General features: G+C 39.5%; 1 protein-coding gene across 1 annotated transcript; it reads left to right on the top strand.

The window, feature by feature from the left end:
* The first annotated feature begins 35,943 nt into the window (after window positions 1–35,943).
* Window positions 35,944–116,771, top strand: GADL1 (glutamate decarboxylase like 1). The gene is made up of 15 exons (XM_056485619.1): window positions 35,944–36,010; window positions 47,042–47,211; window positions 48,010–48,136; window positions 49,799–49,889; window positions 50,437–50,543; window positions 52,043–52,158; window positions 58,020–58,099; window positions 58,215–58,269; window positions 61,557–61,673; window positions 67,245–67,309; window positions 67,554–67,635; window positions 74,490–74,689; window positions 78,977–79,028; window positions 82,017–82,106; window positions 114,068–116,771. Exons 1-15 carry the CDS (start codon window positions 36,004–36,006, stop codon window positions 114,239–114,241), a joined length of 1,533 nt encoding a protein of 510 aa, XP_056341594.1. The 5' UTR covers window positions 35,944–36,003; the 3' UTR covers window positions 114,242–116,771.
* The last annotated feature ends 10,609 nt before the right edge of the window (window positions 116,772–127,380 follow it).

The raw sequence follows: 127,380 nt of genomic DNA on the forward strand, positions 1-127,380 counted from the left end.
TGTAACTATAAACTCTGAATTTTGGTGTGTCATGGGCTTAGAGTGTTGTCATGTCCTGAAGCAGCAAAGGAACTCTGCAAGCTGAGTGACTAGTAAACCCCTAGTTATACATTCTGCAGGGGTGCTTGTCACTTTACATGATGAATCAGACAGAATGAAGCTGGCCATTAGAGTGCAGTTGATGTTAATTGAAGCCATGACTCATTCATTTGCATTTTTCCTTCCCACCAAGAATATTTAAGTGAGACCCTTTTCTCCTTATAAGGTCTTTAAATCTGTGTCTAGCTACAAATCTGAGAAGCTACTGATCCCTGTGGTTGAGCAGAAGATCTGGAATCATGGCCATGTACAGCACTTTCAAATCCAAAGCTGACCAGAATTTTTGGGCAGCCTGTCTTTCTGTAGCACACTTGTGGGCCACTGGTTCCTTTGCATCTCTTTGCCCAAGACCCACTCCTAAGTCAATTTACTCATGAACACACATTGCTGAAGTAAAAGGCAGCCAAAAACAGTTTTTCACATTTCTTTTTTTTATCCCTGCTGAAAATTAACTAAACAACAAATTGCAATGAGCATACCACTTGCCTTGTTATAGTAAATCATGCAGTAAGTGACAGTCCTGGGCTCATTTTCAATTCGAATTGTATTTGAATTGACCATGAAAGATAGAAAGAAAAACATTGCAGACAGCAGCAGAATTAGTTGTTGCGGGGGACTCCTGGATTCTTTGTATCAGGGTGGACGCGAGGAACAAGACTCAGACGCTCTGTAAATGCTAAAAGCTACAGTTGCAGTTTATTATAAGGGAGTCTGCAAGGAGCTGCTCGGCACAGCCACGTGCAGATTAAAGAGATAAAAAGGGGGAGAGAAAGAGAGAAGAAGGAGGGTAAAGAGAGGAAGAGAAGAGGAAAAGAAAAGAGAGCGACTTCCCGTTTGTAACACAATAAATCCACTTCCATCATGAATATTCTAATTCCTAAAAACCAATCTAATACAAAATACTAATTCTATAGCATTTACATACAGCCTATAGGAAATCTTACATTAGCATAGCATGTGACATTCTAAACTCTAAGATCTAATCTTTGGGTGCAGGTCAGTCTTTTGTGTCTTTTGGCCTTGCCCTCTGGCCAAAAGCATTGTTTAGTTAAGAGTGGATTGGCTTCGGTGAGCCATCCCATTGTATACCTGGTTATTCAGTAACTAGGGCTTGGTATCTCAAACGTGGCTTTCATTTCAATTTCATCCATGGTTTCTATATTCCCAGAATCTGAGCATTCATATTTGCAAGATTCCTCAGTTTCATCTTCTCCAACAAGTTGTGTTACCCAGCAGGCAGCATCCAAATAAAGATCCTGTCTTCACAAGGTAGGAATTGGCTAGAGTTCCCTAAATATGAAAGCCTTGCAAAAACAGAATGTCATTATAAAATGTGTCCCTTTTTTATAATCTAAGAATAAAAATCCTGTGGTGTTGTGTAGTAAGGATATAATTTTCATCCGAGTTCTGCAGCTTGCTTGAAGGTTCTTCACAAGATTTTTTCCACTTTTCTATTACATCCTAATGGACTATAAAAACTGGGGATTAATTAGGCCCATTAAATGCTAAAAGATTAACACTTTTGTAATTTTTCTAACAATTTAGAAGTGAATTATATAGTTGCACTGCAATCATTCCAGTTAATTTTACTTTTCATGTCATTTTTCTCCCAGCATTAATTTTGTCCCTGTTGCAGCATCCAGCTTAGGACATATCTCACTGCAGTCCATTATCTGACCAGTGGAGCCTGCAGAAACAGGGAATCTTACTTAATTGGAAAAATGCACTGATGCAGAAAAGGTACGTGTAACTTCTTGCACCAGCTATACCTTTTAAAAATGCATCATTACAAAAATGACAGACTGCCATCCATTCTTTGATTGGAAAGATTTTTGGGAGCTGCTGGAGTCAGAAAGTAGAAAGACTGAAGCCAAAAATTCCTTTCATGCTATATTATGGAATAGATGTATAAAGAATGATAGTGCTGGGAAGCACCAGGTGAGAATTTTCAGAAGCTCTTCAAAGTAATCAGTGAAATCTGATATAAGAGTCCCACTTCATTCTCCACTTACTAGTGTTCTCCAGGTAGATTGTATTCCAATGTGCTTCGCAGACTTAAATAATATTGCTACCTGGATAAATAAAAGTAGAAGGAGTAGTCAGTCACAGCAAATTATAGACTTGGGAACAGCTGTTTTTCAGCTGAGATTTAAAATGAAATGGCAAAATTACAGTGCACTATTCTACTCCACAGCAGCCAGAGGATTTCAGCAAACCACACCTGAAAGCTATCAAATAATAAGCAAAATTAATCAGACAAGAAGAGTGTCTGGAAGAGTTCAATGACCTGAGCACTCCTGACACAACCTCTACTGAAAATGAACCTCGCTGACACCAGATCAAATGTAACGTGACATTAATTTTCTTTTTTCTGACCTGCTTGGCTGAACGTGCTGGAGCAGTTAATTCTTTATACTCACATCAGAAGGACCCAGTGGAACAGTCCAGTGGTAGCCAAGCCTTTCAGTGGCCTGTCCAGCAGTGCAGTGTTTGAGCTTGGGCAGCTTATTCCTGGAGTAGGGTCCAAGTTTGAGTCCTTGGTGATTGGCAATTGTGATCTCTGTTCCTTGATCCTGATAACAGAGCAGATTTCCAAGTCACCTACTGCAAAATCAGCATTCTTGTGGAGGTGAAAGGAGCAAACCTCAACCTGAAGAATACAGTAGAAATATCTCAGTTTACACCCATTGAGAAGTATGATAAAGCAGCTGTAGCTGATCAGCTTCTGTATTCTTAGCTCAGACACAAATCATAATCAGAGACAGTTTTAACATTTTGAATAGTATGGGGAGAAAAAGATGGAGATACATGCCATAATATATCATCTGAAAAGGTCTTGTAGGCATAGTCATCAACTGTTTAAAGATTTCACCATTCATATATCTTTTTTAACAATCTGTTTCTTTCAGAACCTGTACACTTTAGATTTGACACGCTTCAGGCAGAGAGGTGATACCCCTACAATGCCATATCCCAAGACTCAAGAAACACAAATAATGCTATAAAAGTTGCACGCATTCTACCACTGGCTCATTTTTTTACTGCAGAAATGTTGATTTAGTTAGAACCTTAACTGTCTTTTCCCTGTAGTACCCTCAGCATCCCAGTAACAAAAAGCCATCTGCTTTTTCCAGCCTCCATTTAACACCCGAGCAGGAGGAGTCATGCTGTGCCCAGCATTATTTGCACTCGTGAGGAAGAAATGGGGATATGTTCAATGCATTTTTTAGGGTCTGCCTTAACAGCTTTGGAAATCAGTGGCAAGGTTCACCCTGATGTTAGGAGCTTGTATATATATATATTGCTAGTCTAAAACACCATATTTTAGGTGCTCCCCATAGATTGTTTCTTCTACCACAATAAAACCCACAAGATGCATTCCACAGAAATCTGGAGGGGTAAACATCTCACTCCAGGTATGCTCTGTGCTCATTTTAGAGCCTGATAAATGTTGAACGATGCAAATTAATCTGCAGTTATTTTGTGGGAATACTTATTGTGGTAATACTAAAGACTCTTATGGGTGAAGGATAGAAATGTTACATTTGATGAGAATTTTACAAGAACACCTATCTTTGTTAAATGTAGTGAGTTGGTGTTGTTAATGACATTCTGGGAATCAGAATTTGTGGGGAAAAAAGAAGATCTTCTGTATCTGTACTCTCTGCATCTATAAATGTTCACTTGTAAGAAACACATTCAACATTTGAGATGCTGTGCTTTGTCATTCCTGCAGTAGAGCTTTACTTACTTAGGCCTAATTAATTTTTGGTTTAATCTTTCTGTGCTTGAAGATACATGGACTAATTTTGCTCATCATCCCACCCACTTATGTCACTTATGTCAGGTTTAAATATGAAAAAGAAATCAGTGTTGTACAAAAGGGATACAGCATAATGACAAAACATTCTGTACAGCAGAGTATTTATTTTTTTAATATATATTAGGGCTAAAAGAATGACTGTTTTGCAGAAACGTGATTAAAATTATTACAAGATAAATGCTCTGCTCAGGAAAATGATAGAATGCAACTGGAATCAAAAGGATAATTTCAAGGGGATAAAAATCATAGCAATGCTAAATGGAAATGCTTGATGAATTTACAAGGAGATTAATTAGCCATGACACTGCTGACATTGCTGCTCATTGCCCAGTATCTCAGTCTAATATCAGAAAGGTATGAGGAAATGGAAAATGTTTGTAATCCATACATTGTGAGGATCCAGTGGGTCTACCACAGGAGAAAGGAAGAAATGGTGTATTGTAGGTAAGTGTTCCACAGAACTGGTAGCTGAAAACAAGTTTTTAATCACCATCTGCCAGCAAGCACAATGTTGAAATACACATGGTGGTAAACATTTTGGAATCCATAAGTCTTTCTGGGCTGCCTTCCTAAAAGATAAAGAAAACAATTTTGGTGTGTGTTTAGCTGGGGAACATTTGGTCACCCACAAAGTCATCTGCTTGAAAATGTCTTTGCCATTTTTAAATGCCTATGAGAAGCGAATGTAGCATGGCAATGTTTAGAGGAAGAGAGGTAAAGGTGGAGGGCCAAACTTTGACAACATTTGTAAGTAAGACATGTATAAAGCCTAAATTCTCTCTGACATTGCCCTGCACTTCCAAATTCTTTGAGATGGGTGATGAAATGTAGGTGAGATTGGCTTTTTCCAACTGTGAAGCTTGCAAGAGAGTGACTGTGAGGAGAACAAGACCCCTTTTTTTGTCAATGTTGGTGGTAACAGTGGGAGGATGTATCTTCAGAGAGCTGTGATACTGTAGGTAATGGAGCTGAACACAGTGCTCATTGAAGCTTATCCAAAAGGCCTGTTTGTCAAAAACAGCCTGTATGTAAATATTAAATGCATATTGAATGCATGGTTGTGAAAAATATGTATTTTTAGCAATAGAAAGCAAAACAGAAAATTGTGTTGCCAAGACATAAAATGTGTACTATATACTTCTGGAATTGATTATTGTTTTCTGAAACTACTGCAGGAATTGTTTGTTCCCATGACTGAAAAGAGAGCACTTTTTAGAATGTTTACAGTGGGAGATAAAAGTACTAGTCTCAGCTTTTGCATGAAATTAAAACAATTTTAGTTCCAGTAGTTCTTAGCCTCCCCATCAACACTGAATTGGCTTTAGACAGCTTTTCCCTCTTTTAAAATTGATAGCTTAAAAAGATAAAAGTGTTCTGCAGGAGTTCAGGAAACAGACACCTACGTTTATTTTTACTTCTGTGAAAACTGAGTCAGATGAGTATGATGTCTGATTTTCTAAGGACTCAACTCAGTAAGATGGATGTCAGCATATGAAGGAAACAAAACCAAAAATATTCTATGACACCAATAAGCTGAGTTTCTGGGTTTGCAGTAGAATATCTGAGTTGCTTTAACCTACTATTTTATTCTCCTCTGTATATTCCCCTCAGCAAGAAGATGGCATCCTGTGGTATATACAGAAAGAAGTAAACCAAAGATCTACTGTGAATCGTTAAAAAGTTCCCAGCTCTGATTCCACAATTACCAGGTATGGGTAAATCTGTGGCCCTTTGAAGGCTGAGTATGGAATGTGCAGCCTGGATATATGGCTGCTGAGGTAATGCAGACATTAATTGGTGAATGTGTTGCCAATGCAAGCTTGAGTTTTCATAAAAAAAAAAATCCAGGCTCGGGGAGTGGGGGGGAACACTCAGGAAATCAAAATGACAGTGTGTAAAAAACCCCACATCAACAAGAAAAGCTGCTGTAGCAGAGCTAGCAGCCAACATGATTCCAGCTCCTGCTGCCACTCGCTGGTGTCAAACAGCTGAATACCAATGGGCTCCAGTGGGAGGGATGGCCTTCTCCTTGCAAATATTTCTTCAGCTCTTAAGTTGCCCCGCAGCAATAATGCTTGTCTTTTTATAGAACACTGCCTGATTCATTGGCAACCTTTAGCTATTTTATTGATTTAGCATTTCTTCAGAGATGCAGTGAAATATATGACCTGTGGACAATGTGATTTTTTTGAAAGCCGATGCTGATGTCAGGGGTATGTTGGCTGGTTCAAGCTCTACTGCCTCTGGAGTTCATTAGAAGTTGTTTTAAATATGCTTTCTACTCTGTTTATGAACTATATTTCTTTTTCCACACTTGGTAAGGGTGCTGTTTTACACTGCCTTTGGAGAGCATTTCAAATTTTCTTGGCTGAATTGAGTTATTTCACGGTGAAGTAAGCGGAATGTAAGAGAAATATGCCATGGTTGGGACACTGTGGCTTGGTATATCAAAAACAATAAAAAATGAGGGAGAGGCTGGGAGGACTTCTGGAATCCATTTTATTTATTTGTTAGAAGTAATGAAGCAAAATGTTTATTGTTTGTGTCCTCTGAATGTTAATCTGCTCAGCAGTTGAAATCACAGTGAGAGGCAATAGCAGGCTCTGATGGAATTGTGTGTAGCTCTTCTGAACACAAGGCTAGTTGGCAGGTTACTGAACCAGAAGCTAATGAGCAGGCAGGGCTCAGGATCTGCAGTGTGGTGGAGGTGGGCTCACCATACAAGGATTTTAGGAAATGAGGCACAGGCCTGAGCAGCTAAGTTTATGTTGACACACGGGTGGGTTAACTCTGAAAACTGCTGAGCCTGCGACAGCCACCACTCACCATTTGATGCCAATGTCTAAATGTAGCTCTAACTTCGGGTTTCTATTTCTGAAAACTGACCTAAGTCTTTGGGAGTTTATAATTATGCTGCTAAGGACAAAATATAGCACAACAGACATAATGGTATTCACTGTCCTTTGGCAGATACTTTGCAATACCAACATGTCAGGCTGAGCATCCTCCAGCTCCTGTACATCTGTGTGTATCAAAAGATGAATTCGACTGAAGGAGCTCCTACTTTCTCCCTCCCCTTCCTTACTCTTGCTTTATCTCTCCTGGGATCCCCACATATTATGATTGCAGCTGCTCAGCTGCTATAGCTGCACAGTTCCCATTCTTCTTTTCCACTGTAGAGATGGAGCAAAAAGACCCTTGATAAGCTTAAAGTTGCTTCTAGTCCACTGAAAGCTTGAGCCAAGGAGCTCAGAAACACCACTCCACAGCACCAAGCATAGCTCAGTGACAGCACTGAATAAGCAGGAGAGAAGCCTGGCGTTGATGCACCTGGATTTGGTGGCAGAGGCAGTAGCTGTTGTTGCTACACATGATTAGCAAGATGTGAAAATAGCCTCATCTAGAGACAGAGGGATTTCCAAACCTGGTGGGTCAGGTTCATGCTAGAGCCAACAACAGTGTAATACAGAGTGAGAGCAGCTGGCCTTTCCAAATTCTGTCATGAGCTGTGAATCACGACATGCCTCTTCTCATGTAAACAGACCTACTGTAACAGCCCATCTCTGTGAAACTTTAAATAGCCAGGGCTGAAATAACTCCTGTGTCACTCCAGGTTTGTGCTGATGCATAAAATTACACTGGGATGGAAATACCATGGGGAACCAGACTGGAGCACAAATGGTTGTGACTTTTTCATGTTTGCCTAAAGCCAGGCTGGAGTACAAGTGGCGTGTTCTTCACCCAGCCTCCTGCAGTGGCCAGCATTTATGGCTGGTGAGAACTGCTGCATTGAATAGTTGGTGTTGAAGGGTGGATTAGAGTTCCCAAAAGAAGTTCTGATGAAACCAAAACTACGATCCCTTCCCATTCCTCCCACCAGAACAGGACACAAAACTCAGGATTTTGTGATTGTGGGTGGCAGCAGGTGTTACAGACTCTCAGGAGTGGCTCAGAATTTGTCTGAGGACCTCTGGTGACACAGGCATCCTCTTTCTCTTCCTAAAAAATAGTGTCTTAGAATTGATTCTGATGTTTTAATCTTTAAAGCAGGAAGCAGTGAGAGCAATAAAATATAATCAACAGAGCACTTGTTTTATCAAGTAAATGGATAATTGTGACATTTGACATTCTTATGAGGCTCTGTCTCTTGAACATTTGTCTAATTATCTCCCTCCTTTAAAGATTCTGCTCAGACTCCTGTTTAGCAGTTCACTGCATAATCAGATGCAGCTTTTCTGAAATATATTATTGTTGTTTTTGTTATTGTTATATAGTGCATTCTCTTGGAAATGTCAAGTATGTTGTCAAATATTGTACCAATTTCAGTTTTCTTTGTGTCAGAGCCCTGGACTTTATTAAGAAAACACATACTGTGAGTAGGTCATTCCAGTAACTAGCTCCATCCTAAAGAGCAATGGCATCACTCAGTTGAGAGAATCTCTGTATAATTAAAGGGACCCTCTCCAGATCCCTTTCAACTCTGTTTTGTGTGTTCCTTGGATCCCCCATTTAGAGCAAAGGTGTGTCTTTTCATTCCAGGAGCATGCTTTTGGCAGTGCATGTGTCACCTAGCTATAGCTGTCAGAAGTGAGGCTTTCATTATGCTCCCTTCTAAGTTAATGGAGGAAAAAACATCTCCATGAGGGAACTCATCCCCAGCATCTGCAATAACTAATCTTAGGATGAGTGGAATTTCCCTCTGCTTCTCCCAGCTGATAGAGGAACTGTAGAAAATGGCCTAGACCAGACATTCAAAACCTATACAGCAAAAGTTAGGTGAAAATTACCTGACAAGTCTGTGCAGGTTTCAAAAGTGACAGAACAAATGCATGGACTGAAAAATAAAAATACAGCAATAGTTTAGGGAGCTGTGTAGTGCTAAGGGTTTCCATGCACTGTTGGATGGTTTGTCTGTATGCTAATTGTTGATTTTGTCTTCCTTAAACATCTGGTTCTGACCTCAGAGAGAGGATTCCAGCAGGAAGGACCTCTGGACACACCTGCCATCTGCTGCTTCTACATTCCTGAGCTCTGCCTACATGGAACATTTCTTAGTGATCCCTGAGGTGTAGTTACAAGGGATAGATGTTGTGTGTTTAGAGAAACAGTACAAGGACTCTGTATGATCTGAGCTCCCTTCCTGCTTCCAGTAGTCCACAGACCATGTGCCAGCCCTCTGCATGGAGCTGGCATTGAGTCCACAAAGTGAGCTGGTTTCCTGAATAGATGAGAAGGCAGGTGGCAAGCCAAAAAAAGCTAGTTTAAAAGCTTATGAATGGAGAATGAAAGGCACAGGTGTGTAAAGGAATACTCATATGATAGCTCTAGACAGACATTAATGAGTGTGTACCCTAACTATCATACCAAGGTTATGAGCCCCTGCTTATGTGCAGGACAGATCTAGTTTGTCTGGCTCAAACACTGGCAGTTCAAACTCTCCCTTAATTACACGATTTATGCCTTTGCCTTTATCCAAAGGAATGAAAGAGTAATTAATTCTCTCAAGTTCCATTGGTTTTGTTCTCATTACCATAAAGGTAAAGGTGCCAGTTAGAGTTGGTCAGACATTTTTATAATTAAAGCTTTAAAATTTAATAACGAAGGGAATGTTTTACACTTTGGCACTTCTGGTTGCTCCATCAAATATTTTGTGTGATCTTCATAAGAGTATGAATACAGTGGGGTGCTGAAATACTTCAAATAATTTGTCCTCGGGGTCTCCTCCTCTTGATCTCTGCTTTTTATTTTAAAAAATTGTTGTCCTGTGGTGGAATGGTTTATGAAGTTTCAGCAGTGTCACAGTAGTGCAGAGATTAGTCCCAAGTCCTCCTCAGGATAAGGAGTCACAGGTGTATGTTATGTGTGGCTGGCACTCCTCTGAATCTGCCAGCACGTCTGTCATTTGTCCCAGGGCCAGTGGAGAGTAGGGATGGCTCATTTAGCATATTGATGGCAAGGCACCTGGAGCTTTTCACTCATTCAGAACATGATTTTCCTTCTTGTACAGCTCACCAGTCTATCACAGAGACTTCATGTTGAGGTTTCACTCACAGCTTCCAATTTATTCAGATTTATCTCTAAAAACACCAGGAAACATTTTGGCCCCGTCTGGTTTTGGTGGGAAGAATCACAAAGGTATTTCAAGTGAAGTTATGAACATCTCTCTGCTTCATAATCACTCTGATTCTTCCAGATAGACATGACTGTTTATATGAAGAGAATAAATAAATATGTGTTTGTTTTGAGAAACGTGTTTGTTTTGACAATACAACTTTGTAGAATAGATTTAATTTCATTGCAACATTATCAACATTGATAGCAAATATCTTTAAGGAAGAACAGAAGGGTAATGTATTTCTTCATTTCTTCTTATCATCTTTGTATTGTTTTTCCTTCATTTGATCCTGCTGCTGCAGTCTGAGAAACTTTATGCAAAGCACAGAGACAACTTAGGCTCTCATCAGATTACTCATTGCCTTGCAAAACTGGATTTTAATGGGTATTTGATGTCATGTTGGAAAAATATTCTTTTGGGCTGCTCCATGACAAAATTATTTTGATATTCAAATCCATGAAAAAAAGTGCTTGCTTGATTGGATCAAAAACTGGATCTTCTTTTAGAGGATCTATGAATCTTTTAAGAATGCCCCACTGAAAGCATTGATTATGTTTAAATGTCCAGCAAGATTAGCATAACTTTTTTAACCAAATGAGGAATCTCTCTTTGACTGCCCTTTTTTTGAAACAGCACCAGTAACACATGATACTTTTGGTGAGTGTGTTTCTGTCCTGTTGCACCTAAGCAGTGAAATGTAACAGAAAGGAAAATCCTCAGGAGCAAATACTGAAAAATCCACATGTCTTTTATGGCTGTGCCTTCCAAGGAGTGAAGTGGCACAGCATGAACACACTTACCAGGAAGTATCATATGCACTAAGGGCCCTTCTGCAAGAGTGTAGGAATTCACAACACCTCTCTGTTTCACTAAAAGCCTTCATGAAAACAATTTTTTTTTGCTTACCTGTGGCATTTCTGCAGTTTTTCAGAGGAATATTCATATTTATCCTAAACCCTTGGGAGGAAATTCAGCTCCATTCATGAGCCAGGAAAATGTATATACGACCATTATCTCTCACTTATAGCCTTGTTTTGAAGGCTTAAGTGCAATTTTCTACACAGAGATGAATTTCATTCTCCAGTAGTTCTAAGGATGCTGTTAAAATTTGCCATATGTCACACTAAAAGGACAGCTCATCTCACAGTCCCTGTCCTTAACCTTTTTTTACACATACACAACCTATAAAATATCTTTACCCAAAGCAGAATTGCATCCTGCCTGCTTTCTATCTTCCTTCAATAATAAATAGATCTTATTTGGTTGGTCAGAACAATATTTGAATTTGAGATTAATGCAGCAAATTCTGCTGGCTGCAACAACAACAACAACAAAGCCTAAAAAGAAGAGATGGAAATGTTGACAAGAATAGTTCTAATATTTTCCAAACATGAGTATTTTCAGGATTAGAATCACAGAATCAGAGAATCATTAACATTGGGAAAAATCTCCAAGAGAATCAAGCCACACCATTAATCAGGGATTTCATTCAGAAGAGAACTTACAACAATAAAGAAAGGGAAGGAATCATCCCATTCTCCATTAATAGCCCAAAATCCAGTGGTTCTTGCTTGGCCTTTGTATGAGGAAGTGTTAAATCCAGGCTCAACCCAAATTACAGCAGTGGTTCTCACATCTTGGAACAGCCCTTGTTATCCATCTCTAGGATGGTGTGTATTGACTCTTCCTGGCACAATATTTTTAATGTGCATAATACAGAAGCATTTATTGCAGCAGATGAGGCAGGCCAGATAGTTTCCTTTGCAAAAAGGCCTGAAGCCATCCAGAGTGATTCCTCTCTGGTCAAGCAAATATTTGGATATGGTCTATTATCTAAAGATAATATTCAAAATGAAGACAAATAGGTTAGTGTTAAAATACTTTTCCATTTCTTGGCTTGGTGTCTGAACCACAAAAATTGGATTTTCTTTCAGTTTTATTAATAACTGGGAAAAGCTTCAAAAGAATATACTTCTAGTAATGTACATGTTAATTATTATGTGCACTAGTAAATGTTAGAGCAGGAAGCTTTAAGCAGGTCAAACAGTGAAGACTATATTATGCAAACACCTTTGTTGCTGTTGCAAACTCCCACCAAAGGTAAAACTGATGTAAAATCTTATAGATGTTTTATTAACAAGATATAGCTGAATCACCTTAATGAATTGCAGGGGTAACTTTGGCCTGTAAAAATTTTCTGTGAATCCTTTCCCAGTTTCCAGGTACCTAAATGCTGGAAACAAACCAGTAAGTAGGCCTGTTAAAATGTTTAAGCTGACTATGTATGAGCAGACCTCAGCTCAAGAGTCAGTGAAAATTGTGTTACTAAAACAACAGGCTGGAGGGATGACCATTAATATGTAAATAACTGGTCATTCTTTGCTGAGCTGCAGCCCCTTTTCTGGCTTGTCAAGGTTAAGATTTAATTCAGTGGCCAAGAAATGGAACTGGTGATGATAATTACTGAAAAACAGCATTGCTGTTTCCTTTGTAACAATCCTGATATGCAGTAATGCTTTTCCAGTTCCCAAGAAGTATTCCTTTTCATACAGAACTTATTTTTGGTACAGAATCAATATTTTTCATCTTGTGGCTATGGAAGTCTGCTGAAGTAGGACAAGTTACATGGCTTTTGCATTTTTTTTGTTGCTAGAGGAATGTATCCTGGAAGATCCTTGGAAGTGTGTTCCTTAATACAGGCTAAATTTCCCTCTACCTCTGGCATTTACAACACCATATCCAGCCAATGTATTATGTTTAAAATTAAACTCCTTCTATAGTTTTGGTAGCATGACCCAGTTATTTTATAAGATTTCCCTACATACAAGGTACCCTCTTATTAGCAGATATATCAACTATCTTACACCAGCTTCTCTTTCCCTGCCTGTCACCCTCAGGAAACAAAACTAAGGGCTTCTGCTTGAGTTGCTGCCTCTTCCATTGAGTTGCTAAGCACATTTTACATGTAGGCTGTCATTTTTTCCTTTGCTTGCTTTTTCCCTCCTCTCTTTCCCCCCCGCTTTGTCTCCAAGTCCATTTCTAATATATTTGTGGAGTTGCCCTTCAGCTTCATTAAAGCATTGATTTTTTTTTTTTTTTTTGTTAATTTATCTAATTCCCAGTCAAATGAGGACATGGTACTTGTAAATCATTTAGTTCCTCATTAATCTCTTCCAGTGCTGGTTCCATTTTTCAGCTGTCTTCCAATTTACTATCTCTAGCGAAAAATATCCACTGTTCCCATCACTTGTCACAAGTAATGTCACGGTTGCTGTGGATCCATTGGCCTGAATAATCAACATGATTTTTTTTATTAGAAATCAAAATATTTGCTGCTGCTGTAGAAAGCCGAATCTTTAATCCCATGCAAGGAAGTTCACTAAATGAAATGCAATAAACAGAAGATCTAAAGCTTGCCCTGTTACTTTGTGCCAAATCTTATTCATTAGTTTTTCTTTAACAATAGCTACAGAATTTTAAGATGCAGCTGAGACCAGCAGAAACACTGAGAACTGCATCCTTATGCCTTGATACCTCACTGGCAGAAATCCCATTGAGATGAGAGGAACAAGGACTTCAGCCTTCACTTGAGAGTAGCAAGTATGAGCTTAGTCAGAACCCACAGATAAAGAATTCTCTGCTCCTATCCTTGCCTCTAAAAACTGATATCACATCAGGCTTACAAGCTGCTTATAGGTAGATTGGCAGGACAGGCAGGGTGCCTGCTCATACAGCAAACTGGCAGGAAAATAATTTTCTTCTGAAATGGAACAGTGCTTTTAAGGGCAGTAGGTGATACTCCCCCTTCCTGGTCAGCACCAAACGCTGCCCTAGCAGAGTAAGAAAGAGAATTAGACTGAATTCCCTGCTGAAAGGAAGGGCTGTGGTTGCCCATAACTATTACATCAGTTTTATTGTTGAGGCAAAATAGGCCTCCCCTTTAATGCTCCCTGGCCAAATCTGTCCTTCAGCTGTATGAGGCTTAACTCATGTCCCCCAGCACTGCTCTGGACTCTATGACAACTTTGCAAAGTGGCTTTCCCCACGTTTCAGATATTTGCATTGTATTTTGGTGTGAGCAAATACATACTTTGTGATCTTTAAGACAAACACTGTTGTTATCTTATTTTGAAGAGAGGCAGGTTTTACCAGTAGATTCTTGATGTCACTCATCCTGACTTTTTCCATAGTCTTTGTGCAAGTCACTGAAAACAACTTCAATGCCATGGTTATTTTAGTTGCCATCCAGTGACTCATCTTCCTCTGTCTGTAATGGGATTTAAGGAGCATTTAATGTTCTCTGTCATGCATGGGGTAATTGCTTGGACAATAGAATGATAAGCATCTTCAATTTACTATAGATAGAGGTGATAGAGACTGATGGGAAGAAATAAAATACGTGGGCATTTTGTATCAGAGACATCAAAAAAACCCCACTGCCTTTTCAAGAACAGAAGTTCTGCACAGAGAAAATCAGGCCACAATGTTTCTTCATGTGGCAAAAGGAGGAAATTGGAGTAGCTTTGTTTGTAAAGAATGTACTGGTTAAATTGCAGCCCCTTGCTGATCTGTCTAATCCTTTTAATGAGGCTAGGTAAGCAAAAAGAAGCAGTAATGATGCTGATGACTCAGAGATTTCTCCTTGTGGAAGAAAACAAGCAAAAGATGATTGTCTAAACAGAACAGCACAGTGGCTTTCCAGGTGTCCTTTGCACCTGTAAAATGATTGCTGGGTGGCAAACTAACCAAGCTCAGTGGCTCCAGTGTCCCTGGGCACAAGTGCTAGAATATAAATTTGTACATTGTGAGAGTGTGAGATTTGCTGTGTTTCAGCCACCCTTCAGCTTGCAGGATGCATTTTTTCTTAAGCCTAGATTTGTGTTGGTTCTTTATGTTTGAAGAACGAGACAGCACCAAAACGAGTTCAGAGGCAATAACCAGCACACAGAGACACTGGGGCACTTTGTTCTGCTCTGATGAGTGGAATTTAACCCACCTTTTTCACTGTAACTGAGTGAACTTATCTGAGGATAAGGGATGGTACTTCTTTTACGCTCCCTCATTTGTTTTTTTATTTTTTTTTTTAATAATGAAAGATTTAAGGGGTATGCTTTGTATTCAATGATTCCCCCATGTGAAATTCTGGGACATCACCTCTTCACCAATGTTGACTGTTTATTGTACCTTTTCTTTGCCAAATTTGCACTCACTCCTGTTGGTCTGGGACTGCAAACTCCATGGAGAGAATCCTGACCACTAGGTGACAGGGTTAAGTTACTTTCCTTCATTCAAAGAGCTTTTAATTTCTCATGTAAATTGAAGCTAACTCTGTTAGGATACTACTGGGAACCAAGAATGCAGCCTTTCTCAGGCTGTTCAAGGAGAAGAAATTATAGCAATGATTAAACACCTGCTGGAGATGTGATGTTTTGCAGAAAGCATGTTTTCAAAGAGGTGTTGCCTTCTTGGACCAATGAGTTTTTCTATCCTGTTTTGCATGAACTACCCTATATGAGTGTAGTGTTTCTTTAAACAAAGCTCTCTTTCTTCTCCATTACACAAAGAACTATGTTGCATTATCCTTTTCGCCACTCTCCTGTAGCCAAAATGCAACATAATTCAGCCAGAGAGATTGTAAGGACTTCTGCTCCATAAAATCAGGCAAGCACTTGTGTTAAGAGGAGCTCTTTGAGGGGCCATTTGAATCCCATCGGGCAGAAGGTGGCTGTAAATGCATGTTTTCATTTCTGAATTTACCACTGGATTGTGGTGGAAGAGGGGGAGCGGTGGCTTCTCTGCTAGCTGTGCTTCCAAAGGCAGGGATAACACTCCTCCTTCAGACATGCTGATAGTCTACCAGCTGGATCACGCCTCAGATGGAGCAACAACTGGTGGAACCTGGCAGAGCCTGGCACCAGGCTGCCAAGGGATGTTAAATATCAGTGTGCATGGCCAGAAGTGTTCCAGAGACTCAGGGAACACTCGCATTTACGCTCCAGTCCCTTGAGGGAGTTCAGGGTTTATATGCCAAGAGGGGAAGGAGACAGCCAGCAGTTTTACTTATCCAAGCTTCAGGGTAGGGAGGTAAATACAGAGAGAAGTGAAATGTATATGCCCTAGCCCTTCTGTGCATCTGGTACTGAGTATCTATTTCACTTGAACAACATGGCCTTCTGCCATTGCAACCTCGTGCCAAGAAAACCACAGGAATATGTGTTTGGTGCCAGCTGCAGAAGTTACACACAAAAAAAAAAAAAAAAAAAACCAAAAAAACTAGCTAGAAGAAAGTTTAGCAAGTTTAGGAAATTTAGATGATTTCTGCAGGGGATTATTTTTTTCTCACCTGCAACGCTTAATTAGTAGGATTCCAGATTGTAACCGTGCAGTGCTTGAAAACATGTTGGATTGCATTGAGGCAGGTGTTGTTTTTTTTTTATGGGATGCAAGTTTTGATGATATAGTGAAGTTGTTGAAGCAACCAGCAGCACTTCCTTAGACAGCTCCAGCTCATGCACAGTGCTTTGGATATTGGAGCCCATTTTGTTGCAGGCCAGAAAGTTCCACAATTGACTTCCTTTTTCTTCACACAGTTCTTACATCAGTTTTATTTTTGAATTTGTCACTATATAAGTCTACATGACCTTTACCATAATCTTGAATAGTTGTAGCAGGGTTAGTACAGTGCATGCTCAGATGTACAAGGTAGGTGGGAATGTCAGAGGCAGCACTGAACATCCCTGTGCTTTGCCTGGGGAGCTGTTATCCTGCTATGCACAAGAAGACAGAACAGACCACAGTGCATTTCACAGAGCAGAAGGCTAACTGAGCACTGCCTAGTATTTTTCACTTTCTATCCATACACTGTAAAGCAAAAATGTTGGTATACATATTTCTAGCAACTGTGAGTTTTTACACATTGGTAAATACCATAATTCTCTTCTGCTTGTCAAGATGTGCTACTTTTGAATGTGGGGCTTCAAAGGAGGCCATTTAGAAACATGATTTTCCAATTTGGATTGGCACTTATGTACCCCCCTAAAAGCAAGTCACTGAGACTGCAATTTTGAAATCCTGCTTAAAAAAACCAGTATCTCTGTCTTGACATGTCTGTGCACTTACTGCTGGAAAACAGTTAAATCACGGGAATATTTATAGCACCAGTGGGAGAATAAAGTTGGTCCCTTAACTGTGACAGAGCCCATTTCAGCCCTGTCAGCTGTCTCTGTTCTTAGCTGAACATCAGAAAGCAAGTTCCATTCGATGGTGGCTTCATGCTGCTCTCTGCTGTGAGCTGAAGCTTCAGTCAGTGTTAGTGTGAGTCTCTTGTTGGACCCTTCTGTCTGTACTGGCTACAGCTTTCTGCTTCTCATCCCTGGTCTCTTGAATCTAACATCCACTTGTCCTCTGGGTTGTGTAATGCTTCATGGAAGTTTCCCAGTCCTTCTGTGTGTAGGAGACTTTAAGCATATGCTAATTTAATTGTAAATTATTGACAAGATGTACACGGAAAGATCTGTTTGTATGCTTTTGATACTGGAGAAATCTGATCAGATATTTTCCATCAAGGAAGCCTCTTGTCCTGGTTTCCCCTCTTTATATGCTTCATTGAGACTATCTCCTGCTTGGCAAGTGGTCTGAGAAACTGAGAGCTAGCCCTCACAAAATCCATACCTGCACATACATGAGGGGTACAGTCAGGTTTAGGCAGCTCAGGCAGACTCATTATGTTCATGTTTGCACTTTCAGCTCTTCAGTGGCAACCATAAATTCCTTTCCTGCTGTTTAGAGTAGGGAGGCTCAGTGGATGTGTTGTGAGACATGCTCAAAAGAGCCCAAAGAACGGTTTTCAGGCTAGTTGGATATGATTAATTAAAACCACAAGTGAATTTCCTCAGCTAAACCTAGCAGCAATCCTTCTTTGACCTTTCAGTTACTGTGGGTTGTTCTTAGGATTATTTTTAGGATGTTGTTAGGATGATTGTCACTACAATTAAGGGCCCCAAGCTTTTTTCCTCCTAAAAGGATAACATGTTCTTTTTATTTCAGATTAAGGAAATCACAGACCTGTCCAATCTTGCACTTGCTCAAAGGCTCCTGCCTGCTCCTGCCATAGCACTGTATCCCATTTTTCTCACCTGACTGTTCTTTGCCTTAGAAACCCACTAGAAACACCCTGTCCTTTCTTTTGCTTTGTGGAGGCTGATGATGGAGGATGTGCATGACCAGTGTGCCCTGTGATGCCCCTGTTGGCACCTGATGAGAGGATTGGCAGAGGCAAGGCCAAGTACTGCATGGAGCACAGATACACCCTCTCATGAGACCCAGTATATATATATATATATATATATATATAGCCTTTTGCCAGGGTCTTCCCCTAATCTCCTTTGTACAGATCCCTGCTAATTATCTCTGTTGCAGAGAATATAGTTTACATTTTTACATTTTCATCCAGCAAATTGATCTTGTACAGACTTCTCTGGCATATGAAGGTTCAAAAACCATTTCTTTTTCAGGTCCAGAGACTGTAGCACTGAGGCCCTGAGTTCCTCCAGTTAGCTGCTGGAAATTAAATCCTGCTCTTTGATTCATGGCCATGTCTCTTTCCTATTATACCTGAGCACTGCTACCCTAAACACTGAATTCTGGAAATTTGATTCTGAGCTTCACAGTCTTGGCCTCTCCATCTGTGTGCATAATGTCCTTATATGTTCTGAACTGGTGTCTCTGTTTAGGGGTTGCTGTCTAATATTTCTGGGACTTGGAATTTGCTCTTTTAGATTCTTGGCAGAGGGACCTGAAGCTGTCCCTCTGCTTTATTATTTTGGCCTTTAGCCTTTGTAAGGGTATGTTCTTCTTTCCTGAGACCTGCCTTTAGCTCAGCAACCTGTGAGAAATCTGTGGTTTTCTCATCTTTTGTCCTCTAGTTTTGCAGGGACTCTGACCTAGCTGTGATCTGCACAGGTCACTGTTATTGCAGGGAATGGGATCTCTGAGAAATTTTGGTCTTGATGTTCTTTTTTTCCATTTCCTTTCCCAAGTATTCAGCATCTTCCTTTTCCTCTTGGCCTCAATTTAATATCTCATGCAACTTCACACTTTGCCCACTTTGCATTTTATCTACTTGATGATGTTGGAACAATTCAAAATGTCTTGAAGGTCCTTGATTCAGTTGTAAGATTATGAAAATATCCATATGGAGAACATTTCCTGAAGAGGAATCAAAACAAGATAGTGAAATGCTGTCTTATTATTGTTTTTAAAACCAGTATGTATTTGCATCTATTGCACTTAGGCATAGATTGCTGGAGCTTAAATTGAACTTGTCACAGTAAACATTGTGGAAAAATATCATGTGGGGTCATAAATGATTCCAAAATACAAAAATTGTTTTTATTTTTCTTCCTTCTGGGAAAAAAAAAAAAAGAAAAAAAGCAAACAAGTGATTTGGTGGCTAAACTTTGATGATCTGAATTCTTCCAGTGAAAGTTTTAGAGATTTTCTGAGCAGTGTCTAATGACTTCTATTGTTGGAAAAATGTTCTAGTTTTATCACACCTAAATATATACCTATTCTATTTGAGAGAACTTTTTTTTAAAATAGCCCCTCTTGGCCACATGTCGATGATTAAAATTGCTTCAGTCTCACTGAGGAGACTCAGTGAGCTGAGATTGAGATCAGAGCCCTTTGGTAGATAAGCACACCTGTAAGTGTACTGCAAGCCTAAGATGCATCTGAGGTCAGCTTCTCTCCCTGACTGTCATTGGATTCAACATGAGCAAATGCAGAGGGCTTTCTAGGCAACAATTAGTTCAGTAATTTGGCCTTGAGATGGGCCTCTGCTGCACAGTGTGAATATTGTGTAGGGGCAGTGTTTCTAAAGCTGGACAAATCTGGGGCCAGGTAGGGTAGCTTAGCTCATTTTCACATGGCTGAATTCTCTTCCCAGCTTTGAATGTGATGACTGAGCTGAAGTGGCTTTGTAGGAACGTGCCAATACTGTTCCACCCCAAAATGGAGCCCAGGTAGATGTGGGAGAGTGGGAGTCTGGATAGGTGAATGCTAACACCTAAATGGCATTGAGGATCACAGTCCAGAGCTCAGGGCAGCACACAGCCCTGCTTATTTCATGGAATCACAGAATCATGAAATGGCTTGGGTTGGAAAGGGCCTTCATGATCACCTTGTTCCAACCCTTGCCATTGGCAGGGACACTGCCCACTAGACCAGATTGCTCAATGCCCCATCCAGCCTGGCCTTGAACATTTCCAGGGGTGAGGCATCCACAACTTCTCTGGGCAATGTGTCCAGTACCAGGCCACCTTCAAAAGTAAAGAATTTCTTCTGTATATATATTACAGTATTTAGTTATCATGATTGAACTACTTGAGTGTTTTATGTTCTACTGCAACACATTGTAATGATGATCACTGTGGTGGTAGTGCCATAATGAGGCCAATTAGCTACAAGGCTGACCAACAAGGAAAAGATCCTTTGCTATTAATGCCTATCAATTTCCAGCAATAGTAAGGAAACTTTGTGAAAATGTGAGTACTCAGTCCACTCACAAAGTCTTTGAAATGGTTACATATTCCCTGGCTGTGTGTGTGTAAGTGGAGTAAGACTGGAAAACATTTGTTCCTTCAAGAGAGAAAAAACTATGACCACATGGTCCTTTTGCCTTAGAAGTGTTGCCCCACTTTGAATTCCAAGTAGCTTCTTTTTGGACCAAAATAATTTATTCCCATGGAAACTCTGCATTTGCACATCACTGCTCTGAGCCAAGTCCTTTCAAGCTTTTGTCCCAAAGTACTCTGTCCTGTACAATTCTGATCATGTAGTCATAATCCTGTGCTTTGGTTCCCTTTCCCTTTCATCCCTAGAAATGCTTGGGTTTCATCTCAGTTATAAGGTGACCTAGCAAATACATCTCCTGTCACCTCATTCATTTGTTTAATGGTCAGTGCAGCCCAGCAACAAATGTCAGACCTTTCACTCTTTGACTTTCACTTGCAGAGGGAAGAAGCAAAGTTCAATGTGTGGCATGTCAGGGATGGACAGAGAAGCATAGGCCTAATTAGAATTCTGTTGGTGATTTTCATCCAGTTCATTTTTTTTAAATCTTGACAGGACAGTACTGTTTTCAGAGGTCTGTGATCTGCAAGTCATAAGTGTCAAAATGTATCAGTGTTCTCCTCCTCTGTGTTGTGACTGTTAATTTATTTTTCTGCTTTTAGAAGAATAATGGTCATCTTCTCAGTTGGGTTGAAATCCAAAGTCATCCTGGAATCCCAGGTAATTTTTTTTTTCTGGAAAACTCCAGTTAAAAGGATTTCTGATAAAGAATGAAATAGATAATATATTTGAAATACATAGGGTTTTTATTTTATTTTTTAATTAAAAAAATATATTTTATCATTTGGAGGTTAAGTTTTATTTATCCAGGAAGAGGTATTAGAAAAGAGATTATTATGGCATCATGTAGTGTGTGATTGTCTCTGGCCCCTGCAACTTGATCTTGGCAGAGGGATTTATCTGAGTACTGTACAGAGACACTTGAGGTCATGGGAGATGTTTGTGTATTAAGTAATGAAACTCAACACTTGGACCTCTGGGGTATGACTGGTTTGCACTCAAACATGCAGATGATGCAGAGATGCTCACCCAGTGTTCTGCAGACCCCTCCACCAAGCCACTGTGCCAAAGATCTCCTGGCTATGACTGGTGGCAAAAGGGATCACTGGAGTGAGGCTTGGGCTAAAAAGGGTTGGTAGTCAACAGTCTGCCATATGTCACACTGAAGGCTTTTGTAACACAATTATTGCCAGCTGAGTTGCTCACAGGAATGGCTGGTGTTGTCAGAAGCATGGGGATAATCCTGCATGGAGGTTTGGCTGGACTTGTTCAGTAATAAGTAGCAATAATTCCTTCTGACAATGAGGAGGCTCCTGACAGGCTTGTTCAGAGACATGACTTGGTTTATTCAGCCTGTCCCCAGCAGAGAAGGGGACAGGAAGGTGTCCCACACAGCACAATCCTGGTGGTGAACCTGAGCTGGATGCAGCCTTTTGTCATAGATACCTCTACTCAGACCATGGCCAAGCAAGGGAATGTGACAAGGGACAACAGTGTGCCACCCATTTGGTGAGGTGGTAGAACTATGTGTTTGCAGTTAAGGCTAAGCTGGCTGCTAAGAAAACAGCTGCATAGGTTTAAGATCTTATAGTCTCCTTGCTGATTCTGCCAGCATTTACTACTGCAGTGGGAAACCTGGCAAGAAGAAAGGTGTACCCATGCCTGTGCCATTCCCATTCACAGTCTATCATACTGGAAACACATGTCCTTTGGTATTGCCAGCTATCAGGTGTGTTGGGACATCATGGAACTTTGTTTTAAACTTTTTGAGAGGGGTAGACTAACACACTTCATTCTGAAATTAATTTTAAATTAATTAAAAATCATGGAAAATAATGCTCTTTCAGTGTCAAATTAAATCCTCAGATTCATATCTAAATACTCAGAGATGTGAGCACTTGTGAAGATTTTTTATTTCTTTATCATGGAATTAGGAATTTATTGAAGACTGAAATAGTGGTTTTTGGTACTTTGCCATCATAGATGCATGCTACTTGAATCTTTATTGCACCAGATCAAATTCTTCTATGCAAATGGCAAAAATGAAATCCAAGAAAACTGCCTTCATTAAGGTATAAATGAAACCATTTGCCATACTTACAAAGACATTCCCAACCTGCTTTTGGCATAAAATGTGTCTTTTACAGCTTATCTTGGCACACACATCTTCTGCTCCTAATTATGAATGCCTTGCAGTGACACCAAATAAGCAATAATTCCAGCTGCTCCTGACAAAAGAAGACACTGCTGCACTGCATTATTTCTCTGATGAATGTATCTTCCCAATAAGCTGAAGCAGGCTTTGCATCAGCAACATCTGCAGCAACAGGGAGCTAGGAAGTGGGTCAGGTATATTGATGGTCTGGAGAAGGAGAATGGATGAAGGAGGGTGTGTATGAATGTGGATCTGCTTTTGCCTTTGTATTTTCCTACAAATACCTTGCTAATTGATCCTGGTGGCAGCCACAGGGGAGGCTTTCAGTGTAAAGTGCTTTACTTGGAGCTTCAGTAACCAGGGCTGAAAAGTCTGACTCTGTTAGAGTTAGTAGTAATTCATATTCTTGACTCAAATAGGGACAGCATTTCTCCTTGTAATTCCTAAACAGGTTGAGGGCAGGATCTTAGGTAGCACATGGATTATGCTGTTTGCCCTCAGCACTGCTCATTACTACTGGCTCTGGAATTGTGTATGTGACAACGACAGCTTGAGATGAAAAAATGTCTAAAATAAAATGGCAAATTTCAGGAGGGAAGGAATTAAACATGTAGCCAAAGAGCTACAATCACCCAAAGAAAAAGGTAGATGGAGACCATGTGTTGTTTTGAGCCTGGTGTTAACATGCCAGGTAGCCAGGCAGGAGGAGGTATTGTGGAAATATCTGCAGTGTGAAGTTTGATCCCTGGGGAAGAAAAGAGATGGTGGAAGCAGCAGCAGCTGCAGTCAGACTGAGAAATCTCTGCTCCTGCTGTTTATTTTAAGAGCAATATTGAGTTTATGTTGTGTTGATGGCTCTGGAGACTGTCTGGCTTTCTTTTTGCTGGCTGGGCAGGGCAGGTTTAGAGCATGCTCCCTTTGAGCTGCACACTAAGTTCTGTAATGCATAATCTGTAAAGATCACCTCGAAAGAGGAAGAATCTTGGAGGAATCACCTCAGCCATCAAATATAGTCTTTTGCAGTAGCAGACAGCCCTGTGATAAATGTTTCAAACAGGTAAGTGAACAGAAATGGTACTCTGTATATCCTGGGAGCCACAGAACTTCCCCCAAACTCCTAATAACAAAAGGCCATGATGCAAAAGACAGAAACACAAAAGCACACCACATGACAGGAAAAAAGCAGAAGAGATTGGGGCAATACCAGTGTGTTCAGACTCTGAAGTACACTGAGAATTTGTCCTTTAATGACGTTTAGAAAGTCCTACAAAGTAAACAATCCATCATGTTATTGATAGAGACCAAAACCTTCCAAGCTTTTCCTTCCAATCTAGTTTGGAAGAATTTTTTGGCTTCATTCCTGGGGACCAGCTTAACCCTTGGTGCCTGAGCAAGATGAATATTGATTTGGACAATCACTCATCCTCTATACCCATTCTGATTTTTACTGGCCTCTGAGACAGCTAATTAGATTCTGTGTTAGAATTGATGATCCTGGATGTAGTGATAGTGAGACACACAAGAAACTGGACACAGACTTTCAGATGCATCTGATGTTGTCTGTTAACCCACTGTCAGAGAGATTGTGTCAAATCTTGTAAAAACAGTATTCTGAAAATAAGCTAATTTTTTTTTTTTTTAATGCTTGCTTGTTTTTCTGCTAGACCTTTCTGGTGAGGGAGAAGGAGCTCATTAGAGACTAGCACAGGAGTTTTGTAGACTTGTTTTCCTGTGTTGTCACTCTATGCATTTATCTTATTTTTCTCTCTTGCTGTCTATAATATCACAGATCAAATGGAAAATCTGTCCTTTCCTATACATTTTTTATAAATTAAACTCCTTCAGGTGGGACTGCTGTCAAACCAGGTTAAATTTTAGAGTCTTTATCATGAACAATGTCTGTTAAAATCACCCTTTGGGGTTTCAAAGCCACTAAGGGCCATATACTTCTAGCCTTTAAACAAAAGGGAAGAAAGCAGAAGTGTTGACATTGTGAACAAGAAATCAAGTGAAAGCTTCAGCACATTCTTTACACCAAGAGGTTGTATACTGCACTCTGGAGCAGGACTCAGAGAAGAGGAGACTGTGAAAGAGGCAGTAGTTATGCTGTCCTTAGACAGAAAATGGCACTGCAGCACACAAATCACCAGGTAGTTCCAAACAGACAAACTCAACTCTGAGTAGCAACCTGTGAAAAGTCTCATACATAGTTCCCAACATGTGGGAAAGGATGGATTTATAATGCCTCAATATACCAAATGTTCCCTATTCCTTTTAATGCTGACTAGAAACTGGAAAATCCCTGAATGGAGTTCTGTTATTTATCATTTTGCTGCAACATTTTTATTAAGTAGATTTTTTTTCTTGGACTGGTAAGGGAGAAATACTAATTAACTATCTCAATTATTGATAATTTGCCTAATTATGAAACTAATTAGCATCTAATTTTTATTGTTCTGAGAATTAGAATACTGAAAAAAGCCTTAGAGTAACAAAATGATAAATGTTTTTTTCCTAATGATTCTGGACTGGGTCAGACATTTAGCTATTTCCTCCAACAAACTTATATACATTTTGGAAAGGAAAAGATAGTGCTCTTTGGCATATTTCTCTTATTAAACCAGTTCTTAAAATTAGCCTCTGAGAAAATGAGAAAATGTTCAAAATACTCAGGGCTGGGATTGTCAAGCAAAAAGTTCTGTTTGCTACAACAAAGGTTTTTCTTGAAAACTCCAATGGCACAGTTACTCCATCCATTGTAGTACTAAGAATACTCAGGAGTTTGTTTGACATCTGTAAAGAAAACAAGACATCTAGAATGGAACAAAAGCCCTTATTGTCACTCTGCCCTCTGAACTGAGGGCTAAATGAACTAAATGAACTGAGTTGCAAGAGATTAGGATTGAAGAGTATATTCATGCTCTACAGAGAGGGGTCAAAAATAGTAGCAGTGTCCTCTTATGATGGACAAACACTGTAATAAAAAGCAAATGGAAAGAGTCATCTTGTAAAAGTGGAAGTAATCTGAGGCACCTGATTTTGCTACAGTAAGTCAGTTTATATTAGGGAGCTATGCCATTTATTGAGAAGTTCTAAACTATAGGGATTGACCTTTGAAGTGAAATCAAATATCTACACGATTAAGAAGAATTATCTCTGTCAATATATGTAGCACTATTTTTAAAGGCAATGTGCTGGTCTAATCTAGTGATTTAACACTTCTAAATACCAGTAGTAAGAGAATTTGTTTCAGTGGTTATGATAGTTTTTCTGTGTCTGAACTGCTACACTGATAGCAAAAGTGTATCTAGACAAACCTTTCAAAATGGATTGCTTATGTGCAGGATGCAACACAGAGGATGTAAAATTACATATTTTGGATTTAAGTTGCTCTTGGCATTAAATGTTTGAGGACAGTTATGATTCAGCAGGGAGTGCAACTGGGTTTAATGTACTATAGTTGGTTGTGAAGTATATAATTTAATAGCATCTTTCTCTCTAAATGTGTTATATACTTCTCTGTACTGCTTTATGTAGGTAGGTACTGAAAGAATACCTTAAAATTATGCATTTTCTCTTTACTTAATTCGTAAGAGTATGTGTGTTCATACATCTTGGTTTACACATTTGGCAGATATTCCCTATAGTTCAGCTTATTTGTAGAATATTACTGGGGTCTTTTCTAAAACAAGGTGGAAGTTCATTTTACTTTCTTTCCATTTCACTGCTGACAAGCCTTGTATTTCATGACTCATTTGGCTCTACTCCTTCTGATGTGCTTGTAGAGTAAGTCTTTGTATTCTTTCATTTTGTCAGGTACAGAGGACTATGCAGTGTTGTCATCTCTACTATTTTTAGTACAACTGGTTGAGTGAGCAATCACAGTTGGCATTTCTTTACCTGTGCAATCCAGAGAGACCCCAAGAGAAAAGATGTCTTGGCAAAGAATGCAACTAAAGTTTGAATGGGTGATGTCTCAGGAGAAAATCAGTTCTAAATGACTAAATATAAAAAAAATAGCATTTTTAATAATGATTCCTCCTCTTTCCTGCCTGAGCAGCCCATCCCACGAAGGAGTCTATATAACTGAAAGATCCAGGCTTTTAAAACACCTCCTTTAAGTTGCAATTGTTGGTTTTCAGCTAAGTTTTTATCTATTTTTCTCCTTAAAATTTCTCAAAGCCACTGTGCAAGTTGCTCTTTTCAGGAGACCAATTCACACAATCCTAATACCTAATAGTGCTCCAAAAGCATTTGGTGAAAGAAATAGCAGCTCACAGACTCCAGCCCTTCAGCTGTGTCTTTGCCAAACTGAAAATGTAACTGAAAACAATGAAAACAACCTTTTATTCAATTCTTTTCTATTTTCTCATGTTTATACACTGCCATTTCTACCTAGAAACTCCAGTTTCTTTCTTATTTCTAAAATAGTCATATTACAAAAGGTCTCCTAAGGTATCCATGTCAGAAGGACACAATCCAGGAATAAAGTGCTATAGCCTCATCTTGTATCAGTGCCTTCCTCAGGTAAACCTGTCCTAGGTTTGCCTCAGCTCCATCAGCAGAAACACCTGGCACTTTTCATGGTGTTTTCTTTGGAGGAAGTGGTCTTCTGAGTCCTTGAGAAGCAGAAAGAGGGATTATAGTGTTTCAACAACAAGAATTTGGCTTTTCTCCTAGTTGGGGGCTGGGACTTCCACTTCTGTTTTGCCCAGTCATAATTTAAATTCACTGGCTCCTTCCCAAGCTCAAAGTGTGAAATGTTCTCCATGTGCAGGGATGCAGGAGGTGGGAGCTCAGATCCTTGACCTCTCAGGAGCATAGTAGTTAACTTTCAGCAGCACATTGGTGTTGCTTTGAACTTCCTGTCCCCTGTATTGGCTGCATGCAGGGCTGTTTTCTTTAATCTAACAAAGGAGACTTTTAAAGTTATGTAAGAGCTTAGAATGCTAAGAGGAGTGAGCTGCTTAGCTTAATTCTTGGCCTGAGAGGTGCTTTTATTTCTTGTTTATCTCCTTTGATCTCAGAAAATATGCTCTGTCACCAACTAACCTTTTTCTTTGCTAGAAAAAGGCTGCTGGAGGAAAAATAAAAAAAAAAGAGTAATAAGATTTGCAAATATTACTGATATGCACTGTGTAGTGTCCAGCTTCCAGTCATCTCTTTCCTGCTTTTAAGATTGATTTTGGAAGGTCAGCTTGTTGCATATGCTGCCTATTTGCACCAGGGACACAGCTCTGTGTTGTGAAAGCTCTGTGAAAACCAGGTGCAGCAGGACAGACTTGAATTGCAGTAGAATGTGTGTTCACTTCCCTTCCTGCATGGGCACTTAGATATCAGGACTGCTTTTAGTTATCACAGTCACAGTGTTTGGTGCAGCTGTGCTTTTTAACAAAGTGTATCCTCAGACAAAAAGGAGCCATTGGAATACATAGCAGACATAGGCCAAAAGTGCCTTCTGGTTTCACATAACTAACACTAGGATGAAATCATGCCTTTCCCTATTGCTGATCCATTTCTCCTGGAAGACTGAAAAGTAGTAAGCCACTTAGCTGAAACTCTCTCTCTAATCTACATGCAATATTTACATTATCTAAAACATGCTACTGTTAAAAAAACCCTTTGTTCTGGGTGTGGGATGCTGACAGCTGTTTGCTTCTTGTCTGTTCTAGTCTTTGTGTCCCAGCTATGACATCAACTGTTATAATCCCTGCATGCAGCAATTTTATTTTACCTCAGACATCTTTATCCATAACAGGTGTTCACACAAAGAGAAGAAATTGTGCTCATTGCAGTGAAATTGTTGAAGGTCACATCAGGTTTGAAGATGGCTCAAAGAAGCTTTTTTTTGTCCTCAAATGCAGTCTCATGCTGCTTGGTGTACATTGTTTGTACACAGAATTCTACATTTTCCATGGAAGTGAGCATTGGGAGTAATTTCATTTGCAGAACCCACAGGCTAGTTTTTTGCTAAATAACATTGCTCAGTGTGGTTCTAAAATTGCCTGCTGCTTTGCATCCTTTTAAAATATTATGTGGCCAGACTCCTGTTTTGCAAAAGGAAAGAATTCATGTGAAATCTGTCTTGAATTGATATAAACTTCATTCTTTCCTGAAGTTTACAGAGATAGGAAGCTGAAACATTAACCCTCCTTAGCATGGTTACAACAATAGAGATATCCTCCAGTCTTGGAAGTGCAGATATCTTTACAGTCTGGTGTCTCTATCTGCTTCCAAAGGGTTCCACACATTGAGCTACACTGGATGGAGTGCTAGACCTGTTTGAGTGCATTTCTTGGCCTCATGTTACCTTCTGGGGGCTGTGTGTTACAAAGGACATAAATCTTGATTCTAGGAACAGTACTCATGCCTTTTATTTTATGGCTTGCTAATGTGAAAATTACAGCCTTTGCTGCAAAGCTATTTCAGGGTGGCATGTACTTAGCCTGCTCAAAATTTCCCAGTTTTATTTTTTTGGAAAACTGCAAAGGAATATTTTTTTTTAGGTGTGGAATAAATTTGTAAGCACATTACTTTATGTGAAAAACTAGGTATATAGGGTTTTCTTAAGATCCTTGACACTTCAAAACCTCAAAATGGAGAGTTTACTCATTCTCTGCTTTGTCACGTCTGCTCTTGTGCCCTTCAGAGTTTATTTTCTCAGGAATATCTTGTGAAACCTGATTCAACAGCATCTATAAAAAAATTCAGGAAAAGAGACATTGTGGGAGAATCTAATGATGATGTAGCTGACTGAGGAGAGAAACCCTGTCTTTTTACTAATTTTATCTTCAACGTTTGTAATATTCCTACACGGATTTTATCTCCTAACTTCCAAGACAACCTAGGGGCTGATCTAAGATGTGTTCAGCCAGCACATACAATCATTCTTCCATTAAACACAGAAAGACAAAAGCTATGTGCATGTCAATATATTTTGTTTATTGAAATAAATCAAATGCAGACAAATAATGAGGGTAAAACCATCTTGCTTTTTTTAGCTATTTTCCCCTGAGCTTTGCTGTCTAGAACACAATGAAATAGGCAAAAATAGTTTATATATCCATGAAAAGATTTTCGCAATATTGTAAAGCATAGGAATGAAGCTTGTTAAGACATTTTCTTTGTAATCAACAAAATCTTTAGATAAAACTAGGCTCTCATTTTTATATCCTCACATTTGTTGCAATTTTTGATTATGATTTCCTTATTGCACCTATTCCCTTTTTGTCTGATTCAAAAGCCAAACTGAAGCCTTGCTCTAATCGGTTGCTCATCTTATTTTTAATTTGCAGGAGTGATTTAATCCTTCTGAATTACAGCAGTGGCAAGCAACTCCATAAACCTGAGTAATGAGATTCGTTAAGCATTATTTCACCATGAGGATCTTTTCCAGAAAAATACTTGATTAATACATAATGGGTGAAACTGTGTGCTGATTCCCAAATCTTGAGAGGTTCCTCCTCCTAAGAGATTTTAAATTCTTTTACCTCCCACCAAAGGGATATGACATGACCTGGTTTGCCAAGATTGATTAAAGTTAAATGTACAAGACATACCAGTTGTTCAAAAATAGTATAACAATTTTGAGGTCAGGCACCTTAGGCAGTCTACTGTTTAATAATACATGTTGCATGGCTGTTTTTATTAAACATGGGAGTAATAACAGATCTGTAAGTCTCATTATTGACTTGAATGAACAACAGTCTGTCTTGAAAGACTATAAACAGACCTATTTGGATTATCCCACTTTTTTTTTTTTCCCCCAAGAAAATACAGATGTGATTTGACTACACAACATGGGTATCTAAGCTGGGTCTATGAAACCACAAAAGACTTGCCAGCTAGTGGAGTAAGTTTCCATTTGAGCAGCAAGTGAGGATAAAACTAGCAGCATGAGATTGTCACAGGACTGAACTGGATGTCCAGCCCACGCCTCCAGTGGAATGCTGAGAAGTCCTTCCAGTACCTCTGACTTTTGGGCTGCTGATTCCTGCTCATCCTGCCCCTGGCACCACCAGCAGGGACAGCACTGAGTCCTGGCATTTGTCATGTCCCTGCCCTGCCTCCCAATGATCCAGGACATTTTGCTCCCTGTCTTTCCTCCACCCAGTCTCTATTATATATGTGACTCTGGGCAGCTGCAGATGTGCTGTGCAAAAGGACATGTGGCCTATTTGTGTGTCAAGGGGATGACATGTTCACCTCTGGTTTGCAAAATATCATCTCCAAAATGTCCTGCACTGCAGCTTAAACTCAGTATTTGCAAATTCCTGCTGGCTGTCTTTGCTGATGCCTTGAGAGTCCAAACCTTGGCAGCTGATGTTTTGTTGCTTTGATGTTCTGAACAATGTGTTTTGCCAGCCATCTAATGCCACATTGTTCCTTTGAAAGCATCAGATGCTGCAACTCGAGACCCTAACTGCCTCTCCACTTTACTGTGTAGAATGATCAGTCTTCACCTTTGCTTGGCCTCCTCTAGCACAGCAACACTATTCCTCCAGGCATCAAAAAGGTAATTAATGTCCTTCAACTCCTTAATGCTTTTTCTCCCCTGTCTCAGTTACCTGCACCAGACTGCTAGTGTTTGAGTCCCATAGGTGATGTTGACACCAGTGGAGGTAACCATGACACTTCAGTTATTCATGCCCCAGGATCTGGATCTGATTGTCACAAACTCAGGGATCCTCCAGCTTTTTTTTTTTTTTTTTTCCTCTCCATTTGTAGTTGTGAATTCTTTTTCATTCTAAAAATGGAGCCCACAGCTTCTTCTGGGAAAAGACAGAGGAAGAGCTGAGACCCTAATTTATGCACCCTTCAGGTTAGATTTGTAGAAGATACAGTAATTTTAAAAGCTTCCATCTTTAAGACAATCTAAGAGCCTGGCATTTATCTAAATAATTTCTAAAAGTCAAGACCAATCACATGTTATTAGAGTGTGCATACCAGTATTATGTATTACAAAATCTTTGAGTCTCTTTTGGATAAAATTAAATTTTTTTGTTTGAAAAGCACCCTTGGTCTGAATTTTGCAGTAGTGGATTTGAAAAAAAAATTTACATCTTATCTCCAAAACGAACTTGCCTTCTTCACCACAATTCTTTTTTCCCTTCAGTAAAGAATGAATTGTTATTCTAATCTTCTGTGTTAACAATTTGTTTACAGTGTTGGGATTCTGCATAGTTTAGAGGAGGTTCCTGACTTGTAGAAAAGGTTTTGTGCTCAGAGAATAAACTTCAGGCAGGGGACAGGTAATGAGATCAGAAAGGCCACTGAGACCTTCCAGCTTTGTCATATCAGCAAGTGCATGTTGTAATTTTGCCATATCAGCCTGGTAAGCAGCAGAGAGAAGATGCAAGTTCACATCCTGGCAAATACAACAATTTAAGAAGAATGTAAGTTCATTAATATTTTAATGCAGTTCTCAATAGTTTATGTGCAACACAATTCAGTTGTGTGGTCCTGGCTGCTTTCAGAGAGGTAGGCATTACTGGTCGTGTCAAACCTTTTAGTCTTCACTGCATACCACAGCTCATTATGGGGGATCATAGCTTCAGGTGAGGTAACCTGATTCATTTATGCACAAACTGGGCAAGAAATTCGTAAATATTTAAAACTGATGTATATTTACCAGTGTAATATTGCACATTGAATTAGTTGTCTGGTTTGCCTGCCAGCATTTCAAACTCTGTGTTTAATTATCACGTTACCTAAGTCTGATGGCCAGTGTTTTTAATGGGTTCATACTGCTGCCCTTTCCTTCAGCTCCTCCTTAAGCTCTTCTGAGCTCATTTTTGACACAAATGAATCGAAATCTTGTCAGCTTGTGCACTGACAAATGAAAATAGGTGACTAATGTTGATTGTCTTCTGGTATTTCTTCTGCTTCTTGCCAAGAATGTCTTTTATACTGCAATAATTTAGAATCTTACACACTCAGAGTAGTCATTTTTTTCAGACTGATTGCAGTCAGTTGACAAAGAATATCATCTTGAGCAGATGCTCACCAGTAGCCAACCCTACTTATAATTACTTAACATAAGAAGAAAAAATTAAATAAGACACAGAGGACCATTTAGTCATATGGTCTGATCTGCTCTGTATCCTATGTCATTAAATTTTACACATGTACAAGCACTGAGAGGAGTAGCAGTAGCCTGCATTTGGCTAAAACCTGTCTCCCAGAAAGGCATCTTGCCCTGGTTGAGGGACACAAAACCATTAAAAATTTCTTGGCACCTTTATTAGCTGCTCCAGTGATGTGTTGTCACCTTAAAAAGAAAAATTGTCTGCTACATTTGAATTTGTCTGACTTCAGTTTCTACCACAGCTTCTTGTTATGCCATTCTCCACTAGATTAGAGAGCCCTTCAGAATCCAGTTTTTTTTTTTTTGCATCGAGGTACTTATATGCTGTAATCAAGTCAATCTTTTTGATACGATAAACAGATTGTGCTCTTTATGTCTCACTTAGCAGCATTTTTCTTCAACTCTCAAATCACATTTTCAGCTCTTAATCTGCCCCCACTGCTATTTTTCAACTTTTTTTTCAAAACATGGGCAGGAACACAGTATGCAAGATTGGCATCATCAGAGATATATCCAGAGAGAAAACTATGTTCCCTATTTTCTACTCCCTTGATACAGGTTAATCCTTCCTTTTAGCAACATCACATCAGTGTTTAGGATGAGTTGGTGACTACAGCCCCTAAATCCTTTCCAGAGAGTGCCATCACCCTCTCAGTGTTTGTACACCTACAATCCTTCAAGCTTATTACAGGGATTTAGCTACAGCAGATGTATTTTGTCTGACAAGGTCCAGTTTGCCACTCAATGCTGGCTACTTCACTTGGTTGCTTGCTACCTTTGCCATTTTTTTCCTTTTGGACTGGGTCATTTTCAAACATACCCATTCAAAGAAGGTTCCTTTGCTTTTTCTTGCTTTTTGTCATCAGTCATTTAGGCAAGGCCTAATGAATTTAGTGCTTTAAATGGTTTATGCTTTAATGGTGTCATGGGGTACCATGTTTTCTTTCAAATTTAAAATCTGATCCATCAGTGTGCATGTAACCAAACAAGCTATCTCATTGAAGAATGAATTTAGGGAAGTTTGATTAGACCCGGTCTTCATAAAAAAGACTGGAATTATTTCTATTAATTACTTTGAAATATTTTTAAATTAAATGTTTCTCCCTTTATTATTTATCATTTTTTGACTACTGGTAAAAGATTAACATCCCTTTGGAATTTCACAAATCATTATTCTTACCTTTCTCTATTACTAGCACGTTGGGGCAGTTCTTCATAATCCCCTTGAGATACATCTACTTGTTTCTTTTGTAGCACAGAAGTACTTACAGGACATGTTTATATTTTACACATCAGCACAAATCCCCTTATGAACTACATTTACTGCATGAGCCAGTATCATCACTGGGTTTTCTTTTGTTCCTAACACACATTAAATGTCCTCTTTGTCTTTAGCTTTCACAACCGTGGATATTTTTTCTTCCCTATTAAATTATCGATTTCTGATATTGTAACTTGCTATTTATAGCAACTGTAATTTATATAATTTATCTTTGTTTTCTATTTGCTTCGTGACTGCCACCTTTGAGGTTTTATGGTAAAGGTACTGCTCTCTGTGATTGCAAAGTCACAGTCTTTTGGCCATTTCAGAGAGGCTTTGTGAGAGCCCCTCTTTTGACATTCACACTAAATATGTTTTTCCTTGTCAGCCACCCCTACTGCTTTCCTCAGAAATTTGGGGAAGTTAGCTCTTTGAGGCAGCAGAAGTGCATAGTTTTGATGGGGGCTGTCTTTCATTTACCCATGATGAATACAATCAGACCACAATTGCTTGTTCCCAGCAACTACAAACTCTTAATTTAGTGATACCAATCCCTTTTCTCTATCAAAATGAGGTTAAAATACTTATCTCTTGCAGTGTAGGGTATCTATTGGGCTACAAAATTACCTTCTCCAATTGTACAAGTCATTAGTGTCTTGGTAGGATCTGCTGTCAAGCTACAAAAGAGCTACACTTGTTTCCCTGCAAATAAGAAAAATTAGGATACTACTGTGAATAGATGTTTAATTCACATGTGAATATTTCACTACTTCCAAACATCTCTGTCAAATTTTAATCAGGATTGAATTTTAAGGGAGGGACATAAAATTTTGGTAGTTAATTTTTGGATGTTTCTAGACCTTCCTGCCACAGCAGCACTCAAAGCTTGTTTACCTTTTTCTTTCAGAAGGTAGTAATTAGGAGGAAATTTATTTTAAGAGTTAGTAATTAGGAGGAAATCAAGGGATGAGGATTAAGAAGGCCTATATTGCGCTGAATGGGGCGGGTGTCCTGGAATGAACTGGAGCAGGGATGTCAGCCACAACTCATCTAGAGCCCTTAAACTTGTTCTGTTCAGGTTGTAGGAGCAGAATGAGAGGGGACCTCACTGCAGAATACAGCTATATGGGGGGAAGCAGAGGGGCAGGCACTGATCTCTTCTCTTCTGACCAGTGACAGAACTGGAGGCAATGGCCTGAATACGTGTTATAGAGGTTTAGGTTGGATATCAGGAAAAGGTTCCTCGCCCAGAGGGTGGTTGGGCTCAGGAGCAGGCTCCCCAGGGCAGTGATCACAGCACAAACCCGGCAGAGCTCAAGAAGTGTTTTGGACAGTGCTCTCAGGCACATGGTGTGATTCCTGGGGATGTCCTGTGCAGCAGTAAGAGCTGGACTTGATGATCCTTGCGGATCCCTCCAGCTCAGACTGCTCTGTGGTTCTGTGCAAGTTGCCCTCGGCGGGGGCAGGCAGCGGGCTGGGCGAGCGCTGCTCAGGGCTGCTTGCCCGCAGGGGAGCCACGCACCCACACAGGGCTTCGAGGCAGCGGGTCAGGCTTCAGAGGCAGCGGAACCAGCCCGCTACCACGGGCAGCGGCTGCCACAGCCCCTCGGCTTGGCACCGAGGGCAGCCCGGGCGCGGTGCGGGGCCGTGGCTGGCGGCCGTGCCCGTGGCTGGCAGCCGTGCCCGTGGCTGGCCGTGCCCGTCGCCCTGCCCCGCGGGAGGGGCGCTGGCCCGGCGGTGCCGAGGGTATTTATAGCGGGCCCGGCGGCCCGCAGGCTGCGGCAGCGGCAGGGCTCAGCGGGAGCGGCCCGCGGCTCTCCGGCGCGGCGCGATGCAGGGTAATGGCTGCGGCACGGCCGCTGGGCCCCGCTGGGCCCCTCACGGCCGCTGGGCCCGGGGCGCGGAGGGCTCGGTCCGGGCGGGCAGCGGGCAGCCGCTCTCTCTCCGCGGCACTTCCCTCGCTCTGAGGGCTCCTGCGGCCTCCCCACCGCGGGTGTCCCGGGCTGGGCGAGCAGAGGGGCTCGGGGAAGGAGGCACGGTGGGTTCCAAGAGCAGGGCTGCCTGCCGGGGACCCACCGTAACCTCCTCCTGTGACAGCGCAGCCGGGATGGGTTAATAAGGTACAAACGTGTTTGTCATACAATGACAAATGTTTGTCATACAAGCATTGCAGGGCAGTATTTTTTGTTGAAATAAGTGGTCTTTAAAGAGGGGTGCATTTTATTTAAACTTTTAATTTTTTTGCCATCAGGCACCAGAATAACATGCTTATATATAGCAATATAGTGATTTGCTTTGAAGTTAATCCTGTTTTATAAAGGTGTTATCAACTTCTTTACCTGCATGAAGAGGAAGGCCTTGCATAGTTAATGAAAAGTGGAAGCTGACCATATGTTTATGGAAGCTGGGACTGTGGATGAACTATGGCTAATACAATAATGACGCTGTCGGAGGAGCTCAGAAAATGCAGAGATTAAATTTGCAAGGTTAAGAGAAGAGGAAGTCCTTAGGGTTGTGAATGGAAGCTGATTGCTAAGTCAGAAAATAGTAAAAGTGTTTGCAGATGGCTCTCCCTCTCTCCCACAAGATCAATATTCTTGATAACAATTTCTTCAGTTATCTCAAATTGTGACTCTCTTAAGAAAACTGGCAAAAATTACTTGAAACCTAATAAGTTTCTTTTATATCTTACCCTAAACATCGATGAAACAGTGAAAAAGCTTTTGTTCCCAGGCTGAGAAGTCTCCTCTTACATTTGTGGGTGATCCAAATTATTAGCACTGTATTGTGAACTCAGAACAAAACCATGTAATTGAAAGAAAACTGCAGAAATGTAACATTTAAAAAACAGTGGATCCCTTTTGCTTTATTTAATGTAAATTGAATGAGCATTTTATAGTTACATGACAGTTCTGGTGTGTAGTAAATATGTTCTGGTGCCCGTAGTAGTTTCAGGCTGTACTGTAAGGACAGCTGAACGACGTGAATAGCAGCAGTACTGTATGAGTGAGAGCAGCTCCCAAAGTCATTTGCTTCAGATGCTGCTTATATTTATATCCTCTGCCAAAGCAACACCAAAGATAACACTGCCAGCAGTCGCTAAGTCTGAGATCCTGGTGGTATAGCTGGGTAGTATTCTTCTTGTTCAAATATTGCCTGTTGTACGCTGCCAGAAGTCCCAGTTTCCTCCCTCGTTTCCTTCCAAACCATGCGTGTGTGCTGGTGAGACAGAATGTGTCTAATGGTAATGTGATCTCCACCCTTGTTACTGCAGGTTTTCCAGTCTCACCACCTCATTAATGAGTAGCATCTGTTATTTCTTTGCATTTTCCCTCTCATGGGTAATTCTTTACTCTCACACCTCTATTTCCATTGTTTTTGGTGATTTGCTGTGTTTTCTGCCGGGTTTTATCTGTTGAATGAGCTTCTTTTAAGTGGGATGGTGAATGAAATTAAGCTACACTGTAGCCTTCTCTATAAGCTCAAGTTACTGTAAAAGTTTTGCTCTATGGCTCCTGAGGATGTACAACTTCGCTGCCAGCTGAATTTGTTTTTTTTCCATAAACAGATGTGAGCCCATTGTTAAAACTAGACCTTCTGGGCTGATCAGTGCAGTTCTCCTTTCAGTACTGATATTATGGGCTCTTATCTTTTAAAGTCCTATTGGAAAGCATCTGGGAGAGAGACTGAAGGCACCTGCCTGTTGCAGCACTAGCATTGTGTTTGCTTTGCACAGCTGGAGCAGCTGGCAAAGTGGAGTGGAGACTTGAATGTGCAGAGTTAACACTTGCCATAGCTGCTGTGGTGAGCACAGTGGGGGCAGTCTGAGGGGTGGCAGTCCGGGTTCTTTTCCTTATTTATTTTTTTTTTTTCCTTTTCTAACCTCTCTCAATGTATCTGAAAGTGACCACTTGAATTTCTTCTTGCTGATTGGTAGTTGAGCCTAATTTCTTTCAGACATCACCATTGTCTACAAGGCAAACCTTAATGACTATGCAGGGATGAGTAAGAGGATGTTTTTTTTGTGTGTGCTTCCATTCACACCGAAGACAGCAAAATCCCATCAATGAGAGGGGGCCAAGTTGTAAATTCCTACTCCTAGCTGCAGAAAGAGATCTTCACTGCATATATACTTCAGTCATTTGGCATCAGGGTGGTTTTCCAAGGTTGATTTGGCACGGAGAAAGCTTGGCAAATTCTGTATTTGAAGGAAAAAAAAAATAGGTGAGCTGTTTTCTTGTAGGGTGTAAGTCTGAGTGTGTTAAGCAGAGTTTAAAGCAGGTTGCTAGCTCATCAACAGGTAGAGCTGGCAGTAACAAGAGGAGAGGAGCAGCCAGCATTTGAGCAATATGCTGCTTTTTAACTTCTGACTTGCTGGTGGCTCAGTGTGTGTTTGGTGTCAATGAGGAGTTACATGGTTTTATGCCACCAGCAGATTGGGGAGACGAGCTGGCAAACATTTCGTGTGAGGTGTTGCCATGATGCCATCTCAGACAGCTGGAATGTGAGGCATGGTAAAGCACCCTGGAAGTTTGGGAGACTTTAAGGGGCTGGTAATGTGGCACTCAGGTTAGTATTTTGGTCAGAGCAGCAGGAGAGGATCTCTCCTGTGTCTTAAAATCTGATCTGATAAAAGAGGTACTCGGATCTTCATCAGAGGAAGGGAGACTTCATTTTGCAAGAAACGAAGCTTGCATCAAATAAATCCATTCTGTGTGAGTGCATTCATGGTGCTTTAAAATTAATAAGAATTTTCTTGGAAGTTAATGAACATTTAGTGAAGAAGCTTAATTTGACATTTGAGAAGTTCAATAAACATTTTTTATTTCTTGATTAAGGCATCTTTTAAACTGTCACTTATACAACCAAAAATTGTCACTTTTTCATGCATTATGCGATCTTGTTGGGTACTGATTCAGCTATTATTGCCTATTAAACAGTTTCGATTTCGTGTGCCTTAATTTCCCAGCTCTTGACTATTTTAAGCTGCCTGCTTCTGTAAAGATCATTTATATTTGCATAAGCATTTATTATGTATTCAAGGCAGAAAAAATGGACATACATGTCTTTGTATTTCTGGTTTCCCCCACTCTGGTCCAATTTGAAACAGTTTTTTTTTTTTAGTTAAATTTCCTTTTTTTGCTTTGTCTTGTGTCACAAACTGCAGAGGTTGTGGGAGGTAGTGGTTGGTAAAGCATTGATAAGCCCAGGATACTCAGCAGGACATGGCTAAATTTGGGCTGTTTCCCCCTTTTGTTCTCCCATATGTGCACACAAGTAATATTATTTTAACATTACTGGGGTTTATACATGTGCAATGAAGGAATAGTAAATTGAAAAGGCAAGTTTTCGTGGCTTTGTAGCATGTCAGTAGTGGTTGTTTCTGTTGATAATTATTGTCAGGCCTCATCTAAGGGTTATAAAAGGTGTCTTTGACCTATTTCAAAAGTATGTATGTATGTCCATCTCTATTACCATTTTTTGAATATATGTGATCTTAATTTTTATAATGAAAAACTTGTCAGGTATCAGAATTGAAATAGAATTGTATTTCAAAGTAAAATCCACTGGACCAGAAGCTTTCCAGTACCATGAATGTTGTGAGAAAGGTGGCTCTTAGTGACCACAGTCTTTTGTCAGCGAGGTAGCAATGACTCTACAAAGCATTTGGTTAAATCTTGACAGTTTAGAAAAGCTTGTGTTTCTAAAGCTTTGCTATCTCTGCCCTTTGCCTCATCTCATCTTATGTATGCTGAAAAGCCTTATAAATATGGTCTTATCCATTGGCAAATGTCATGGTTTCTACAAGAAAGATTGTCTTTAAGTGGCTTGGCATCCCTCTGCTGGTTGCACTATAGGACAGCTTGCAGAGTCTCATTGAGCTGCTTCAACTAATTTTTCACCAGCAGCCCTACTCCATTGTTCAGGGATTATTGAGCCCTCTTTGGGGCCAATATATCATGTTAAAAAGCTCTGGCACCAGCCTGAAGGGGAAAGAGCAAGTGACAAATGCTGTATGTACCTGGTATTTGGTTGCAGCGCTAATGCTGAGGTCAAATGACTGATTTAAGTTTTGGCATGGTCCAAACAAACAAACAAACCCCAAACAAAATAAGGTATCCATTTTCTGCTTCCAATGGAGGAAAGATGGGTGCAGACCTGGGTGCAGTGAGACTACAGGCAGTGTGGTGGCTCTCTTTGGGTCTCTTTCAGCTTGCCATTGCTGAGCCCTAGTGTGCACAGTAGGATCAGATCTGTGTTTCCACCAGGCACCATCCAGGCTGATGTCCTAAGAAAGAGCTGCTAGTGTCTTCTGCTGGCACCTGCCAGTGCCATGCAGCAGCCTGGCCTCTTGCAGCTCAGGAGTGCTTTCCCAAAATCAGGTAGTAGACCCATGGCAGGGGGTTTAAACTTGCAATACTGTGTCCAGTGCCCTGCTGGGTCCCTCATCTGTGTGACTGACTTCTGCTGATGTGACCAGCAGCATTAAAATAGCCTGGACAAGGCAACTTGCTCCATTTTGAAAGTGCATGGAGGTACTTTAAACTACTTTTACATTGAACTGATAGGCTAATAAATTATGAATATCTATGTAGGAATGAGTTCAGAGAACCTAGTGGTCTGGAAAGTTACATCCTGATTAGCTATGCACCAGTTTCCCCATGTTAGTAAATAAGGGTCTATCTCAGAGTTATGTTGTGGATGTGAGTTATTGAGCAGCAATTGGAAATCCTTTGTGAGAAGCAGAAAATATGGAAGTGTTTATGATATGAAAAAATGAAAGGAAAAGACTTGTTTTGACTGTAGCTTGAATGTGCAGGTAAAACTTCCTAGACTTCTTATCTATTTCTACATTTTAACTTGCACTAAATCCCATAAAACTCAGTTTTAGCAAATTACTGCCTTCTTAGTTGATTTTTGAAAGACTGGAGCTAAAATTTGATTTTATATTATATTAGAAATATAGTTCTTGCATGAAATTGCAGGCTGTCAGGAACCCTTTTAAAACAAGTTGCAGAACTTCCATTTGGAAAAAAAACCCTATTTGTGTTTTCATTTAATATTTTTTTTTCCAATGGGAACCAGAAAAATCTCAGGGATTTTGTATGCTCTATGTGGGTCACACCTCTATTTACCATTTCTGTTTGAACTCAGCTACCTGAAGTTAACTTGGCTATCCCATGCATAGTGCTTTGGTTGAATTGAATGTTGCAGATTCAGCCACTTTCCCACTGAAAAAGGAATGAAATTAGATGTTCATCATCAATACACAACTTTTAATTAAAATGAAAAGAGTTTTGTTTCTCAGATGCTTCTTACACTGTTAGCAGGTGTTAAGAGTTAAAACATGTGAGAACAACTCCCACTGGGGTCAGGGAGTTGGGATTTCCATTCATAGTTGACATTTACCATTTCTCAGTTTTGCATCAAGGTGGATTCCAATTCTCTGCAGCCTTTCTTCCAACTGGAAATGTTACAGCACGAATCATTCCTGCATTTACTTGGTAAGGACATTGTAGAGTTGTTATGAAAAATTAACATAAATCCCTGAGAACCGGCTGCAGAAAAATGTATGAATCTTATTTTGTAAGTCTTACCTGTTTTTTTTTTTTGTTTGTTTTTTCTTTAGCAAGTCCTGCCTAGGACTGTACAACATGATGTGTGAGTGTTGGGCTAGGAAGAGTGCCCCCTCAGAATTCAGGAAATACCTCTGTCACAGCATGGTCCTTGCATTCCCTGTCAGATATTAATCACTGGCTCTCCTCTTCTCATTTCATTCTCCCAACCCTTCCTTTTGGAAAGGGAAATTCAGGTGTGGGATGGAGAATAGGAGCCATTTGTTGTGCTGTCACTGTTCAGTGCTCAATGAGTCTATTCAGGGGTTTTGGAGCCCAGACACAAGCACTTTTGTTTTCCTTGGGTCCTTCTCTATAAAGGTCACATTTGCCTTTTCACAGTCAGAGGATTCCTGTGTGGGGGTGCCTGTTGCTGACCTACTGAGGGGAAGCACCCAACTTGTACTCTATGCAGAGGCCTGGTCCATAAATCTGAAAACAAGAATATGTAATAGAGGGGGAATTGCATAAGCCCTACAATACCCATGCCTACTTCTTTTTTTCATGTGGATAGCTTTTCCAGGACAACAAGTAATTTCATATACTGGATTTTAAGAAAACTGCATCTCCTTTACTTGGGGACAGGCTTGGGAAATCAGTTTACCAACAAATAATGTATTTTTGCCTTAAGACTGGAGTGGCTTTACTTTATTCGTATGTACAGAGAGCAGTGATTAAAGAAACAGAAGTGTCTTTAAAGACTATTTATACCAAGGGACTCAAATAGCTGCATAGTGTGGGACAAGTATGTGTTTTAATGCTTTGATACATGATATGGCACCACAGTAATTCATTAAACATGATGGTGTGGAGTCTCAATGCTGAAGGCACTAGTTTTGTTTTGCTGGACGCACTGAAAGAAGACCCATGACTAGATCACACAGAATGAGAAATTTAATTTTTTTTTTCTGATTAATGCTGGCAATTACTACTGCATTTGTTACAAAGCAGAAACAGGCCTTTGGCCAAAGCCAGCATTTTACATTCCCTTGAATAGTCAGTGGTGCTAATACAGTATAAACTGAACAGGATTTGGCTCTGGCATTCAAGCACAAGCTACTCTTTCACAAGAACCCCCTTCTGTTTTCTCATTTGCCTTGCAAGCAGTAAATCTTTCTGGTCATTTCATGCTACTCTCCCAAATACTGTTAGAACAGACCAAGTAAGATGCTTCAGCTTTTTTTCATAGTGCAAGAATTTAGCAGTCAAATATGGAAACACAGATGAAGCTTTTAAAATATATGGTAGTACTTACATAAAGTTATAGAAACATCTGAAAAAATGTTTATTTTTTTTCTGTACATTATTCCAACTCCAATTAATTTATGTTTTCTGCTGGGAAAATAATATTGATCATAAAAATGAAATGTTGGTTGGAAATACTTAGGCTTCTGTAATAGAATATTTCTTTCAGGATGAAATATGAGAATTATGTACTTGATTTTGCTGCTGCTGAAGCCAGTGGCTGAATGCCCAATTGCCTTCAACTAGAGCAGAATTGAGTCTTCTCTTTTGCAGAAGGATATTTTAAACAGTCAGTAATTCTTAATCTCTGTGTTAAAGCACTTCCATTTGCTGAATTTTTATTTCTGTTTCAAGCCTGGAGCCATTTGGATGAAATTGTATTTGATGTATTTTCTGGAAGTCTGTTTTCTGAGTCTGCTTCAGAGTGTGTTTCTGTATTCTCAAAAAGGAAAGAACACATTTATTACAGTCACATCTCTTGATGGTTTCCCTCTCATATTTGAAAACAAAAGAGGTGTATGTGATGAGGTGCTGTTTCTATGAAGTGGGCTTTCCCACTTCAAAGAAAATTATGTTCCTTTAGTGCAATCAGGTGTGTTTGAGACAGATATATAAAAGGCCCAAAAATTTTATGAATAATGTTGTGAGCATTTGATGAGTGATTTTTTTTTTTTTTTTTTTTTTAATAAGAGACAACATGTATCATCAGCATAGTGTGTTTCTTAGCTTGGATGTTGAGAATGTGTCAGAGGCATCTATTTAACTGTGGCATAGAAAGTGAACCTGGAGTCTTTTTGGAGGTTCACCTCTAAAGCATAATAAATTGGTCATTGTCCTCTTTTAAAAAAATGTGATAAAAAGAAAAAAGTGTTATGGAATTTCAGAGGTTTATCATCTACTTAGTTTTCCTCTTCAGTGTTTTATTGCAACCAAGTGGAAACACATTAATTTTTTGATAGAGTTTAGTCATCTCATAAGAACTCCAGAAGTCAGACAACTAAAAGTGCAAGATTAAGTATCACCAGCTGCAGAAAGTTCATGAGGGATGAGAAGAATGTATTATCCAATAGTGGTTTCCAAAACCTGAAGACTACCTCAGAAAAATATGTGTGCTTGGGGCTTGATTTAGCACCTGATTGTGAAATAATGGTTTCTGCTAATTTCAAGTAATGGTCTTATGGTATATTCCAGGGCAGAATTTGCAACAAATTCAGATTGAAATCATAAGTGATAACCAAAAAGTTATTGAGGAAGTGGTAAATAACTGCAAGGAGTATTATACCATGAAATAAAGTACAGGCAAAATTACAAACTCTTTGCTGGAGCTTTACACAGGTAAAATGCTGTTGAAATTAAATCTGTCTTCCATCTCTTCATTCTAACCTCTCTGCTTTGCCTTTATTTCATAGACTGTGCTCAAGTTCTGTAAAAGATGTGGGTACTTGGAGGAGACCATCACCCATTTTCCAGAGCATATCTTCTTCCTCAGGATCCACAAAGCATCCTATGCAGGCTGTAAAACTGTGTGTGGAGGTGAACAGACCTGCTTTAAATGGGAAGCTGTTAGACCTATGGCTCAGCTCCCTAAAGACCTGGTAGAAAAAGTAATGTAAAGTTCTGCTTTTGCAGAATTCCTGTAAAAAGATCGTTGTAAAGTCATGGAAATACTAGTATCTTGTCTCTGTGCAAAAGTGACAGAAATAGGGTGAAGGGAGTTACCAATAGAAACCTTTTGCACAACTCTGCTTCTGGCAGACACCTGAGAGTTTGAAGGAGAATAAAAAGCCCAAAACTAATGCATCAGACAACAACAACAAAAATACCCCATATAAACAAACAAACAAAAAAAAGGAGTTGAAGAGTTAGTGAGTGCCCTTGCTGCACCATCTGTTCTGCTTGTAACCAAAGGAAGTATCAATTGTAACAAAGGAAGTATCTGTGCCCTGCTATAGATATTAATCTCCCTCGCAGTCTTTTTTAGATCCTGTCCTCTTATTTTGTAGAAACAAAACATCTTTGACATACATAGAGATCATAGACTCTCCAGGTGATATTAAGGCTGATATTCTTTTTAGTGTTTGTTGAATTCTGAATAGTACTTAAGGCAGCTATTTCTGCATCAAATAATTAAGTCTCAACACAAAATTAGTCTCTGTTCTCTATGCCCAAAGCCCTGATGCCTTCCATTTCCTAGTAATACCCAGGGTTTCAAATCTTGTAAAGTTGACCTACTAGCTTATGTTTCCAGAGATAAACATCTAAGACTTTTCCAAAGCTGCAGTTTTTTTACAGTGCCTCTGCTGAGGTGTGCTGGAAAGCATGATGAGAAATGACATTTTTGATTTCTGTGATTTTTCCCTCTTTGACTGTTGAAGATTTAATACTGTTTGCCTGCTTGTTCTCCATCTGTCCAGTAAGAACATTTATGCCTTTCTTATAACAGTGGACTGAAGGCTACTCAGTTCAGAAAAATTTAGTGTGCTGCCCCATTTGGATTAAAAATAGAAGTAATTTCAGAAATGCATAGTGGGGGGTGGGGGAAAGGTGTGTGTGTGTCATTTTTGTTGGCAGCATTATGAGAAGTGTGAGGTCCCATCTCATGTCAGAATTTTATCTTGCTTGTCATATCTCTCCTGATAAATCAAAATGAACTGAATAGCTTCTCTGAGTCACCAGAAAATAGAAGCTCATGGGATTAGCAGGGTTTCTTTCAATCAATGGACCTTGAAGTGACGCACACTTCTAAGCAGCACTGTTGTTCTTCTATGTCCTCCTGTGCATGAGGAGCTGTAATTATGATAAGCATGATGAATGTGTCAGACTGCAGTGCCTGGCAACTCTGGAAATTCAGTTGTTCAGACCTGTGAAGGAGCTGCCTGTCTTCTCCACTTTGTAAGTGGAGCAAAAGGTAAAGCAATAAGATAAAGTGGTTTTGGGCATAGAAGGTTCTCCATACGCCCCAGCCTTGCACCATCCTCACTGTAAAGGAGGACAGTGCTGCCCACGGTGGCAGTGCTGCCTGGCATTACAGATCTCAGCTGTTCCAAGCAGGAGCTGTGAACAGATACTGCCTGTAACCCAGATAATTGCCTACAGTAGTTACCGCTTCTCCTTTCAGCGCGATACTGTTTCAAATATCTATTCCCTTGATATCTCCAGATGTCTCAATTTCATCTTCATCCTCATGCTGATGAAAACCAGAGTCCTGATCTCGCCATATGAAATCAATACATGAAAGAGATACGTGGTTGCTACTGCTGGCCGGTGTCTCACAAGCATCTTGGATGAGCTCTCAGGGGTGATGTAGAGGAGGAAGTAAAAACGTGTTGATGCAGCACATAAGGAGAGTGTCTCGTGGGTAAAGTGAGGGAGGGGAAAGAGATCATCACTGGAGAAAGGAATAAACAAGATAATCTGCCCAGCAGATTATTGTAATCCAGGACTGAGGGCACTTAATAGGATAAGGGCAGAAGGAAGTACAGGTATGTGACATCGAAATGTTTTATTTTCATGGAGTGTGGGTCAGTGAAGCATTCTGCAAAGAATGCAGAAGACTCCGAGCAAGAGGACTGGCTGGGGGGAAGGAGCAGCACAAAGATACAGGAAACAAAGCTGAAGATTATTCCATGAAAGAGTGGGAGCAGAGGGATGGCTTGTGGGGGGAAACATTTTCAGCTAAGAAAAATGCCCATTATCTTTCACTGTATTTCTATTTATACAGCTGTAACATTTTCTAAGCCAGAACTGTATTTTTCTCTGTGTTTGGAATGTCCCTTGCATGCTTTTGTATGTTAGAGATTATTGCCTGTAGAGTAACAGTTTGTGTTTGAAGTAATGTGGTTTTTTTTGTCTGTAAATACTCTTCCGCCAAAATCTAGGATTTTTGTTCAGGTAAAAAGTCCATATGAGCTTTTTCTAGAGTTGACTAAATCTCCAGCAGTGAAAGAATATTGTTTTAGTTTCTTATTTATTTATTCTGGCTTTAATGATGAGTTATTTCTCTTACAGTTGGTGTTTGCAAGCAGGAGATGCTGCAGAAGAAGAATGCTGTTTTGGTGGATGGGGTCATCCTAAATGGTCCAATAATGGACTCAAAAGCAGGAGAGAACTTTGTGGAAGAGGCCTGTAAGATTATAATGGAAGAAGTTGTCCAGAAAGCAGATGATGTAACAGAAAAGGTAAAGCCATAGAGTGTTGTTGAGACTTTGCAGTGAAGATCAAGAACAATAAATCAGTTTCTTATAAGCTGTATTTTATTGCACTCTAAGTAGCCTCAAAATTGCTTCTAGTCTGTGCTTGGCTCCAAAATAAAATGCAGCCTTACAAATTAATAAAGAATGTATTATTAAACCTTCCAATAACATAATTAGCATACATATCTGCCAGAAAATGATTTTGTTTTTTTTTTTTTTTTTTTAATTTCAGAATACAGGGGTCATTTTCTTTGAGATCACAGATGGCTGTAGTGTTTTTCATCTTTGGAGTGGGGTTATTTGTTTGTTCCTCAGGGGCACTGGTGTTGGAGAAGGAGGGAAGTGGGTGTGGTACCACCGTGAAAGGACAGCATTACAACATTGCTGTGGGTTCTGCAGAACCTGTTTAAGGGGCTGTATGGGAAGAGGTCCTGCAAATAAACCATGCTTGCCTTTGGGCATGCACTGCTTGCTCCCACCTTGACAGAATAGCATCTGAAAATGCTGTGATTTACAAATCCTTACCTAAGGACAGGATTTGAGCTGCAGGCCTCTTTTTTTTTCTGCCTTTCAGCGTTTTACACTCTAATGTTTATGGTTGAGTGCTGCCTGAGACATGATAAAACCCCACGAGGCCAGTTTACTGGGTATATTTTCTGGTGGCACACTGCCCTGTCATGGGAAGTTTTGTGAAAGCAAAAAAAGATTACTTTGTACCTCTACAACCTCTTGCTCCTGGCTAAACTGTTCACTGATGCTGTCTGCCCTGCTCCCCATCTCTAGGTCTGTGAATGGCAAGCCCCTGAAAAGCTGAAGCAGATTCTTGACCTGGAAATGAGGGACACTGGAGAATGTCATCAGAAGATCCTGCAGCTCTGCCGTGATGTTATAAAATACAGCGTCAAAACCAGTAGGAATGGGATTTTTACACAGTTTCTCTGCATGCTGACTTAGATGGGATAATGTTTACAAAGCCCTGTCACCTTTTGGGGAACTGGGAGCATGAATGCTTGTTTCTTTCCTGCCTATACAAATGTGCAAACAGATGTTTTACTGGATTCTGGTCACCATAGGTTTGATTAAAATATGTAATAATGGCAAACTAATGAAAAAATAATTAACGTAATGCCATTTGCATTAATAGTAGATTCTGTAATTTTGAAGTCTTGGGAAAGTCACCTAGATAAATGATGTAACAGTCTAGCAAAATAGGCAGGAGAAGGACCTTTTTGTGTGATTTCCTGCTGTCTGAGTGATGAGAATTGCTCACGAGAATATGCCCTTAGTGATGATTACCCTCCATTTGTTATTGTTCTCTTTGAGCAATAGTCTTGTAGGGTGTTAATCTGCTGATAGGCAGTAATTCCTGTTGCAGACACCATGAGAAGAGAGCCTGCAGTGTTTCAGAGACAGTGTGCCACAGCTCTGCAGGATTAGCTCTCTACAGCTAACCTTCCTGCAGCATGTGCAGGGTAATTCAATCTTGGTGTAAAGGGATGCACAACACCTGCTCAGGAAATAGCACTGTGAATCAGTAGCTCAGGATCTCAGATGTTGTGTGTCTTAGGCTGTATTTTGGTAAGTAAGAAAGACATTTGATGTAGTTAGTTGTGCATTTCTATTCTGCATTCCCTGCTACAGTCACTGTTGCTGCAGAGTAAAACTAAAATTATTTTGAGACAGAATTTATGCTTTTGAAAACCACAGAAGAGTGGTGATACTGATCTGCAGGGGGAGTGTACTAATAATATGCTGATATAATTAAAGAGCTAGTGGAATATGTTCTGTTTATCTTACTTCTGCAAATTGCCTTTAGATTATAATTTGTTACACTATGTCACCTTAGCAAGCATGTAGTGTATAAAAATATGCTGTCTTTATTTTGAGCATAGACATTTATTGAAGGCCCAGTTATAATATAAATGGAGCCATACTGTTTACCTGGTTTTGCATGTAAAAATGCTGTGCTGGATTAAAATTTAGGTGGTGACCCCGCTGTTGAACTGAGTTGTTTTTATAGGTAGCAAAGCATAGAATTTTGTCAAAATTAGTTATATCTCAGTGTTTCAAGGCAGGTAAACAAATTCTCTTAACTTCTCATTCATTTAAATATGCAGCAAAATTTTCCAAGTTGTTAGACTGCCTCTCTCTCTGTGTTGAGACTTTGGTGGGAGAAAAATCACAGCTGCTTGGGATCAGCAGGTTCCTGTATTCTGCTGCTTAGCAAAATTTGGCTGAGGATCAACTGTGGCCTCTCAAAACCCCCGTTTAAAACCACTATGTACCCTCAATTGTCAATCCCTTTCATTTTTTGATTTATTGAACTTGTAAACAACTCACATTTATTCTGTGCACCACTTGTGTTTCTCAATACATGTTTTGAGGTTTGAAAGTGCTTATCAAATCTACTTTCAAAGGAATGCCCAACTTTAGGAAAGGACAGCAAATCCAGAGAATACTGAGTAAATGGAGTAAATTGTGGTTTGCAATGATCAGCATTCAACTGAGAGGGAGAGTGATGTATTCTCTTTTCTGGAGTATCCTGTCACTTACTTTTCATCTGTATTTTCAGATCATCCGAGGTTTTTCAATCAGCTGTATGCTGGAATGGATTATTACTCGTTAGTGGCTCGTTTCATTACAGAAGCACTGAACCCCAGTGTGTAAGTGTGGTTCTTTGTCCTCCTGATGATGTATTAACATAACATGCTTTTTGCAATAAGAGCTTCTTTGGCTTCATTGCTTCTGATTTCTGTTTTCAGTGTTACAGAAGAGGTAGGAATTGTACAAGATTTTGGGAGACAAAACAGGCTGATTCTGATTGGCTGGAGGTGGGGTTTAAGAGGAGAGATTTTTTTTTTTTTTTTCCAATGCTATTAAACCTAGACTTGTTTGAATGCAAATGGTTACCTGCCTACTGTTTTACTTGCAAATGTAAAGATGAAGTTTAGGCATGTGACTTACATTAAAAGCAAGCCCTAGTGCACTACTTTGAGAATGGAAGTGTCAATGAGATGCTGCCAGAAACTAAGCAATTGCTGTACTGGATCAGATCCATAATGTTTTTGGTTTAGAATCCTACTGCTGCTGGTGGTCAGCTGCTGATAGATAAGAGAAAGGAGCAAGAAGCCTTTATCTAGTTTTAGCAATGCTCTGTGCCATGAGTTCTGTAGTTTTAATACCAATTATCATGCTATTATTTCTCTTTAGATACACATATGAAGTATCTCCTGTGTTTCTGTTGGTGGAAGAAGCAGTCATCAAGAAAATGATTGAATTCATAGGCTGGGAAGAAGGAGATGGTATATTTAATCCAGGTAGGAACCTCAATCTGAGTCATTATAAACTGCCTAATTCCATTAATTCTATTAATGTTGCCATAATGTAAAATATTTGAAAATGCATGCAAAAGTGTAGTGATACAAAAAACTATTTAATCTAGGCTTATCTTATGTGTTTCTAGTAATAATTCAGTGATTCTGACCAGTGAATGAGTGAAAACACTTCTACATTAAATATAATTATATGGAATTATTGGAAATTAATTGTTTAATGGTGGGAAATAATTGTAGCTGGTGCCCTTCTTGACCTTATTAACGACACCAACAGCCTCATTGGAAGGACTCAACTTAGCTGACAGGCAGGGAACTGATTTATGTGCTGGATGCCAACCCATAGTGCCTGAGGGCAGGGGTCTGTGTATCCTGCCTATGAACTATGGAGCAATAGTTTACAGGATCCTAACTCCTTTGAATTGTAATAATTTTATTAAGTGTTATGGTAAGGCAGACCAAACAGATATTTCTTATAAACCACATTTTTCAAACATTCTGTAAGGCAGCACTTCAGCCCACTGCACTGAAATTATGAAGCGCAATGGTGATATTTCACAGATTATTCAGATAACAATTAATTGTGCTAGATGTGAAGCTTTTATATCTATTTTAAGGGTGAGAAAGAAATTAAATGAGTACATGAGTTTAAACTCCCTCCCCCCAAAACTGAAACAAAGTCAGTAATTTTAGCCTACACAAGAGTAGTAGAAAAATAAACAAGCTAAAAATCCCCATTTTTTAATATATTACTGGCATGGAATTCTTTCTCACATCAAATTTGATGTGTATTTTTGGTAGAAGCCTTACTTTTACAGGAGAATTTCTGACTTAAAACTTAGTAATCTACTGAGAGAAGAGAAATTAATTGTCCCTTTTTTGGTTCTAGTTTTATGCAAAGGTCTTACTTCCTGCTTTGTTTTTTTTTTTGTTTTTTTTTTTTCTTCTGGGTGAATAAAACCTCTCCTGAGTGAATAAAACTTGCTCAGATCTTACCTTGTAGTTCCCACTCACTGTGTTTTTAGTTTTTTTTCCAAAGATCTTTTTGGGCTTTTTTTTTTCCCAGAGACCTTTTTGGTTTTTTTTCCCGAAGACCTTTTTCTCACATGGTCCTCTGGGGCTTGGTTGCCCAAGAGATCTCCAAGGCTCTGAGCTTGGTGCAGGCAGCTGAGCCTGCTCTGCTTTAGTGCAGAGGGGAAGGTGCTGTGGCAGGGTTTCCTCTGTTGGGAAGGACTGCTTGGGCACAGCTCTTATTCCTCAGGAAACATCCCCAAAGAGCCTCGAAGCAGCCTCTGTTTCCATGCCTGCTGCAGAGCCCAAGGCTCATTTTATGCATGTAGCCTTCAGGGGAGGAAATAAACTGTGATGGATGCATCGCTAGGATGCCTGTGGGGTTTATTTTTCCCTTAATAGGTCAAGCACTCAGATGCAGGAAGGGTGCTTGTACTGTGGCTAATACAATATTTGTATGTCTCTTTTTGCAGGTGGCTCTGTTTCTAATATGTATGCTATGAACTTAGCAAGGTACAAATTTTGCCCTGAGATAAAGGAGAAAGGGCTTTCAGGTCTGCCAAGACTGGTTCTGTTCGCTTCAGAAGAGGTAAAATGAAAACAAAGAAAAGCTTTTTGAACTTTATTTTTTCAGTAGCTGCAAAGTGATATCATTTACATATCTGATGGGGCACTGGTGCAAGAATTCTGACATCAGTGTATGATGTGGAATATTGGAGCTAAGTGGAGAAGTCTGATGGTTAATTTCCCTGCAGAAGCTTTCTTGCTTTCAGAAAACAAACACAGATGTTCCTGCTTTGAAAACTGCTGATCTAAGAATAGGTTGTGCATGGGGCAAACCTGAAGCAGAATGCATGTGCTGTATTGTGGAGGTCTGCAGCATTTGATTTCCCACAGCATTTAGTCTAGCAGGAGCTGTAGGTAGGTTTTGGATGTCAAAGGTTTTTTTCTGCATGTTTAATTTGTACTAAACTGAGTGCTTGTGGACCTGTGAGATGGCTCTCAGCAGCTCCCATTTTGCCCTGTGTCTGAGTACAGATTGGTTGTGGTACAGAATCAAACCCACCATATGCCTCTCAGAAAAAAAAATGCTGGACCTCTAGACATTTTTTCTTTAAATAATTGAAAATATGTGGCTACTTTTTGAAGTGTTTGAATAATATCAGTCCGAAACGCCTGTGGGAAATTGAATTACATTCATACATTTATTCTGAAGGTAGTTTTTGGAGGTTTTTTTCTCTTCACTGTCCCCTCAGTTTTGGGAGTTTATCATTTGATTAGTGCAGAGTTATTATTGATTCTGACTCTACTGTATAAAGGCCTCAGTGGAAGCCTGCACAAAACCTTGTTGTATTAGAAAATACAGACTTAGTAGAATAATTTTAGCTCAGCCGTTTATGCTCCAAACAGTTTGCAGTGTAAATTGATGAGAGGCTTATTTTGAAGAAGCCTAAGGGATGAAGGCATTGTATGTTTTCCAAGATAACATGTCCTTTGGAACTGAGCCCACATGTCCTAAATAAAGGTGGTTTTTAGGTTTTTTTCCCCAACAAAATATATTTTCTTGTTTGTTTTCATTTTTTTTTTCCTGAAAAGTGTGTGTATGAAATGACACGCCAGTTCATACTTAATCCACCATGTCACATCTGCAAAATAGTTAAGGAGGAAAAAATGCGTTTGAAGAAAGTTCCATAATTACTTTTGAAGTGAAGCCCATGAAACTTTTATCATGAAGTAACATTTTATTTCATTGCATGCTTTAACTACAATGTATTTTCTTACTCTGAAATAAGCAAACACTTAATGTCAAAATAAATTTCAACTGGCTGCTAGAATAAATATATTTTTATGTCTTTGGTTCACCAAGAAGGCAAAAACCATAAAACATAGAAATGACCAGGAAAAATAAATTGGTAAATTATTTGTAAAGCCATGCTTTTGATCTCTAATACTTAGTTTGCTTCACACAACCATGTAGTCTTTAGTACTCAATTATTTACTGTAAAGCTGATGCTTTTAATGGCTAGATAATGTGACTATTTCCTAGGATCACTAGTATTTATTCAGTGTTATGAGGGAGGAAATGGGTATATTCATTTATACTTATTTTAGATCTGCCTGTACTGAGTCCAAGCTACATGACCTTTTGGAAACTTTGGCTCAGATATGCCATATTGAGAATATATGTAACCAGCATTTAAAATAACACTTTTCATCTGGATATTTCTTTCTCCTTTTTTTTGGAAAGGGAACTATGAAAAGTGAATTAGGTGGTACTCTTATGACCATAGCTGCTAAATATTTTTTCTTAAAATGGGATGCAATGGGATTTAGCATAATGGCTTCTAGTAATGAAGAGGGGTTAGAAATTCTTACATGTTTCCAATCAATATAACTGAAAGGATGAGCACTGGGCACTTTGATTTGTTGAATGTCACACCCTTGGCCTTGCCCATCAATCCAGCCTGTTCAGATTCCTCTGCAAATCCTTCCTACCTTCCAGCAGATCAATGTCCCACGCAGCTTGATGTCATCCTGAGGGTACACTCAATCCCCTCATCCCAACATCCTTCATTTTTGTTGGATTTGTTTTCTTTTAACTGAAGAGGTCCCTGGAGAAGCAAATTGTAAACCAGCCCCCCACCCCACCCAACAAAACAAACGAAAAATAAAACAATACTTGGACATGACTGTAAAAGGCCCTTGTGCTATTTTAGGGCTTGGCTGCTGTGCTGAAATGAAATGATTTTTGCCTTGATTTGCCAAGTCTCTGAGTCTGTTTGGCACTTGTCAGGTTGAAAGAGTTGCCCTGCTGCAGGAGAATGCACAGGCTGTCAATGACCTATGTGACCTGGGGCTGTGCATTTTCTGTATGTTCTTGGATAACATAAAGATGGATATTTAATGCATGGCCCACCCAAGGTCCTCACATATTCTGCTTGGCCTTCAGGAATAAAAAGGCTCCTTGTTCCTGCAAGTAAATGCTTAGATATTTAAAACTGTGATGACACACAGTGAACGCTGTTTATGCTGCTACTCTGTAGTATTTTTGCTGGACCATTAGAGTGATTCCCCTTGAGACAGTAGCAGCAGAAGAGTAATTGTTATATCCTGTTTTCTGAAGGCATGATTTGTGACTCTGTAGGAGATAAATACGGTTCTAGTTATAGATATCAGCCCATCTTTTTATTCCCTTCTGCTATTTGAGTCCCATCTAAGCTTTATTCTGGCATAAGTATGTGTTACATTGATCTGAAAGGTAGAAATGTGGTAAGTTGGAGATAAGCAACGGTAGGAGAAGATGTGTAAACAGTTGAAATGTACATGCTGATATGAGCAATTTTTTTAGATGAAATGAAACTAAATTCCTCCCCAGTGCAACTTGATCATGAAGGTAATAAAGTGAGAGAACACAACATTAACTTATCATGTTGTCCCCTGTTGGAATTACAACAGACAAAAATGGATAATAAAACAATCTCATAATAATGTAATTGCTTTATGCAATTATATTACTAGGAAACTTTTTTAAATCAAGAAAATACAAATTTATCTTCTGTTTTAAGGAGCACAGGTAGAAAGTGCCTTGTTTTTTTGCAAACATTATTAGGAAATAGAAACTATGTCTAGATATAGGTAAAATAGTATAGCAGTATAACTTAAATGCACCAATTTGATCTTGTGCTCAAAGGTGGTAATTTCTTACTACAAATGACTACAGATTTAATAATTTTTCCAGGCAAACTAAACTGTAAAACACACGGCAAGAGTAATCTGAACTCACAGTATTTAAAATAATACTTTTCATCTGGGTTTTTCTTTATCTTTTTTTTTTTGAAAGGAAACTATGGAAAGTGAATTACAGTCACAAGGCACACTAACTGCTGCTAAATGTTCCCTGGTATATTTTTTCTTAAAATGAAGCAATGTGATTTAGCATAATGGCTTCTAGTAATGAAGAGGGGAGAAGAAATTCTTACATGTTTCCAATCAATATAACTGGAAGACCTCTTTTTTCATCAAAGGAAGCATATTCCAAGTCCATGTAGTATAATGGGTCTTGTTCTTTTTTCTGTCTTACTGAAGGACAGAGTTTTCCAAGTAGTACAGAAGTACTTCTGGAGGAAAAAGAATGTATCTTGCAACCTGTTTGTTTTTGTATTCCCTCTTTTCTTCTCTTTTCCTCTGCTTTTTGGTATAATCTCTCAGGTGCTCAAGCCTCTTTTATCTTTCTCCCAGTCTCTCATACCATTGTTTATAATAAAATATATACTTTACTGATTGTCTGCCTGCTAGTATACTGAATGTGCAGGTCTGCTGCTTACTCATTTTGGAGCAATCTGATTATTCTTCGTGATTCATACCCTTCATTTGAAAGTAATGGCTAGATGTCAGTGATGGAGGCAACTTGTATTTTAAGTGATTCACTAGTCAATCAAAAACATCTCCAAGCTTCTGCAGAACAGCACACAGCCACTTACAATCATTATTACCTTTATTGATGCAATGTAAGACTAATTATCCACCTATGTATGTTATTATTCTTGCAAGAGTCTAAATGATTGAGCCCTAAAGGCCTTGTGGATGTGTCATGTTACAAATTAAGCTTTCTTAAAACTACTCAGTAGCATCAGGTAGTGCCTTTGTATGCCTTTGTTTAAAAAGTGGGTGATGGTGGGGGAAACCTCTTTGTCAAAAAGAAAAAGAGCCCTCTGAGATCATCCATCTCATCAAAAGAAGCGTGACAGGCTTTAATACCCTTAATATATTCATGCCCACACATTAAAATGTTGTACATTTTTCATAATTATGTTCTGCAGTAACTGCATTTGTGTGAACTCTCAGGAAGAAAATGGAATTAATTAACCACCTGGCTTCACCTCCTGTATGAAAAGTAACAATTCTAGACATCTTTGCATTTGCTGGAGTATGCATTATTTTAACCCTTCAGTAATAATGTGTAAAAGAGACAATTTCATTTTTGTGAGAAGGGGAGTGATAATCCAAGGGTTGGATGGTCTTGTTCTGAGAAGAACTGGCTGGTCCCACGGGGTATGGTGTACTCTCAAAAGTGACTCCACTGCTATTAGTGGGAAGTTTTGACTTCTAAATATCTTTGGGTTAAGAAGTATCTTTAATTCCCAGGCTAATCTTGAAGATAAATTAAGCAGAGATCAGTGTACTCTTGTTCTGGAATAAGGCAAAGTGTCCTTGTGCTGGAATAACAGTATCCACAGTACAGCAGGTCCTTATAAAAGAAGTATGGTTAGATAAACCATTACTATTTGTTGAAAAGAAAAAAAATTCATAAAAAGTGTATAGTGGTCTCTGGGCTTGAATAGCATTCTCACCTTAGTTATTTTACACATTCTGATTAAATAAACACCCATTTCTAAAATCCTCTTTTAGACTCACTTTGCAGGCTTCATAGACTGATGCCCTTTATTCAGTGCAAAGTGAGAAGTGGGCTGCATGTGTCTGTGTACCCATTCAGATATGTCTCTGTGATGAGACCTAGCTGAAATTCTTTGTTAAAAGAATTATAACTCGATTTTCTGAAAAAGGTAGAGAGTCCCACACTGGAACCTTTTGCAAAATCCACAGTAAAGTCCGAAGAGGTACTGAGTCCTGTCTAAAGTCTGCTTGCTCTCATAATAGTTTCTAAGGTTCACATTCACAGGAATATCTTCACACCACCATGATTTCCAGACCCTCTTGCAGAGACAGGATGTTGAAAGCCTTGCAAATCCCCATTTTACCACATCTGAAGCTTTGGAAGGTCTTGGGACTTGAGCTCCTTGGTACTGTGAACATGGTTTGCTGAATTAGGCCATGGGTCAGTTCAGCAGAATATCCTGCCTCTGGTAGTGGGCATCAGCTGAGGATTAGAGAAAGCATACAGAATTTTTACAAGCATAAAGTAGTAGAGGCTTCAAATATACATCCAAACTAAGGATCCAGTTTCCAAGGAGTGGTGTTTTTGGACTTTCAGACCTAATTAATTGCTTCCAGGCTGTTGAGTTGCATAACCTTTAGACCCTTTTCCTCATGCATTTCCTAAATCTTACATTCATTGATACTTTTGACTCAGTACTATTAAAACATTTTGAAACAATTAATAATTCTTCCCTGATGACAGTTCAAAGCTTCTACTTTTCATTTTAAGAAAAATTGCATGAAATGGAGTTTCGAACATTTTTATTAAGCCTGCATTTAAAACATGGTGCACAACACTTTTTGTCTTATTTTCCCCAGTTTTCTGTGTGTGTTAAATACAAGATGGGCTTTGAAATATGTACCTTATCCGTTTGCTTTTTGTGTTAGAATGTGCTGTTGTTGCTGTTAGGGGGTGTTGTGTTTGTTACTGTTCCCTATGTTAAGGAATTAGTTTCTCTTGTTTAATTGTGTGTGCACTTTTTTTTTTTCTTTTTCTGCCTCTCTCATCTACAGTGCCATTACTCCATGAAGAAAGCAGCCTCCTTCCTGGGTATTGGTACAGAGAATGTGTACTTCATCAAAACAGATGAAAGGTAAGAAAGCAAAAGCCATGACTCTGATCTCTGAGCCTTTTTGAAATGCAGTAGTGCTGTACATAACTAACCTATTTGAATGTAACTGAAAAAGTTTTAAATCTGTGTCCCTTAGAGGTAAGATGATACCTGAGGAACTGGAGAAACAAGTCCAGCGGGCCAGGAAAGAGGTGAGAGGGGGAGAGAGAGCATGAAGGAGAGAGGAGTGTATGCAGACTGTGTGCTTGTGTCTGAGTGAAAGGAAGGAAAACTAAGAGTGACCAAAATCTTAAAAATAGGGCAGTTCATGTAACAATGTCTTTCTTACAGGTGCAAGTTTGCCACAAACTTGTGGAACAAGCCAAGGCTTATGGGTTCTACACTCTTAGAAGGGAGGGAAATTCCACAGGGTGTTTCCTGCTAATGAAAGTCCTGAGTACAATGCTGCTCTGAAGTATTTAGCACATTTCTTATAGGATTTCTTTTGCCCTTGATCCCTTTTTAAATGGATGCAGTATGTTTTCCTAAAAGGGTTTTTCAGTTAATTACAGCAGCTATTGCTCTACTGCCTCTGCAGTGAGCAGGAACTGTAGCATGTGGCTTAGTCTCTAAAACTACCTTACAAGCTTCAAATTCTGTCCTTCCCATTATTCTAGTGAGAGTGCAGAGATGTGCCTCTTTTCCCCTAGGGACTTTGCCAAGCAGAAAGTCAAAGGCAAGAATTTGGAAAGGCACTGATGTTTGTAGACATACATTCCCACAATCTGTAAGACAGCCCTTACCTATAGTCAACATAATTTATTTTAGAGAGCTGGTAGGACTAGATTTGGCTTCCAGGAGGATCTTCTTTCAGCTTGGTTAGCTTACCCTATTTCTCACTTCCAGTTTCTGCATCAGAGCAGTAGAGTTCAGAGCTCAGCCCTTAGTCCATGGTGACTGAATACAAAGCAACTAGTGCAATGTCCATGGCATGGACAGTACCTTCCAAGGAATCCTATCTTGGGAAATCTACCTTGGTGGCTGATAGAAAAGCCAAGGCAGTCCTGTCCTGTCCTGCACTGGCATGGCCACAACAGCTTTCAGTAAGTTCTGATTTGGATACATTTTCTGCCAAACCACCATCTCCTACTTGAGTTTCATGCTGGATAACAGAGCTGTTGATGCAGGGGCCCCTAATGACCTAGCAAACTCTCTTGCTTGCCTCTTTCTGTACTTTGCATTTTCTGAGGAAGACAACCTATACTTTACTCATTTGAGCAAGCTGGGGGGGAATGGGCTGAAATAAAATAAAGCAATACAAAATAGGCTTCCAGGAGAATCAACCCTTTTTTTTTTTTTTTTGCATAAACAGTATTCTTGTTTGTTCTTGTAACAATACACATAATGGTCATTTGAAAGAAATCATCTTGCATTTATGACTTTTTTAGAAAGGTAACCTCAGAATGGTACTCTGCAATTTAAAAACAAATGTTCTATATTAAAATGCTCTGCTTACAGGAAAACATGATTTCACTTGCATTTTGAAGGAAGTTACAGGTGTATTGGAAGGTTTTCATTTCATCAGAGCTTCAGTGTGTCCTTGACAAAGTGCTGCTTTACAACTTTTACAGAAGGACACTTCAGTGAATTACAGAAAATATTTTAATGGCTGTAGACAACAGAGGATATATTTGCTAGTGATTGAAGCACAAAATGATCACTGAATATGAATGGCAAGAGTCTTCTCTTTTAAAAGAATTTAAGCAGGAAGATTAGTTTAACTATATTGTCAAGAGTAATAAAAATTTAATTCCCTTCTTTGTGGGAAAAGTATAATGGTAGCAATTACTGGAATTTGTAGAGATCTGAGACGTGCTCCTGTATTCAGTTGTGCTACCAATTGGCTGCTTGGGAGCCTTTGATTTTGATGTAGCTGTGGGACAAAATTGCTGGGAACACTAACAGAAAATAAATGCATTGGATACATCTTTGCCTCACTTGCAAGTGTTCTGTACTCAAGCTTCAGGCTGATTTGTAAGTTTGATTAATTATTTTGGTAGCTTGTACTCAGAATAAATGACCACAAAGTGAATTAAAGACTGGTAAGTCTTTGTGGATGTATGGGATTAATTTAAGTTCATTCCAATGTTACTTTTCACTGCTCTAGCCATTTGTAAAGAAAATCTAAAATATAAATAAATGATGATTAGGTACCATTCTAACAGTCCTCTACCCTGTAAAGAAGTATAAAACTGTCAGGGTGTAAACATGAATCAAGCTGGTCTGTCTCTGTAGATGCTTAAAGTAGCAACACTTAAAAAAAAAAAAGAAAAAAAAAAAAAGGAAAAAAAGAGAAAAAATATTGGATTTAAGCTGGGTGAAGATACATGGAAGATTTGTGTGGAGTTTGATTTTTCAGCTGCTGTCTGCTTTCAATAAAGCTCCATTGAGTTACCTCCACAGACACACTTACATCATCTGAAGATCTAATTCACTGCAAACGAACTTCAGTGATCCCAGCTTGTACAGCTTAATAACAACTTTAGTGCCTCCTCAGTAAGTGTGTTGTCATTCTGTAGGCCAGCTGCTGAACCATGCAGAGTTCTTCCAGCATGCATTTACCAGCAAGTGAGGCTGCTCAGTCGTTGCTGGGGCTGATACCTCAATTTCCACCAATTCTTTTCGTTGTTGCAGTTTCTGCTCCTAGCTGGACCAGACACAGGGATCTGTGAGCCTCAGCTGAAGGGAAACAAGGATGGATGGCTGTCAGTGGCTGGCTGAGACCACAACCAAACAAAATTTTCCTTGTCCCACCTGCCTGACCTTGACACCATCAGAGATTTCCAGCAGTCTCTCTCCTAACATTCACTTACTGTCTACAGCTCTTCTTCTTTCCTAGGCAGAGGAGTGGGAGCCAGGGAATAGCACTGAGCTGTAGGTCAGACCACACCAATGTGGCTGCAGGCAAATCACATTCCCTAGCTGAAATTTCCTCTTCACCAGGCAGAGAGCAGGGCTGTTGTAGAGACAGTGCAGGTGGAAACCCTAAAGGGATGAGCCCTTTCCTTGCATGGGTAGTCTGCTGGCTGAGCTAATAGCTTTATTTTATCAGTCAGAATGACAGCATATATGCTAGGGAAATGTGAAAGACTGAGAATTGAAAATCAGTGTATAAAGAGAGATGTCATAGATCCAGTATGTTTTGATTTTGACAAAACTAGCATCTGTCAAAACAGTCTGAAGCTGCAGAAGCCTGCCCTGGGATGGTGTTAACTAGAAATAGAAAATGCAGTTTTTTTTATTTTAATGAAGTTAAAAAAATAAAGATCTTCAGAACTATTAAATGCAGTAACTTCTGCTGGGAAACTAAAATCTAGATTGTCACACCTTTGTCCTACATTCCTAGATCATTTTGTACTTTAGCTCTGCAAGTATACAAGGAAGAGATGAGCAGTGCAAATGATAATTTTTTTTTGTTTTGTTTTGGATCCTATTGCAGGGGTCAGCACCATTTCTTGTCTGTGCTACAGCAGGCACAACTGTGCTGGGAGCATTTGATCCTCTGGATAAAATTGCTGATATCTGTGAAAAGCATGGCCTCTGGCTTCATGTTGATGTGAGTTTGTATACTGCATGGTTTTGTTTAGCACTGCTTTTTTATAATTGCTATTTTACTTTAACTCTTGATATTTCTTTTTAGAAGTTGGGCTCTGTCCTGGTTTAGGATATAATAACATTTCTTTCTCCTTGCATAGGGGCCAGAAATATGTTCTGATTTGACACTGTTACATATATTGCAAAACAGCAAATAAGTGGGTTCAGACAAACAGCCAAAGCCATTTTGTTATGGTTGGGTTGTATTTCAAAATTATTTTGTCATTTTCTTGCTCCCTTCTAAAAATGCTTCAAGAGTGATTATATACAAACATAAGTTTTGATTCTCCCCATGTTCTGTTGTGGTATAGATACAATAGATTGTGGTGTGAGGTTTGTACACGTTAAAATAAAGATATGCTTCTGGCTCAACCAGTCATAAATTATTCTGTTTCATATTTACAGTTTTGAATTTCCTGTATATGTCCTTACATTTTCCTAAATGGTTCAGAAATTTGTATTAAAAAAAATTACTTGTAATTTTAGCTTTTGATATTAAAATCCATTCACTAATCTTTTTGGAATAATAACTGTGCCTACTTATGACTTGAAAGCTGTAAATGTGTTTTTCTAAAGATAGGCCACTTCATATTTTCTAAAATTGCATTCTCTTTATAATTGCAATGCCACAAATCCAGAAAGGCTAGATGAAAAGTCATGGAGCAATAAGAGAATCTGGAGCAATATTTCTGGAGATTTCCAGACCTGCTCTAAATTTCTGAAATGTTTGTATAATGTTGAATATCTAAAGAAAGATCATGTAGGCAGTGATGCATGTTTCAAATTAATGTCTCACAGACATTAATAAATAAAGTCACTGTACGTGTGAGTCAAAAGAGTTTTCCTATATTCTTAGAGGCAAAAATGCAGAATTTAGGGCTAATATTTAAAATGTCTGCCAAGCCTATTCACAGCTGTGTGCTGCTGAGAAGGATCGATCAGATTTTCTGCAGAAGTGCATCACTCATGTTAGACAGCTCTCTTGCATGTCTGTGTTTAGCTGTTGGAAGGAGGGATGTGGTTGGGATCTGTGCTGGACCTTAGGTGAGTCAAATAGATGTGGCTGGAGCAATCTCCAGTGAGTAGTCTCCCTGTAGCTGAACTAAAATATGGTGGGAAAGGCCTGGGTCCTGTTATGAACCTTAGCAAGTTCTTAGTGTTTTGAAGAGAGTTCACTTTATTCTTCTGATTTATATTAAAATCAGGTAAAATGTCCAGGAATATCTCTAAGTTTTGTTAATTGTTTCCTAGTTAAAGGACAAATGTCCAGTGATATATTGGGTTTGCAGTCTGGAAGATCAATTGTTCTCTTAAAATGTGATTCATATGATGAGCCTCTCAGTATTTTCTCTATCTTTCACACTATATGAAGGTTTGGGTGGATGGCTGTTTCTCTAGTTTTCATTAAAAGTTTCTAGCTGTATTTGTAAGAGAGCAGGATATGAGAAAAGAGGGAAAGCCTTCCACAGAAGGGACATCAGGCACACATGTATATATGAGTGTGCTATGGTAAAACGAGCAGACTGTGATTCTTAGTGTGGCACTTCTCTCAAGCACCACTAGAAATAGATTTGCTGGAATGGAATGTGAGCAGGTACAATAAAACTGGGTCTCTGCCATTCAGAAAGACTATAAGAAACACAGAGAAGAGTTGGATTTTTTTCTTTGTAAATTTTTATTTTTCTTTTTAAGCAAGCATATCTCCTATCACTATAGGATGGAATGTAATATATTTGAAATCTTTGAGAATCTACAGTCTGCTGAAAGGCCTGGCTTCTTGTTGAATGATTTACACATTTTTATGCAGTCTAACAAGTGTGTACTGCTGTTTAGGCCTGCTGTAACTTTGAAAGAAAAAAGGTACAATACAATCAAAATAAAGAGTAAAACCCAGGTAAAGTTGTCTAATTTAGGACTTTTCATGCATCATTGATAGGCATCAGGATTATCTACTGTAAGTGCTCTCCCAAGCTGTTACTAAGAATATCTTATATGGATGTCAGTGGTGTTGTTTCCAGATTTACACTGATTTATCTCATTTCAGAATATTTTCTGATCCCAAAAATTGATGTGTTTGCCTTAGGGAGACTCTTTTCATTAAATATGAAATGATAAAGCTTGTGATTCTTAGGAAGGGCAAAAGGGAGAATGTCAACAGAAATTCTGTAAGCTTCAGGAAGATAAATTTCAATAAAGTCAGAAATAGTAGATAAGCTCTGATATGAAGACAAATTGTAGAGGAAAAAGCAAGTTAAGGAAAATGTTTTAAGAAGATAATACCAGTAGGTCCAAACTGCCCAAGCAGTCAAGCTGTTCAGACAAGCTCTAAGAGCAGAGGCTATACCAAGATTATTTTGTTCACATTATAGCACTCCAGTTGTTTACTGTATTTTAATCTCCATCTCTTCTGCCTTCTTAATAACTTGTTTTGTATCCTCAATGTGCCCTCCAGCATGTGTATGTCATGTATTGTCTTCACAAAGCTTTAAATGCTGTTTATTTCTTTCCTGATGGTCCTGGCTTTGACTATTTTTTTTCGCTCCTATTATTAGTCCAGTAGAGAAAATCAGGCTTGGCCTATTAGCCCATGCTTAGGTAATTAGCTTAATCAAGCAGTGCACACTGTGATTCCCATCATTCAGCTGTAAGTGGTTAGTTGCCTATGAAACAGCAATTTTCTCATACCTTGCTACCAATTACGTGGTGTGGGACAGTCCTGTTTTGACCTACCCTGTGTTGCTCTCAGCTGGATTTGTCTTAAACAAAATGTGTTATTCTAGTCTGATCAATCTGCCCTCCTGCAGTCTCATGGATGGAGGAGAAGCAGCCAACTTCACTTTGTCTTTGCAATATCTCATCAAAAAGCCAGAGAAATGGGCCAAGCTGCTGCTCTGGTAGTGAGTGAAAACCTGGCTGGAAAACCATTCCCACAGAGCAGTTAGCAGCAGTTCACTGAAAGGGAAAAAATTTTGAGCAGGACTCCTCACAGGTCTGTCTTAGGGTAGAAATTATCTGGTATTTTCATTAAATAACTTGGATGAAAAAGAGTATGCTGACAAATTTGAAAATGACATAAGACTTCTGAAAAAGGCAGTGGGAGGACAGGATTAGAAATCAAAGGGATTTTGACAAATTGGAGAAAAAAGTGGAAAAACTAGGCTACAGTTCAATAAATATAGAATTCTAAACTGCAGTGCTCAAGTACACAAACACAGGCTGGGGATTGTTGGCTAGATAACAGGTCTTTATTGTAAAGCCCAGATATTTTTCTAGTTCACAAATCAGTGATATTTTCAAATAGAGTTAAATACCTTTCAGAATTGAATAAAGGAAGTACACAAAATGATTCTTTGTTTCTGCTTCACATGCCATCTGCTTTATCTAAATTTTGTCCAAATAAAAAGATGCATTTCAGGAAGGCCCTACAGGAGAAAGATGAGAGAAGGGGAAAGCAATGTAGATAAACAGAATAATATCTAGAAATTATGACCAATGAGGAAAGATGGAAAGCACTGATGTTATTTAAATTAGAAAAGGCAAATAAACAGAACATAATAGTCTACAGAAGCTTTAAAAGGGGCTGCTAAAAGAAAAGGATTAATCTTTTCCCCTGACTGCAGGAGGTGTGACAAATGGTAACATAGTTTGGGACTGGCACTTTAAATTAAAATGGTGTTATTCCTGTTGGACACAAATTAAGTGGTTAAATTGTGCATCCTCCATTGTTAGAGAGGCCTTCAAAACCAGACAATGCCAGTGATTCTCATCTTCTGAAATGCCTTCTCATTCATGGTGTTTTGGTTTTTTTTTTTTTTTTTTTTTTGCCATTGTAGTGTTTGTCTTTTGGGTTTGGAGAAATGAGAGGAGTATGGCTAATTTTGCCTTTTTGGGTGGCATACTATTGAGATGACCTCTCAAATGCCTTTCTAGTCCTGTTTTTCACAAACAAGTAAGAGTGTCAATTTTTTAAAACACAGAAGTTCTGGTTGCAAATTTTGTAAAAGTTTATTGTATTTTAATGGTTTGTTTATAGATTCTGAAAATCAGGGAATAACTTAGTGACTGATTTGACTTTATTGAATCATAGAATGAGAGGAGTAAAATTTATCTCTGAATAGGAAGTTCAGTTTGCCTGTCATCCCATAGCATGGCAAATTTGGAATAGCTGGAGAAAAAAGTTGCAAGTCATGGTTCTGCAGGATTACCATGAAATTTGAGGCAAAAAAATTTCCTGCCTTAGGTCCCACCTGTAGTTTGTGCAGCAGCCCTTGTCTCAGCAAGGGTGTTGTGAGCATGACAATGTAAAATATGATGCAATCTATTAATTTGTGGCATTAATGAGAATGACTTTTTAAGACAAGTTAATAACTTTAATTTCCCTTGTGAGCCTTTGCCATCCTGTCTCCCAGAGATAGCAGATCTTGTTCCTAATGTATGGCCTGTGAAGCAAATACTGATGATAAATTAGCTCATCAGCTATCACATATTTTTATTTCAAGGAAAGAGGAAAAGAACAAAAACCAAACAAGCATATATTTTCTATGCTTAGGTAGTTTGCTTAAGTGTATTCTGCCTGCATGAATACTGAAAATAGTTTTATATATTTATTTATTTAGCAGTAGCTTCTCAAATGCACTGTGTGACATGTTCTAATCTCCTCACCTTCACACTGTGCATAAATGTTGTTATTTGGGAACTGAAGGTTCACAGCACCTGATGATCCTTGCAGAATTCATGAATAAAATCACATTCCCTGGTTCATGTTTTCCAGAAATCAAACTTATTAATAAAAACTTGTTGTCTGGGCTCCTCCTGTAGTCCCTGGAGAGACACACCTGCCAAAGCAATCATCCCAAAAATGGGTGTTTAGAGTAGATGGAACTAAATAAGGAGTTTCAGTGGAGAGCTCCTCCCTACAGAGAAGGTCTAAGTGACTCTTGGAGCACACACTTAGTTCTTAGATGAGCTGAGGGAGTCTTGAGTCATTTAGGGTCAGTTGGGTTGCTGGTGACAGGAATGATTCTACTGCCCACTGACAGACTTTGCTTTTCATATCTGTGCAAAATTTGAGCCTGGCCTTTGCAATTGCTGGAGATTATCATTGTCCACTGTTTCCTCTGTGAAATTCTCAGAAAGGAATTGGCTAGCAGGAAGAAGATGTGCAAAGTGAGGCTTTCTGGTGTCACTGGTAGTTTAAGGCTGGGGGAAAGGGAACAACTCTATTTGGAATCAGGAATGATTCTGGTTATGCAAGGACATTTCAGTTCATTGCCTTTGCTCACACAGAAGGGCCGCTCTGGTTTGTGGCTCATGTAGTGGCACAGACCTCAACCTCCTCTATATCAGGTATAGCCCCAGGTTGCCATCTGCATTTCAGGAGATGAAACTAAAGGCAAAATTTAGCCTTTTAGCCCTGACTATTTAAAACAAAGTTTTAAATGAGATAAGACCTCTTTAGAAATTATTAGTTGAAGTATTATCAAAGTAACTGTATACAAATAGTATTTTCTTGGCTCTATAAATGTTCCAACAGGCTTCTTGGGGTGGCTCAGCTTTGATATCAAGGAAGCATCGCAGACTTCTTCATGGCATCCACAGGTAAGTCAGTTTTGTCCATGGGCTCACTTACTAGGGATTAAGGTGGAATTTATGTGGCCTGTTGGCTTCCATAAGTGCTGCAATTTTAAAAATAGTTGGAGAGATTTCTGAATCTGTGGTGGGGGTGGGTGTGTGGGAAATTCGATCTGTTTCCTTGGATTGTGTTTGGTCTTTTGTGATTCTTAAGTACCCACGGTTATAGATGCAATTTTCACCTCCTTTTTTCCATTTATGATTTTTGCAGGGCTGATTCTGTTGCCTGGAATCCCCATAAAATGCTGTTGGCAGGAATCCAGTGCTGTGCTCTTCTGGTGAAAGACAACTCTGTAAGTCCTCCTGACCTCTTTTTTATTTTAATTTTCTTTTTTTCCTTTTTCTTTTTTTTTTTTTTTTTTTTTTTTTTAATTCCAATAGGCTGTCATTTCTGTAATATAAAAGTGGAAATAATTAGAAAACAGCTGATAGTCAGTTTTACTATGCTGCAGTACAAAGGCTGAATTACATTATTTTGAATTTCATCACTTAATTAATAAAGAGTGAATAAAAGAGCAGGCTGAAAACGATCCAAGTCACTGTACTCACAAGTGGTCAGATTTTGCAGCTGCTGCCCTTGCTAGTTAACTTCTGCACATGGTTTGCATTCAGAATGGAGTATTTTGTCACCTGGGCCTGGCACACTTAAGCCCAGAGCTCATCAAAGCCCTCAGAATAGCTGTCATCCACGGGGACTGCAGCAGTGCTGCTTCTGTTCCAGGCAGGCAGAGCTCATCCCCACGTCCCCTTGTACAGGGGAGCACCAGGGCAGGGCAGGGATGAGAGTCAGGGCACAGGCAGGTAAAGGGGCTGAGCCTGCTCTCCACACTCCAGCTCTTCCTCAGCAGCAGGGTGATTTGGGCTTCCCAAAAGCCACGACTAATTTAAAGGTCTGGGAAGAGAACAACAGAGCTCTGATCTCAAGATGACTCTGCAATATAGCAAAATTCCCTTCTTGTGTCTTTGTGGCATTCATTTATCTGAAAAAAACCCCACCAAAACCAGTAAGGGGTTCATTATTTCAAACTTCCTTTTAAAATCAGATCTGCCCTCTGCCCACCATTATGGGTGAGTTTTACCTTATACTCCATAGGTTGTAAATGACTGAACATCAAAAAGATATTGAGCCCCTAAGGTTTGCATCACTATTTTATGGCCATGATTTGTAAATTGCTTTATAAATCTCTGTCAAAACCCTTGATATTTTCTAGTCAGCTGCTGGGGTTACCTATCCATGTAATTTGTTACTAACTTCTGTTAGTAAGGACTGATGAGGACCAAAGAGCATAGTTGCTAATCAGCACTCTCTCGGAGCTGATTGCTCTAGGTCAGGGGTGAGACATGGCAGGATGGCAGGGAGAACTGTGCCACCTCATTTCCTTAGATTAGAGCCTGTGGGATTGAAGAGGATTAGATTTTGGGGTTACAATCCATCACATTATCTTTATTCCAAGCTGAAAAACAAACAGAATAAAGCTATTGACTAAGATTAATATGGTGTCTTAATTGCAGGCTTGGCAAGATTTCAGTGTTGTATTTTTTAACTAATTAGGCCCAGTACATAGATATCACCCCAGGTGAGGATAAGGCTACTTGGACTGAATAGTGGAAATGTCTCAGGAAGAAACAGGAAAGAAATGTAGAGGATTGAAATGTTCTAGGTGCTCCAGCCTTTTGAGTCACTTCATGAACTCTGTTCCAACTTCAGAGCTCTGGCATCCTTTTTGTGGTTCCCTTCTGTGCACTGTAAAGCCTGGTAGAGCAATCCTATTCCACTTTTAAACCACAGCAAGGCAATATTTTATTAGAAATACTTGTAAAGCTGAATCTTGAGTCTTTGAGGGGTGAAAACAAGTATTATGGATCACAGCATCAGATCCCATTGTACAGTGAGACACGCTCTGGAGCTCAGATTTGTCTGCACTGGGAAGAAAAGTTGTTTTACTCTGTGTCTAATTCCTGGAATATGGGCTCTTACACATTCTGTGTATGTGCCAGTGAAGTCTTTATGTGCAAACAGACACACATACAGATTTGAATACTTTCTTATTAACTAGCTGGAATATAAATCCTTAAGAAAAAAAGATCAAATGCATATTTAAGACAGTTTGACAGAAAAGTGTTGCTTCACTTTGATCCTCTCCATACCAGAACAGGCAGCTGAACCCAGTTTCTCATTAAAAATGCTATTTTTGCACCAGTAAGAGAAGAGAAAGGTAAGTGTATCAGTTTCTCCCTTGGGAGCTTGTTCCACTTCTCCTAAAGCACTAAATTCCTATGGCTAAGGTGTATATTCCCATGTTTATATGTGAACATAAGTCCACACTGTGGTTAGGATGCATCAGTGGGAACTGGATGTTGAGATGTGAGCTGAAAGAATCTGGCACACATTGCTCTGCTAGTGAATGTTCAAGGAACTTCAGGTAGATTCTGAAGTTCTGAATTAGGTAAGAAATCAAAACAGCAAAATGTTAATCATGCATGTTAAGTCCCATTTATGAATTACCCTATTTCCCTTTGAAAGACTGAGGAAATTTTGATAGCCCATCTTCCCATTTGCTTTGTGGTCCATTTGGAAATTGTGGAATACTTCAGAACTAAGCTTAGTTGATTATAATTGAGCAAATTAACCCCCTTTCTTTTTCCCTTTCATACTTTCTGTATGAAAGATAATCTTCAGAAGACATCATCACATTTCAGTTGTACTGGCAACACTGTAATTTCCCATTAACAAAAGTAATAGTGGCTTTTTTTTGTTTAGCTTTTTCTTTTGCCATATTGCTTGAATGGGGTTTAGCAGTGTTAATATATTTAAGGCACTGCAGCTGGTTTGTTAGAATGAAACATTGTAATTAAATATTTTCCTGTGCAGATTAAAAAAAAACCAAAAAACTTAAAAAAAGATTAACTGCAGTGAAATGTTGATAAAAAAAATCTTCCAGCCTTAGTGAAACAAAATTGGAATATTTCCAAGGAAGGTAGATATAGAAAAGAGACATATGTGTTTGGCTTGATTAGAAGAGAGAAGCAATTTCACCAAAGGGAAAGAAAGATTGGTTAATCCTTTGTAAAAGCTCAGATCAATGGCTGTAGTTCTTCAGTGCTTGAAGCACTCAAGAAGGTCTCAGCTATTCCTTTTTCACTGTCACGCCCTGAGTAATTTTCATCACTTCTCCAAGGAGTCTTACTCAGAAAACACTGGTATTGCTGACTCATACCTTGCAGTGACTGTTCAAACACAAAGCTAGATGGACCAAAAAATCTCAAAACATTGGTGAAGTCAGTTTGGATCTCATATGTTCTTAAAATGCTGGGAATCAGCACTGGGTTGTACATACTCCCTTAAAACCACAGAGCTACTCCAATTTGTCCTTGCTGCCATCCATATCTCTGTGAAAATTATCTACATATAAACAGAGAACTACTGTTTATCACCAGTGCCAAAGTTCTGTGACTCATGGGAGTGAAGCACTAGTTAAGGTCATTAAGAATCAGTTCTAGGTATTTAACAGAATTTTTGCTTATTAGTTAAGAATAAAGTCTCAAAGTAGCTAATGAAAACTCATTTTAGTACAGAATGTAATTGATTAAGGTGATGATGGTAGCCATCCACATGTAATCTCTTCCTCATCATTAACAATATCATAGAGATATCTACCTTACAGATTCCCCCCCAGGACAGCTGCAGGAAATTTTCTATTTTCATTACTTTTGCTTGGGTTTAATACAAGTAAGAGCATCTTCTCACCTCTTGAAAGGAATTACTGTAGTATCTTTTCACATTGTACTGCTTTTGACAATTTTCAAGTATGCTATTCAAAAGATTGTCCTTATTGCCTCAGAAAAGACAAATCAGGGCTAGTCTTGGGGAAAAGGATAATTTACTAATGAAATTGAAATTCACTTTTACCTAGCAATGGAAATGGAAAGAGATTAGAAGACTTGCTATGGGTAAATCTATTCAATGAGAAAAATATGTTGAATTATGAATCTGGAGCTCTTGCTTTCAGTATCAATATTTTTTTATCAATTTGCCAGTAATTAGAACATATGAAAACTACACATAGACTTCAGCAAAATCAAAAGATCTTTGAAACTTTGCAGTGGACTGGGGCCTCTATGAAAATAGTATTTCCCTTTCCTAAGCTTAAATTGGCTGACTATGAAGCTGAGAATTTGCATTAAAAACGGTAGAAAGATAAGATATTGAAGAGAGAAACTCAAAGTTGTCCAATGGGGCAGTTCTAATAAAACTTTTGCAATTCTTCTGAGCAGATGTATTAGCTCAGTTACTGTGTGGGAAACTGTTGGAGCCTTCTTGGAACTGAGAATGCTGAGTTGGAAAGCATATTTAAAGCATGTTTCTTTCTTTTTTTTTTTTTTTTTTTCCCTTCTGCTTTTTCATCCTTTGACTAGGAGAATTGAGATTGAGTTTTTTCATCTTCCATTCCCTTTCTTTTCCCTTCTCATTCTCCTTCATTTCTCTTCTGGAGCATTTCCCTCTTTGTCACAAAGAATGGTTTTTGTTTCTTCTCTTGGCTCTAGTGGCATGCAGGAGGATGCCACTGTACTTGCTTCTGGAGACTGATAGTATCTTCAGCAGTTCTTAGGAAGATAAGTAGGTAGAAAAGGATCATCAAGCCAACATGTATTGTCAGCTTCAGATGCACCAGGAGACCAGGACAGTACCTGCCTTTTTTTTTTTTTTTTTTTCTTTTTTTTAAAATTAACTACATTACCAACAATACAAGCTGACTCAGTGCCATCAAAATATTTGTTGCATTTTCACTCTAGAGCATTTTCTAAAAACTGTATAACTCTGCAACTCTCCTGTGATCTTAAGTGAACTTCTCAGTCTTTTGTAATATTGCCAAGTGTATTTAGGTTTCTTGTGACAAACAATGGTTACTATTTATAGGATGACAGGCATGAGGGGAACTACTGTTCTGTGACATCCTCTATTGTGCAGCTGCATTGCATTCTGACAAGGGAGAAGATAGTTCCACATTGATCAACCCTGCTGTACACTCACTGAGATACATCATTCAACATTTTAAGTCAGTAAGAGACAGAGCAATTAGCTTAAATTTGTAGATCTTTCTGCCTTTTTGCTTGATTTTCTTTTCTCTTTTTTTAAACACCATGTCTAGTGAACTTGTTATTCTCCTGAAAGTAAAGGTATGAAGGCCTAAATGAATAGAGCACAATGCCTTGACAGAATGACTCCTGTTTCTGTTGTGCAGCTGCTAGCCAGAGGAAAAAAAGCTGTGAAAAACCTCAAAAGTATGGATGACTCAGTGCTTGACTATTCTGTCGTTTCTAATGTCATCTTCTTGATTTGAGAAAATTGGAAAGTAGGTGTTAGACTCTTATATGCTGCAAAACACTTCATCCATCATTGGCTTTCCAGCTGTGGCTACCCTGTGCTGCAGCTGCACATTATCACTATGCAAAGGGAGAGCAGACACCAGCCCTTTTTTTCCCCAAGCTGTCACATGAACTCTTTTCACAAGGCTGAACGTGCTGTTCCTGTGACTAAACAGCTCAGACCAAATTTGCTGTATTTTTTTCAAGCAAATATTACAATGGGATTATCAAACCCTTACAGAAATTGTGAGGAAACTTTGGTGGTGTTTTCCTTTTGTGCTCTCTGAATAGGTGTATGGGTGGGTGTTTTTATTTACATTGCTTTCTTTGAGGGAATTGAGAAGTCCAGGAGAGATGCAGAGTTACTCTGTGCCAGGTTGGTGTTTCTATTTTTTTTTGTCTTGACCTTTTTACTCCATTTTATTGCCAGTCCCAAAGTCATAAGCAGGCTATTGGAATGTAGATCAAGAATTGTATCTCTGTTGTGGGAGCATGACACTTTGATTAAGAATGATATCAGACACTGTGCCATTTCCAAATCAGACTTGCAGCAGATGCAGAGAAAAGGGCGAAATGAGAAATGCTTTTTTTGTTGGTTCAGATTGAGGAGTGATATTGCATTGGAAAATGAGTTGTGCTCTTAGCAGTGACAGATGCACGTTTTCTGTCTCCTGGGCCCCTCGCAGGGCCACCCTCATCTCTGCTCTTGTAAACGGCTTTCTACCAGCCCTTCTCTCTCTACTCAATAGTTTTACAGGGTATATTTTGATATTTCATTCTTCAGCCAATGGCCAGTTCTGTGTCTCTTCTCTTCCTCTTTAAAACTGTAACGTCTTTAAACCTGTAACAGCCTCTGTGCTTTCTGTTTCCCAGCCTTATTCTCTGTTGGAATTTGCCACATCACTCATTAATCTTTGTTTTGTGCTGCTCATCTCTGCCCGGGTTGCACCTCAGAAACTGTAGGCTAGAGGTTGCTGAATAAAAATAATTTTACTTAGAAATCATGATTAGCATATGTCTAAGTATCTTTTCTTAAGTTTGTTTTCAAATGTTGCCTTTTTCTGAAATGTGAAAGAGAAAAAAAATTGGTTTGTACTAATCTTCTTGTGGTTTTTCTGCTACAACAGTCAGCTTATGCTAAATCCACAGTGACTATTTGATGGTAAGGACTAAACATTTTTTTCTTTGGGCTAAAATCTGCCCTATCTGCAACTAACCAAAGCAGGAATGGATTGAGCCATTTGTGAACAGTAGGAAGTTCCTCAGGGGTTGTTCTTGATCATGGTTCTTATAATGCCAAGACTGTGGGTTCAGTCCCTGTATGGGCCATTCAGTTGGATTGGACTCAATGATCCTTGTGGGTCCCTTCCAACTTAAAATATTCTGTGATTCTGTGATCTAAAGACTGGAGCAGTGGACATAGGTGTCTGCTTCTTCTCTCTCTCTCACATCCATATATGTTTTAGAACAACTGTTTCTGTAGTACCCACTCCCATGATTTCTTGAGATAGGAGTCAAAATTTCTCCTCAGCCTGCTGCTCTTCCATGACTTTATGAAGAAAATAATAATAATAAAAAAAGTTACTGGTTGTCAATGTGAATTCACTGACTTTAGGCTCATTCAGGATTCTTAAATACCACCATAGGCTTTGGATGGCATCCTGCATATCCAGATCTGTTTTAGTAAGCATTTGATACAGACAGAAAAAGAAAGGTTTTGGCTTATGAGGAGGCTTGGAAATGCTTATCACCAATTGAAATGCACCATGTTTCCTCACAGGGCCTGCTGAAGAGGTGTTACTCTGCTGAGGCTGCATACCTGTTCCAGCAGGACAAGTTCTACGATGTCAGCTATGACACTGGTGACAAGTCCATCCAGTGCAGCCGGCGTCCGGACGCTTTCAAATTCTGGCTGATGTGGAAAGCATTGGGAACCACAGGCCTGGAGGAGAGAGTGAACAGGGCACTGGCTTTGGCGAGGTACCACCTGGCAGTTTTGAGAAAGTCTAGTCTTTGATTGGCTGAAATGTTGGCACTGCTGGTACTCCATATCCTGGAACAGACCTCATTGTCACATTTTGCCTCTATCCTTTTGTTTGTGTGTAATAGTTAGAACTAATACCAATAATTAGTATTATTGCATTTGCTACAATATTTAATAGTAATTATTGCTTTTAGCAATAAGCATAAATGTTGGTAAACATTGAGGTCAAAATTAGGCTATCAGTTTATATTGTAGAACATTTATATTATCTGAACTAGACATAGATAGGACAGAGCTACTAAAACACTTTCTTTTAGCTCAACTTTGTGTGTAGTGTTGGTGTAAAAGAAGTTCTATGTGCCAGAATCCAAGCTGTGCCTGACAAGGACTAAATTTTCCTGTTCATGTCATTCCTTGTGAAAGAGGAAATGCAAAAAACTGAGCATGAAAAACTCACATCAGGACATTGTGATAATATTAGGATCTAGTATAGGTTTATGAAAGCAATATTGTTCTGATGTACTGAGTGGTTTTTCTCAAGTTTGCTGAAGTTCTTAATGCTTAGGTTGTTCTGTTAGGGATTGAAACACCTTTTTCATGTGGTCTTCCCCACACCCATCCTCTTCAATTTCATTTAGTTTTTGGTCTTGCAAAACTGAGCTTCACAAGTGAATTCAGCAAAATTCTTGGTAGAAGGTGTCTATAAAGTGATGGTGATGTCTTGGTTTTTGGGAAGAGACTTCCATACACAGGGGGCTTTCTCTTCTCTTAGAATAAATTATTTTGAAATAAGATAACAGCCCATTAAAAACAGTTCACTTTAAGTAAAATGTTTGTTCAGAATTTATGCAAGACAAAGCACAATGAAAACTGCACCAAACTAGCTACACACTGCCTTAAGTCAAATAATTGGTATTGACATTTTACTTTTTATATGAAATGACAAGTAGAAAGGAATTGAATGTTTACTTCAGTCAAAATTAAAGGAATAGTCTGATTCTAATGAAGTTACTTTAAAAGAAAATAAAAATGCCCCTGACCTAAACCCAGAGTGAATTTGAAAGGAATAAAAAGAAAGAACCAAAACCAGAAAAGCTCAAAAAAGCTGAGACTTTATTTAATTTCTTTAAAGCCTCCCAGTTTTTTTTTTGCTGGCTTTGTGTTTTTTAATATGTTCTGGTTAAATTGCATCTTGTTTTTCTTGCAAAGCATTGTACTGCTCTTTGTCTGTTCAGAGTAAGTAATTCTTTCCACTATCAGTAGGAGAATTCAGCCTTATCAAGGTCACTGGCCAAGGTCATTTGACTGACTGTGTAGTGATTAATGACCTTTCTGGGATCGATATTTCTGTTTAACATTAGGATTCAGATGGTAACACTTCTAAGGAGTGACTGGCTTGTCTCTTCTGGTTTTTGGTTTGTTTTTCCTTTAGGAAGTAATTTAATTTTTAGGCATTATCTGATGAAATAGATTCTTCACAGTGATGGCAATGCCCTCTTGAGTTTGCATGGCCATGGGCACTGTACCAGGTTTACCAGTTACTCAGCTGTGCAGCCTTTCTCCTCATTTGTTACATTAGATGCTATTTTGATGCAAGGGTAGTGTTTCAGTGTTCCTGAACACAGAACTGGATTGATTCTGGAATTAGTCCACTGGCTATAGAATTTAAGGGCAAAATTGCTTTTAATTTTTTTGTTTGTAGAGAAGCAGAGGTGCAAGGTTTTAGGGTAGCTGCAGGCATATATTTCTGATGCAGTAAACCTTGCCTATTGGCTATTCCAGTAATATCTTCTTGTTCTGGAGAATGAATCATGCTTCCAGGGTATTAAATATCCCAGGAACATTGGGATGCTATCTATTTGGAAAGGCTTACTTTTTAAATACATAGAGTAGAGCATCCAGCTGATCACTTCAGAATTTTTTTGTGTATTTTCTTCCCCCCAGTAATTTTTGCTGTAGGGATGTTTCTTTATAAAGTGCACTGAAAAGAAAATTGAAGTAAACTACTTTTAGAATACAATTATAGTTACTATATAAGCACCTCTGCTTTATATGCTTCATCTTCTTTGGAATTTTTCTGCCTGTTTCCTCTTCTGACACCCACTGTTAGCAGACATATGTCTACTTTCACAGCAGATCTCCACCCCTCATTTTCTGCAAGGCTTAATCATAGTAAATGACATTTCTCTGTGTACTTTGGTCTTCACTAAGACTCAAGCCCTTCTAACATACTACAACTGTGACATGATAATAAAACTTCACTGTCAACTGTGGAAAGATGCACAAAGTAAATTGCTCCACTGCCATCAAATGATCCTGCCAAGATAAATCATGGGCAATGGATTTTCTAATGGCTGCCTTCTTAGGATATTGGCAGTGTAGTTAAGAACATGATTAACAGTGTTGTGAACCTGACCTGACCATCAGGTAGCCTATGTCAGATTTTATACTAAGGTGATATAAAATAAAGGCACTTGAGGTAAGAGGGAAAGGTGTTCAGCATTGCAAAATTCCTCTAACCATTCAAGACCTTAAAAGAAAAAGAAAAGTAGTTATGCATAGGTTTCACTTTCATAATTTATCAAAAGACAAAAATAAATTGAAGGCCACTGTCATACGAATAGCCTGCAGATTTTGCTGAATATTGGTTTTATGGCTCAGACAAGTGTCTTCTCATAAACAGGACAGAAGCAGCAAGATTTTTTTGACATAATTACCCTGCAAGTAATAATCTCTCTCTTTCAATCTAAGCAGTAGATTGGACATTGACAGCCAGGTAACAAACAAATGCACACAGGAGGATCTGAATGGTCATGGCAGAAATGACCAGAGTTGTGACTTGTTCCAGTGAGAGGAAACACCTCACTGGTGCCCAGCACAGCTCCTGAGCTGCTGTGACTTGTTCCAGTGAGAGGAAACACCTCACTGGTGCCCAGCACAGCTCCTGGGCTGTGTGTTGTGGGTGCTGTCCCTCCTCCACAGCAGTGGCATTGCTGGGATTTGTGCTGGAGCTGATGAGTCACAAGCACAGCACTGGCTGATGATAAACAGCATGACAGCTCCCCAGGCACTGTTTGGAAAAATGTGTGCCATCTGGGGTATTGTTTATTGCTTCCCCAGCCAGCCTGTTTCTGCAGCACCTCTGCTGAGGAGAAGGCATTGCAGAGACAACTGTGCTAGAGGTGTCCCTGCCAGGGGCAAGTTTGAGGCATGTGGGTAGGACCAAGGGATGTTATTCTCACAATACTTCTCTTTCTCACCAAAAAGAATTACTAGTGTGATGACCAGTAATGCAGCTTCTGACAGGAAAATGCCAAATTGTGAATGGAAGACAAGAACAGATTTGTGCACAATCATTAGTTTAAGTGTGTCAGGTTTATTAAGGTTAGACAGCAATATCTTCATGGGGAAGACTAAAATTCTGTTGGAATGGAAAAGCAGAGTGAACTTGCAGTGAAATTGTTGAAATTTTGCTTTGTAAGGCTTTGATGGGGGGAGGAAAAGGAGAGAATTCCCATCTATGTCCTCTTTGCTTCAGAATTCCTCTGTGATATTTTGCCATGGCAAAGTTAGTGTCCTGCTTAAATAAAAATATCTGTAAATTGAAGCTGTTTGTATCCAAAATTTTGATCCAAATCCATCTTTCCATTGAAGTCTTCTGTGTTTTTCACATGTGTCAGATGGCAAAGAAAAGAAATAGCCATTTTAATACACTGTTAGCACAGGAGATCCAGGGATTGCTGTACATAAACAGTGGTCCACTGAATGGAAGCTTGGGCTGTTGTGCTGTGTGGAATGTGGACAGCACTGGGAAAATTGCTGAGCTTGAAGTATGTTCAAGTTTTTAAATTCTGGGTAAAGCTAAGAGATTCTGGTGGTTGTGAATGCAAGAGGTGTCAGAGTGACCATGAAATAACACGGTAGCCCAGCACTGGCACTTGAGAGCAAGGGATGGAGGTATTAATTTGCCTTGGGAAAGTTCACAACCTGATGCAAATAGGATCAATTTGTGCCATGTGGCTCTGCTGAAAATCTGTGCCTGAGGCCAGAAGTTGGCTTCTCCTCAGGGCTTCTTGGCTGGCTGTAATCTTCTTTTGTTTCCAGGAACTGATAGCTATTGCATTTTCACAGCAGGTAGAAATGAGGTTTAACTCTGTTTTCTTAGTGTGGAAAAAAAAAAAAAAAAAAGGAAAAAGAATTACATGTTTAAAACCCTGTGTTTTACGGTTGTCTGTGTTTATTGTTTTGTTCTATGCTTTAACCCTCTGATTTTTTAATTATAGATATCTAGTGGAGGAAATTAAAAAAAGAGAGGGATTCCAGCTTCTTTTGGAGGTAAGTGAAAAGAGAACTGAACTATTGTTTGGAAGTGTCCGTTGCTTGATTTTGTACTTTTTAGTCAATTACCAATTTGTATTTAAAGTATCTAATCTGGTAAGTTTATGTATTGGAGATCCAGAGGTATAATTGAACACACATAACACGTGCTGTGTTCCCTACCATCATTCCACCTAATTTCCTGGCTTCTGGTCCTGTATTGCCTCAGGGGTATAGATGGAGCACTTTTCTTTGAGAGCAAAGAGGCTGGCTGTAAAAAAGGCAATGCTTGCCAGACCTACAGATAAGACTGTGCTGGATGGAAAAATAATTTGATCCTAAAAATGGAATTTTCATTGTTAAAGTCCATATTTTTTACCGTAGCTCTGTTTTGACTCCCATCTTCCTAAAAAAATACCCAAAAGTTGTGTGTTTCACTTGTTTTACTAAACCTGTCAGCTTATTTCCTGTTTGGTGATCTTGCTTGGGGGAGAGTGAGTGAAGGGAATAGAGCTTAAGTATTGCTTTTCCACCTATCCTCAGCTCTTTGGTTAATAAGGCTGATATCTGAGGATGTTGCAAAGACCTGTCATTATCATAAAAAAAAGCTTTTTGAATTGTTGGAAAAGTACTTGTATGAAAGACAGGCTGGTTTGTGGGATAAAGAGGAAGAGAGTACACGGAGGAAGATGGGAAATGGAATAAGTGTGACCATGAGCATTCCAGGTTAGGCTAGACAAAATAGAAAATGTGAAAAATACTTTATATTCTTCATGCCATGTAAATTTTCTCTTGAACTTTGAAAACTGCTGGTCAGTTGAAGAGCTTTTGGCCAGCAGCAGAGGATGGGGTTAGTAAAGTGACAAGTCTGTTAACAGCTGTCCATTTTTTGTTATTGTTAACCTTAGCAGAGAGGCCAGGTCTGCTGTAGGTGTGAAAACTCTTGGTAAGAGCAGAGGCTGCTGTGTAGTTCCTGCAGGAATGGGACACCTGGATTAAAAGTGGGTTTGGAGGGAGTGTTGTAGCATGGACTGTGAGAAAGAAGTTGAGCTGCTTGGGTTCTATGAGTTCTTCTGTGAGTTGAGAAGTTGAAAGGGTTAAGAAAGTTTTCAGGAGTGCAGGGGGATAAGCAATGAGAATAAAAAGAAAAATGCTATGAGGCAGCAAGGTCCAGCTGTGCAAGGCCTCTCTGAAGGGAAGATGGGCTTCAGACAAGAATCTTAGAAAGATGATCCTCTGATACATGCAGTGAGGAAAAAACATGTAATGAGAATTGCTCTGCAGCCTGGAAATGCCACTTGAGCTCGAGTCATCTTGAACTCTTCAGGAGTGGTATAATTGCCTACCTGCTTGGATAAGACCTGTGATAAGATAACCAGAAATAGAGTGTGAAGCATGACTGGGGGGTAGTTTTCTAAGATGAATGGTATTTTCAGAGGGCAATGATGTATTTGATGTGTGAAAGGAAACTGAGATAATCAAGAAGGCAATATAGGCAATGGCAATATGGTGATGTATGCCATCTGTCTGCTCCTGCCATCTGATTTTAAATAGTTTTGCAGAAAAACCTGTAACACTGAGCTAATGCTTGTTCTTATGAGGAAGGCACTGCCTTTTCAGGTTTTGTGTTTACATGTATGCTCAAAGCAAGCTCTTTGGGGGAAGAAATGGGACTTCAAGAACCAATCTTTATTCCATTCAGCACATGGCAGGTTTGCAGCTCAGTTCCTGCTGACAATGATATTGTTCTTGATGATTAAATTGTATTTAACACATTCTTTGAAGTGAAGCTGAAAATGATGTGAGCAGCTCTCAGTGGCCTTTCATGGGAGAACATGTCTCAGCTGTTGGGCTCTCCTTGTTCAGGGGACTGCCTGGGATTGTAGTAGCAGTGGGGCAAAGAGGGGGTGTGACTCCACTGCCAAGCTCCCTTTTAACAGTGCTTTTTACTTTCCACTAATTCTGATGGCATGTGAGATGGGAGTGGAGTATGTGAGTTTGCAATCCAAGTTATAATCCATAATATAATCTAGATGACACCTGCATGCTGTGCTGCAGATAGTGGAGGTCAAGATTGACTTTGTGATTTATGGATTGTGTTGGATGGGATCAGAAGGTATATCTATTACTCATATTGTTTTTCTCTATGCAGGTAAACAAAAAAAAGTTTCAAATTAGCAGGAAATAATAGAGACCCTGGACTGGCCTGCTAGAAACATTTTCTCAATCATATATGATACAGATCCTCATAAGCACAAAATGCCTTATTTTATAATGCATAATGCACAGCCACTTCTGCTAGGAGCCTTGCAGCTAACTCTGCTGAGTTTAAAGGCAAAATTTCCCTGGAGAGAAGCAGACATGTGGAGTTTCAGTCTTCACTCAAAAGTCCTGCTTAGATGTTAGACAAGACATTCAGGATATGGTGCACACCCTGCAAGGTGTCTGGAGATTCTTATAAATGTGGAAAGTGATAAATTCAGCATTAACTCCAGCACTGTATAGAGTGCTCTATGACATGAGGGGAGATTGGCATTGTTCAGTAGAAAAATGGCAAGGTGTGCAAGTGTTAAAATGGTCACAAAAATTGAGTTTTTTATTTTGTATAAAAGCCATCATTGGAAATTTCTATTTTAAAACTCCAAAGCACTAAAAAGAAAATGTATTCTTTAACGTTGCTTCAAATATGAATTCTGTAAGTTACCTTTCTGTGCTTCTCTCATACTTTTTCTAACCAAAGTTTTTTACTGAGTAAAACAGACTTAAAGATGGATATAGGGAGAAGAAATTAAAAAGGAGCCTCTGGAAGCAGGAAAAGGAATGGATGAAAAATTATTTTTAGTTTCAAAAAAGGGAAATAAAATGTGACTTGGAGAAGGAAGCTTTAAAGGAAAGGGTGTAAACTCAAAGGCTTCACCCTCACAAAAAATAAATCAGAACTCTTTGAAAAGCTGTGATATGTATCCCTATTGCAACTTATAACCAATCACTTGTTCTCTTGTTTAGCCTGAGTATGCAAACGTTTGCTTTTGGTACATTCCACCAAGCTTAAGAAAAATGGAGGATGGACCTGAATTTTGGCAAAAGCTGCACCAGGTGAGTGTCATGTGTTACCTGAGGCTTACTGATTTATCTGTGTGCCAGGTAGAATGTGAAATAGCCCTTGGCTTTGCCTCACCATTAAATAACCAATCAGAGGACTAGACTGAGGATTTAATCCTTGAATAGATATTGGTAAAATTTAAGTTTTTAGACATATCTAATTAATTTTTTCCATACTATAAGTGATGTAGGCATTAACAAGTATTCAGCTTGTTATCCAAGCTGTTAGCAGCTGGCAGACTGAGAGAAGAGGAGCAGTGCTGGCCCATCTTTTGTCTCAACAGATTATTCATTACCTGTTTAATATATTTAGTGCTGTCCTTGGAACTTGGTTTGCATTACCTGTGATAATCTATGATAAGGCAAGCAAGGAAGTGCCTAAGAACATATTTCTGATGTTGAACATAAATGACAACATGAATACAATGGGAAAAGACTGTAGGAAAAACTTTACAGATGAGTGTTTTGGTAACTCTTTGTCATCCTCATTGAAAATCATGAACATCTTGGAAAAAAAGCAGCAGTAAAATTTTGAATTTATTAGTGGAGAATCATTAAGAAGCCAGTAGACATTGTAGTATTATGTTTTACTGAATAAGTTATTCTGTGAGGAATTGAATTTAATTAATTGTTTGTTCATATCTGGAAGAGCTTTGGTATTCTGTATTTATTTTTTCATAGAATTTGCTACTAGAAATTAAAGCTGGAACAAAGATGTGTATATCATCTGCATACTGTGTAAACGAGCTTACATTCTTTATATACATGCTTCCTGTAACATCTGCTCTCATTTCAGCAGCTTTCACAGGAATTGCTTTCAATTTTTGCTGGAGGCTGATGTCTTTAGGAGGAAGATCTTCCTTAACCCCATCTGTATTGTTTTGGAAAGTATACTTTTGTAATACAGATGCATGCATAGCCACAGTATGGATGCAAGGGCATGGAATTTACCATGTTTTCACAAAGTTATGTTCTTTTTGTTTGGGGCTTCCCATCCTCTCCTTAGAATGGAAGGCTTATATATGAATATATGTTTATATATGTGTGTGTGTGTATATGCATACAGAGCTGTATAACAGCTCATCTACTCATGGAGGAGTGAGAATTTGGGAAGGAGCAACCAGAAGGTGTAGAAGAAACAATGCTACAACTGCCTCTGATTTACATGGCAGGGAAGGGATGAAGCACAACAAATGGCTTTGAGCATGTATATTTGAGTGGCTTAAGGAGTGTAATTTACTTGTTCTTTGGTCTGTCACTCTATGGTGCTTCTAGTCAGGGTAGGGAATAGATACCTGCCTTTATTTTATGTACCAATACAGATAGATTGATTCTGAAAATACAGATTTCCTAGACAGTGTTTTCAGAAAAGAACTTGGAGGGAAAGAGGATTGCATGCAATTTCCTCCCAGAACTAGCCTCTGCTGCAGATCTCAAGCATTCTTTTCATGGGCAAGGTGATTCATATATCTCCTTTGATGAAAATCTAAGAAATCCCAAATCCTAAGACATACACTATTTCTTCCCCACAAAAGCCTGAAAAAAAAAATCTAGTGTAAAACAGACCAAAGCTCCCTAGGAAATGGCACAAATTTCTCTCCTGGCAGAAACAAAAAATTATGATTGTTAGTTGTGTTATTTTAGACACTGCTGGGAAGTAGTTTGAGACTACTGAAGTGAGCCTGTTTCACAGTGAAAACATGTTATTTCACCTCTCTGATTCTCTGCAGGGATAGGTCTGGGGTTACTCTGCTTTTTGGATGCTGAGGTCCAGTTTGGGGCACAACATGTATCAGTGAACAGATGAGATGGCAGCACTGGGTCAGAAAAATAAGACTGACTTGACTTTTCCAGCTAAGATCAATTTGTTTTAACATTGCTGATGCAAACAGCATGGTCATTATATTACATGAATCAATATAAATATATTGCTGGACAAGAAGGAATGCATCCTGATCAGCTAGGTGTAAATGATAAAAGCATTAAGGCTGGAGAGATTGTTACATGGTGCTGTTGATGGACAGATGGGGCTGTGATGGTTTCTTGATTGCAAGCAGTTCCTGAATATTCCTATAATATCACTAAAATGAGCACTAAAATGCTTTCATTCACAATTTCTTTTTTCACATCACATTTTAACATCACAGTTATTCTGTTTATCCAGAAATCAATCTTCCTTTTTGTTGACCTGCATAACTGACAATAATTAAGGAAACATATGTCTTAAAAATCCCTAGGGCAAATAATTGATTTTATTCAACTACTTGTTCAGCAATATTGTTCAGAATAACATGCTGTCTTCTAAGGCTAGTTGTATGAGTTTTAGTGCTGGTGAAAGTTGATAAGCAGATTGTTCAGCTCTAAAGTCCTCAGTTTTGTGAAGAATTTGCATAGTCCTGTGCAAAATAACCCTGGGGGTTTTCTGCTGTACTGGCTCTTCTCCAGTTTCCATGGCCCACTTTATATGGAAATGTGTCAGGACTGGCTGGATGGTAGCATTATACCTGATTCTGTCAGCCTTCTTGTTGTCCTACATAGAATGTGTCTCTCAGAAACTTACAAGCTTACTTTTTTTTTTTTTTTTTTTTTTTTTTTCTTTTGGGTAGGCTGTTTGTTTTAAATTCTGGAGCCTTCACCTTCTGGTGTGAAATTTGCACTCTTCAGAGTCTTCTACATTCAGAAGTGATAGAAGCCTGAAAGATTTGGAGCAGCCACTAACTGGTCATTTGATTCATCACCTGAACAATTTAGGGAGTGAGAAAACACCACAGTGGGAAGTAAAGAACAGCACGAATAATGCATTACTCTGTTCTGTATGAAATTGGGAATTCTGTGCACATCCACAGTCTGACAGCACTTTGATGTTTTGGGATTGCAGCAGAAGTTGTCTGTGTAGTAAAACTAGTCCTATAAAGAGTGCAGCAGGGCTTGGATGCAGTTAGATGTCCATGAGACAGTGCATGCCCTGAGCACTGAGCAGCACTGAGGCAATAGCAGGCAGCACAGCCTGTACACGATCCAGCTGTGTAAGGTGTGCTCCAGTGCCATCCTTCACAAGTGAGGAGAGATTTCTTCTCGTAGAAACCATGCAAACAGACCCTCTGTGGTACTGAGGAGTTGCTGGTATGACTGACTATAGGTATCTGTAAGTGGTGTCATTTTGTCACTCCAGACTGGGGGCTGCTGCTCTGCCCTGGAACTGATATAATTGTGGGGATGAAGGAGCCATGGCTTTGCTAGTGCTGTATGCGCCCCCCAGTGGGAATTTCACTCCTTTTCCTTTGCTGGCACACTGCAGGATTTATTCTGTTTGCTGCTGAGAATGGTCAGTGTGTCACAGGGTCACGGCAAGAAAAGCTGAACTGGAAACTGCAAGCCAGAAACAGGAGTGAGTAAAGAAGTAAAAACACACAAGCAGATATCATTTCAATTTTTGTATTTTCTCCTTATCTACAAATATCGGTGCATATTCTTTCTTATAGCAGTCTTATCTTTAGAAAAGCCAGATTCCTCATCTTATACTTAAAGGTCTGCAGATGATGTAGAATTAGCTGATTGTTAGTGATAGCATCTCTGGAAAACCTCCTGGCAGCACTGAGGATGCTAGGGCACAAGGAAGAGTTTTGGGGGATACATTTGGTAGTCTCTTATTGCCAGCCAGCCATGTCTTACTCATTCTGGATCAGTTTGTAGACTGCTGGCACTCAGACTTTAGTCTTGCAGACTGAAAAACAGCACAGAAGTAACTGTCTTTAACAGACCCCTCCTCCTGCAGGACCCTGGCATTGCCAAAGGATCCTGGAGCATAACTGTAGGTAGAGTACTATGTAATGAATGCTGCTCAGTAAAGGAGGCTAATGGTTTATTGCTAAGTATCACTTTAGATCTCAAAATCTAGGTTCAAAAAGTGGCAGTAGGTTTCTAGTAAGTCTTTTGTGATTTACTAAACTTTGCCTGCTTTGTGGTTCTAAAGAACCATGCTGGAGTATTGGATTTCAAGTGGTTCAGTAAAGCTTTTATATACAGTTGTTAGTTTTAGTAATTCAGAATTCTAGCATCTCAGACTCTACTTGTGTGGTGCAGTTGGTGTGTTTTGGTCTTGTTCTGTTTCTTTCCTTTCCTTTTGAGGATTTTTGGCCAAGAAATACAAAATTTATTCACTCTAATAGAAGGCTCAGGATGCAGTAATATTAAGGTAATAATGTCCTACTAAAGCCTGTATAGCTTGGAATGCCATTTCCCCCCTCATCTCTTCACTTTAGTAAAAGGTAACCTTATTCCAGCCTTTCTCTCCTATTTAGGAGAAGAATATATCTGTTATCTGAAGGCATATTTGTAAAATAGACTGTCATGCTGAATGATGTTGTGATACATTTGCATAATGAGACATTTCATATCAAAGCATAAGTGTAAGGAGGGTGAAGAGGTGTTGCCTTGGCAACCCCTGAATCTTGTGGTCTTAATCAAGGACCAGATTCAGCAGTATTTATGTATTCAAAATACCTATTGATTATGGTACAAGATTTGAATGGGAAAGGAAAACAAGACCTCCAGTTGGTTATAGTAACAAAGTTTGTCCTCTGGAAGAAGAGCAAGAGAATTTTGGACCAAGAGAAAAACTACATAAGTTATAACCACAGTATTAAATGCAGTGAAATCAGGTTTATACATAAGAAAGGTCCCAAATATGTCACTGCAAGTATATTTCTACTTGGGATTTTTGTACAAAATGTTATTTGATTTGCTGCATCCCTGTGTGCCACTTTGTGTGTGATAGACAGAAAGAAAAACTGAGTTTTTCTTACACTTATGATGTGCACAATACTTTAATGTGTGCTTTTGAAGAGTAATGACAGAGACAGGTTTCTCTGAACTTTTCTTATATAAGTAACTTTTATGGTAGCAAGTAGACTACTGCCTCTAGCATCTAGTTCAGTTTGACACGAGTTTCAATGGAGGGCCACAACAAATGACAGGGAAACAAATGGTCAGATTTGCATAGAAATATTTGGGAGTTAGATTGAACAAATTGTTGGCTTCCAAGACAAGGTGACCAGCTTAGTGATGAAGGAAAGGCTGAGGATGTTGTCTATCTAGATTTCAGTAGTGCCACTCCTCAATGTCTTTGCTTTCTCTTAAAACACCCTTTAAATCTATTGTGGACTTCAAGAAACAAAAACCTACAGGTGGAAGAGATTGCTTTGGCAATCTTTCTTTTAGACCTTCAAGGGGCAGGTGGATTGCCATTTCAGCATATCACATGGGAACTCAGAAGGGTTTGTTTGAATAAATTTGATTTTTCAGGGAACTCAAGGTCAACAGAAGCTTCAGATTCACCCTATAAAACTTAAGGGATTTATCCAAGGAAGCTACTTGAGGAGTTGGCTGTTTTCCACCATCTTTAATGTGGAGAACAAGAAAGGAAGCTCCCAGATCATGACTTAGGCAACCTGCATCAGAAGCACCCCTGGGAGAAACTTCATTATTCAGAAGGGGAACTTAAAAGATGCCATGATCCTTGATTGGCTGCATTCTTTATAAACACAGATAAAAAAGACCCTAAATCCTCAGCATGCTGTGTGCTGTTTTAGATTTCTATTTCACAGGCTTCTGGGGAGAAGGGGCTGCAAAATCTCCTCCCTATTGAGCAGACCTAGCTGCATTCTCAGTATTGTGCTCAGGAGGGGCAGAAATGCAGCATTCCAGGAGAGGTGAGATCAGGAAACCCTGTGGAGGCAGGGCTGCAGGCAAGGGTACCCTAGGGGAACAAGCAGCACTGAAGCCACAAAATGAGTTACACGGTAATAATCAGGACTTACGTTGTAGTGTGACCATTCCTCAGCAGAAGGTGATGCTCAGAAGTTTAATAATAAAATAAGCATTAGTTTTTTTAAAGTAACAACACCTCTTATTTTGCAACTAATTCTGCATAATATACAGCAGCTGATGAATAAAATTTTTGTAGTTTGGCTGCATATAAATGACTGTTGTTGTTAAGAAGAAAGGTCTAAGCTTTGATAAATGAGAAGAAACAGTACAGTATAATATAATAGCTGAGAAAAATTATAGCAGTGTTTCAGTACCTCATTAATGAGGGATTTGCACTCTTTGCCTTTTAATATGTGTCTTTTTCTGCAGTTTTATATAACTCATGAGTACAAAAGTGACTGTAGCTGTTAATTAAACAAGGTATTTAACATTACCTTGTTTTAAACATATCCTCCATAGAATTGGGTTATAAGAATAAAAAAAATAACATGCTTGTTAGAAAAAATTGTAAATTCAAAGTAGAATATTTTGGTTTCTGACTATGTATCTGCTTATAACTGGAATTTATATTTTTGTTCTCTTTTATATTTATTCTCACATGATTACTGAAGTAGTAGTGTTAGCCTAAGGGTCTGAACTGGCTGGTAAAGTCTTCATCAGGAGAAGTAGGAATCAATGCACTTGACAGTGTCCATTTTACCTTAGCACTTGACCCAGGTGTTAGGGGCACTTCAGTGTCTATTTTACATTGGTGAGGTTGTACACCTGCCCAACTTTCAGCCACATATAGTGGTGTGTGAGAGTGACCTGATCTCACACTTGATTTTTTGTGGGATGTGTGGCATACCAGGTATGTGTATGGGGCTAGAACAGGGGTATTTTTGTATGACTGTATTGTAACTGCAGTAGATGTAATAAGACAAGGCAAGGGTGTGAACTGCTGCTTCCAGCCTGTGCTTTCTATAATAGTCCTAAGTGATACTGTAGTAATTCATGACATGACAGTCATAGACATTTCTGTTCTAACTTTCTACTTTGGCCTTTATTCCAGACTGACTTTTCAGGAGGGTGTAGTATCAGTTTGGCTCCAGTTAGAGGCAGTCCCATGCATGCAGAAATCTTTACATTTGATAGGTCAGTGGTACCTGTGTCCATTGATTGCAAATAGGCAACAATCAACATCACTAAATAATGCATCTGGCAGCAAAACAACTCTGTTTTAAAAGCACTGCTGCACAGCTGCTAAAACTACACCTCAATTCTTGGGAGGAAAAAGAAAAGAGAAGAAACCCCAATGATTTTGATGCTGAATGGTGTACTAGATGAGAATGCAGGGCAACTTTTGTCAGAGACTTAACATTGAGCTGTGCGTGTTCAAGGCACACTGGGGACTGAGGTCTATTGATCCCTGGTGCTCAGCCTACTGAAACAATCAAAGCTGGAGGGAGGGAGTCTGCTGCAGCTCCATATGTTGCATTCAAGTTGAACAAGGATTTCATCTTCCCCAAGCCTCCTGCAGAGTAAGATTGCTCAGATCTCCAGAGATGAAGTGGGTTTCACACTAGTCGTTTCTTGCTTGAAATCCTTTCAAGGATAATGGAGGGTCTGATAATTTCTCCATGTGGTGATGCACATAATGGCATGAAATGAAGCTGGGGGTGACAAAGTGGAGAGGAATATTCTCAGAAAACACAATCACAAGAGCCCCACAGATTTAAATTCAGAGTAAATGACCAAATCCTGCAGGGAGATGACTGCAAGGTGTGTTTCCATCATGGTATGTAATGCTCTGTGATGATGCCTTAGCTAGGTACTAGCAGCACTATGGCCACAGGCTAAATATGGTACTTAATTCAGTTTAAGAAGGAACAGTTGGCATGACTGCTCTTTCAGGACCAAAGCAAATCACCTATGGTGGTGTCATATATTTTGTGTAGGCATACTCCTTTCTTACAGGGAAAGCGTGGGTTCCACTTGTCCAATATCTTAAAATTTTTGCTTGGACCTGAGGGTCATCCTAGCTTTCAGTTCAGATATAGAAAGTAACCTGTTTTCGTATCTTTGCATTGTTAAAAGCTTCACATGTAATGAATCTTTCTGTTTGTAGGCAGGAAGCTTCTAAAAAGTCTTATTTTGTAACTGATAGGTGACAGAAGTGATGGGGATTCAGTGGAACTGCACTCTGCTTTATTGCAGACTCAGCTGACTAAAGGGCACTTAAGCACTGCATAAGAGCTCCTTGCTATTTCAGTGTGAACAAAGACAGTACTTTTTAATTTGTATGGCTTTCAAATAGATACAACCTGTTACCCAGAGCAGCAGATGCTTTGCACCCATTGTTAAGCATCTCTTAAACTGTGGAAAGACCAAGAGGGTTAAACAACCCCATTTCTTTTCCAGAAACGTGAAAGTGGTGCAATTCACAGAAATTAAGCAGGCAGTTGGCAACATGCCTCAGAAAATTGTTTTCTTTGTGTTTGGGCAGAATTGAAAAAGCTAATCTGAAAACTATGTAAACTATGACATTTTTAAAAAGCAAATATTAAACTATTTTCTGAGTATAGAAAACAGAAGGGAATTTGTAATGACTATAAGAGTTTATCCTCTCTCTTTGTTTGCTTTAAGAGCACTTCAATGTCATCCTTGTTTGTACCTTTCACCATTTCCCAACAGCATAACAAAAATAAGTACTTCTTTCTTGGAGTCTTGTTGCCCCACAGAACAGTATTGCATTTTTATTCATTTCTGCAATAGAAATAAAAAAGAAATTATATTTTGTAATGCAACACTGTGAAACTCTTTAGAGCTGTCCATATGCAGTGTTTCAATGTGTATTTCTATGCATACACATGTATATGGGGTGTATTTTCCCCCTGGGATTATATAAAACAAAATTATTATTGGAAGGGAGAGGATGGAATACCATACAGTGTTACTCAAGTAACTCCATTGTAAAAAAGGCTTGTGAAAGGAATCACAGAACAGTTGATGTTTGCATTGCAGGTCTTTGAGCTCCCAGCTTAAGCAGGGACACCAAGAGTCAGTTGTCTGGGTAAATGTCCAGGTGACTTTAGAATATCTCCAAGGATGAGACACTCCACAACCTCCCTGAGCAGGTGTTTGGTCACCCTGACAATGAAAAAGTGCATACAGATTCCTGACTAGACAGCACTTGTTTTCCCAATCAGCATGTATTTTCCTCTGCTTAAATGGGACTAATTACACTTCCTTTGCTTCATTTTGGAGTTAGAACATACTGGCTAATATTTTAAATGGCCTTTTGTGCCTCTCTGTGAAGAGAACTGCTTTTAGTAAGAAAGCAGAGTGTGAAGGCACTCAACACAGTTTGTTCTGTCTGACCTTATGGACTTTGTTCTCCTAAAGCAGCACTGTGCTCCTGAATATCTGTGCACCCTTTATTCTGCTCTCTCAGTGCTGTATGCACATTAATAACCAATGATAGAAGAAAAGAAGTTCGAGTTACAGGTTGAACTCCAAACTAGTGCTTTTCTGGAAGTATCATAGATCATGTTTAATAGCCTGTGGATCAAAATGAAACCCAGCATATATCACAGGGGAACTCAATAATTGAAGCATTCTGGGAATGTCTAAGTGCTGGAGTGCTGAGGTGTCTAGAAGCTTCATTCTCTGCTAAGTTTTTACCTGAATAAAAGCCCTATCATCTATTTTTTTATAACAAATTGTAATAATATTTTAATGCACTGGCTTAAATTATTTTATCTGATGTTCAGGGGAACAATAAACTCCCTTTTCTGCCCCTGCCACCTCCTAATTTTCTGCAAATGAGAAAAACAGTCCTTGAGAGACATTAGCATTTCAGATCATCTCCAGTACACTTGACTCATGGCTATCTTTTCTCTGTCCTGGGTGTCTGCAGAATGGTCCCTCAGGAGCACTGAACCAGTTCTCTGGCTCTGTGAAGCTGATCTATCTGTCTGCCAGCTCTGAATTTACTTCTTTCATATGAGAAGCCTCAGGGGCTCTCTGAAGGATCCTAACTGGTCTCCTGGTGATGGGAAAGCAATAATTTGCAAGCCTGAAGCTGCACAGGTGGTACTGTGTGGCTATGGGGAGGATGTATAGTTTTGTCTCAGAAAAACAGCAGTAACAGAAGGGTTTTGTGGACTTGCTGCTCTGTGGTTTGCACAAGGGATAAATCATTTTCCTATTTAAATGTGGTAGAAGGAAGGTTGACTTTTGCAGCACCCTGACAGAGAAAATATTTGGAATGAAACTGTAGAAATCCTGGCAAAATTGAGGCCCTTGGATGTTTCTTGACTGAGTATTAAAGGGCTGGTGTGCCAGGGCTGCATTGTGTGACTGTGCCAGACCTGGGCTGGAGCAGCAAGACCAGGTCAATTCCCTCTTTTAATGGCTTTAATGGTGCTCCTCGAGGACCATCATCTTTGCACTGCATTGTTTCAGCTTGTGCCTGTAAGCTGCTCCTAGAGCTGCCTTCCTGCAGCTGCCCAAGCTGCGGCTCCCTGGCCCTGGTAGGATTTTGGAGTGCAGTTCAGAGGGTGTGTTTCACAGTGGGAGTTTGAACTGAAAGGGGTGGATGACTGGGGTGATTTTTAGGTGGGCATTTCCAGTGAACATTTTAGGGTGCACTAGGGACTGATAAGGGAGCTGCCCACCAGAGCCACTGGCTTGATACATGATGGCTATTTATATTCCTTTATGATGGTTATATATATTCATTAACCTGGCTAATAATTGGTGTTTCAATGCTGAAGGGTATGTGTAGGATAACAGTAATACCTACCCCTCCCCTTGCTCCTGGGCATAGGGTGAATCTCACTGAGAGTGAAAGTAAAGAGCATGGCCAAGTAAAAATCATTCTTAGCAGTTGTTTAATTGCTGATGCATGATTTGTCTTGCTTTTGCACTAGTTAAACTGCAATGTGGAAGGCACCATTGGCACCTTCTAAAGTGCTGCCCTTCCCTCTGCAAGGGTGTGGTAACAGGACCTTCTCTGAGTGCTTTAGATCTAAAGGTGGATGAATGAACAGTGAGGAGTAGTGTGGTCTGTTGGTGGTGGTTTTTTTTAAGTGAACCATTTCTACACTACTCAGTAAAATTCCTTCTTGTTACAAATTTTTCTGGTGGTATTGGTGGGGGTACCAGCTGTGGTTTCTGAAGGAAATAAGGGTATTCTAAAATTATTGTGTGTGACATTTTTAATAAATAACAGCAATGAGTTGACCATAGTGCAATAATAGTGATAATGAGATAAAATAGCATAGTGATTTTATTTTGTCATTTTGTACTGAGTTGGACAGAAGGAAAATAAAATCTTTGAGTTTCACTCTTAATTAATGGACTGCTACAACATGAGTTAGTATGTGTTTGATGGAAAATAAGATATTTTTTTCTGCTTTACCAGCCAGAAAAGATCAGCTGCTGAATAATAAGTCTTTATTTTGCCTCACAAAAAAGGTAAACTTCCACCATAGTCTGAAACATGGATGAAAATTTCAAGACTGGCTTAGCCTATCTGGGGAAATATTTAATTTTATTTGTTATATCAGGTATAAGTGGTATAAGTTTCAAAAGATGTGGGCAATTGAGCAAATGCAGCATCTCTGAAAAAGAATTGCAATCATAATTCAAACACAGTTCACAAATATTCACTCAACTGTTTAGAGGTTGTTTTAGGGTACTGTCATTTTCTACTTGGCCAGCTCTGTATTTTGGGGACCCTTCTCTGGGTAGACAGTGATTTTTGTACAAGCACATCTTCTAGAAAGGCATCTCTTCTTGACTGGAAAACATCAAGGAATGGTAAAACTAATACTTTCTTTGGCACCTCCTTCCAATAGCAAATTAGCCATCCTGTACAAAATGAATAAATGCTTATCCACACTAAAATAGCCTTTTCTAATGTGTTTTTCCCTTTTGCTCATAAATTATCATCAAGTCACCCCTCATTCTTCTATTTATAAACTAAATAGATTAATATCTTTAGGTCTTCATTAGACATTGAGTTGTTTCTGTGGCTGTCATCATCATCCTTCCTATTTTTCATTATTGTAAAAAACCCAACAAATATCTGAACTGTGTATTGGTTGCCAGCACCTGTGTTTCCACTACTGTATGTGGACAAAAAATAGTCTCCCTAATACCTATGCACTTTTGGAGGCCTTGCAAAATATATATATATACATGCATATATATATATACATATATATATATATATATGATGAATGCTGAAATTAAAAGTTTTCTTGTGTGTATAAATTACTAAATTGAGAACAAAATAAACTGTCAGGACATCTTGGGTGGTTTGGGTTATTTTCCCCATTAGCCTATGGAAAACAAACTGATATCCCAGATAAACCAGTGGTCCTATGATCTGGGAATCTTTGTTTAAGAGCAGTCTTGAATGTTTTAAAGCATTCACATAAATGACCTAATTACAAAACTTTGTAGTCTGCCTCCTGACAGAACTTTTAAAAGTTGATTTTGGCTTAGGTGTAGAGTGAAACAATTGCAGAGAAGTCAGTTGCTTGCCAGGAAGGATTTTTGGCTTCTGATGTGTGACCTGGAAGCTCATATGAATTTTGTTTTATTGTTGACTGCTACAGTCTTTTCAGAGTCACTGTTTTTAGTGTAGTCATCCATTTTGAGCTGTCTCTGGTTTTTTCTCTGCATGCATAACTTACCTTTTGGGTGAGTTTGAGCAGTTCAGGTCTGTGCAATGGCTTGTCTTCCTCGGTTTTCTCCCTTTGTGAGTCTCTCACTTGCAAATGGTATCAGCTGTCATTTATTGACTTTCAGAAAACCAACAGTGAGGATCTGCATCAAGGTTAATCCTGGTCTCTGTGGAGCCTCACTAGCAGCAATGTTTGATTGCTGTCCTGTTTTTCCTGCATGGGGAGATATGCTAGTTATTCAAATCTTGCTTAGTTCTACTGCACTCCTATTGTGTGGTCCTAATTTTTTTTGTGCTGTTCCTGTGTAAGTTGTTCCTGCTATTTTTCATTTAAATGGCTTGTGTAAGGCTTTCCTATTAATGCTCTAAGTGCAAATAAATCATCAAGAAAACTTGGAATATCAGCAAAATAATGAAGGTGGGCTGACCCAAAAAAAATGGTGCTTTGCAAAGATATAAATATACCTGAACACAAAAGACTGCATTTTGAATCTGTTCCTATACATTTTAGAATTTCTATGCATTCTTATCCTTTAACTCGTTGTAAATTAAATCCGGCATGAGCTTTTCTTTTTTAACTTTAGGTTCACATTGACTTAAGCAACCTTATTTCACTAGGTCTATCTTCTGGTGCTTGTTTTCTGAAATTTCCACAGTATCCTCAAAAATTACCCACAGCTTCAGTGAGCTGTTTCTAATCTTAGCCATCCAAGTCTATAGACATAAAAAAATATTTTCAGTAGATCTTTAACATCAAAATGCCTCCTGATGGCTTGGAAAGCTCATCAGATTTGTGGCAGGAATTTCTCCCAGCAGAAAAAGAAAGCTTATTGAACATTTCTGCCTTGCCTGAATTTTTAATGATTTAACCATGGATAGGGCTTCAGTCATCCCTAATGTACATACTGAACTGCTTCTTTCCTTAGTCCTGTCAATCAAGGTTTTCTTTCCCCTCTGATAAATTTTCTTCATGTCACATTTGTATTGATTGCTATCTGATCTGCTTCCCTCTTTCAACTTGTTAAATATTGCTTTGTTATCTTCCCTTTGCCAATAAATCGGGATGGGCTTTTAGATAAAGCTGTCTTCTTTCTTGATTGAAGTATTGCAGCTTTTGGCCATCTAATCTCTTCTTAAAGAGCTTTAAGCCCTCATCTATCTTTTCCACCTGAAGTTTTTTTGGAAATTAAGTCTTTTAAGACAGTCTTTGTGATTGTGACCATCCTTTTCCTTAGGCTTCACTGAGTACAGTCAGGCTGTGATGAGTTCACAGGGGGAAGTGCTGATTTGAGACCAATGTGCAATTCTTTTGGGCCACAATATGCTTGGGAATAGAGATGTATCTGTATAGATGTATTCTGGGTCTGCACCACCATGCTGGTGAGTTGGGACAGGCTGTGCAAAACTGATTGTTGTATGAATTAGAGTCTGTGGATGTGGTGCGTCAGTGTGTGGTGACTGCTGGGGAAGGAAGGTAAGACAAGGCCAGTGCTGGGTATTATCCATGTGTCTTGGCTGCTTGAATGATGCCCCAGTTTGATTAGTATAATGTAGATTTCTGCAGCTGTCCCATCCCTGGAGAGACTCAGGGTCAGGCTGGACGAGGCTTTGAACATCCTTGATACAGCTGAAGGTTTCCCTGCTCATTTCAGGGCTGTTGGACCAGGTGACCTTGAAAGGTCAGTGCAGACTATTCTGTCTAGCGTTTGTGCTTGAGAATCAGGTTGTTCTTCACAACCAACAGCAGCTGTGAGGCAGTTGTGTTGACTGGAGGACTCTCTGCCACAGCTGCCAAGGTGCTGTGCTGGGAGTGGTTGGGGATGGTGGGAAGGACCCGGCTGAAGGAGCTGCCCTGGATCCCAGGGATGGGAGTTCTGCTGTGCCAGGGCTCAGGGCTGGGGTCCAGCCGGCTGAAGAGCTACACGTGCAGCTGGGGTCAGCCCTGGAGCACGGCTTTTCCAGGAGGAATTGCAGCCGCAGCAGTAGAATCAGGAGACCATCGGGGGGCACCCGAATAACAGCGATGTGTTGGAGCTGCTAATTAGCACTCGGGCTGTTAATGTCTCTGCTGCAGCCTCGGGAGAAACCCTCTGTGTTTGGCGGGGGGGCAAGAAATGTCTTCCACTTCTTAAATCAACATAATTTCCTCACTAATACTGCAAGCTCTGTTTTGAAGGCATGAGCTGTTAAAGAATAATCTAGCAAGCCACAACTTTCCTTTCCCTTTCCCTTTCCCTTTCCCTTTCCCTTTCCCTTTCCCTTTCCCTTTCCCTTTCCCTTTCCCTTTCCCTTTCCCTTTCCCATTCCCCTACTCATTTGCAAGGTTTAGACTTAAAAGTTACCTTGAATAACATGTATTGAATAATTATCATCAAGACATCAGTATCTAATAAAATGTGAAACTTGCAAGGATTTTACAGTTCTTCCCAGGCATTTGAGGGTCCTGTATGGAGTCTGAACACAGTAATATTTGAGGAGTTAGTATACATTTTTAACAGTAGTTGTGTGCTCTGTTTGGGTGTGGTTTTGTTTTTTTTTTTTTTTTTTTGGTGTTTTTTTTGTTTGTTTTTTTTTTTGTGGTTTTTTTTTTTTGTTTTGTTTTGTTTTGTTTTGTTTTTTTTCCCCAAGAGTTCAGCTGATGGTCTGAATTTCAGATGTGAAGGAATGCCTATAGACATTATTTTTGGCCTGTAGCTGTATGAGGCTTTTAGCATGGATAAATATTGTTTAACAGTGACTGTAGGCTACTGGTAAGTCATGGGGTTGAAGCATTTTTGACTGCTCCTTCACCTGGCCTCCTAAGAGAATGGATGGAAGGAAGCATTGTTTCCCTTAAACAGAAAGCTGTTCTGCTGTCTGCAGGCAAAGTCATCTTCCCAGAGTCTCCCAAAACTCCTGCTAATCTTTGATGGAAATTCACAGTATTAATATTTAATACTGAAGGTATAAGCCTTTTTTAGTAAAGATATATTTTCTGTTTTGTTTTGATCTTTTAAAGTAAGCTCCTGAGGGTGAAGAATTTCTGTGAGCCACAGTATGATTTCTGAAAAGTGAGTCTGTTATCCAAGAACTGGCCTTGGTTGGCCAGTACTGTTGAAAAGCATAGTCCACATTGCCCTGAGTCATCTGCAATGGTCAACACCTAAAACTGTCAGGGGCTTTTATCCCCCATGGTACTGATAGTGTTCCTCTGCCCAGTTATCCCACTGATTTACCAGCCTTGAAGTCCCCATTGCATGGATAAATGCTGAAGAGCAATCAGAATGTGGGCTTTAGTTATAACAATGCACACAATTTTTGTAAGTGAAGAATTTTGCAAATAGTGTTTATGACCTGACAAAAAATCAGGAAAAAATGAAATGAATGTAGAGTTTAAACACATGTAAAGGGCTTGGTGAAAGGACTCCTTTCTTGAAACCATGTTGCTCCTTCTCACTAAGTTGGACCTAAAAAGACTGAATTTCACTCTTCACTAATTCTTTGTATCCGTAGACTATCATAGTCAAGACTACTAGAAAACAGTATTTTCATGAAACATCTGACTTCCATCAGGCAGCTAGGGGCATCTGGAAATTCCTGCTTTTTCAAGTTCACTAAGCCTATTTGAGGTCTTCTAGAAATGATGAAAAGAGTTGTTAATCCTGCTACTGCTTAACTTTAAATCAGGAAGTCAGTCCTTAAACCTGTGCAGTTCTTTAAGTCATGCACTAGATGGTGATCAAAAGCAGCCCAAGCTGTGTTCTCTTTTCTTCCCAAAATCACAGCTGGCACTGGAAAATGAAAGCACAAGATTGACAGTTTTTCTTGCCAAGCTTTTAAACTTTTCTTGCTGTCCATTAATGATTAATCTATTTATTAGAATAGAGATTAAGACAGAGGTGCTGCTAAATTCATATATCCTACTCTAACTGTGATTTTCTAAAATTAGTTATTGGATAAAAGTGTAAGAAGTTCTTCTCTCTGTCTGATGGTAAAACATTCATCAAATATTCCATAACTTCAAGCTGGGGTTAGTGTTGTTTCCAAAATACAGGAATTCAAATATACTAGCTGCTGAAATAATTGCTATGGACTGAAACTTAAGTCTTTGAATGTACAGATTGATTACCATTTACTACAAGGTAGTAAAGAAAAAGTGTGTGTGGGGGCATTACTCTGAAAATATGAGTACAGATTTTTAAATATTAAAAAAACAAACCAAGGAAAAAACATTTATTTACTGCCCTCTCTGAAATTATAAAACCTGCTCTAGTCCTGTACTTTTAGATTACTACTGGCTTCAAGGGAAAAGATTGCAAGATATGTTTTGGATTCTGTAACTGGAAAAAAAGCATTCCACTGAAGAGAATCAGTCAAAAATATTCTTTTACTGAAAAAGGCAAGGTATAATATTCAGGAATGGAGGCTGATAGATGGACCTAGAGAGATCTGGGACAAGGGGAAATTTAGTACAGTACTGTGCAGAGTGACTGTAGGTGGAAAATATCAATGGTGCAGAGTTCAGATGGCAGGGAGGAAATGCACAAAACACAGGACTGTAAGATGATGATGTACAATACACTGGGCTGTACTATAGGTGTTACAGGCCAAATAAATATAGTTCAAACAAACAGCTGAAAGATGGGCATGTCACATGAACAGTAAATGTTAATAGCAGGGAAAAGTTCTTTTGTGTTCTCTGTGTCAATGTGTAAGGAAGCAGAAGCCTGTCTGGTGACTGGTGCTCAGAGCCACTCACATCCTTCCTCTGACAAGGTTAAAACTGATGGAAACAGCCTTCATTCTGCTCCAGAGTGGGAGGAGGTGCCATGGGTGGTGGCTATGGCAAAAGATGCAGAGCTCTGGAGTCACCTCCACATATGGAAAGATGGATGAGATCTGATGGAGCATGGAGCAATGGCATGGCTTAAATTAGGCTTAAATTGAACATCTGGGTTGTCCTTTCCTTCTTTCCCTTTTTTTTTTTTTTTTTTTTTTGTTTTGTTTTTTTTTGTTTTTTTTTGGTTTTTTTTTTTTTTTTTTTTTGTTTTTTTTTTTTTTTCCCCTCTGAGCAGAACATAGGCACTCAGTGCAGAGGCTTTATCCCACAAGCTGGATAAAGAGATCCCCCTTGGATTCAGCCTCAGTGTAAATATTTGTAACTCTGAGAGGCAGGCAGTGAAGGCACAGATCATCAGTGGTTGGGAAGCTGTTTAGCAGCAAACATGTATCTGCTCACAGGCAATTGTAGGGTTAAAAGAGCAAAGGAAATTTTATGCAGCTACAATGTGTTTTACACTGGTGATCCGTGTAGCAACGAGGAAATGCATGGAAAAGCAAAATTCCAGACAACTGAGTTGATGATATGATTCATACAGTGACTTTTAAACTCAGCACTCTTCCCAGTTATAATGAGAATCATCTGAGTGAAGTAAAATAACCACAGTTTGAAGCTTGTAGGAGGGCAGTAGCCTATAGCCATGCTAGATGTGACAGTCATTTGCTTTTTAGCCTGTTGGAGAGCTGTGCCAGGCAAAAGATGGAGCTTTTCCTTTGTTTTTTGCATTAGTGTTTTTTGGAGGCGTCAACTGCAACCCTGACTTTCATTCTAAATTGGTCCTGCACAGCTGCATGTATACATACATGTAAAATATGCATACAAATAATCTGTGCTTACAGGAAAAATTGATTTTTGCATGTACACATGGCCAGCTTGGCAGCAGTGCAAGCAAAGGAATTTGGATGTGCTAAATTTGTAAAAACTGGCTCCAAACACAGAAGGGAAATAGCGTCAAGAGAGCTGAGGCACACCCTTAGGATGGTGTTAGCACGTATTCTCACAACTGTTCCTGCTTAAAGATGGCTCTTGCTCAAACAGCATCAGAAATGCAAGCCTCACATTGCCTCATTCTGTGCAGTTTCAGTTTTTGATCTTAGAGAACTTAAAGTACGATGAAATAATGAGGTGAAAACATATGTGGATTTAATCCTAGTCTGAAGTTCCATTTCAAATTCATGCCAGATGAAGTTCCACCCCAGAGTTTTCTAAATATCAGTGTGCATTTGTGGGGCTAATGGGATGCTCCTGGGATAAAATGCAAATGATTTCTTACACATAGAAAATTATTCAAAGTACAGATCCCTACCATTTCAGTGAAAACCAGGGAATCATAGAATGGTTTGGGTTGGGTTATCAACCACAGAAAAAACTTCAGTACAGTGTCAGAAGGTGGCTGGCCTTGAACCCAGCAACATTCCTCCTTTTCCAGCCCAATAGGAGTGAGTCCACTGTGGTTCCCTGTCCTCAAGTCCAGTGAGTACACAGATTCCAGGAGGTGCACATGTGTGTGCATGCACACAGACACAAAATATATTATATACACACAGCTGGCTGCAGAGATCAGCACAAAGAGCAGTGTCTTTACTGACACCCCATGAACACATCTAAAATCATGTCATACAGAAATGGGCACTACAAACCATCATATTTTCTTCAGCTTGTAAGGACTGAAGTCTTGAAATATATTCACATTCCCATCTCTCTAGTAGCTGGGTTTGGAAATCGAGTCTATCAAGTTGCTGGCACCTTGGTTGAAGATATTCAGACCTCCTGTCCTGCCATCTGGCCTCTCCATCTTGGAGTTTATTAATGTTCACACACCCACACAGAAGAAACAAATTGGATTTAATAAGAATAAAGGATAGTCCACAGTGATGAAGTGCAGGATTGAGATAGGTAAGGGTGCTGACCATCTGTCTGTATCTGCCCTGTTAATCTTATTTTCCCTGTATTTTAATGCACAAAACCATTTAGGTTGGGAAAAGACCTCTAAGATCCAGTCAAATATTGCACTCACTATCACCTTGTAAACTAGACCGTGGAACTAAGCATCACATTCAGCTGGTTCTTGAACACCTCCAGTGATGGTGACCCCACCACCTCCCTGGGCCATCCATTCCAATGTTTAATACCCTTTCTGTGATGTAATTCCCCCTGAAGTCCAGCCTGCACCTCCCCTTGTTCATCTTGAGGCCATTTCCTCTTGTGTGGTTCCTGGGAGGAGAGGCTGTCCCTCATCTGGCTGTGCTGTCCTTCAGGTACGCACAGAGGGTGAGAAGGTGCTCTCTGAGCCTCCTTTTCTCCACACTGAACCACCCCAGCTACCCAGCAGCTCCTCATAGGACTTACTTTCCAGACCTTTCCCCAGCTCTGTTGCCCTTCTCTGGGCTTTCCCCAGCCTCTCAATGTCTTCCTTGTAGTGAGGGGCCCAAAACTGAACACAGGGCTGGATGTGTGCCTTCACCAGTGCTGAGCACAGGGGGACAGTCACATCCCTGCTCCTGCTGGCCACACCATTGCTGATACAGGCCAGGATGCCTTTGGCCTTCTTGGCCACTTGGGCACACCCTGGCTCGTGTTCAGCTGCTGGCAACCAGCACCCCCACTGGCCCATTTTCCAGCCTCTCTGCCCCAAGCCTGTAATGCTGCATGGGGTTTTCCTCACTTCCCCCATGCTCCTGATCTCTCTCTGTCCACACCTTTGGTTCTTCACCTAAGCATTGCAGAATGCATTCTCCATACTTGGTTACCCTTGAGTCTTCTTGTACTCTGGATATCTTCCCTCTGTATTTCATCCAGTGCAGCTTTTGGGGCAATCCACCAGTTAGAAACAGCAGAGGTTTTAGATAGCTTCATTCAAGATAAGTTGTCTGCCTGGATTTAATCTTACCTTGCTTTAGCCAACTAAAACTTAGGCAGAGGTCTTCCTCTGAAGCCCATGCAGGAGGAGAGAAGCTTTCCCAAACTGAGCCCATCTATCTTAAGGCCTGTCTTATTCTAGGATGAGATGAATCACTCTCTAGCAGTGCCTCTTTCTCTCCATTAACTATAGGCAAAGCCTAGATGGCTAACATAGGCTGGATGTCTAACCTTTAGACTGCCAAAATGATGGGAATAGAATCCTACTTCCACGTTTTATCCTCAGTGCTGGAGGCTGTGACTCTGGTAACATGTTGTACAGTTCAATGTGCCTAACACTTCCTCTCAAGGAAGCTGTTGCTCTATTTATGTGTGAGGCTCTTACAAAAATAATCAACTGCAGCCTGTAAACAGTGTGGGTCCTGAAGGAAAAATGCTGCCAAAGATCAATCTAAGCCAATATACAGAGCTGGAACTTGGGAAATGGTAGTCTGTGTGAGTGATGTGTGTGGTATAAAGAAGATGGAGTGACCAGGATTTGATTTTCTGTGATCCCTCACTAAGCCTTCACCAAGAGTGCAGCTCAGAGCAGCCCTGGGTGTGCACTGTGGGCTGCTACCCCTGGAGGAGCTGGAACCTGCTGCTGCTCTTCAGCTGAGGGTCCCTCAGGAAGGAAACCTCTTTGGCCCAATGGGATGAGTTTGTGTGTACTCTGCAAGAGTATTTGCAAGGCCAATTTGCACTAAAAATACCCTGTCCTGCTCACTAATGTACCTGAGGGATGTCTAGCTTTGGCAGAGGTTGTGGTTAAGATCTCAGTCATTACCTTTTTTCTATGTGACTCAGTTCCTTTCAGAGATTGAGGTGGAGATAACAGTATTTCTTCTTATCTAAGAAGTGCATTGAAATGTGAGGATGGACAGCACTGTAAAACTCCAAAATAAAAGGAATTTTTCACTTATGCTTAAGAATGTGGCCTCTTTTCCTTTTCCCTAACAGTAGATACTTAGTGATTTGTGCCTCTCCTTACCTGCCTAGAGCATGACAAGTAGATGGATGTGGCTTTAGGAGCATCAGGTTTTTAAGACAAATGAAAAATTTTTAAAAATGGTGTAGTTCAAGCAGAGCTTTTGATTCACTAGCTGTGCTGGTCCTGGCAGAAGAATATAAGAAGGGTCTATAGCAGCATGAAGAACAACCTAATGAAATGTGCAACAATATAGTCATGATAGAGAAAAATAAATATTTCTATCCCCATATATTTAATTTTATTGAATATTATATGATTTAATTATCAAAACACACTAATGATGACCCATGCAATACTAATGACTATTGGCAACAAGGCTCATGAGGACACACAGTCTAATTGGCTTTAATGGGATGGATTTAATAATACATTGGATTAACATCTGTTAGAAGGAAGTATAAAGATTTATTGTTCTCTGGATAAATATTGACCTCTTGCTCTCAGGTCAATAAATCTTAAGCTTCTGTCCACTTAAATTAGTATCTACTTATTACATTAGCACTCTTCTGTTTCCTGTCACCAACTTCACTAGGAGGAGAGGGGAGCTGCACTTCTCTCCTGCTGCATCAAACACTTCTTTCAGGAACTGAAGGTAAACACTGAATTTGCAGATAGAAGAAAAATGGTCTGGGCTCTAAACTATCCTTTCTTCACATAAAACTTCCTTGCTGTTGCTTGATGAAAAATTTCAGAAATGTTCAGAAAAAAATCAATTACTATTAATGCTACAGAAAAGGTTGTATCATCTGCACAATTAAGCAGTCTTTATACTTGTGTGATGATGTGAGTGGTGTCAAAAATATTTTTGGGGATGAGTGGGAAGAAACCCTACTCCTTCATGTGTAGTGAGACACAAAGTTCTTTCTAGGACTTCAGATTTCATTTTTTGTTTCAAATATTTAAGCACAGATTCCTTTCTAGCTCTAAGAGTTTCAAGAGGAATGAGATGGAATATATTTCTTTTTCATGCCTGCAAGGGAGGGATTTCTTGTTACTCTTCGAAGAGGTCAGTGTGGTTAGAGATATCTACAAGTCTATAAAAATTATAGCTGAGAAGCATTCCTCTAAAAGCAGTAGAAAATCCTTGAGACTGATATCCAATTAGCAGATATTTAGACCTTTCTTTCAAATTTAATAGATCATTTAAGAGATGATATTTATAAGGAAATGTGGGTTAGTCTAACTCCATCACAGGTGAATTTAGCTATAAAACTCCCTGACTTCAATGGCAGATTTCTGTTGATTAATGTAGAGAATCTTTTCCAGACACACTGAAAAATCAGAAAATAAATTTTTGTAGGAAAATTATTTTTAATTATTGAGAAGTGCAGAACTTTTTCAATAAAGGAAGGTGAAATCTATCAGACTTCAATGGATGAGTTTTGTACAGCAGTTCATAAATGCTTTCAATGCTCAAAACATTGTTCTTGCTTTCTCTCCTCTCTGTAAGAATATCTATGTTGGTGCAGAGCCCTAATAAAAACATGCAAGTACTTTACCCTACTTTTCTTTCTGATTGTGTGTGATTTATAGGTAGTTGTAGCACTAAGGGAAATTGTGGCATTTACCATGGTACTCAGGGAATATCTGGTCAGACTGGTGAAAGAATAAGGTCCTCAGAGCAATTTGGTATACAGGATTAGAAAATTTCATCTGTGCCTCTGAATACTGAGCCATATCTATGTCTCTAAGGGTTTTGGCCCAAGGTTAGCAGATTTTTTTTTTTCATGTATTCCTTTGAGGCTACAAATCTTTGGAAAATGGATTCTAAATTTTGTGCCCAGTCTGCTGTTCCCCCTTTAACTGACCTTAAATTATCTAGGGATTGACTGCAGTCTAGTTCTACTTATCTAAGACTGTTATTAATCATCATTACCCATACTTTGATTCTTTAGTTTGCAAATACTCATAGGTGCAAATCATTATTTTCCTTTCATTTTTCACCCTTTCAGACTGCAATAGAATTGCACATTTTGACACCCTAGAGATCCTGCTTTGTTCTTTCAGTTTCCTGGTTGTCCATGCATTAATCACAGAGGTTTGTAGCATACATTTGGTTTCAGTTGGGATAAAAAAAAAGATAAAACAGCTCACTGGGAATGAGGAGAGGAGCAAGGTTGAGCTGGAGTGAACGTTGTCTGGGGGCAAGATGTACATGGGAAAAATGTTGTGTTGACTTTCATAGGGCTCAGTGACTTTTATTTCATAGACATATCAGGCTTTACAAAAAGAAGTCTCAGGTAGAAAAAACAATTTTGATAACTGACAATTACTGGTCTTGTATTTCACTGTGTGGAGGGGCAAATGGGATCATTTACTTTGTTAAGCTGGGTGATCAAATTGGACAACTGCCTTGCTTTTGTGTTAGCATTTTGGGTCATGGTAGACACCATCCCCTCATGCTCCTCAAGGAATTATATGCAGCCTCTGAGAAAGTCAGTATGATGAGGAGAAAGGAGAGAAAAGGAGAAAAAAACAAGGCATGAAGGTTACCTAGTTTTGTTGAAATACACATTTTTCCTCATATCTGGTTGAAGAATGTGCATTGCTGCTCTGTAGTTCTTACTGTACTGCAAATACAGAAGGTGTTAATAACTTATACCAGAAGCTGACTTGTGCAAATAGTAAATAAGATCTTAACAGTGGGGAATAATTCCAAGTTTCTGAAGTGATGTTCCTTTTTCTACACTAGAAGCATATTGAGTTTTTGAACTTGTGTTCATAATGCAACCATCTCCTGTTGTAAAGTGTTCTTCCCAGACCCAGACATTCACATTGCACTGTGGTTTCTTTTTTCCCTCAATGGAGTAGACTGGAATCTCAGCCCTGTGCATGCAAACCAAAAAGGATAGGTTTTTTTTTTTGTTACTCTTGCTTTCAAGATGGCATGCTGCCCTTTCATCCTGGGTGGGGAAGGGGAGCTTTGGCAGGGTTGACAGACTGGAAACCCTAGTCACTAAAATGGGAACTTAGTAGAGTGGTGCACAGAAGAGCCTTGTGTATGCTGTGAAAGCTTTTAAAATGATTACTTTTATAAAACCAGTAATGCTCAACTCTTTTGAACAGATCAGGACACTGGAGTCATGGTGTTGTGTGCTAGACTCTGGAGTTCTCTTAAATCCTGCACTTTATAGATGGCTTGTTAATAAGATCTTCTTAAAGCAACACAGAAATGACAGAAAAATAATAATTCCATGTGAATTGTCTTGAAAAACCACATGTGCTCAGACAGCAGCAGACATGGGACTGTCTACTGCAGGAAAACCATGTTATTCACCAATGTACTTTTTAGCTGTAAGTAAAAACAAGTGCTGATTCTGTTGTGGGAGCTGTTTGTCCTGGCTCCTCCTTTTCAGAGGCCAATACCATTAGTGTGAAAGCCTTTGTCTGAAGGCTATTTTCTCTTGCATAAATGACCAGCCTGCAGAAGCCATTGAAGACAATCAAAATCTGAAGCTAGATCACTATCTCCTATTATTCAGGTAATTTTCAGGGATTTGTGGGATTCATAACATGTCCTCTGGCAAAAAGCAGTGTATGAGAAGATAATGTGCAATACGTGGACATATTGTGCAGCCCTGAGTGGGAATGTTGGTACTGGGACAAAAATACAGCAACATCTGTTCTTCTTTGATATGTTAGTTGCCCAAAGAACGTGGAAGTGGTTACTGCTTTTTGACAAATGCACTTATTTCTGCTTTTGTTACGTGGTATGGCACAAGGGAGCACTGGCGCAATAGTGCAAGGCAATAATTTATTAGTGGTTTAGGGATGTGGGCCCAGAACAAATTCTAGACAAAAGAAAAACATGTTTGGGTTTTACAAAGAGCCTTGGCTACAGGAACAAAGCTGTGATTGGGTGTGCAAATATTTGGTATTTTGATTGTCCTGGTTGCTGTGACAGCTGACAAATGGTCTGAGTTTGTTTTTAATTATCACCAAGAGGGGAAAAGCTTGTTTTAAAGCCAGCAACTGATGTTGCAGCAAAAGGCAAGAAAAGATATTTAACAGTGGGGAATATACTTTCTTGGTGTTAAAATATGATGAAAGCACTATTACTTAATATTTATAGTATTTAGCTAGTTTTGTGATTACAGTCAACCAAGGAAAGTGTTTTGTTCATTTGTATTGCATCCAGAGATGGATATTAAAATGTCAGGCTACTGTTCTTACTTGATACTGACTGGTATAATATCAAGCTTATCTTCTTCAGCACACTGGGAAATGTAGCAGGCATGTTGTGGCAGGTGTTTGTGAGACCTGCTTAACACAGAAATTATAAAATCATATTTTGTGGATGCTCTGCCCACTTGTATCAGGGTGTAGTGGGTTGGCCAACTGCAATAGATAGAATCACAGAATCATGGAATAATTTAGCTTGGAAAAGACATTTTAGGTCATTTAGTCCAGCCATTAACCCAGCACTGCCAAGTCCATCACTAAACCATTTACATGGCTTTTAAATATACTCAGGGAGAGTGACTCAACCACCTCCCTGGGCAGACACCTCCAGTGGCTGACAAACCTCTCAGTGAAGAAATTTTCCAATATATCCCATCTAAGCCTCCTCTGGTAAAACTTGAGTCCATTTCCTCTTATCTTGTGACTTGAAAGGAGAGACTGACCCTCACCAATGTATGAACACATAAAGACTTCACTATTCTGAAGGGTTATATAGGAAAAAAGAAGCATGTTACCCAAAAGAGATGTAGTAATTGGTCCAAACAGCCTCTGGCAGGGTTTGGGTCCAGTCCTATTTGTGGAGTCTGTACCCAGTACTTCAAACCACTGTTCTATCATTTAAGCAGTGTAAGAAACTGTATTGTGAAAAAACCCTGAAATTAATAGATTATTATGTAAAAAATTAAGATTGTGTCCGAATACTTCATAAATTGGGGTTTTATTGACTCTTTTTTTTTTTTTTTTTTTTTTTTTTTTTGTATTGTTGTACAAAATAGTTGTTTTGTTATGAATATGCATGAATTCAAGCTGGTAACTTCTAGCAGGAAGAATAACTTGTCAGACTTTGAACAGCCAATAGTTGCCTTTTAAGTAAAAAATCATGAACTTCCAAATGAAAATTTGCCCCTACTAGGGGAGGCAAAATAGATTTTTGTGGTCAGATGGGAGGGACTGTTCTGTATAAACTTGTCTTTCATTGCAAGGAACAATTTAGACAAGGACACAAAATGTGTTTCCCATATCTGTGAAATCGTGAGAATGTGATCTTTTCATTTTGTCAGAAGGGCAGCTTTTTTTGTCTTTCAGCTAGGAATCTTCAGCCAGTTTCTCATGTGGTGTTCTGTACCTTGGAAAATTTAATCAAGGCTGTATTAGAGGAAGAGAAATAGTTTGAGCTGCTAATATGCTCCTGTTCTTCCAATGCTGTCTAGCCTGCTTTTATGGATCCCTGGAAAGGTTATTGATTTACTGCAAATGTGGCTTTCTGTAGTAGAAGCTGAAGGCTGTTTGCAAACTGCCACCTGAAGCAGAGGCTTAAGCAGGAAATTTAGATAATTGCATTCTGCTTCCATTGAAATCCATGGCAATTTGGAAATTAATATCAGGAGAAGCAGAATGGAGTCCCGTGACTGGGAGTTATTGCTGCCAGCAACTGGAAATACTCTTCAGCTTTATGTTGCAGAGATGCTCAGCCACCTGGGAACTGTTTAAAAGATTTGGAAAAATGTCTCTGGTAGCAGTGGCCAATATTAACATGAGTTTTTGAAAGCATTCTGTCTTTGCAGTACTTGCTGGGTAGTACATTTGGACTCATCCATGCTATTCAAAGCTGTTCACATGGGATATCCAGACAGGTTTTGCCAACAGAATGGGCAGTCCCATGAGCTTTCTCATACTTTCTGTCTTTTCTGAAGGACAAGAATTCTACAGATGTTTTATTTAAGCAGTGTCAGCACTTCTGATCCCACATACTTATGCTTGTACAAATAATGAATTCTTTCTTTGCTTGGCCATTGAATTGAGAAACTGGAAGAAATTCTTGGTTTTAGTTGACCAGAAAGTTGTTTTCAGGCAAGCTAAAATGAAGCAATTTGCATAGTTTCTATGGGCTTTAATAAAAATGGGTTGATTTCCAACTGAATTTAAGTTTTAATTGAAAACAGTATTTTGAGACAAATACTCAAAATATGTTTGTTTCCAAAGTTTAGAAAAAGTTTATTTTTTTCTGGTTTTTTTTTTTTAAATTTTTCTGGCTGATGATATCTTAGGCTATTTTTCAGATTCACAATTTTTTTGCCCCTGAAGCAATATATTTTCATAAGCTCATTTCTTTGCAGAATATTTTTGCCCAGCATTGTTAGCAATTTTGCAACTCACTCCTTTTGCCTTAGTGTTTAAACAAAAAAAAAAAAAAATAGAATGTTGCTTTTAAAGCTTATAGCCTCTAGCCTACAGTTTGAAAAAACTGTTGTGGTATGTAGCATCAGGCATGACTAGAGGAATCCAGCTGGAGTCTGAGAGAATGAGGGCAGTACTGGTGGCATCCAGGTAACAGAGGTACAGTGTTGGGGTAGGGAATATCATTTGTGGTGGCACAGTTTGAAAATACTCATTTAGGTCTAAAATGAGATCACTTACAGATGAAAGGAGGGTACTAGAGAAAGAAATTTATAATCAAGGTTGGCAAAGTCTTCCATTATCAGCAAGCCAGTCTGCAGTTGTCCAACCTGAGCTTTCTTGCACTTTCACTTAGCTGGTAATTGCAATTGTCAAGGACAATATTAGCACAGAAGAGTAAGGGGTTAATTAAAACCAATAGGTGCTGATTTCTTTGTTTTAGTAAAAAGGAACAAGATAGCATATTTTTGGGGAAATTCTGCTTTTTCTTTAGCACCAGTGCAGTTGGGGCTGGGGGCTCAGTGCATTTACTTTGTATGAACAGAGGAGCCAGATTACTGTGTTTTGTGCTTTGGCATCAGAAGGTATCTGCTATTTTGGACTAATTGTACAGCTTGAACTACAAACTGGTGATAGTGGGGTATGTATTTTAGAAGTCAATGAGATTATGTGCTTTAAACAAAACATGTACCTTATCTTACTGCAATTTTTCTTTTTTTTTTTTTTTTTTATTAGAATAAAATTTACAAACCAGTTCTTCTCACAAATGTCCATAATGTTTGCCAAAAGGCAGCTAACAGTGCATGAATTCCAAAGCATGTGCCATGAGTAATGGAGTGAGACTATTACCTATTTAACAGAGCTGCTCTGAAGGTTTCCCTTTGCACAACAAACCCATGTGCTAGAAGGCTGTTCTTGGCCTAAGAACAAAGTTTGCAGAGCTTGACTAAAGTGAGAATGGTTTTGGAGGCTTTGCTATTTGGAAGAAGAAATTTTCTCAAATAGGGATTTCATCAAGTCCTCTGAACAGATTTTTATTGTCCAAATTTGGGAACTAACCCTTGGAGACACTATGGGATTCTTCTGCTGAGAATGTGCTCAATCCTTCTGTGGAGTCAGCCTGTAATGGTGGTTGCTGAAGTGTGTTTTGCTCTTATAACCTGAGCCTGATGGAGATTCTTAAAGTGTTGGAGAAATTTGGATTTAATGTCATTGATAAGTCAGTTAGTAGGAAGCAGTGGATTAAAGGTAAATGTTGCCCTGTGGTGTGACTGTGCAGAATCACTTTTCTCATGGATATTTGAGATATGGAGAAGGAGATATGTTGCTCTTCTGATCCCCCTGGTGCACTAAATACTTCAGCTGTAGCGTCTAAGCTGATCCCAGCTACTTATCCTGCTGCTCTCTGTGTATATGTGCTGGGAAGAAGCATTGGCATCTTCCATGTAAGTATGTATGAGGATCAGCTGTGGTCTGGACTCTTGATAGAAACAGCTTAAAGTTTAGGGCTAAAACTTTTCATTGTTAGTAGTGGGGCTGAGTTCTGGCTGAGAGTGAGAAAAGAGATTAACCTGTCACTCAAGCAAGTAGAGAAGGAGCTAAACTGCTCTGCAATCTTTGGTCTATTTTAAAAAGCTCTTCTATCAGTAGTAAGGGAAGTTACAGCCACTGTGTAGCTCTGCACAGGCAGACTGTGATGCACCCATCAATCCTTAGGAAAAGCTCCCTGGGCTCTGGCTGCACAGTGCAAGGTGGGAAATCCTGGTGTAGAATGGCCTTGCACAAAGGGCACCTCCTCCCCACATTCCTGGGTGGAAGAAGAACCTGCCTGATAGATTTTATGGTGCTGTAGTGTTTGAAACAAGTCTCCAGGGTGGATTGGCAGGGGAGGCTAGCAGTGGGAAGGAAGAGGTAAAGGGAGAAAAGGAGAGAAGAGACCTTCAGGTTTAGGATATATTACACTTAAAATTCTGAGACTGCTCCAAGGATGTGTCACATAAAGAATTAGATTTACAATTTGAACTAAGTTCCGTAGGAAAATAATTGGACTGGTGAAGCAATCTCACTCTCACTAAATTGCTTTCCAAGGAGCCTATCCTGAATGGGGCTGTGCAGCTCTTTCTGATATGTGAGCATCCTCATTTCTCATTGACTTCAGTGAGAATTAAACTCATTGAACTCCTCACTAGGCAATTAATTTCTTCTAGGTCTAATTTTTCTGCTGCAAAGTGGTAGCTGCCTTTCCCTTCTATTAGCAGTCATACCCTGTGCCACTCATGTCCAAACTTCAGCATGCAGGTATCACTTAATGATTCTTTTGTCAGACATGTACTTAAGCATTTGAACATAGATTCTGCTCCTTCCTGTTTTCTGTATTACACTGACTGCACCACTTTAGCAAAAAGAATATGCAAAATGTGTGATGGAAAGTCTTTCCAAAATGAATCCTGTTAAAAGCTTATAAATCAGGTTTTTGCTTTGTTTTATTTATGTAGGAAGAGTTTGTTTGGCCTTCAAAATGGGATGAACACACTTCAAATTAAAAGGACAGCTTCGTTAGCATGGAGGATGAATGAGATAATGAATGACATAATAAATGAGATCATGAAAGTGAGGTTTTTCTACCTTTCCAAGAGAGAAGACCTACTGAAATGCAGTATATTTACAGTCCTCAAATTACTGAAGCTGTAAATGTTTTTGCTTTCATGGCCTCTGTTTGTGCTACTGCACATTTTGGGATGATGGATTATGGAGCACCAGGTGTTGGGATGAAGAGAATCAATAGTGTGATACAAAAGATGAAATAACTGTGATGGAACATCAATAAAGGCTAAAAGCTGCCATAGGGATTTGAATCTTAAAGAAGAGCCTGAGAAAGTGTATTAAGAAGAATTTGCTTCTCCCCTTGCACTTGTAATGTCTTTATTCCATGATCAGAAGTCACCTGGGGGCTCTGTCAAGGACAGAGGCAGAGGAATTTTTTCTTTTCTGTATGTACATGGTGCCCAGCACAGCACATCTGGGGCACAACGTCAGAGTGTCAGGGTAATGTCAGGATACAGCTGGTGTGTCCTGACTGTGGGTGCACTTTGTAATTTTGGTTTGAAGTGGAGAGGATTTTATTTTATTATTTCAAGAAATAAATTAAATTAAATTTGTTATTAATTTGCACACTACTCCAACAAGCAAACTAGATGAATATATTTAGAAATAACTAAACAGTTCACGTCTGTGCTGTTGGGACATTGTTCTGAGGAAATGGCAGCTGCTCCTCTGCTGCTGTGACCCATTCTCAGGGGACCTGGCCACTAAAGAAGCACAGTAAAGCTAGGCTGTTAGTGTTGAGAGCCTCATCTGTTTCTATCTAAGCAAAAAAGATTTCTGAAATATGTCATGTAAAGCTATTAGGTAAGTTTGGCATCATTGTTTTTCTTTTGCAAATCAGGCACGAAGTTTTAGAGCTGAAATAAATTAATGCAGAAACCAAGGTTAGGTCACACACCTATTTTCTTAGTTCAAAGTCAAACCATCACAAAGAGAAGGAGAGGAACACACTCTTCTGAAATACCTTGGTGTTGTTGCAAATACATTAAAATGCAAGTCCTTTTAAAAAATACTCCTCTCAAAATATTTAGTTCTGCCTTCCAAGGAAGTCCAGCAATGCATTTAAGCTTATGACCTATTTCAAGCATGACAATGCAGAGCTGCTCACATGCTTTAAGCAATGCACAAGATTAATTGGCTGAAGTTGGCAGCCCTGCTGGGATGAGATCAAATGCTCTGCTATAAGGATCTGACTCTGCCAATCTCACTCATGGGTTTTCTCTTCAGTAAGACAGCTTTGGGATTTCATCCCCTGCAACACAAGACTGGTGTAGCCAAAAGCTACTTGTGTCTTAAATCTACGAGATGAAATCTCAAGCACCAGGATGAGGCTTGTCCTTTAATATTGCATCACACTGACATTTTTGGCAACTTGAGTTTCACAGGGTTCCGTGCAGAACATCCTCTAGGGACAGCTGCTTTGCAGATGTGGTGGAGAAGGGTCATCCAGGACAAGAAGTCATGCTTAGCCTAGTTAGCACAAGGAGACAAACCCTGCCTTTAACCAGCTGTGGCTGATGTTCTTCCCGAGTTGAAACCTTTGATTTAAAGCTGGAAGACTGGAGATCTTAACCCAGCCTTTCCCATGTCACTGATGAATGCCTAAAGCACCAGGGTTGGGATCTTGCTCCAATTCTTTCAGGAACTACAGAACACAAGGCTCTCAGTGCTTTAAACCTGCAGGTCTGAGCTTGCCTTTCCTTGGGGCAGGCAGTGGAGTGCAAATCTCAGCTCAGAAAAACTTTTTAAGTCACAAAATACACTTCCTGCCCAAACATGCTGTATTTCTGTGTGTGACATCCGACCTTTTTTTTTTTTTTTTTTGTCTCTACTTTCAGGTTGCTCCTATAATTAAGGAGAGGATGATGAAGAAGGGCAGCATGATGCTTGGGTACCAGCCTCACCGGGGCAAAGTCAACTTCTTCCGCCAGGTGGTCATCAGCCCGCAAGTGAGCCGAGAGGACATGGACTTCCTGCTGGATGAAATCCAGCTCCTTGCTGAGGACTTGTAGCTGGAGACCCACAGCATCAGGTGCTGCTCACGTGTGGCATTTATGGAGAGAGAGTGGCAGCAGCATTCTGGTGCTGTTTTGTGAAAAGGTAGTAAAAAGCTTGGCATAGAGTTTGGAGACTGTCATTTTACAGATTGGTGTTGAGAACTTTGCAGGTAGAGCACCCCTTCACAGGAAAGTATTTGCTGATGGGGGCTGGGGGGCAGACTGGTGCTTCCAGCACCATTGCTGCCATTCTCAAGAAGGCAATGCTTCTGAAAATGGTGTCTATGTCCCAGGAAAGGCAGCTATTTACTGGGTGCCTGTGCACAGTGTGACTCCAGCTGGTCACTTATGCATGCGGGCAGAATTCCTCTGGAGCTGCTATTATGAGTGGATTTGTCAGTAAGCCTTAAGATGCTAGTTAATTCTCTTCTCTACTCTGTCAATATTTTAGTTTGGTAATTAACATGATAAGACTGGAAATCGTGAACTTGTGTGAAATGAGTTCCTCAAGGCCTCCTAACTAGGTGGATTGCCCAGGTTTTCTGCTGTGAGCACAGGCAGACAGTACAATGAGGCTCAGTGCAGTCATCACACCTGGAGGTTTGCAGGAATCTCCTGCACAAAGCCCTGAGTAACTAATGTTGACCCTTCTGGGAGCAGGCTGGACCAGATGACCATCCAAGGTCCCTTCCAACCCACAGGATTTTGTGAAAACACAACATTCTATGAAACATAGTCATTTGGTCCAGTCAGTGTTTGCCAGTATTGCCCAAAATATCACCACTTTAGAAGAGCTGAAAATATTGGAATAACATTTAGAATTTCTTACTTTATTAACAAGAGTTACCTATGGTTTCTGAGCTGCTGTTCACCTTCATCTATTTTTAAAGTATAAAGATTTGCTTAGAAGCTTTTAGAGGCACTTTCAAATTTTAACAGAGAAAAAATATATATTTACCTAGAAGATACATATTTTTTTGCATGGTGACTTTATATTAATAATATAGGAAAATGGCTTATTTGTCATTGTTTGTTTATATTTTCCTACAGATTTGAGATGACTTGATTTTATGTTATCAGTGTATAATTTGTAATTTTACTCTGAAATTACCGTAGTGGTGATCAGAGAAGGGCTTCCTGTGATTTTAGGATATGAACAGTTTGAACATTTTTGGTAAATCTTAAGTTACAAAATTAAGTTCTGCACATTGTCTTTGTGGTAAGAATTAGACTTTACTTTTCATCTGTTTTTTATTCCATAAAAATAATCAATTTTATAAAGATAGAAATGTATTTCTTGTGATAAAGTTGTTGCAGCAAACCAATGGAAATAGCCATGTCTTTCACCTTGTAATCAACATCTACACAATGTTAATGTTTTGCTGTTTGTCCTTATTCTGTATTTGAGGTATCACTGACCAGTATGAACCTTTCTGCTATAATGTTTTCTGTCTTCCTGAAAGCTGTTTTTAAACAGAATGTTTCCTTGTTTTTATTTCCTATATTGTACTAGGATCCAACATTGCATGAAATTCCTATTTCCAGTCTCCAGGATGGTGTGCAAAGCTTAACAAGGTCATGATGACCAAGGAGGTCACACTGTCAGAGCAGTAGGCAAGAGCAAGGGTCCCCTGCAGCCCTTGAGAGGTTATACTTGTGCTATTATAGTGACCCACTGGACTTTAAGCAAAACCCATGTTGATAATAAAATGAATATCACAACATGGCCCCTGGATTTTGCTCTTTAATACCCACAATCACTCCATCATTTATTGATGGAGTGTGCTTCTGGCTATACCAGTTATCCTGGTCTTGGAAAACCTAAATTCAGGGCCCATAAGAATTTTTTTTGTCTCCCAGTCACTCAGGGTGGAGTGCAGAGTGCACAAGGAATGCTGCATGAGGAGGTGACTTTTTTCTTTCATCTTGAGTTAGACAGGACCATTACCCCTTCTCCTCCTCTTTTTTTGACCTTGAAGGAAAAGACAGAATACAGTGTCAGGATGTTTTGTTTATGGTCCAGATTCTTGGTGAGTACTTGATTTTTTGTTTCAAGGAGAAATTATGACCCCTTTCATCAGCAAAGGATTTGGTCCCTGGTTTTTTGTGACACCACCACTATTAAAAAAGTGTTACTGTCTTGTTTCTCTTCATGTTCTTAGTGCATTTCTCTGCTTCCAGACACGGTGACACATGTCAGGTGGAAGTAACACACTTCCTTTCTGTAGCAGTAGTGGCTATAGTGTTTTTAAATGAGAGTAAACTGGAACTTTTTTCATAGTTGCAGAAAATCAGTCTCTGATCAACGTGTGCACTGATTGAAGCTATAGGTTAACCTTCCAGTGTGATGTGAGCACCTTATCCAATCTCCATATATGTTCCATTGTTTCTGACACCTTACCATGTCCCAGGTGCTCAGTATGATGGTTTCATTTCAGGACTACTATAATTTTCTCATTGTTGCTTATGTAGGAGCAGTCTGTACAAAATGTCTGTTTTGTAGCTGGTGATTTTAATAAAACATGAAGTAAATGATACCCTTATAGATACAGGCTGTCTTTGTCATTTGTCAATCTAAAACTGCATATACAAATATAGAAGGTACCTCTAAGCACTCCAGATCAATAGCACTTCAGATTTAAACTGTGAAACTTAATTTAACCTGGTTCAAGATGTGGTTTATCTGTGTGCTGTGCCCACATCATCTTTAATAAACATTTTGGGTGAAAACATGTCACGATTTATCTTGCTCCTGCTTTCAAATGCAGAAGCTTAATTGTGCAGAAAGACATTTAATTTTTATTATATTTTGCTATTCTATCTAGTTGGGATTGGACCATGAACTCCCTCTCTTAGTTGCTGACAAGGTCCATCACTCAGGATGCTAAACAAAGTTCTGGAAACAGTGAGGTACATGGTTAAATCAGTGTAAGATTTCTTACCTGTAATTTCTTGTGTTTATCTCTAATAATTTTTTCAATAGAAAAGGAAAGAAATATTTAGACAGAAGGGATACAGAGGCAGATTTTGCCCTTAGTTGTGTGGCTGGGTCTTGTGAGAAATTTGGGCATTTTGTGATGGGTCCATGCACAAAATCACCTACATAAATCATTGTGCCTAGAGCTAGCAGTCCCTGTCTCAGGACCTCTATTATGATTTTCTGTGATAAATGGGCACTCATCATCAGAGTCTGGTTACATATGCTTTCAGTGTTTCTAACTCCCACTGATTTAACTGGGAACCCTTGCTGGATTGGACCCTGAGTCTCATCACTGGGATCTCTCATTTCAACACCAGCTGGCACTCTGAACATCTCAGTTTACCTGCTCGAGGTTCCTGCCTAGAGATTCAGATTTATCTTTATTTTTGTGAGACTGAATTGAAATGTATTTTCATTTGGATCCTTCAATGATGCATTAAGAAGCTTTTCAAGTATCTTTGACCTGTCCTTAAAGGACAAGCAATGTCCTTTAAGAAAAACCTAGTAGAACTGGTAGAGTTGCATTCCCAGTATGTCAAACAAGAGCATGTAAAAACCTGTTATGGGCCTGAGGCTTCCTCATACACACAGCCCACAGCACTGATTCATGCTCAAATAATTCTCACTTTTAAATCTCCAGGTATCGTGACAGGGCTTAGAAAACTGATATGAAACATTGAAGGCAGAGGATAATAATTCAGAATTACTAAATGTTGAGTTTGCTCTCTTCTGTTAGGTCACACATCAGCTCTGTGACAAGCCAGAAGTGAGCTAAAAGTGACATTTGAGCCCCATATTTTCAACAGTGCCAAATCTGCCCAGCCTCTCTTCCCCACTGGCTACTTTCCATGGTTTTTCAGTGGCTGAGTGACGTGTGGAAAATCAATTGTTGGAAATCAGATGTTGCAGGTGCTGCCCACTCATTCCTGTCCTCCTTTCTGTGGTGTAATTGGTAAATGCTGGTAATTATTTGGGCTTTTGAGCACTGTGTCTGGTGCAGTAACTGCTAAATATTGCTACTGTTAAATACTGAAATAATGCAATTGCACACGTTAATTTTGTCTTAATTGCTCACACTAATTGCAGGTTAGATGAAATCAAAGCCACACTGCCTGGCAAATGCACAGTGTACACCCTGGTGGAGGGGTTTTCTTTCTTTAAATTGAATCTAGTCTCCCACAATTACATGTTTTTTCTTCAGATGTACAATTAGATGTTATTACTCTAATTTTGTAACTGCACAATAATCGACCAAAAAATTACTTTGAAAAATAAAACAAAAGGAAACAAAACGAGGAAATTTGCCCTGCAAGAGGAACAAAAAAGAGAATGTCAAAGGTTCCAAGGCAAGCCCACAGAAGGAAGAAATGGCTGTGTGAATGATTAACCTCTGCTGAGTGAATTGCTGTGTGCCTGTGCTGCAGGAGTGGAGCAGGGAAGTCATTCCTGTCATGGAGTCATCAAAGAACTTTACATGCCCTGGTACTGCAGCAGTCTGCCCCAGCATGCCATGGCCCATCCACCACTCTAGAGAAGCCCTTCCACAAGTCTTGACACTTTGTAGTACACTGATGATTTTTGTGTGTATCAAGGTAAAATTTGTTTTAAAGTGGTCTTAGTAAGAAAAGTGGCACTGAAGGGGTAATCTTTTAAAAGTCCAAGAGAAAGGACCACTTTCAACCCTGGTAGCTCATGCACAACTAAAGAGCAATAGATCACATTTCTAAAATTCATTAAAGAAAATTTGTAAAATCTTTATCAAGGATTAAGGCAAATAACAGAAAGATACAGACTCTTAATCTGTCAAACAGATGTTCTGTTTTGATTAAGTAATTTCGTTCTTGTAAATTGTACAAAGCTATTTAAAGACGGAAAGTATGATGAAAAAGTTTTCCATGAAATAGCACAGACCCATGGAAAGTAACATTTTTCTGTAGGACACAACACCATTCTTCCAAGAAACTCTCACCCAGCTTGTCATTCTGGGAAGTGACTCCTTAAATCTGTCAGGCACTGACACTGGCAGATTTATCCATCCCTTCTTTTCATGCCTGTTGATATGGATTTTTATTTTTTCTCTTTTTCTGCACCCTCTCTCATGTCTGCAATTTTTTTTTTTTTTCAGAGGAATATTTTCAGTATTTGGAGCTTTAAGGAAAAATGCCAGAGTAGCATAAGGGCTAAGATTGAAAGCTGAAGCAAACGTGGCACTCAGGTTATCTTGATGGGATGTTTTGCCTTCCTTTTCCCAGTAATGGATTTGTCCAGATGCTCAGATGAGGAGCAGCCACTGCTTCTGCCAGAAATATGGTAGGACCAAAATCCAGACTTCACATGGGAGACCAGTTTAGGCTTGAGAAACTGAGTAAGACAAAGAGTGGCAAAAAGAAATGTCACTTGTCCTCTTATACAGATGAATGATATACAAGGAACTTAAAGCTTCTGTTTTTGTGAAAACTTGTACCATAGCATTAGAAAAAATGTGGAAGGAGTCGCTAACAGGAGACAGCAGTGAGTGAAAAATGGGACATACTCTGATACTGACTTAGCAGAAGGAGATGCTACTAGATTAGCCAGAGAACTTTATGGGATTAAAAACGTGATTTTCTAGACTGGATTCTTCAAGTATTTGTTGTTTTATCATTTGGGACAATCTACATAAGATGGGAAGCAGGACTGAAAATGTAGAGTGAATAGGATTACTAGTGAAAGATGAAAATGAGTAATGGGGACAGGATGGTACTTTGGTATTGACTCATAGCTACTCTAATGTCATACTGTCATCACTAACATTCCCAGAAAGATCAGACATATGCTCATGAAATTTGCTGATGGAGTTTCCTTGGAAGTTTTAGAGTTTGATGTGCATGGACAACTAGTTGATTTCTAAGTATGTGTGGCAGAAAAGACAGTAAAAAAAAAGTGCAAACTCTTTGCAGACTTACAAAAAGCAGCAAGCAATTTTTTGTTTAAGGTAGGAAAAACTTGCAAAACAGAAAATTATGAAGAGAAGTAGAATGATGTCATGAAAAGCAGTGTATGAGTTAAGCCTAAATGGCATATATTTAAAGCCACCCAGTCAAGAAATTCAAAGTGGTCATCAAAGACCTAGCCTCTCCTCTGGAGCACAGCAGCAAGGAAACTCAGCAGGCTCAGTGGCTGGTCCAGCTCTGTTGTACCTCAGGCTGTGAGCAGTGAACAGTGAAAATATTAATTGGTGCTACAGAGCCAAAGCACAGCACTGCAGAGTCGTGTGCTCCATCTACTGGTGTATCCTCGGGTAACCCACTTGTACCACACTCAGGAGGTCTCCCAAAGAGCCCTCCTGGACCTCTCACATGTGGCAGAGGAGGGAACTGGAAGTGAAAGATCTTGGGACTTTTCTGGCAAAAATTATTTGTCAGAAAATGTTGCTTTGCTTTTGGCAGTCTCCTTTGAAAACATTGGATTTTGATGGACTTTGGGGAAAAATAAGCAAACCCATAATTATTTGTTTTTAACCTGCCTAAATAGTTACCAGAATGTGTTTCCATGCTGTGTAACCCATTATGATACTGGGGCATTTGAGGCATCCAAGATGACCAATGGAGAACTCATGGCAACATGAAAAATCCACTTCCCTGATTCTGAGCCCCTCAGCTGAGCAGTAATTCCTTACCCTTGCTTTTTACCAAGATAAAAAATGGAGTTCAGGAATGTACAAACCTCTTTTCAGATTTATGGCTTCAGGATGCTCAGTTTGCAGGCTTGATTTTATCATAGAATCATAGAATAAGCTGAGTTAAAGAGACCCATCAGGATTATCAAGTCCAGCTCCTGGACCTTCACAAGACACCCCAAGAGTCACACCATGTGCCTGAGAGCATTGAGTCCAAACACTTCTTGAACTCTGTCAGGTTTGTGCTGTGACTGCTTCCCTTGGGAGCCTGTTCCAGTGCCCAACCACCCTCTGGGTGAGGAACCTTTTTCTGATATCCAACCTAAACCTCTCCTGACCCAGCTTCATGCTGTTTCCTTGAGTTCCATCACTGATCACGAGAGTGAAGAGATCTGTGGCTGCCCCCCTGCTCCCACCCCCTTTTCTCCTGAGAATGCTGAAGACCACAATGAGGTCTCTGCTCAGCCTCCTCTCCTCCAGGCTGAGCAAACCAAGTGACCTCAGCCATTCCTCACCAGGCTTCCCCTCCAGACCCTTCACCATCCTTGTGAAACTCTACAAAAGCTTAAAGTCTTCTTTATATTGTGGTGCCCAAATCTGCACCCACAATTCCAGATAAGTCTGCACCAGTGCAGAGCAGAGCACAACATTTACTATGAAGGCTTTTTAAAAAATATTTTTCTTTCTGAGAGAAATATCAGTGTTTTATAGGGAGTTGCAAAAGAGGATGTCCTGCCCCCCAAGCTCCAGAACATTTTGCAATTTCCCACAGAAGAAAATTTCCAGCTTCTCTGAACTCAGACATTTGGGGAATTGATTGAACACAGCCTTGCAATTTTTGTGGCAGGAAAAGATCTTAAGATCTCATTGAGAAAATATGACCTCCATCCTGAAACAGGATCAGTGATATCAGAGAACTAGTGTCCAGTTTTTTCCTAGTCTATAATTCATGACCAAAAATTCCGGAAAATTTCCAGCCTTCCCATGAGATTTTTGTAAGAGATGTTTCAGATTTTCTTTTACATCCTTGATTAGGGTCAACAAGTATTTTCCCCCTTGTGTTTTCTACATCTTTAAAGATTAAAATCTTATTCCCCCTTAACTGTCTTCTTGTCTAGTCCTGCACTGCAGTCATTCCTCCAGTATTTCCTCAGAGGCCATGTTTTAAAATCTTTTGATTATTCTGTCCAAAATAAGGCAGAACCTTACCAGCTTTTTAAAAGAGTGGCAGGATCACTCTGTACATCTCTCAGCTACCACTGCTGTTTATCCATCACAGTGTGATATTCATCTTCTTTGGTAACAGCAAGATATGATTGATTCTTGCCAGGTTTGTGATCCCCCCTGGGCATTAGAGCTTCTTTGGCCAACTGCTCCAAGTGACTTTTCCCCATTAAATATCTGTACTTTTAATTAGTTCTTGGTAAGTGTTTCCACTAAAGAGAATAATGTTTTTTCAAAATATTTATTTAATCTGCCAAGAACAATTTGAATTGTCAGTCTGTCTTTCCTGCAACACACTTGCAGCCTCTCAGAGCATGATGCAGTTAGCAGACTTAATAAGCAGATCTTTTTCTCCATCACCTAGGCTATTACTTAAAATGCTGGGTAGGAACAAGGTTGCTGTGGAACCATATTCAAATGCTGCCTAAATCCATGTTGGGTCCTATTCTTCTCTCATTGATTTCCAGTTGTCTTCAAATAGTTTGACTCTTCTCACACCTTTTAATTATCTGAGATACAAGGGACTGAACAGGTTCCTCAGCTCCTCTTGCACCCTTTCAAATGACAGGTGGCAGCTCTGCCCCTGGGACAGCATGGGAGCAAGATGAGCAGCTGCAGAAATCCTCTCAGGGGCATGCTGCAGCTTGGAGAATTTGGTCCTGAAGTGGTTGAGCCTCAGCTGGGATGTGGATGGTGCAGGAAAGTCTGCCCAGGCCATGTGCCTGGCTGCTGGCTCCATGGGAAAGCAAGGACATGGGAAGGGGAAGATGAGGGAGCACTGGAGTCTTGCCTTGGGACAGAGTCACAATGTGGCTGGGGTGTGCATCTGGATTTGGAGCCAGATGTACTCTCATTTTATGTGGGAAAGTCAGAGTGGTCAAAGGCAAGCATGGGTAGGTATGAGATTGATGATGCATTTCACCCAGACCAGGCAGACTAAAACAATCCACTAAGCATTCTTCACCCTCTTGATATCCTGTGCTATTTTGAAAATGAATCTGTTATTGTCTGATTGTAGCTAGAGAAAAGACTAATATAGCCAAACAAGTACAAAACAGTTTGACCTTTCCAGACACTTTTCTTTTTTTCAGTTCTTCCTGGTGAGTTTTATTTTCTGTGTTTCTGTGTGTTTTTTGATTTTTTCAAAAAATGTTTTTCTTCAAAAAGCATACCCCCAGCATTTAGTTTGCTAGGAGGACAAAGTTTAGTTTACTGGAGGACAAAGATGTTGCTCTGGACCCAGGGTGTTGAACCTGATGAGACAACCATATAGGAGATATGGCATTCAAAAAGCTACTTCCCCTCCCAATTAAGAACTCTTCCCCCATAATTACTGTCTTAATGAAAGCACAACATGCAGCTCACAACACCTATGATTTAATTTTAATTACTTCTGGTAGATAATTAAAGCAGTAATTTAAGAATGCAATTCTGCACACCATGGATGGGACCCATGCTGGAGCAGCTTGTGAAGGACTGCAGCCCATGGGAAGGACTCAGGCTGCAGAAGTTCATGCTGGAGCAGGGAAAGGAACAACCTGTGGTGAGCTGACTGTCACCCCCACTCCCTGTCACCCACTGCAGGGGAGGAGGTAAAGCCTGTGAAGGAGGGAGGAGTTGGCAGAAGGTGTCTTAAGATTTTTGGTTTACTTCTTATTATGCTGCTCTGATTTTTATTAGTAATAAATTAAGTGAATTTCCCCAATTCAAGTCTCTTTTGCCTGTGATGATAATTGACTCTCCTGGTCCTTAACTCATGAACCTTTCACTTTATTTTCTGTCCCCTGTCCAGCTGACAAGCAGAGTGATAGAGCAGCTCTGGTGGGTGCCTGGCATCCAGCCAGCATCAACCCACCACAGGACAGTTTAATAGGGAAAGCAAAAGCCACACACACAAGCAAAGCAAAACAAGGAATTAATTCACTGCTTCCCATGGGCAGGCAGCTGTTCACCCATCCCCAGGAGAGCAGGGCCCCATCACATCTAATAATGACTTAAAAAGACAAACACCATCACTCCAAATGTCCCCTCCTTTCTTTCTTCCCCCACTTTATAAACTGAGCATGATGCCATAAGGTCTGAATGTCCCTTAGGTCAGTCTGGGTCACCTGTCCCAGCTGTGTCTCCTCCCAGCCTCCCACACACTCCCAAATTCCTGGCCAGTGTGGCAGTATGGAAAGCAGAAAAGGCCTTGGCTCTGTGCAAGCCCTGCTCAGCAACAGCAAGCACATCTCCATATTATCAACCTGTGCTCAGCACAAATCCAAAACACAGCCCTGTACCAGCCACTGTGAAGAAAATTACCTCAGCTAAACCCAGCACACATCCTCAAGTTAATAATTTTATGATTGACAAGATATGTGGCTCAAGCAAGAAGAGTATTGTTATGATGGTAAAGAGAAGGCATTCACTCCATACCATTCATACATTCCTATTGCTAATGTGCTGGCCCTGCATTGAGAAAAGAAGATGAAAAAGATGAACATCTGCATTTGACCTTTCTGACCCTGTATCCAAAGCTTATTTCGTGCATTTCTCCATGAAAAAAAATTCCATCTCTTCTAGAAGCTAAGAAGATTGATCTTGCACATCAGGACAGGTAATGCAAAAATAGAGAGCTCCAGCCTGGCCATCCCACATGGCAATCAGGCCTCAGCAAACACTGTCAAAATACACATTATATCCCTAAAGGATAGAACAACCAGTCTTTAAGCTATTCTGTGAGCACTCTCAATGTGTGGGTGGGGAAGGCACATTACCAGTGTGAAAACCTGCCTGCAATCTGTAGACTTGAGCAGCCAAATTGCTGAAGTCTCATCTGTTGACCTGAGCAGTGCTGGTAAAGGGAAGGGATGGTCCCAAAGCAAGCCCATGAGAGCACATGGAGCAGGTTTCTCCTCTCCAGGCTACAGCTGTGGACCATTTGCTGGCCATGCTCAGGCTGCCCCTGGCTCCTTGGACAGCCCTGCTCCAGCCTGGCCACAGGAGCCACTCTTGGGCCAAGCTGTTGGTGTGGAGGGGATGCTGAGACTGCTGAATCGCCTGCTGGCTCTCAGGACATTTTTAGACTGTTTCACATTGAAAAGCAAACCTTATTCTGCCAAAATGTTTTCATCTAGACCTAATAAAAGCCAATTAGACTCTTCCCCAGATCAGGAATTAATTTTGTCTGGTTGTGTGTCATGGCTAGAGTAAACAGTTTATACTTGGGCAAAGGCTGTGTTTAAGTATGGCTGGATCCTGTTTGGTTTACTGTGATTAACCTAAACAATTGAGAAATGTTGAAACAAGTTAATTTAAATTCTTTCTTCTATTTCCTACAGCTTTCCTAAGGTCAGGTTCTTAAAGAAACTATTCCAGAAATTATTAGAAGGCAAGAAAATTAACATTAACATTCTTACCTTAAAATGAAATTATGGGGCTCCCCTCCCCCTTATTTAATAAGGCTTACATGTCCTTTCCAGATGCACACAAGCTAAAAAACCTGCTACTAAATGGGAGATGTCCTTATGCACAAAACACAGGAGCATTCCACTGTGGCATGCAAAGAACTACAAGAAATACTTCACATCATAGAATCACAGAATTAGCTGAGTGGAAGGGACCCATCAGGATCATCAAGTCCAACTGCTGGCCCTGCACAGGACATTCCCAGGAGTCACACCATGTGCCTGAGAGCACTGTCCAAACACTTCTTGAACTCTGTCAGGTTTGTGCTGTGACCACTTCCCTGGGGAGCCTGTTCCAGTGTCCAGCCACCCTCTGGTGTTTTTCCTGATATCCAATCCCCTGCAAGCTGCTTCTGCAGGCTCTTCCTCAGTGCTGGGGCTGAAGTGTCAGTGATGTCATGTCACAGAAACATTGTTCCTGGGGATTAGAGGAGCAAAAGGGGTGGTAGCCAAAGTACGTGAGTGAGCCTGCATAGAACTATACAGGACTTACCAACTGGAAAATTAAAAGTCTTGCTATGAGATTTATGTCCTGTCTAAACTTTTTAGCTAATTAAAGGTATGGCCTATTTTCTTCTGCCTCCAGAAGCACCAGATGGCTTATGGAAAGCAAGTATTTTTGTTGAGGAGAATCAGTAGCTTGACTTTAATTTGATGAAAGGAGGAAACCTCATCTTTCTAGAAATGTCTGAATTCAAGGATCAGCAGTTATTATTTTTAGTGCCTGTCTTATTGATGGGCTGCTCCTGAATATGCTGTCTGCTAACCCATGTGCTGCAAATTGTAATTCTCCTTGGTGGCAGCATCACATAGCTGTTTTGAGCAGATGGGCTTTGTGTTTTCTTTCACTGGATCCTTTCCCTGACAGCCTTTATTTCAGTTTTGTTGGATCAAAGATAAAACAATGTTTCTGTCATTCTAGGCATATAAAAAGCTCTTCTCTTTCAAAAAATAGTATTTTAATTTAAATGATTCTCAAAAATCACTGTGAGAATGCACTGAAAGACCCCAGAGTAAGCCTTGTATTTCCATATCAATCTCTGCAGCAGCAACCCTCAGCACTTCTGGGTCTGGGGAAGCATTTAGTGTGTGTTGCCAAACAATGAATTCCCAATTTAATATGGGTATCTTTAAAATCCTTTTTTACTGAGTAGTCATAGCATAGACAGCCTTGATCAGTGAGTGCAGAGATCCTCTCAGCACTCACATACATGTATAAGGAAGTCAGATAAAGCCCAGCCTTAAGAGCTGAACATTTGCAGACACAGACAGACAGATGTTTATCTGAGGAGAAGTTTATACTGGCTTCTGTTTGAGAACTAGAAAGACAGTTTTCACCTTCAAGCAAAATCAAGAATTAGATACAATCAATAGCTTCTGTAAAAAAAAAAAAAAATTCTAACCTTAAATGGTCTCCTGAAAGGTTGAATCATGAAGACCCTGGCATATTTTTAACAGAAGGGAATCTATTTCTGGAGCTCTTTGTGCAGCACAGGCTTTATAGAGGTGGGGATGGGGAGAGGGGAAGCTCCATTTCAGTAGCACAGCATCCAGCTCTGATAACAGGTCCTGCATCTCAAGCTGGTTTAGTTCATCCAAAATAAAGCACTTGCCTGTGCCCCACACACCACCAGCTGGTGGCTGAAGCACTCTGTAAAAACTGGGACATTTCAGAGAGCCTTATGTTACACTGGCAGGCAGCTGAGCTGTACAATACAGAAATCCCTGCTCCAGCAGGGCTGGAAATGCTGTTTTCATTCCTGGCTTAGCACCTGGGATTCATGGGGAAGTGGGGTGAGAGTCGAGGGTGAGGTTTGGGGGCTTGATGCAAGTTGCTCATGTG

This window comes from Oenanthe melanoleuca, chromosome 2, assembly GCF_029582105.1.
Source record: "Oenanthe melanoleuca isolate GR-GAL-2019-014 chromosome 2, OMel1.0, whole genome shotgun sequence".
In the NCBI taxonomy this organism is placed as follows: Eukaryota; Metazoa; Chordata; class Aves; order Passeriformes; family Muscicapidae; genus Oenanthe; species Oenanthe melanoleuca.

What these genes read in the sequence shown, in the direction of transcription:
- GADL1 (XM_056485619.1), top strand. An exon ending in TTCATCAAAACAGATGAAAG is followed by an intron (nt 58,100 to 58,214) that starts GTAAGAAAGCAA and finishes TGTGTCCCTTAG; the next exon opens with AGGTAAGATGATACCTGAGG. An exon ending in GCCTCTGGCTTCATGTTGAT is followed by an intron (nt 61,674 to 67,244) that starts GTGAGTTTGTAT and finishes ATGTTCCAACAG; the next exon opens with GCTTCTTGGGGTGGCTCAGC.